The 144179-nt window shown below is 41.8% G+C and overlaps 7 protein-coding genes and 1 pseudogene across 13 annotated transcripts in view; 2 read left to right on the plus strand and 6 right to left on the minus strand.

Annotated features, from left to right (window-relative positions):
• The first annotated feature begins 36365 nt into the window (after positions 1–36365).
• Positions 36366–37234, plus strand: LOC147267739 (aminoacyl tRNA synthase complex-interacting multifunctional protein 2-like; annotated as a pseudogene).
• A 25134-nt stretch (positions 37235–62368) lies between these two features.
• Positions 62369–70026, minus strand: myorg (myogenesis regulating glycosidase). Its single transcript, XM_086198775.1, has 3 exons — positions 69831–70026; positions 66805–67177; positions 62369–66375 (listed from the first exon to the last, which is right to left on the minus strand). The coding sequence occupies exons 2-3, from the start codon at positions 67065–67067 to the stop codon at positions 64584–64586; spliced, it is 2055 nt and encodes a 684-aa protein (XP_086054901.1). The 5' UTR covers positions 67068–67177; positions 69831–70026; the 3' UTR covers positions 62369–64583.
• A 27-nt stretch (positions 70027–70053) lies between these two features.
• Positions 70054–72567, minus strand: LOC147267741 (uncharacterized). 3 transcript variants are annotated; one of them, XM_086198777.1, is made up of 5 exons: positions 72424–72567; positions 71518–71555; positions 71257–71430; positions 70875–70994; positions 70054–70781 (listed from the first exon to the last, which is right to left on the minus strand). In XM_086198777.1, exons 1-5 carry the CDS (start codon positions 72553–72555, stop codon positions 70691–70693), a joined length of 555 nt encoding a protein of 184 aa, XP_086054903.1. In that variant the 5' UTR covers positions 72556–72567; the 3' UTR covers positions 70054–70690. The 3 variants fall into 3 exon arrangements, with proteins under 3 accessions (XP_086054903.1, XP_086054902.1, XP_086054904.1); XM_086198776.1 differs by having other exon boundaries at positions 70122–70781; positions 71257–71555; XM_086198778.1 differs by lacking the exon at positions 70875–70994 and having other exon boundaries at positions 70125–70781; positions 71257–71555.
• Positions 72568–74041: 1474 nt separating this feature from the next.
• LOC147267742 (BOS complex subunit ncln) lies at positions 74042–79806 on the minus strand. The gene is made up of 16 exons (XM_086200649.1): positions 79691–79806; positions 79344–79486; positions 77958–78148; positions 77576–77720; positions 76501–76598; positions 76336–76413; positions 76129–76232; positions 75951–76039; positions 75730–75869; positions 75473–75651; positions 75288–75375; positions 75085–75123; positions 74617–74789; positions 74489–74542; positions 74338–74416; positions 74042–74234 (listed from the first exon to the last, which is right to left on the minus strand). Exons 2-16 carry the CDS (start codon positions 79471–79473, stop codon positions 74178–74180), a joined length of 1644 nt encoding a protein of 547 aa, XP_086056775.1. The 5' UTR covers positions 79474–79486; positions 79691–79806; the 3' UTR covers positions 74042–74177.
• Positions 79807–81347: 1541 nt separating this feature from the next.
• Positions 81348–92257, minus strand: fam219aa (family with sequence similarity 219 member Aa). Of its 2 annotated transcripts, none has more exons than XM_086198780.1 (6): positions 91869–92257; positions 88135–88231; positions 87580–87673; positions 86493–86573; positions 84356–84410; positions 81348–83908 (listed from the first exon to the last, which is right to left on the minus strand). In XM_086198780.1, the coding sequence occupies exons 1-6, from the start codon at positions 91926–91928 to the stop codon at positions 83753–83755; spliced, it is 543 nt and encodes a 180-aa protein (XP_086054906.1). In that variant the 5' UTR covers positions 91929–92257; the 3' UTR covers positions 81348–83752. The 2 variants fall into 2 exon arrangements, with proteins under 2 accessions (XP_086054906.1, XP_086054905.1); XM_086198779.1 differs by having other exon boundaries at positions 81348–83911; positions 91869–92127.
• A 294-nt stretch (positions 92258–92551) lies between these two features.
• dnai1.2 (dynein, axonemal, intermediate chain 1, paralog 2) lies at positions 92552–114793 on the plus strand. Of its 2 annotated transcripts, XM_086198782.1 has the most exons (21): positions 92552–92756; positions 92919–92978; positions 93081–93179; positions 93352–93432; positions 93626–93749; positions 94022–94083; positions 94225–94380; positions 94532–94591; positions 94717–94845; positions 95354–95438; positions 95545–95662; positions 95808–95851; positions 96096–96343; positions 96505–96594; positions 96746–96833; positions 96992–97071; positions 99253–99401; positions 102420–102525; positions 106609–106794; positions 110913–111053; positions 114507–114793. In XM_086198782.1, the coding sequence occupies exons 1-20, from the start codon at positions 92718–92720 to the stop codon at positions 111012–111014; spliced, it is 2106 nt and encodes a 701-aa protein (XP_086054908.1). In that variant the 5' UTR covers positions 92552–92717; the 3' UTR covers positions 111015–111053; positions 114507–114793. The 2 variants fall into 2 exon arrangements, with proteins under 2 accessions (XP_086054908.1, XP_086054907.1); XM_086198781.1 differs by lacking the exon at positions 114507–114793 and having other exon boundaries at positions 92553–92756; positions 110913–113599.
• Positions 114794–121100: 6307 nt separating this feature from the next.
• Positions 121101–126035, minus strand: LOC147267745 (transmembrane protein 233). Its single transcript, XM_086196766.1, has 3 exons — positions 125850–126035; positions 125027–125161; positions 121101–121115 (listed from the first exon to the last, which is right to left on the minus strand). Exons 1-3 carry the CDS (start codon positions 126033–126035, stop codon positions 121101–121103), a joined length of 336 nt encoding a protein of 111 aa, XP_086052892.1.
• Positions 126036–127804: 1769 nt separating this feature from the next.
• Positions 127805–144179, minus strand: part of LOC147267746 (RNA-binding protein Musashi homolog 1-like) — a 24204-nt gene continuing 7829 nt past the window's right edge. For all 3 annotated transcript variants that reach the window (XM_086198784.1, XM_086198786.1, XM_086198783.1), the window contains 10 exons: positions 141428–141469; positions 140957–141049; positions 135674–135722; positions 135003–135085; positions 134739–134856; positions 133963–134043; positions 133372–133428; positions 131656–131715; positions 130162–130316; positions 127805–130047 (listed from right to left, as the gene is read on the minus strand). In XM_086198784.1, coding sequence (XP_086054910.1) covers positions 130006–130047; positions 130162–130316; positions 131656–131715; positions 133372–133428; positions 133963–134043; positions 134739–134856; positions 135003–135085; positions 135674–135722; positions 140957–141049; positions 141428–141469 — 780 coding nt within the window. In that variant the 3' untranslated portion in view covers positions 127805–130005. The remainder of the gene's footprint in view (positions 130048–130161; positions 130317–131655; positions 131716–133371; positions 133429–133962; positions 134044–134738; positions 134857–135002; positions 135086–135673; positions 135723–140956; positions 141050–141427; positions 141470–144179) is intronic.

Consider the following 144179-nt stretch of genomic DNA (forward strand, 5'->3'; position numbering starts at 1 on the left):
ATATTTGTGGTTTTCTGCCCCTCCAGTCCTCTCACTTACCTCAAATTAGTGGAAACAATACTCACCACCTACGTTTGTTATTCGCATTCCAAATAACAGGATTGTCAAAATTCTCACACCTGCTGTGCAGATGCTCTGGCATTTGTTTATGCGACATAATTACAAATATTAAATGCATGAATATGCAGCAGTGTAACATCCAACTAGTGTCAGAATTACACCAATAGCCATCTTCCCTTATCTCCTTTCCCTGATGCAGCACTGTGTAGTGCACAGAGCATTACTCCACCCGACTGCCTTCCGACTAGACGACTAATCAGCCGCAGTATTGACAACACCCACACAGGTGCCCAAACCCATATTTTAAACTTCTAACATTAATTACTGACCACCGACTCTAGTTAGTTTTCAGTGACACATAATAAAGTTCCCCTGAAAAACTATGTCCTGCCGATCATTATTTATACTTGATGTCGGAGAGGAAAATCTCATCATTCTTTAAAGGGAACAACAGAGTGCCCCCGCCCTCCCACGTGAGGTGAGAGGCACCTGTGCAAGAGCTCCACATACTTGGTGTTTTCTTCTACGCTTTCGTGGGTATGTAAGCAGATTTCAATGACCATTTGAAACCATCCAAGCGATGATGAATATGATCAGACGCTTGAAGATGCTGATCTGAGGTAAAGTAGAAGTGAAGATCCGTCTGATGAAGATTATATTCCAATGCCTCTTAAGTAGGCATGAGAACCCTACACCACCCCCGGTCTAATTATCAGTGCTGTGCATTTTTGGAAAATAGGTTACCACTTCTTAGTCTGAGTGTTTATTGCCAATGTAAAATAGACTTTGCTATGTGATGCTGGTTCAGTCTCCTCTGTACTTCCTGCTCTGTGTTTGAAAATATAGCTATTACCATGTTGACGGGTTCCTTTCATCTGTAGCTGGATTATCTGTGTTCTAGAGCTTCATTTGCATCGCATTTGCATCAAGAAAAGTGGCAGCAGTATAGAAGTGAGTGTCACTGCCAATAAACGTAACGGCATAGAAGCCTCAGTCGGTGCAGCCGGGCGAGCTACACGTGGCAACGGTGACTGAGCTGAGTGGGTGTACGGGGTGGGGCCTTGATACTGCCGTTCTGTCTACAACTGCACAGACTAGAGAAAATTTTAGCGTTCCTATTTGAGATATCCTGGTCCCAGGGAGGTGGTAGAACTATGGCGTCCCATTTTCTTTGACAGTTAAAGATGAGAAGGAGTACATACTGTACATGTGTTGGCATCCTGTCTGTCTGTCATTCTCTCCCCCTCCTTTCTCCTCCCCCTCTTTGTCTCTGTCCCTCTTTTCTCTTTACTCTCTCTTTCCCTTATCTATCTTTGTCTCTGCCCCTCTCTCCTGCTCTACCCCACCCCCCCAACCGGTCAAAGCAGATGTCCGTTCCCATTGAGCCTGGATTTGCTCAACGTTCCTTCCTTTTAAAAGGAAGGTTTTTGTTGTCACAAGATGCGCTTGTTCATTTTTGTGTGCTTGAGGTGCTTGGCTTCCACAGCTTGTAAACTCTTGTTGTGATGTGGCCTAATACAAATAAAACTGACTTGACTTGACATGGTACATCTACTGGACATTGGAATACTGCCCCCCCCCCCGAACTGTACAATTATTATGAAATTGCTCCTCGTCTAAAGTCAACCCAAAGTGCCTTTCTTCAAACAAAAAAAGATGAGAATGTAAGACCCCTTTGAACGCCCAAGTGTGCATGTGCGTGAGAGAGAAATCTAATCTTCCAGAGGTGAGGCGATCGTGTCCTTTCTGAGACCGATAGTTAGAATTACATTCATTAATAAGGCCAGCACATAAGTTCACATCACCTGTATAATTTATCTAGTTTTTTTTTGTTGTTTTTTTTTATAGATTTCAGGTCGGCACCTTTTTTTTCAGTCCAACTTTAGTAATTACTTTTCATAAAACTGAGCGGTAACACAAAAAGGGTTCACAAAAACATCAAGCAGAGAAAAAATGTCGCGTGAAATTAAGGCGCGTAGAAAGAGCATCAAACTCTCCAAACCAACAACAGTTCAACAGAGGAGGTCAGGGATTTTGCCTACATCAATTTATCAGGCTCTTCTTCCCTCCAGTTTAATTCAGTCGATTCTTATATGTTTTACTTCCTGTCATTTTTTTAATGCTGCTTTAATTTGTCGATTATATCATTGCAAACTTTAAATTTGCTGCATAAAAAACACAAAATAATGCCAAAACAAAAAAGTCACCGAAATGTAGGAAATCAAGTCCTGACACCCTAAATCTCAGCATTTGACTCTGATCGACACAGGGAGGACCTCCAGACTCCTTCGCTTGATTTGTGTTTCTTGGACATTGGGCTGCTGGCAAGATGTCCCGCATTGTTTCACACTGCAGGTGGCAACCCTATAGTGGTGGCATACAGGAAGTGCAAAGTCTTGCCAAGGCTGGAACCGGCTCACCAAAGGGTTGTTTTCCCGTGTTGGCTGGTGAGGTAAAAGCATGTGATGTAGATGACATCCTGCCCCAGCACATAGAAGCTGAGCCCAATTAATCACATGCAGATTTTTTTTTTGCATTTTCTGTAAAGAAATCGGTTTTTCATTTTCTAAAAGAAGCAAGCTAATAATAATAATTCTAAAAACACGATTCCAACCTGTGACTACGCTTTTGTTTAAGTTCGACAATCGGAAGCTGTATTAGGCTTAAATTGCTAAACAAAAGCATGTACGTGGTTTTAAAAATTAGTTGCAGCAGCCAGCCGGACTAAAACTAATCCAGGTGGACTGGATCCTTTACTGAATTTAAACAGGGGCGTGCAGCATTCGCGCGTTAGGTAAGGTAGATCCGCTTAAAAGGAATTCACAAAGGAGACATCTTTCTGTCTTTATTTACAAGGTGAAAGCAGCGTTTCAGTCAAACCAGGAGCAAAGACACAGACCAAAGTCAGGCTGACAGTTTTATACTCTACCCCACACCTATACAGACGTCTGTTTCTAAGCAAAGATGAAAAAAAAATCCTGACCGAGTGATGAGACACGGAGGTCGTCTGTTCTCTCGCTGCCCTTGAGTGTCTCTCCACTGAGACGGACAGGTGACATCACTCCCAGTCAGTGGGCGACGTCAAACGTGCTCAGTGTTTCCATCATATGTGCCTGGTGAAGTGTTGTCATTTGAAATGTGACTTTGTGGCAGAGTGCAAATGTTTCATAAAGTTTGTTTAGTTGAAGATGAAATAAGAATGATCAGAAAAATACAGGATATATGTCATCATAAATTTGCTGTTCATTTCAAGTCAGAGCTTTAGGTTAAAAAGTACATTTTTAATGATAAAGAAGACAACTTTCCTGATGGCATGTGAGTTTTAATCAAATGTTAGATCATTGATTTGCTTGCATTTGCTTCTGTCTTGTACTTTACAATAATTGTACATACACTCCTTTGTCCGTGTTTCAAATCAGCACTGAACTGAACTACTTTTATCATCTTCTGTCTTATTCATTATAAACTTAAACAATTTAAAATGTAGACAAATCTTCACACGTCTGAATTGAACGTCCGCATGTGTCAGTCCATGTGTTCCTGTCAAGGCTGTGAATCGGGTTCTACCTGACACAACCTTTCAAATTGTGAGTTTGGTGAGTTTGTTGCGCATGATGATGAAAATGGCGTGAGGAAATATGGATACAATCTCTTAACTAGAGAGAATGAGGTATTGGGAAAAGACCATTGGGTTGCTTCAGTGCAGCATCTACAATGCATGCATGTAGCACATTACCCGGTGTGTGTGTGTGTGTGTGTGTGTGTGTGTGTGTGTGTGTGTGTGTGTGTGTGTGTGTGTGTGTGTGTCGCATGAAGGAACACCTGATACACCCAAATGTTTCAGTCTGAAGTTTGTGACGATTATCAGTTTATATCCTGATCAATGCCTCTTAAGTATTTTACATTAGCTTTTGGTTTTGACAAATGATAGAAAAGTTCCATTTGTAAAATAAATAAATAATAATAAAAAAAAACTTATAAAATGTAGAGTGGGAACTTTTATTTGTCAACATTTCTTTCAGTCAGGGACGGTCATGTATAGATATAAAGAATTCATTAAAGAATGATGAAGGTCTGTCTGACCGAAGTTATGACAAATAAAGCGGATAAAAGTGAGTGTGGAAGTACACCATTTTTTATTTATGAGTGTTTACTAAAGTGTGCACCACACACACTGTTGAGTGCCCTGAGACAATGACACAAAAGTTTATGTTTTCCTGGACTATTTTAGGGAAGCACATCTCCCCAATTTAGGTCCGTGCAATACACCTCTAGATGCATAAATGATCCTGTGATATTAAACGAAAAAAGCATAGTAGTTGGATTGTGCACTAATGAGTTACAGCATAAAAAATACACTCACAACTGAGGTAAACAGCATTGATTATCTCGTTACCGTGGCACCCATTAGTGATAAGGACATGAAGCAATAAGTGAACATTATGCTGCTGAAGCTGTTGTTTTGGGAGAAGATTTGAGCCAAAGAACAAATTGTGAGGGTTAGAGGACCGGGCCAGAGCCAAAACAACAAGTCTTGTGACGTCCTCCTCGTGGAGGTGAACCGCACTCACTGAAGCGCCGATGAGGGGTTTGACTTTTCTGCTCCAATCCCACAAAAGAGCTCCTGAAAAGAAAATGGATCTGCTGTGAACGTCTTGGTGCAGCAGAACATCTTCAGAGGTCTGTTGGCGTCCACGTCTGCTATTTTGGCAGCAAACAAGGGACCGTCACAATATCAGCCAGGCGGTTTCCCTTCTTTGGCCGATCAGTGGATTTGTTTGTATCATCTTACATAGACAGTAAATCACAAATGACATAAAGCTGGAGCTTTTCTTCTCAGAGGTGTTTAAATAAAAAGGTCTTCACCTTGAAATTAAATGTGAAGATTTTCCTCCTCTATCGAGGTAGAGGTAATTTGGTTATACCTCTCAATAACAAAGACGTAGGGTCTGTGCAAATAATTACATCGTAAGAGATTTGATTTTCCTGATTCACAGATGATCGAATATCATCACATCATCATCCCAAGTTCACCCAAAATAGTATTTGTTGTACAAGTTTTGAAGGCTTTCACACGGATACAAATCAGTATTGCTCTCGACTATGAGGAGCAGCAACGGTTTAACCCTCTTTGAAATATTTTTCTTAGCCAAGTACTCCCTCAATGGTGCTTATCATTTTGATATGGAAAAAAATGCCCACATAAAAAGGTACAAAAAGCAATGTATCACTGTGTCTGATACCAGAAAAACCTCAGCTACATTTCAAGTTTTTAGATTCCGTCACTAAATTCAGTGAGGGCATTGTTGTCGCTCTTTGTCTTTTTAATTATCAGACTTTTAATGATGCGCTTCACTGAGGGTCTTGGTCTTTCTCAGGCTGGATCTCTGCGGTTTCCTCCTCTGTTAGCTTGGTTTTGATCGCAGTCACAGCGCAAAAGGAACACTCCCACAAATGTTGATCAGTTTACAATTTGCAGTTAAAAGCCATCCACCCACCTGCTGGAGTCTATCCCAGCTGACACTGGGTGAGAGGCGGGGTTCAGGACAGGTCACCGGTCAGTTGCAGGGCCAACAGGAGCAATTAGGGGCTCAGTATCTTGCTCAAGGACACTTCGACATGGTCACTGGGGGAAATGAGGATCGAACCAGCAACTCTTTGGTTGCTAGACAGCCACTTTATCTTCAAGCCACGCCCCCCTTCAGTTAAAAGCATTGAAAAAGGAATAATGCATACGAAATATGGTATCATCATTGTTTTAGTAGTTAGTCTGATCAGTTTAAATGAATAGTTTAAGAGGGGGCCCCCTGTGGTTACCCCCATGAGCGAAGCATACGTGGAGGATAATCAAAGTATGACAGTAGTGGAATAACAGCAGCTTTTGTCACACAGCTGCTGGCACTCCCATCCCCAACCACCTGCGTATCTGTGGTATAGACAGTATCTCAGTTCTGTACATTTGCTGTCATACAGTGCCAATCACCATAGTAACTCCTGGAGGAGTCCTGGTGCAGTCCTGCAGCAAATCTGGGGAGTTAAAGAGTTGAAATGCTCCTCTATATCAGCAGCAGCTCATTACTTATCCATGAAGGACTGTTAACCACACTGAAATGGAATCAGATCTATTCATGACAGCAGTTTTAATTAGGTCTGTGTGTGTCAGCATGTAGACTACAGTGTGTTTGTGTGTGTGTGTGTGTGTGTGTGTGTGTGTGTGTGTGTGTGCAAAAGAGAGCAGGCGTTTGTCCATGGACAGTAGCAACCTTGAAACCCGGGAATCCCATGTGAAACGTGATGGCGCGCTCGGTGTGTTTATCACCTAATACTAATTGATTAATGTGTTTCACCGCTGATGTCGTCTAGAAAACAAATGGCCTTCTCCCCACACACACACACACACACACACACACGCACACACACATACACATACACATACACACACACATCACTGAACTTTATGTAATTAACGCCTGGATGGACCATGTTTTTGAGATGCGCCAGTGCTGATGTGGAAAATAAGAGAGGATTAAGGCAGCCCTCGGTTAATTCCACCGCCTGCTTCAACACAAGAGGATGACCAGATATAGACAGCCAATCCTATGTCTTTAATAGGGTAATTAATACTTAAGTCTTCTTAACACTGTGCCATTTCTATGGTACCATAATGTAACACCTTGTGCCCACAGAGAGAGTCCAGGGAATTCGAAACAAATCTCCTCTTAACCGTCCAATTAAAAACCTCATCAACGAACTGATACTCTGTCTTTGGCTGTTTGGTGTAGTTAAATGTTGTTTGGAAAGGAGCTATAGCAATTATGTTTATCATTATTAGTCCTGTTATTATAATTATTATGCAAAACAGGATTATCACCTTCAATTTACATTTATTAACTTGGCAGACAATTGTGTCTAAAGCGATTTAATAGCGAGATACCATCTAAGTCACAGTGGATCAAGGAGAAGCCCCCAAGTAAGTGTCTCAGCATGCAGATCTGTGTTCCACCTGACACGAGAGCCTCAAAGTGGCTACTCACAACCTACTACGCATTTGTTTTTATCAGGCAGCACCACAAACATTGAATGTACCTGACTGATCAAGTTACACCTTGCATGAACTAAATGTCGGATCGTCCAGGCAGAATTGTTACTTTTCCAGCCGTGCATTCTCTGTAGTCTCCTAAATAAACTGTCACGATTATGGAGATTTTCTATTTAGAATGATGTTTTCAGTAATAAACTAGAAATGCTGCAATGCAGTTTTATGCCTTCTTTGTGTGTACCTGTCATAGCGACCTCGACCTTTCGCCAACAAAATATTTTCAGTTCATCCTTAAGTTCAGTGGTTTTTGTGCCAAATTTGAAGAAATTCTCACCAGGTTTTGCTGATTTATTATTTTAACAAGAATGAGACAGACAGATATCCTAAAAATACAACGCATTCAGCCCACTTATGTCACCGGCACAGAAACGTGACCAAATCTGGTCCAACACTTCAGTTCTCTTCTCATTTAAAAAACAAAAATCTGTGATTTTACCGCAGCGGCGTCCTCCGTCTCAGCTCCAGTGCTCCCATCAGCAGCGGGCTGAGCGTAGACCTCCAGCAGCGTGTCAGTGAGCCTTCAGAATCCAAACAATGACTCCCGCAGCTGCAAACATACACTGGTGCTACGCTACAGCTTGTCTCCGTCCATCGATGTACATCAAGAACCAGCAGCAGCAGAGGAAGTTGCAGCGGTGCGAAGCTGACGGAGGTCTGACTGTAAGCATCCAGGTTGTGTTTCATCCAGTGAGATAAACAATACAGAGATAAATTATGGATGTTATGGACCTACAGTCTGTGCTGATTGATGTCTCAAGTGTATGTTTTAGCAACAAATATTGGCCGGAACATGAGACAATAGTGGACTGACCACGTGTTCTAGCCATATAACACCATTGAACTCGTGTTGTTTAGAGACTGACAGAGCAGGACGGGGGTGCAGGGAGAAAGATAGCAGGTGAGTAAACACTCAATTTTTGAAGACGGGTTCTGTTGTTTTCTTGGCAGATATCTTGACTTGTCAAAGGAGGAAAAGGAATTTAAATAAAGTTGGTTCCGTTCCATTAATTGTCCCGGTACGCCTCATCAATGACTGAACAAGCACAACACCAGAGTCACTTCACCTAAATGAAATGCAGCCATCATTAAACGTATTAATTCCGCCTGTGCTTTCCTTGTTTTGACAAAAGGAAAAGTGTCATTCCAGAGAGAAGGTGCAATACTAGGATCCTCCACCTACAGATGTTAGTTGTTACACCAGTGTTAAACCAGCTATGACCTGAAAAGGAACCTCACTTGAGAAGAGGTCCGACCTCACAGCGAGAGAAAAGACGCGTCATTGTTCATGCGCAGGTCCCAGAGAATAAGGCTCATCACGAAACCATGTACAGCTTGTGACCACTAGACAGCTAAGAATTAGTAAGCGGCAGCAGTGAGCGAGTGGATGACAAGTGGACCTCTGCACGCCATCAGCTATTCTGTACTTTTTTCATCCCTGTTGAAGATGAATTAACATTAATACCTTCACCATGTTAGCCTGATATCCAGTCAGTCTCATCTCAGAGACAGAACCTGCCACATGTCAAGGACTTGCACGAAGAAAAAGAAATTGTCCCTGTTGGCCAAGAAAGGATCATAAACATGAATAACAAAGGAAAATAGGGAGTGGAGAGGAAGAGGAGGGAAGGTACGATGTCAGCGAGAGAGAGGCAGAGAGAGAGTGAGAGACGGAGTGAGAGAGAGGGAGAGGGAGAGTACAGTGTGATCTCCTGTGCGACAGAGCCCCTCAGCAGACATGGAAGGAATAGCAGGTAACCAGAAAACAGAGAAGGGCTTAAAGAAGATGAGACAGTCTTGTTTTATGACATTGTTTGATCCAATGTGTCCCCTGTAAAGACAAGTTTGAAACTGAATGATGTGTCTTCACTTCCATCCTAAAGAACAGCAGGAAACAGACTGCTGGGATTCCCCCTCGACTCACTGGGTCGACACACAGACTTCCATATGTTGAAGTATGAATCTGTTCAAAACGTGAAGGAATTTACCATCAGTGGAACTAGAACTTTTTGGGAGGGGAAAAAAAAACACAATTTGATAAATGTTTCCGATAAGACCCAGAAGGTTACCAGGTAATAAAGCCAAGCCTTTGCAGTAGCTTTCTAGTCTATTCTTATGCTTTTCAGGTGCTTTACACCATTTTTACTGTTTTATATGTTTATGAAGTTAATTTTGCTCATCTGATGCATCATCTGAACGGCAAAGATGCATCCACACGTGTTTATCTTGACTGCAGTTTCAGCCTCATCACCATCCACTGTGATTTACACCCTTAAGCTGAAGATGTGTGTTTTCTGTGGTTTAAATAATTGATATAGTACCTAAAATGAGTGTTTTTGTTTTTACATGAACTGATTGACAATAACCACAGTCATTACACTTCAATATTACATTTTCGATGAGTTTTTTCCCAATATGAAATAAACTAGGTGTTTTTATGTGTGAATATGGACGTAAAGGGGAGGCGGGTTCATCTACACGTTGCCTAAAAACTAGAGAGATAGTATTAAGCTGTGTTGTAGATTTAGAGGTTTGTTTGATTTCAGACATTTTAAGACTTTTTATGGACTTAAAGACCCCATGTAACTTATTTAAACTTATATTATTTCATTTGCATTTACAGATTCATATTAATGCATTTATTGTGTTAAATCTCAACGTATCGTCCTTCACATCCTCTGCAGGCGTAAGTATTGGAGCCAGCTGTATTCCAGCGAATTTTGAGGTATCGTCCGCTAAACAAATCGATGTGGGAAAGATCTTTGAGCACCCATGAAAGTGCACATGGATATCGCATTGTGTGTTGTTTGATTTCGATCCCCACAGGTGAACGATTGCATTATTCAACATATACATAAAAAAAAAATGATATTGATGGTCATTAAATGGACATAACTGCCCTAAATACTTGATGTTTTTTTTCCTTATTCAGGGTTGTTGTATTGCAATATAATTCATAGAAGTGCAGTAACTGAAGTCACTAACAAGGGTAGAGATTTTTATCTGTCGTCAATCAAACAATAAATCGATCAGTTATTAGCAAACTATAATTGAAATAGCATTTACCAAGATAACTTATATTTGTGTTGGATTGTCAGCTGAGCTTCTGCACATCTCTTTATTATTGTGGTGCTGCTGCGATTTAAGTTCACCATCAATGCAAAAGCTGTTTCAGAGATGAATTAACTATGAAGAGATGATCTGCTTTTCATAGCTAGGAGGAATGTAGAAGTGAACCCTGCAGAGCTCCAACTCCACTATTCCATTTGTTGTTCAGTTTTAAAGATCAGATTCAGTTTGATTCAAAGCTTTTTGTGCACTAACCGCAAGACGAACCATTACACCAACTCGTCTTTACTTGTTACACTTGTATGAAGAAACGTTGACTTCTTTAAAAAGATTGTAAATACATAAATTGCACCAAATTGTTTGTTACCTCCAACGGGTTTAACTATTTCCACCTCGTTGGAACTTCATCCACGTGCAAGTACTTCAAGAGTGAAGATGGAAAATGACGTTTATAGCAAGAAATATTACATAAATATTATTATTAGCATTATTGTATGCCCCCAAAATGTGTACCTGGGACCTTTGACCACCAAAATCCTCTCAGTTCATCCTAATTTCCAGAAATACCCTTAAAGCGATCCTAAAATATCGTGTTCATGGGAGGTTAAAAGTGACCTTTGACCTTTTGACCAAATTCCTCAAAGTTCATCCAACAGCCACAGTGGCCCCTTTGTGCCACATTTCCCGTCTACACTCTAGAAGTACTCGCGTGTGGATGAAGAGCCATCAAGTGAGAAACAGTTAAGCCTGTTGGAGGTAACAACCAAATCGGTCAAATTTACAGTAAAACTCAACTGTAGAGACCTGACATGATGAGTCAGTTATATTTCTGTGAGACTACAAAGGTGTTGAAAGGTCACTGTGGTCAACAAAACCGGCCACAATACCAACAAATTGTTCTACATACTCTGGGGGGAACAAAACCATTTTCAACCTTTAAATATGACGCTTTCAGGGAAAAGCCTATGAGACAAGTGTGACCATTCTCAATTGTGTGCCTCCTCTGAATGTGATGACTACACACAACGATGCGGCACAACAGTAAGTGGCATAGCCGGGTCCAAATAATCAGCTGAATGAATGCATTTTTCAGAAACCATTATTCGGATGTGGCGATGCGCGCACAACAAACGTGCCCCACAACAAACGGAGGCATGAAGGAGGGGAAAAAAAGTTTCTTTCACTGAGCTGGCATGATAAGAGCGTCTGTATTTCCACTCCCTTTATCACTTCCCGTCCCAGACAATGGATTGAATTTCAAAAGCCAATAAACAAGGGAGATGTCCATTCTGCATGGCAGTTATCACAAGCCGGCGTCCCACTCTCATTTGCTCTCCCTCCCTCCTTCTTTCCCCTTCCCTTTTTTTCTGAAATGAGCAGGAAAAGAGAGATGAAAATTAAAAGTGGGGAGGGAGAGTTGAGAGAGAAGAAAAGGAACTGAGGAGATGAGACGCCTTCATGCTCTGGCTCTCTTTTCATTGGACTGATAAAGGAAAGCATCAAGGCCAGGGGTGGATGTGTTTTTTCTGTTAACTGAATGAGGCTTTTGAGGGTGATAGTGAGGAGCTGCTCCCCTGAGAGATGTTTGGAGGAACGGGGAGTGGTGAGCCAACATAATAAATATTCTTATCTGTTATTGTCATTGTAATGGGACAGGGCAGAGGGAGGGAGGATGCGACAGCGGATAGCTCTGTTGGTGCCAAGGGACCTGACTGTGTTGACATGCAGAGGAGAGAAAATCAAAGGAGAGATGGGAAGTGAGGGGGGGGGGGCCCAGAAAGATTTTAAGCCAGAGGGAGTTTGCGTGTAATTATTGATGGGTCGTCCTGGTGGGAAAGAGGATATAAACAAGAAAAGGTGACAATGAGGGTTTTCTACTGCAGTCTATTGCTTTACTGTATCACTCGCTGCCAGGTGTCCTCAACAGGCAGGAGGGAGAACCGAGGGCCATATCAAAAATGGGCAATTAGGTCGGCTTTTATAACATCGCTTTGATTGGGGAAACATCAGCCGTACAAGTGTGTGAATGCCTAACTGTGCGTTCACACAGAATGGAGGCGCAATTGTATACAAAGTCAGTGAAAAGACACACATTTGCCGGGGGCGATGCACACGGATGCAAACCACACAAGTTGAAAGTTGTTTTTTTCAAATCTGGAGACAAAAATCTGCAGGAAAACACCTTAAAGGGACAGTTCCGATTTTTTTGAAGTTGAATCCTAGTTTCTTACCAACTGATGATGATGGTGACTGGCAGAGTTCTTACTCAGAACAACCTATGCTAAGGCTCAATGAAAGTGAGCCTCCGTCAGCTCGCACAGACAGGAGCGTGACCCCAGTGATGATTTTGTCCAACTTTCCAGAGCTGTCATGAGGAGCCATATCATCCACTTCTTTATAACAGATATAAAAATCAGCTCAAACTGTAGACTGCCAGTTACTGGGAATTTACAATTGTACAGTTACTCATTGAAGTCTACAGTAAAGTATGGGGAAGAGCAGAGGAACCCGTCTGAAACTTGCATGCCGGAATAAACAGAAGCAGATTTTGGCAGAAATAAATCCACCCATCCCACAATAAATCATTCCAGCGTTTTCATATTGTGATTATTTATTATGAATTCACAGCACCGGTCAAAATATAGTGTTATTCAAATTTTGGATTTTTTAAAAAATTTTAACATCAACATGTTTGAATGTAGAATTGCTAAAATAACTACATATGTTGTGGCACACAATGAGACAATGAGTGTAAAAATGTTGGATATTTAGACTTGGGAACTGACAGGTATTGGTCACCTACCACCAGACCGCTATAGAGAAACGATTCCTTGGTAGCAGAACATTTCAGCCTATTCTAGGACACTCCGAGCTCAGTTACAACGGTATAACAGCAGTGACTAGTCCATGTGTGGGCCAGGTATTCATCGTCTTCTGGGTTTGGAGCAGTCAGCAACACAGAGAGACGAAATGACACTGTAACACAATGTGTGTAGCTTAGCGAAGCCTGGAAACAACTTTCCTATTTCAAGCCAGGTCCCCTGTTTCAACTCCAGTCAATGAACATTTACCACAATGTCAAGATAAGTTTTTAATAGTTAAAAAAAATGAATTACAGTTATATTGCAGATTTGTAGCAATATACAGATTCCAGTCTTGTGCCTGAGGGTCAGACACGCTTTTCATGCCTACGCACTTTTAACATCCACACGCTACAGGGGGCATTTTTACAGGTTTTCTTGTACTGTTTGTGACAAGTGAAATTAGTGACTTATGATATGTGTAGTGACTTTGTCTCACACCAAACAGATCACGACCGCCGAGGTTTCTCAGAGGTGTAATAAAGAGGTAGGAGGTGAGTCAGGGGGCTTACGTACGGAGCAGCCATCCATCTGCACATCTTGACACAATTCCTCCTCCCTGGGAAAGACCCTGCTGATGGCCCCCCTAATGGAGAGTCGTTTTGCACATCTCCTCCCCTTCATATATTATGATCCGATATATTGATTCATCATCCCTTGACACCTCACTCCGAACCTCCCTCCCACCACCCTGTTAAATGGTCAGCTGTGGACTGTTAATGTGAGTTATCATGGTGGGCTTCCACCTTTCAGCTCAACAGACTGTGGTCTCCAATGCCCAGTGGACAGTTAGCATGTCCAGTGTGCAACAATGTATTTTCAGCTAAATGGACTCACTGTAACATATCACTCTAGCCCTGGGACTTATATATATTAATTCGCTTAACAAGTTCTTGATGTATGTGATGTATATTCCATTTAAAGCACGCCCTAACTCTTTTCTTTATAGACAAGACGTCACGCAGAGGTTTTAAAACATGAAATAGCCTGTGTTCTGCTGGTTTCACAGCCTAATACACTGACACGTTAAAGCTCCTCTCAGGGATTGCCCCGCTTTCACTCGCTCGCTTTCTGTGGAAAAAAAAAAGCTGAAGCTTGAGAGCATGTGGATATGCAGAGCTTAAAGTGATTCAGATAGATAAGTGTATGTGTCCTGTGTTGTAAATATCATAATGCAATAATGTGACATGAGGAAATCTTTTAAGACTAATTTGGCGATCACAATTCAATATACAGTAGGCTGGAGCTGAAGAGTTAGGCACTTACAGATATGTACAAATATATTCTATGTAAATGTGTGGGTTTTTGTGTGTGTGTGTGTGTGTGTGTGTGTGTGTGTGTGTGTGTGTGTGTGTGTGTGTGTGTACTTGATTTTTGTGATCTTTTGGAGACCTTTTTGTGATATAAACACTAAACTTATCAGGACCCCTATTCCTCATGGGGACCAAAGACCGGTCCTAATGCGGCAGAACCTTAATTTATGAACACCTGGTCAAAGTTTGAGTGAAGGTGTAAATTGCAGTTATCTTGAGGTTGAGGTTAGGCATCAATTGGTTAGGGTTAGGATTAAGATTAGGGCTTGGGTTAAGATATTCACACGAATGGAAGTCAGTCCTAATAAGGATAGCTACAAAAACCTGTGTGTGTGTGTGTGTGTGTGTGTGTGTGTGTGTGTTTTGGATCTCTCAGGTGATCCTGCTGCGGCGCCTGTGTGTGACGGGCAGCAGGTGAGCTCCTCTAATTGTATGATTGACTGAGTGAGTGTGTAGGTCGCTCCAGGGAGCTGATTGGTTCCAACTTCCAAGCGGTTGGGTTAAAAGGCGGGTCCCCCCACCCCCCACCCCAGCTCCTCCGGGCTCTCCTCTCTCGACTTCCAACCAGCTTGCCCGCCAACATGCGCCTCTGTTAATAGAGTTGTATACTGATACAGCTCTGGTGTAGCATTTTGGCTTAATCCATTTTCTCTCTTTAGTTAAATTAGGAGAGAGGTTAGAGTCTTGTCTTTCAGGTCCTTGATGAGTAGATAAACCTATGTTGCATTACTTTAGCTTGCTTTTATTTCTTGTTTTGCTATCAGCCTACCCCGAAGCCAAGAAAGAAACTTGAATAAACTCTAAAAGGGCTTTTCTTCTTGCTGGCTCAGGAAAGACGAGAGTCCCATCGCAGTCACTGGGTTGAACGGAGGTTTCTGGATGATGATGCTTTTTCCTGCCATTTGGACCTTTCACATTTAACACAAATGGTGGTCTAGTCTTTGTGAGAAGGGTAAGCTAAGTGAGCATGAAAAACAAAAAGATAAAGGTTCATATTGTTCTTTTTGTGTAATCACAATCGTGAGAACAAGTCAAAGGGAAATTTATATTTATAAGGAGTATTAACTGTAATCACTGTGATGCAATGGCTTTTTTTTTTTTCAAGTAACAGAAAAATGATCATATCGAACACTTCACACAGGTTAACTTGTATTTCCAAAGGTTTCCTGTTCTGAATGAGAGCAGCTTTGATGACACTGTAACACACAACTCATAATTTACTCGTATTTGGTTCACCGACATTAGAAAATCCTCAATAGGCGACATAAAAACTTCAGTGGTCTTGTCCACCTTGATAATTTCATGCAATTTTCTGTAATGTCTGAGGAAATCAATTTGAATCCCATCAAACGTGTCAGAAACTGCAACAATCTTACTTGAAATTTCCCATTTTCCCTGTTAGTCAGCTTTCTTGTCCCCACATTTCAGCCACAACATCGTTCCCTTCATTAAGCCCTGTTGCAGAAACTGTGTGTGTGCATAGATTGTGTGTGTGTGTCTCCAAAACAGAGCCAACACGTGTTGTGTTTGGATATGCTTCTGTTAGTACATGTTGCTTTACAAAATCCTCCAGCGTTATTGATGTTGAGGCACTGTGATCCTTCACAAAAGCTAAAGACTAAACTCATGCACACACACACGCGCGCACACACAGATGCGCGCGCACACACATGCGCTCACCCATGGAAAGCATAAACATATAGCATCTTCCATCCTATCTTTCAAGCATATTCAGCAACCTGGCTGCTGCATCCTCAGTCTGATCAGTTATTTAGAAGAACATGAGCTTCACAGGATTTATTGGGCTGGATTTTTTTTTATTATTATTATTGGGCTCCCAGCTGCTGCAAGTTTGGCACAATAAAAAAAACCTTGCGAATGGAGAAAGAGAGACAAAAACCGGCAAGCCTCGTCAGCCATGCTCATTTTAACAGCTGCAAATGGGAGGATGTCAGAATGTTGGGCAAAAGTTTGGTGTGTTTGTTGCGCATGATGCTGAAAATGGCGTGAAAAAACATTGCATGAGATACAAGGTCTTAAATAAAAAGAATGAGATATTGGAAAAAGACCGTTGGTTTGCTTCAGCGCAGCGTCTACAATGCATGTATGCAGCACACGTTACTGTGTCTGTGTGTGTGTGTGTGTGTGTGTGTGTGTGTGTGTGTGTGTGTGTGTGTGTGTGTGTGTGTGTGTGTGTGTGTGTGTGTGTTTGCCGCACAGTGGCAACCTGCAGCAGTAATGAATGGGGCCTGGGGATAGCTGAGAGGATGGGAGGTGGCAGATCATAAATAATCATTTATCCCACCGTTTCCCCAGCTCCGCTGCCTGACACACCACTGGGTACAGGCGGGGAGCAGCCAGCAGCACAAGCAGAGACGCAGCTGCACCGGCTGCAATGCACATGTGGCCTCGATGCTCTGGGGCAAATTTTCTTCACACCAGGTCCGTCGTGCTGATATGTGAATGAAACAAGCAAAAAGAAGAAGTGTAAAGATACAGGATGAGAAACTTGCAGCAAAGAGATGATAAGCCATCTTACGAGAAAGGCTGAAGTGTGTCTTAAAGCAATAGAGAAGGGTGTAAAGTACTGAATAAGTCAATGAAAATTAAAAACTGGGCCGTATTGTTATGTGTGTTATTTACCTTTAAATCAATAAGCTACCTTGCCCATTAACTTTTGATGTGTACTTCCAATTGGAGCCTGAATCAAACAGTGCTGGTGGAAATCAACATCACCTAATGGTAGAGCCCTGGGGGGAAATTCATTCATAAACACAGGTCCACCAGTCCAGTGGGGGGGGGGGGGGGGGGGGGTTGGCTTGTAAGTGGCAAAAAATTCATTCTGAACACAGCGGTGATAAACTGAAGATCTATGATGCACTTAAGACTATTGTCAAAAAGCTTAGCGCTATTAGTCAAGCAACATGAAGCGTTTGCAGCCGTTCAGCCTGCTGAAGCGCAGCTTGTGTATCACAGCGGCGTGATTCTGATGAAAGAAGATACAGAGAAAGAGATATTACTCTCTCGCTGTTTCAAAAATTTGTATTGCATCTACATTTGATGAAGAGAGCGAGTGAAGAGATGAGAATGAAAGAGAATTTTCAAGAAAAATACAGTATCCGGCCTTGTATAGAGGGCTAGTCTGACACAGAGGACTTTTGAGATGCAGTTTTAAGTCGGTAGATCAAGACTTCTCTTCTTTGTGTTAGATTTTGTCTTCATCTATCAGGCTCATAGCTAGATGGAGACTTCATTGATCCCAAAGGAAATTCTGATGTACGGTAGCGTCCGATGTGCTCATGTTGGCATGTGTGCGTGAGCTTTAAACTACTTTGACTGTGCCCAACACTCAAAGAGCAACATTAATCAGCACTTCAGCAGCAAGCGGGGTAAAAGAGAGCAAGTCGAACAGACAGAAAAGCAGCAGTTTGAGACATTATCAACACATTAAATGGCTTTTATCAGTTGTGATTAAGAGTATAGATGTGAAGTATATGGCCCTACTCCAACCCCTACAGTTCAAGCAACACGTCCAGAGAAAAGATGTATAAAAGACGGCCGTCTCATAACGTTAACTACTTATTAATGAGGATCTCTGCAATAAACTCAGTGGAATCAAAATATCATAATGTGCCAATTCTTTTATCTTTTTGTCATGCTGTTATTTTCATTTGTCCTGCACCTGTTTAGCAGAATGGACGTGCACGGTCTCATTTTCTAATATGGAACAACGATAACAGAACACAGCTTTTAGGGAAAATCAATTTACAGCACTGGGGGGCTGATTATCTGTAACTCTTTTTTTCCTGAAAGTGTGGGTATGAATCCCGTTTGAAGCCCACCTTCAAATTAAATGTTTAATAATTATTATTTGTGATCGTAAGATTTACGGTGGTGCAGTGCTTAGCGCTGTCGCTTCACAGTTAGAAGGTTCCGGGTTCGAGTCCTGGCTCGAGTACAGGATCTTTCACTGTGGAGTCTCCATGTTCTCCCTGTTCCTGTGTGGGTTCTCTCTGGTACTCCAGCTTCCTCCCACAGTCCAAAGACATCAAGAGAGGACGAGGCTGATTGATACTCTAAATTGACTGTAGGTGTGACTGTGAGTGTGAATGGTTGTCTGTCTCTATGTGTTGGTCCGGTGATGGACTGGTGACCTGTCCAGGGTGAACCCTGGGCGGCATGGCTCAGGGGTAGAGTGGCCGTCTAGCAACCAAAGGGTCGCTGGTTCGATCCTCGACCCCGGTGACCAGGTCAAAGTGTCCTTGAGCAAGATACTGAACCCATAATTGCTCCTGATGAGTAGGTTGCCGCCTTGCGTGGTAGCCTCCACCATCAGTGTGTGAATGTGTGTGTGAACGGGTGAATGAGATGACACTGTAAAGCGCTTTGAGTACCGCTAAGGTAGAAAAGTGCTATATAAAATTGAGTCCATTTACCATTTTACCATTTACCCCGCCTCTCGCCTGTAGCTGCGGGGATAGGCTCCAGCCCCCTCGCAACCCCACCCCCAACCCTTAATGGGTTAAGCAGAAGAATGTGGATAATAAGATTTTTAAAAATACCCCTCCTCCTCACCAAAAAAGAGAGAATTTATTTCCCTTTTGTTATCTGGACTATCTTGGATCATTTCTTCTTTCAGACACACATACACATACATTTTCCGAGGATGTCGGTGCACCCTCTCCCAGATAAAGGAAACCCAAATAGAATGAAAGAATGGAAATACACTACCAGTGTTGTAAGCATTTGAGCTTTGTTCACTAAATTCTCTCAAGCATCACTGGATTCACAAATAATCTCAGGGTCATGGAAAATGTTTAAAATAATCCCACTGCAAAAAAAAAGAAAAGACAAATCCCTCTGAATTGAATGACGGTAGCTTTAACTTCTGAAATGTTTTGAGCAAACTGTTTTACCTCATTGAAAGTCCAACACCAGTGGTGAGACGGGTGCTTTATCATTTGCATACAGAGCAAGGAGAGGTGTGGATGATGCAACAGTAGTGTAAGAGCTCCAGCTACAGTGAGTCACGGAGGTATGCGGAGAGGGAGGGAATCGCAGACAAAACAACATGGTGAGATTTAATTTTCTGATTGTGTGTCATTATCACCAGGTTAAGAGAAGATCAATAAGCTCGAATGGCTCTTTTCTTTTTTATGTTTAGGCCTACTTTTACCATTTCCTGTTATACGGGCTGCTATTTCCATCTTATCCAGCTATCATCAAAGGATGAAACTAATTATAAAAACTGTCAGTCTCATTTGCGTTGCTACCTGTTCTGTTACATGTAACCTGCATGCATGAAGCCAATCGGACACTTGCTGGCACCTTGAGTGGCCCATTAGTGTATCTATGTGAGTGCAAATGTGAATGAGGCAACACTGACCTTTGAGTAATGCTAAGGTAGTAAAGTAGGTCCCATATAAATGAAGCTTTACCATTTTCTGGAATAATCCAATCCAAAATGGACTATAATCAGTTTCTGTGTGTAAAGGGCCGTGTACAGCGCTAGTAAAAAAAAAAGAAAAGAAAGTAGAATTTCTACATGTGTAGACCAGAACTCTGCAGTTTCAATTAGCCTTATTTGTTCTTGTACCTGGTGTGGCCACAATCATCATCATGGAAACATTATGTCACAGCAGCAGCAGCAGCAGCAGCAGCTTTGTGCATGGTCCGCATATGTCACAGACTCAAAGTAGCCACTCAGATACACCTTGGAACCAAGTACACAAACCCCGAGGAAACCCTGCCATCTTATGAGTGTGTACAGGTTGCTGATTTCTCATCTGTCTTTAAAGCTATGGGGTGTATCTTTTGTCTCCCCCTCTGGAATTGAAAGTAATGGCAACACAGATGAAGTTAAATAACCAGTAGAGAGAGGCCCAGTGAGGTGTCAGGCAGTATAAACTCAATTATTTAAGCTGGTGCAGATTTGATGATGAGTTAATGTTCCATACCGTGGTTTTTTTCCATCTATGACAGTAAAGTGTGGGGGCATCGGGGTCAATCAGACCCTCATAAGATGGCTATAGAGCCTGACTGAGAGGTAACCGCGGGTCCATGGAGGACAGCCATCTGTCTCAAGCACCCATACCAGGCTTGTGTCCTCTTTCTGCGTTCACGTTGTACATTAGAGAATGTATGAGCCATCGCAATAAACGCACAATGATCACGTTCAAAGATGATTCAGCTCTCAGACCAGTTACACTTCTGGTGCTTAGATAAAACTCCAATTTTAAACACACACAAGGTTCACCACGGACTGGTGACCTGTCCTCTCGGCCAGTGTCAGCTGGGATAGGCTCCAGCCCCCTGGTATAGAAAATGGATGGATGGATGGATGACACTCCTCTCTGTCCTGTTATTAATATTATGAACAGTGTAACCATTGAAGGAGTGCAGGCACTGTGACTGGTAGGAAACTGATCAGCATACAAAACCTGGGTAAGCAATGTGCAGCTTTGCCTTCTACGTCATGAATTTAGCTGTTGAGATGAAGGCAGATCCATAGCGCCCTCTATGGTCACAATATGGATCCTTTACCATGAAGGTGAATGCGTCACTTCACTAGAATAGGGAATAAAAGAGCCGGTCACAATGTCTGACACGGGTGGCACTTGAACTCACACGTGATGTCTTCAACTCATTCCCCAATTATACATTTTTTTAAATAATGTTTTCTGATGTCTAAGGTTCATGTTGTGCTGTTAGGCACTATGTCTATAACATATCTGTTTGATCTGAGCTGTGCAAAGTAAATCCCACCGGGGCAATAAAGCTTTCATTTATTCATTTACTTTTCCATCTGAGCCCCATGAGACAAATCAAAACATACAATACTGGCTCACAAAGATACTAAAGAATCTAAACAGTATTTCAAGCCCAGTCTCAATTATGTGGATACATGTGAGCCCCATGTTGGACCAGATCCACATCCAAAATCAAATGATGTGTCAGATTTGAATACAAAGGATTTAAATGACTTAAACAAGAATGTAATTTTGTGAAAGAGACGACCTACACACAATCTACCAGGTTCAATTCTCTGCTATACTTGTGTATACATTTTTTTCCATGGATATTCTTTTAAACTGCTGTTGACCTCCATCTGACAGCGTCACCTTTAAGATGTATTTGTTCCTGTCACCATGGTGCAGAGCTTAGCCTTTTGGAGGATGTCACAGCTGTCGAGGAAGCCTGGCAGGTATTTCACAATCCTGCAAAATAAAGGTCTCTCAAATCTGAGAATGTGTTTTAAAGAATCTTTAGCCTTCCTTAGACAATCTGGTTCAGCGTGTTGTACTGGTCCATCATAGTCGGATGCCAGCAAATCAGTAAAATCTTCCTGTTGATAGTCAAAAATACAATAAAGCTTTATCTTTTTAAATGTATCGGACGGTGACTCCAGAAAATCGATTCTGCATTTGCATAAATAAATGGAAAATCAGTCAAACTTTCAAAATTTCAACACTGTTTTTAGGAGTTGGTGAAAAGAGTTTGAAGATGTTGCATTTTCCATCGATGTGGGAGCCACCATTTTCTAGAAGTAACATTAGTTCCACAATGTGATTTCCACAATGGAAGCCAGTTTCGTGATCTCATTAGAACCATTGTTTTATACTGGTTATCGTTTATAAAGCATCTCTGCACTCAGTTTTATATCAGGGGTCCTTTTTACAATTTAGAAAATAAAACTATCTGAAGACTAAAAGATTCTCAGCTTTACAGTATGTACGAATGCCAATAATCACTGGAAGTTACAAGATTTGAATCTTTCGGTAGGCTTGCAGTTAAAATGTCAACAAATTAAAAATACTGCCACTCCAGAAAAAGAAAAAAAAATCCCACAACTTTGTCATAATTTTAACAAAAGCTGCTTCAAAATCAAGCATTTTTAATTGAAACAATTCCAAAATGCTCAGCCGAATCCTGATTGAGGCTTCAAACAAAACGTCTAACATGCACGTATAACAAGAAGAGCTGCAGAAACGGAATTGTGGCGAAGTAGCTTCCGTACCATGTTTTGGAAGATGTTAAGCTAATTGGAAGCTAACTGCCACTCAATTTAGCATTTGAACCTTTTCTTAGTGATTTTGTACCTATATGTACATCACCTGACCTTAACTGTTCAGTAGGCACATAATAAAACATATTCATTTTTTTAAGACTGTTTTTTTTTTGGGGGGGGGTGCGTGAATCCAGCGATGTGTGATAATATTAGATGATATGCACCTTTTCTCCCACTGCTAGGTGCAGTTTGCATTTCATCCAAAGCGGGTGCAGAAAAGAGGAAATGGCTTTGATTTAATTTATGGCTCCCACTTTCATGTCGCCACACGCCTGACTAAGTGTCAAAGTGGCATTTATGATGTATGAAATTAAATTACGGAGGAACACCACCACACACAAAGCACAACACACCTGCGATGTGTTTGCACCTCAGCAGCTTCACTGAAAAGGCCCTTCATATCTCTGCTCCTCTTATTTCTTCACCGTCTGCAGAACATAACAAGAAAGCAAATCAAATCTTTATTAGGCAGTCACATATTAGGCCTGTTATTTAATATGATCAACATTAGCGTCAGATGTTTCCAGTGAGATATTAGCTTACATTGGGAAAGAGGAAAACTTGAGAGCCTTTCAGCTGAATTGTTGAAATTGTTGAAATGTAATAAAAAAAAGAAATAAGAAGCTGAGAAATCTGACCAATGAATATGATTATGATGATTAAGAGTATGATTTGAATTCTGCCCGAGATGGTGTAGCAGTGGTGGAAAAGAGACGGAAGCAGTAAAGACTGGAACTTCTGCAAAAATAATGATGCAACGTTTTATAGATCCCAACTGAGAAATTCCCTTTATTTTGTCTCTTTCCAGGTGGTTCAGATCAGAGGGTCAGCAGCAGCTCACTGCGAAACAGCTGAAAAATAATCCCTTTATTTGTCTTGATACACGGTGTGAATGGTTTGTAAGGGGAAAATATCAGTGGTAAATCTGCTGTTAAAATGAGAGACAAACTGTAAATTACTCTTGGTTGAGGATCCATGTGGAACTATTTCTAGTTGTTGATTGGTTGTGGATTTAAATTTTACAAGTTTTTTTAAGTGGTTAGCGCTGTCGCCTCACAGCAAGAAGGTTCTGGGTTCGAGTCCCGGCTCCATCACAGGATCTTTCTGTGTGGAGTCTCCATGTTCTCCCTGTTCCTGTGTGGGTTCTCTCTGGTACTCCAGCTTCCTCCCACAGTCCAAAGACATCAAGAGAGGACGAGGCTGATTGATACTCTAAATTGACTGTAGGTGTGACTGTGAGTGTGAATGGCTGTCTGTCTCTATGTGTTGGTCCTGAGATGGACTGGTGACCTGTCCAGGGTGAACCCTGCCTCTCGCCCGTTGATGCTGGGACAGACTCCAGCCCCCCCGCGACCCTTAATGTAGGAATAAGTGGAAGACATGGATGGATGGAAGTTTTTTTCACGTTAGGCTGGTTAACTTGGAAGATGGAAACAGCTGGAAACAAAACACACACGATTTTGTGTTTGTGGGTGGGGGGACTGGAAAAGGTCACTGTGTACAAGAGTAAATTTCTACTCACCCCATAATGCATTGTAAATTATATTCCATCCATTTTCTTCCGCTTATCCTGTTAAGGGTTGCGGGGGGGTGGAGCCTATCCCAGCAGCTTTCAGGTGAGAGGCAGGGTTCACCCTGGACAGGTCACCAGTCCATCACAGGACCAACACACAGAGACAGACAACCATTCACACTCACAGTCACACCTACAGTCAATTTAGAGTATCAATCAGCCTCGTCCTCTCTTGATGTCTTTGGACTGTGGGAGGAAGCTGGAGTACCAGAGAGAACCCACACAGGAACAGGGAGAACATGGAGACTTTCCACACAGAAAGATCCTGTGATGGAGCCGGGACTCGAACCCGGAACCTTCTTGCTGTGAGGCTACAGTGCTGACCACTGCACCACTGTGCTGCCCACAAATGATATTTTTAAAATATATTTACTGACCAACAGACCATTTTTGTTGTTGACAGCTAATTTGTCACTAATTTCCAAGAATTATATGAAAATATCATATTTTCATGTTTGAGATTTTCATATGTGGAGTCACATGGTTGAGTCCTATAGTTGCATGATGCCTCTAAGGAATTCCATGAAATTGCATACTAATGATCTCAGTGACTGATTAAATATTGAATCAGCAGGTGTTAGTCGTACACTGAGCAGCGCCGCAGTGTTGCCTCGCAGTGAGAAGGTGGAGTTTGCATGTTCTCCCTGTACCTGCAAGGGTTCTCTGGCTAATCTGGCTTCTTCCTATACACCTAAAGCATAGAGAATGTTCGTCTGCCTCTACAAGTCGGTGCTGTGATTGACTGGCGACCTGTCCGGTGTGTGTACCCCGCCTCTTAGCCAATGTCATTCCCTGTGACCCTGCACGGGAAGCAGGCCAGACAATTAATCAATGAATGTTTGCTAATGCACTCAACTGCTGTTATAAACATTCTACCTGCTGAGATCAGCATGTTGTCATTGTGTTCAGATTCTTGTTTCAAGTCATTTCGTATTAGAAGTTTTTCCTTCTCTCTAAATAAGCTTCACAGAATCGTAGCATAACAGAAATGTGGTTCTATTCTGGTACCTTCCGCAGGATACATTTCCCCACATCTGGAACATCACTGTTTAGGGTGATCTTACGCACTTGAGCGCCTGCCCAGTACAAATGATGACTTCCAAATTCTCAAGTTTACCAGAAGCCAATGAAGGCGTAACCTTCCTTTCATTCGCTGCGTTGACAATGACAGACGGCTTCACCCGTGACCGTCTCACTCTAACATATTAAACATTATGCTGCCTTCAGTGGACCACAGGGAAAAAAAACAGCATAGCAAGATATGGGGTACATGTATTTTTTCTACAAACTCAATACAGGTAATTAAATATTAAAGCTGGCTGTTGGGTGTACACGGTCTCATTGCTATGGGCCAGAATGAGCAAAATATCAAAAGCGATGGTTATTTGTCTTTGTCCAGCACTGCACTGATGAAGTATTGTTCTCAGATGAATAATACTGTTGTTTATTAGTGGTGACCCCAAATGCTACTCTGTATGATTTGATCGGAGGAGTCTGATTCGACTGCCAATCTCTCAGTCGAAGCTCAGCAGAGACTTCATGGAGACCAAGACTGAACTGTTTTGAAGGAGAAACAACACAAATGAATCACGGCAACATAGAAATCACATCCACAACTGCAAATGAAGACTAGAGAAAAGAGACGCTCCATGTTTAAAACTGTTTGAGGGGCGGAGGAATCAGCTGATCTGAGGCATCTATTATTATCCAATCTCCCAATAGAAGTGAAATTTCTACAGCGTCAACTATTGTTCTTTATTTGTTATCTTATGAAAATGAATGGGAATACTTCTGAAGAATTGTATTTTCCACCCAATGATTCCGATTTGCTCCCTCTCTGCATCATGCTCCACCTCTCCAATACACATTTGAGTGAATTGGCCTGGAAGTTTTTAGAAAATGAACCTCCTACTGTAGTTATCTGTAGAAAGACAATCAGACATTTAATAACAGAATTTACATTGACTACTTAAGTAACTCAGTAATTTAGCAGATTTTTAAAACTAAATGGATTAGGCAGCAGGGTGGGGGGTGAGGAGAAAGGAGGCATTTATTATTAAACATCATTATTATTATTACTAGTTGTTAACTCTCAAACAGAACTGATACCTCACCTCCACGAATGACACGGATGATATCCAGCCATCCATCCATTTTCTTTCGCTTATCCTGTCTAGGGCCAGGGGGCTGGAGCCTATCCCAGCAGCCTTCAAGTGAGAGGCAGGTTCACCCTGGACAGGTCACCAGTCCATCACAGGACCAACACATACAGACAGACAACCATTCACACTCACAGTCACACCTACGGTCAATTTAGAGTATCAATCAGCCTCGTCCTCTCTTGATGTCTTTGGACTGTGGGAGGAAGCCGGAGTACCACAGAGAACCCACACAGGAACAGGAGAACATGCAGACTCCACACAGAAAGATCCTGAGCTGGAGCCGGGACTCGAACCTGGAACCTTCTTGCTGTGAGGCCACATACGAACCACTGCACCACCGTGCTGCCTCACCTTGGATATTTTCAAGGAAAAACAACTACAGACCTCTGACCACTTTTTTATTATTATTCTTTGAGTTCAAATACCACTGGAGAAGTTGTTTGGATGGATATATGTCAGCTGAAGACAGCACTAATGTAACATGTGACTTTTTATATTTTTACAGCTCCAACAGGTAGTACCTGACTACTAAACCTCTGCTCGAGGTTAAAGGCAGTTTGACCCGGCAGTTGAGATTTCATACACTACTTACCTGTGACCAGAGGTACTAATCTTCCGTCTAAAAATCCTCCTGGACCTTGCAGTCTGAATAATGAGGCTACGTCTAATCCCCCACCTGCTCATACCCGCTCTCTCCTCCTTTGTGCTTTCCACTCGAACTTTCCTTCCTTAATCTTGTGTCTGCTTCTTCTCACAGGCGGTGGCCTCTTTTTTTTTTACATGGTTCAAAATCTGCTGAGTAACTTCTCCCTTCCACCCCACCCCCCTCACCCCCCACCCCGCTGCCCCCACACTCCCTCCTTCTGGGCACCTACAAAAAAGTGATGGGAGGAAGGAGGGGGGAGAAGGAGGAGGGGGTTGCTGCTGATGTTACGCAGCTCACAGGACCTGCCCGTAAATGAACTCATTTTTCATCCTGCCTCCCCCCACCCCACCCACCCCCCGTCCCCCTCCTGTTAATGACTGGCACTTTCCTCATAGCGAGCGCCGGCCCTCTGAAGAGCCTGGCGAGTGACAGAGCACCATTCATCTCCTCATGACGGAAGGTGAGAGCGGGAGGTAGGGCTGGCAGACGGACACGCGGACAGATGCAGGGGAAGAAAGAGACAGAGACAGGTTGCAAGCAAGGCTAGATTAAGGAAGACTTCTAACAGTGGAAACAGGTAGGAGATAAAAGAGGAACCTATGAGAAAGATGAACCGCCATCACAGATGGGTCCTTCTCTTTCTGACAGAATGCCAGACCAACCATCAATAATCGACATGTTTTGATATCTTTTTTTTTTTTTACTTACTTCCATCTGCCTTTGATCAATACAGTAACCATCTAGCCTTTGTCCAGTTAATGAAAGTTTTTATACTTCTAAACACTACTCTTCTGTGAAAATCCTCCAAGGAGCATTTTGTGTTAAGGAAGAGAGCAGCTGCAGCTCATCTGGAGTGAACATGATGCTGTTAATCAGGCACTTTGTTGTTCTCAAAACTTCCCTCGATGTTTTCAAGTACCAAAAATCTGCCTTTTTCATTTGACAACTATAAATGATGGGATTAAAACTCACGTCCATCAGCTACTCATGTAGCCTTTTAACTGAGGTCAGAGAATCACCCTGGCATTGGTCAAACAGCAATATTGGGATATGCAAAAGCAGAAATAATGAGAATAAATAAAAGCCGCTTAACTAAATCTGTTGTTATAACTGCCCTGCTAAAGTCAAGCTAATCATCTCCAGCTGAATTAGTCATTAAAGGGGAAAAAAAAAGTGTGTAATGATTACAGGTAATAGAAGTTGATTATGATGATTGCGTCAAAATCACAGCTTAGTTCAACTAATTGCTCTAAATGCATTGACACCTCTGCTGTATGTCAGGAACTGAGGAAAGAGCAGACATGTTGTTGCGTTGTAAACTGGATGAAAAGTTCATCACTTGCCTTTGCTAAGAAGAGTAGAAAAGTTTCTCTTACACGTGACAAGAAAGGGGAGCTAAAATTTGATCCGGATCAAAGTCAAACAGTTAATCACTCATTGCTTGTAATATTTTTCCTTATTTGATTACAATCCATCCACTGATTTTTGAAATACCCTGCTAACAAACAAATGGAGCATATAACATCCGCATGTCTTCATATTTGGATCTGTCTCTGTTTTCATGTGTATCTTGTATCAAATGTAAGCCAACATGCGTGGTTCATTATTATTAAGGCTGCTACATGCTTGACTCATTGCTCGCCTGCACCCTGGGGACCAGCTTGCTGTTATCCCGATACTACAATCTAGCCTCCGCGTTGGTCTGCTATTCAGTTTTGGGGGCGCAGCGTATTTCAACATCATTTGTCAACAGCTGTAAAAATAGTGAAGGCGGCAAAAAAATAAAGATTGGGAAAGGAGGTGGCATTTTTTTTTTTTTTTTTTGCTAAACAAAAAAAAAAAAGAGAGCAAAAAGGAAGGTATAAGATAGGACCAGGAATAAAGGACGCTCAAGCATCCACAATCGCTGTCTTCTTGTTGGCAAGCCAGCTAAAGCTGCATACGCCACCGACTGAGTGATGGTGACGTTCCTGGGTGTGGACTCAAAAACTGTACCGGTGCATGTGCATGTTTTCCTCACAATCTGTCCGCCAGGAGACAAATTTTGACCCTTTGACCCTCACAGACATGAGCACATGATGACGCCTATGTCACACAGACCGATTCATAACCAAATGAGACATGTGAACATGGAACCATGAAATGGGCTTTAATAGCAGCCTGGTTGTGTGGCTGTATGGATAAAGACACCACTACTGGCTGTAATTCATCACTTGTATTATCTTATAATACATCCAGCCGATCCTGCTATTTGCAGCAGGAGTGACGGCATTACCAGTCTGACCCCAACTGCCCTGAGTGAAGAGGAGGAGGAAAGATTAACGTTACTCCGGAGGATAGAAACACCTCAAGGCACTTTCTTTCATGGCAGTTGAGAGCAAACGGACCAAACTGACCAGATGATTATTGCCAGTCCAACCCTGCTGCTACACAGACAGTAAAGTAGTTTTAAATGTAACAGCCACTGCAAGATGGACTTCTGTCACTGTTGCTTTTTGAAAAGTGGGTCTGTTGTTAATTTGTCAGAAAAGTGTGTAATCCTCTCTGAACCCAGCAGCTTCTCCACCATAAAATGGACCATTCCACGAAGCTTAAACCAGAGATAAATCCACAGTTGGCGAAGTGAACGCTGAAGCTGAACTACAACACTACTTTGTCTTCCTAATTGAATTCACTAGTCTCTTGATGAAAATATCTACGAACGTGAACAAAACACTGCTGAAATCAATTATTATTCTCATGAAAATATCAGTTTGTATGATAGTTTCCAGTTTGTGTTTGTTTGTATTTGTCGGAAAACAAAATACAACCAATTTTATTCATCATAAACTGGGGTCACTCAACATTAATGAACAAACATTAACATATATGATTTGGCGCAATTCCACGCACTACTTAAAATATGATAATAAAAGCATAGTTGCATATTTGTACTGTATAAACTAGCTTATATATGGAATATTATTCTAAAGTTGAGGTTGCTACTGCAGAATCAGAACAGTTAGTCCCACATAAGCCCCAAGCCCACATACCAAATATCAAATTACCATAAACACTTGGAAGATGTCTGTCTCTGGTAGACTAGAAAATCATCCCGAGCTTTTGATTAAGAGCACTGTGCAGATCAAATACACCCTCTCATTGCATATAATTAAATAAAGTATAAATATGCATGAGTCAGTGATGAGTATCTCCATCTCTTGATCACCTTTAGGGGTCGACCTTTTGCTCTTTGGCAGACTGTGGAACAGCGTGTCAAGGCAGGTGTTTTCCAAAATAGAACAAGTGTGATTAAAAATTCAAGCATGCAGCGGAGAAAAACACGCCCCACTGTTCAACACAAATCTAATTGTGCTGCCTGTTTCCTCTACTATCATATTACCTGTTGGTGGGATGACGGATTGCCGAGCCAAACAACGCTATTAAGAGAGAATGCCTGTGATTCGCATCCCAGGTTCGGTTTTGCAAGTAAACAACATTATTATGATACTGTGGAGTGTGATTAATTATGATTATACAATTATGATTATAAAATAGGCAATGCTACATGAATGTCTCAGAGAGGATCTTGAATCCATATTCATAAGTAATTGAAAAAAGTTATCTGAGAAGTACTGCCTTTCTTATCAAAGCTGTGGAGTGCAAAATGATGAGACTGGAAAATCATCTTCAGTAGTTTTCCTGCACTGAAAATGATATGAAAGTGGCTGATGGATATGTTGCTTGCTAAACAAGAATGTTCTATATTTTAAACAGATTCCTAACAACAGTTATAAAACAAACAGCTGTATGAAGCTGTAAAGTGTGAACCTAAATAAACGAAGCCAAGATGACGGAGCAACGCACTGAAGCTGGGATAAATTGAACATGCAACTTCAAATGTTATTTTGTATTCACTTTAATTTTCTCAATGTTAGGTTATAGTGAGGTTAACGTTTTCTCCTAACAACAAAGAGGGAGCAACCTGGCACCTGAGCAGAACACAGGGACATTTAAGTAATAAATCCAGTTGTGTTCCTGCACAAATCATCACTAAATGGCGACCGCAGTGGCGCAAGTACATGAAAAATTCAAACGAACAAAATAAGTTGCACGTCCCATTGTTACAGCAAAAGTACGGTGTACAGCAGGGGTTTCTATGCCAACGTTTTTCAAACAAAAAAGTGTTCCCTCTGCTAAATGCACGACAAACATAATAAACGGGGAACAGCAATCATTCTCAAATCTTTCATGTCACATCACGGACAAAAATCGCGCCCTGCGCCTGAAGCTTTCCATCAAACGCGGTCTTCAACAAGCGCATCAACCATCAGTAAACCATTTCCAACGCCACTTTACAGAATAACCTCAACATAACTCCGGTTATTACCATCTAAAATGTCCTTTACGCCAGGACCAGTGGCATGCCTAGTGAAAAGCAGCACGCAGCAGACAAAAATGGTAGACCCACGCCCCCTGCTGCCCAAAGTAAGAACACCAGCCAAATTACAGTCATAGAAATTATCCATATGGTTTTTATTTAGCATCGATAAAATGATTGCACCTGATAACAACATGTATGTAACTTTAGTTCTAGGAGACTTCTAATTAGCTTCACTGTTGATTTACTCAGTTAGGAGCCACAAAGCACCTTCTCCCTACAGATTAGGTCAGCTGGGCAAGCGCACAAAGAACTGGAGTTACATCCAAGTAACTGGACTTTTGGAAGACGTGGTGTAGCCTGCTAGCGGGTTTAGCTATTGATTTTCACCAAATATAAATGTTCCTTAAAAATGACTGCTGACTGCAACAACGAGCAGGCTGATCAAAATCCACCAACGCTCCAGTACGACACACAAGGTGCTGGTTTCACTAGTGCAGCAGACCACAGAGCAGAACTGACAGAAGCAAGAGGAGAGGATGCACAGGTATAGGTCTCTGATGCAGGAGCACCAGGTCCAGGACTCTGATGCAGGAGTGCCAGGTCCAGGACTCTGATGCAGGAGCGCCAGGTCCAGGACTCTGATGCAGGAGCGCCAGCACACCCTTTAAGAATTTGAAAGATATATCCCCTCCGCAAAGGACTCGAAGTTGGGAACGACTGGATATTCAATCCAATTATTTCTAAATCATCACATGCTTGTGTGAGGCTGAATTTTTCAGCTCTGACTGTCACGAAAACAAGGCTCCACTGTAGACTGGGTGTTAGAATCATGCTGCACTTATCATTCACACACCGTTCTCTCTGGAAAACAAGCTCAGGGCTCACGCTGGGGGTTAAATTTTGATTTCCATGTGTTTTTTACCGTTGTTCCAATTGTATCACGCAAACCCCCCCCCCCCCACACACACACACACACACACACACTGTCCAGTCTGAACACACATATGCTACCATGCACGCTCAGTTGGGCGCTGCTTGGTTTTGGCAGAGATTCTAATTTCAGAGCTAAACAGTAAACTGAAGTGTGTTTATGAAAGTGGTTAAAGGAAGAAATAGACAAGCAGTAATAGAATCTTGCTTCATATTTGATCAGCATTACCTCATTTCACAGTTGATTTGTGAGCCTTGTCCTCATTTGCAGAGACGCTGGGACTTTGTAGCAGGTGGATGCTGTGTGGCTACAACCTCCTGAGTGGCTGGGCAGTAATAAGATCTTGGTACAAAGGTGAAGCCTCACACAGGAGCAGGAGAGAGTCAAGCAACAGAAAACCAATGACTACAATCAGAAAATTCTATATAACAGCTCAAATATAACTGCAAGGACGAGTACATGAACTGTAGCTATGAATGTGTGCTGCTGGACATGATGAGAAAATCAGTTTGTTTTTTTTTATTTTTATTTTTATTTTTCCTTTTTGCCTGCTGAGTATGGCAGATGGAGTCAAGCTCAAAGTGACACAGCTATAAAGCAACACCTGGTGGAGATGAGCTGGTCACCGCTACATCTGTGGCCATCAAGAGTAAGTGTGTGTGTGTGTGTGTGTGTGTGTGTCCTACATAGCCAGCAGAAGTGTTGGCACACCGTGGCCAGTATGGGTGATGGTGCCAAGTTGAATTCTCTGTGAAATGTGCCAAAAAAGCAGGAAAGCACATCAGCTTGAAGATGCAAAAGAAGAGAAGAAAAATCAGACAGCTGTGAAAATATTTGCTGTTGGGACTGACACATTTTTGGTCCATCTTAAAGTTGTGTATTTTGCTCTGTGGTATACAGACTGATCCCCCAGAGATTGAAGGAGCTGATGAAGGTGTGTGATGAATACGGAAGAATTAGTTGTGCGATAATATGTTCAAATCATCGGAAGCTAGAGTGGTACCATCTTGTTGAAAGGGGCAGTGAATCCTCCTCATCATCATCATCGCAGCCTTTAAGTTGGTTCATAGTCTTTTTCAAGGCTTCTACACAGATTGCAGAGATGTCTTGTTTGCCATCTAGTGTCTGCCTGCAACACTTAGACACTGTTTTTGTATTTTTGAGGGGGGTTTTGTAGCAGAGTTCCTCTACCAACCAGCCTGGTTGAAGAAAGAGAGAAATATCAGGATGTAGAAGCTCACTGTTATGGTGGAAATCTTTTTTTTTTTTAATTTTATCTTTTCAAAATAAATCAGCATGTTTTCAGTTATACACAGCATGGAGATGAGTCAAACGTGAGCTTATTGATAAAACTGCAGTTAATGCAAGCTTTAAAAGAAAATGATAATGCACAGAGAAAAAAAGGAATAAAGTGGATGAAACCACAGGCCCCATGATTTGGAACACCAGTGTAAGGTCAAGGATAACATTTCTGCCATGAATTCTACTTTTATGAGTCTTAAATTTTTCTTCTTTTTTGAATTAATCGGGTTTCCATCTCAATCATTCCAAAAGATGGCAAAAAACAAAAAAAACGAAAAGCGAATTAGGTGTTTCCATTGAGTGGTTGGAGCGGATAAACAACGCTACATTAAACCTGTCAGAAGATGGTACATATCATTAGGGATATTTTGTTCATGGATGATACAGAGGATAATTATGTCTCCTCATCAGTCCACATGCATCTGGTGTTCTTGGTACCATCCATGTTGGAAAGACGTCGTCGTTTGAGTTCACTGTTCGCCACTTGAGAATTTATCCAGCAGATGTTTCCATCTCCCAATTTGTGCCGTAACCCTTCTTAAGTAAAAAAAAACAAAAAAAACAAACTCAAATTGACAAATTAAATTCTAACTTTGTCGTTTCCATCCCTTTTTTCAAAAGGACACTTCAGAATGCGCATAAAAACAGGCTGAGGGAAACACAGCTCTAGATACCACATGAGGCTAATTTACTTGGTGCGTTCTTTATTGAGGTGGTGTGGGTGTTGATCTTAAGTGCATTATATTAAGAGACATTTCTAATACCTTTTATGTATTTAAATGAAACAAGAAACGCCCCTCAACATAACACGATCCGCAGTCAAGCCTCACTAGAAACGTTAAATCCCTACCTCTTGGACAGTGTCAATTAAAGCTGAGGGTTATTATCTTCTTTTATTCGTATTATTTAGAGCGTTTGTGTTGGCTCAGGTCAGATTTGTGCATTATAAACAAAAAGAAAACTCTCCAGGAACAAGAGGATGCAGCCATGTGACTGTTACAAATATTTCAAATTACGACTGCTATACTCTAGAGTATGAAGTGAAGAAGATGTATCGAGGTACTGTATAAAAGGGTGCATCAGACTGCAAGTACAAGATTAATGATGACATGAACTTTATTCATGTTATAGTGTTGCACTCGGTGAAACAGTAAAATCGTACTTAATGATAGTTCCTTTACCTGGATGATTTATTGAGTAGGTTTTTATGTCTTCCTACTTTAACTGACTGGCTTCCTCTCATAAAACACCTCACATGCCCTGCAGTTTCTGTATTTTATTTCCATTATCTTTTACTGTTGCAGCACTCTTTGGTATCTACTCGAGACACTTTCTAAATAAACTTCTTTTCTTTTCTGAAATAAGCAACCACACCGCAATATCTTTGACAAAACAAGTGTAGCAACACATATATGAATTGCTGGCTAAATTTCCTTACGCTCTGTCAGTCACACTTCCCCTCGGCCTGTGCCCACCTTGCTCCACAGTGAAACAAGTCGCAGCCCTATCCTGTCCCAGCAGCCCACAGCCCAGCCAGTCAGAAGTCATTACACCCGCTATTAACTCCTGCTCAGCTTCATTAGGCATGCAAATGGAGGAGGGACAAAGACTTGAAAAACTTTACCCAGTCTGATGCCCTCCTCTTTTCTACCCTCGTATTCACCGTTGCAGTCTGTGTTCAATTAAGCCTGAATTTGTATCGAATAGCTTGATTGAGGAATGTTTGTTCTGTCTCCAAATATAAACACTAATTAGCAAATGAGTCTGACCTGGTTCTTAAAAATCTTCCAAAACAATGCCAAAAACATCATCACTCCAGCTGCAACATCAGCTGACATCAGCACAACGCGTAACTATCCTTTCCATCATTTTGTTAAATTTGAAACTGATTTGAAATGTTTGATGAAATTAGAAATAGCCTCATCACATATTCATAAAGATCACTCTGTTAACCCAAACTGTGGTAATGAAATTTCAGCAGGCTATCATGTACAATCACACAGGCCTAAGAATGAACATGGAGATCTATGCTGAATTAATGTACTGGCTTGTCATAATTTGGAGAGGAGGAGGTTTTTCTTTTAACAGCCGTGACCTCTATCCCTCTTTAGTAACCCTCTCTTTGTCCCTGCTGTCTAAAGCTACTACCGTCAGAGGCGAGGCCAGCATGGGTCAGGGCAGATCTTTTGCTCTGACGGAGCACAAATGTATAACCACCGAGATGAATTACCAAAGGATAACCGAGTGTGATACACTGCACCATTGCGCATTACACAACAGGTTCAGACATGTGAGAACAATTTTAGCTGGTTTTAAGCTTAGGCGATATCACAATTATAAAATGGTGCAGGAATGAGTCCTGAAACCCAGACATATTTGCGATGAATGTTTGTTGCCCTCATCTCAAAGTCGGTGGGATTTTTGAATTTGTTTTCAGTTAAATGCCTGAAATGAGGTCAGTAGCAGTGCAATTCAGTTCCCCAATTTGGAGATGAAAGTCTGAGATTAAAAAAAAGGAGAAATCGAATCCCGACATCGTATTCAGAAGTCAAAGAGAACCATTTTGTTTTGGTACCACTGCAGGAAGCAACTTACTGTACAATTATTGAGAGCAACATTTCATTATTTTGATTGCACGAAGATCCTGGCCTTCGCTTTGATTACTCTGTTGGTGCAGTGATTGAAAAAGCTCATCAGTTCCTCCACTGTGCGCCCTGTCTGTTTGTGGATGTGCCACCAATGACGATGAGGGAGGTCACAGCTCTTGACCACACCCTGATTTTATTATTTGCTCTCATCTCTTTACTTTTGGTCTCTTCTTGTATTTTTCTATTTACGTCCATCCTGCACCTGTCTGTCAGAGCGATTCATTCATTGCTCGACCCTTAACGCCCCCCTGGGCAACTCAGACCACACCAGTGATGAGGTAGGACTGCTGACCCGGAAGAAATCTGTGGCCACTGATTTTTTTTGTTCTTTGATTGTCTTTCTGTGTGCTTACTATCCTCTGCCATGTCCATGTACCATGTAAAGTCCAATGACCCAGCAGTTCAAGCTCTGAGGATGACATCATGAAGAGACTCCATGAGTTGAAAGTGACTGTGGAGGAGTTGGCTGGTTCCATAAGATGACCTGGACCTGCCAGTCAACAGCAGCCTCTCCACCCAAACCAAACCAGTCAGCCTAAACACAGCACTGGGCCAGAATCACAGAGTTCTCCAAGACATTGTGATTAAACCCAGCACAGCCACCTCAGACCCCTTAGGTGCTCCACGGCCTGCTGCGCAATTTGGTGCTGCTCACCATTCACATGCACTCTTCACTCAGAAAAGTGCTGCCACAGCTCATGTCCTGCCCTATTGCCCACACCATCGATAGCCACAATAGGCAGCCATTCGAGTTAGGCTTCACCCTCATATGGAAAGATGTCCTCAATGTACAGATGAAGGTGAAGCACATGCACCCCATAGAGGGTGGGGGAAATGCAGCACGCTTACTTTTCAAGCTGCTCATCGCCCAAAACCACTGGCCGTACTCTCGCTATGCTGGTGGACGACCGGATGGACACCACCTTCTTTTAGCTGGCAGAGGGCAGTGCAAAGGAACAAGCTGACGCACCACTCCACCTTAAATCCACCCTGATCACAGCCTCTTGATTGCAGGGCAGGGTTTCTCATTGGCGGACATTGCCTGCTTCTGCATGGCTTTCCAACATTGCCTGACCTCAGCTGCACCTGGAAATGTTCAGAAGTGGCTCAGCACACGTGATGACCTGGGCTGTCTGGGCTAGACTTAGCCAAGCAACTGAGAGGGCAATTCACATCATAAAAGATCTTTTACCAAATGTGTTTATGTGTGATGACAAGTATCACTGTGTGTTTTCACACAAAAAACAAAATCTGAAATCATTAAACCATCCACTCCGGGTCAAGTTTTGATGAATATATGTACATCTTTTGATACAAACTATCTACTGGTGGGTTGATCACCCCAATACATACAGAATATAAAATATATTACTGACAAGTTATTCATGTCAACATGCAGTCATAATCACCCATGCTTTACCTATCAGCTGACTTGGCCAGCTAGTTAGCTTAGCTAATATAAGCTCACCTCATACGATCTCTGTTCCGCACCGCCATATTGGTCCCGGCAAGACTTGCCTGCTACGCATAAATTTAAACAGGTGAGCTGTGGGGTTTTTTTCTGGGTAAAAACCCTATAACATTTTATTTTTACATTTTAGATTTTATATAAATGGCTTTACGATCTATGTGGAGTACATAAAGGAATCAAAACCATATTTGAGTATTTCATCTAGCCTTGAAGACTCCAGTCTTGCCCTGTCAAAGGCAGTGACTTTAGTGTACTTCAGCAAAAGGCAGAAGGGGTTAATGCAGCATCTATGAACATTTCTGTGTATCAAGTTTTTTTTTTTTAAACAAATTCCTTGATGTGCTCATTCATTAAATACAAAAAGTGACTGTGAATTAGGGCTGCACCGTGGTGCAGTGGTCAGCACTGTGGCCTCACAGCAAGAAGGTTCCGGGTTTGAGTCCCGGCTCCAGCACGGGATCTTTCTGTGTGGAGTCTCCATGTTCTCCCTGTTCCCGTGTGGGTTCTCTCTGGTACTCCAGCTTCCTCCCACAGTCCAAAGACATCAAGAGGGGACGAGGCTGATTGATACTCTAAATTGACCGTAGGTGTGACTGTGAGTGTGAATGGTTGTCTGTCTCTATGTGTTGGCCCTGTGATGGACTGGTGACCTGTCCAGGGTGAACCCCGCCTCTCGCCCGAATGCTGCTGGGATAGGCTCCAGCCACCTGTGACTCTAAACAGCAAACTCCCTAAGGCCAAAATTTTTCAAAATAAACAACATTAAACCCAGTAACCAAGTCACTCACAAAGGACTTTGATTCTGAGGGAAATACTGTTGGTAACATGAAACTACTGAAATTGTGGATGATTGAGGCTTTTATTTTGATTTTCTGGCCAAAGTGAGTAAGCTTAAAGATCCCATGCTAGATGATGCAGTTATCATTGCTATCATGTTGCAATATCAGCATGTTAGGATGTTGTTATCACGTTGACAGAAACAAATAGCTTCCCAATTGTCATTAATGTATAAATATCAGCATGCTTAACCTGCAAGCATGTTTGCATGCTATGAACATGTTAGCATGTTAAAATGTTAACAACATCAGTTAGCTTTTAGAATAAACATTAACATGCTAATACCACGTGGTCCTGCTGGCTTCATCACGCCTTGAACTTCAGCTCTTGCTGGATTGGTTCGCAGCCAGGTGTGAAGTGGCAGGGATGAGAATCAGCACCTCCAAGCCCCAGTCCATGGTTCTTGCCCAGTAAAGAGTGGAGTGCCATCTCTGGGTCAGAGATGAGACTCTGTGGAGGAGTTCAAGTACCTTGGGGTCTTTTTCACGAGTGAGGGAAAGATGGATTGTGACATCAACAGGCGGACTGATGCAGTGTCTACAGTGACGCAGACTCTGCATCAGTCCATATTGGTGACGAGGGAGCTGAGCCGAAAGGCAAAGCTCTCAGTTTCCTACCCTCACCTATAGTCATGAGCTTTGGGTAATGACCAAAAGGACAAGATCGCAGGTACAAGCGGCCGAAATGAGTTTCCTCTGGAGGGTAGGGTGGCTGGGCTCTCCCTTAGAGATAGGGTGAGAAGCTCCGGCATGGTGGAGCTTGGAGTAGAGCCGCTGTTCCTTCATGTCAAGAGTAGTCAGATGAGGTGACTCAGGCATCTGGTCAGGATGCCCCCCAGACCCCTCCCTGGGGAGGTGTTCAGGGCACGTCCAAACAGTAGGAGGCCATGGGGAACCCAGGACATGCTTCACATCTTATCTTTCAGCTAGCCTTGGAATGCCTGGGGATCCCCTGCGAAGAGCAGGACGAAGTAGCCAGGGAGAGGGAAGCCTAATCCCTCTGCTTATGCTTTCTCCGTGGTCCAACCCTGGATAAGTGGAAGAAAATGGATGGATGAATGGATGAATGGATGCTCATACTAATATATGCTAGCCCCAGTGTTTAAGGTGTGAGGTTGTTTTGCTGGTGTCAAATACATCATAAAGTAACAACATATTAAACAACAAATTAACATTGGCATGCTACTGGTAAGCTCATGCTAAATAGCATGGTAACCCAAGGCAGTGCTAACTTCTGAGTTGGCCTACAAAAATATGTCTGCCAACAACAATCTGTAGATAACTTTGCATGGGTAACAAGCTATGAGCGGTCGGGTTTTTGTTCCAGAGGAACGGCAACAACAACAAACAAACAATGTTTGAACATCGGTATCAACCCTGATACAGAAACAGGTAGTGAACATATTTAATTACCCTTGTGAGGAAAGACTGAAAAACTGCAGTGAAGACATCAACATCCAGAGTCCAGATTACATCAGCATGACTCCAGAGGCTGAAGCAAGCATCTCTTGAGAAACTTTGTTTGAATATCACCGCCAAGTTTGACTTTTGTCACTTTGTCTACTCAAAGAAATCTGCGGTCTGACATTTCCTCCAAAGTATTTTCTGCTACTGACCACGGACTAGACTGTCTGCGTCCTATGTACACAAACAGTCGTGTCATATGTGTTTTACACATTCATTTTAAATTGTTACTCCAACTCTTGTGTGTCAGTTTATAAAAGTAGCCTTAGGATTGAAAATTATTACTATCTCCTACGAAGTGTTGAACAAATGGGATGCAATTATTAATGCTCATAAATGCTGTGGGTATGAGGCCAGCTACTTAGAAGACTGTCAGTTGAGGAAAAGCAGTGTTCCAGTGCTTAAAATCATGTTAATGTCACAATGCACGAGCCATAAATCCTTCATACGTGAATCGTTTCACTGTTGTCTTCTGTGCAGCGGCTGCATTCACAGGTAGGATTCTCCAGCAGTTAGAGCAGATATTCTGTAGTAAACAGTGTCTTCTACTGATTCAGAAAAGAACTACACTGACATCACTGCTTTTTGGCTATAACTGTCATTGTGCTATCTAGTTTTGTTTTTGACTTGTGCATCTATAAACCTTTCGTATTCACTATTGAGAGAGATTTGAATGGAAAACTGGTGTAAAATCATAAATTACTTGATTTAAACTTGGTTTTAAGTTGAATAACTTTACTTTTTCTGTAAGCACACATGTCATTTTCTGTCCCTCTGCTCCTCAGTGAAGGAGCATGTCTTCCTGAGAATCTTCCCCGTGCTAAATGGTGCCGTGACGTGGCCGGCCTGAAGGCCGAAGGCCAGTCGGAGGACAGGTGGCAAGCTAATCAAGTGGAAAATGAGAGCTCGGAAGGCAAGTGTAGAGGTGGGGACAGGGCCTGATGAGGGGTATTCACCGTGTGCTTACAGGTCCCGGCCCAGCTGGGAACAAGACCAGCAATGCGGTCCTCCATTCTGTCTAGCAGCTCAAGCCTTTAGCACCTAACATTTCCACAACTCTATGACTCTATTATCCATTCAGTGTTTCTCATAACATTTAATGAAGACCATACTGTGCCTCCACCAGTCCGGTAGCAGTGTTTGGTATCTCATAAGCCATCTATACTTCCTGATATTTATACTTGCAATTCTTGTACCTTAAAATAACTGATGCAACCGCCTGCAGTTTTTAGTCTGAACTGAATGATTCGATGGCAAATAAACTTCTTCATGACATGACAATCATGTGACTGCAGTTAATATCAAGTAAAATCCGCTTGAACAATCAAAGTTTTGTTCCTCAGCCTTACAAAAAAAAAGAAAGAAAAAAGAAACCACATGTAAACACAGAATCCAATGTTTGCAGCCTAAATCTGTAGAGCAAGTTTGAAGAAACACAATGATGATTTACGAAGCTACACACATACAACAAACAAACAAATGATAGGGAACAGGTGGGCTTGGACTTTAGGGAGTCCAAGGATGTGGTCGAGTGGATCTCAGCCAGGGAGTGTTCCTCAGGATGGGCTGTCTCTAAAAGATGGCAGGCAGGTGGAGAGGATGGAGAAAGGAGCTGTATCAGGAGTTCAGACAGGTCGGGGGGGGGGGGGGTGGCAAGGGAATGGAGGAATTCATTTGTCATGCCTGGCTTGAAAGGACAGCAACTCAAGGAAACAAATAGCAGAAGAAAGTAGAGCGTTTAAAAATAAGTCGTTGACTATTTATTTTTGAAATATCTGGCTCTTTAGCCACTAAATGCTGGATTAGTGTACAGTCAGTTTACTGCAGGTTTTTCTTTTTTAACTAAAAACTGTTTCTGCTGCCGGAGATACAAAAATAATGAGCTAAAAGATGCTTGCATGTTTTGAAGAAATCTTGGGAATTGCAGGATCTGCATTTATTATTTAGGGTTCATTCTAATATGCAACCCCTTTTACATTAAAGAAAGTTATTTTCAATTCTTACAAAAACTGAAAAACATTAATTATTGCAGCTTTAAGTAAAGTTAACAAAGCAGTTGCATAAGTGCCGATTCTACCATGGATGACAAATTTAAAGGGGGGGACTGCCCCACTAACATGCACTTGTTGAGGGAGGGTGTCTGTGCCGGTCCACTCCTATATTTTTGTGTTGGCTATGATATGAAATGACGGTTGTTTGAGACATGTCTGTCAGGTCCCTAAAGTCCTAAATACAACTGATGTCAAACATAAAAAACAAATACAGCAGACAAAAAAGTTCAAGTAAAACATCTACAGAGGCAATTGTTTTCTCTTTCTCCCTTAAATGTCAAGTGTACAAAGTGTATTGCCAAAGTGTGAGAGGGCTTTGAACAGCGGTGACAGAGGCTCACTGTTGGAGCCATGAAAGCCAGAAAACCTTCATAGCAAAGGGCCACATCAATGTCTGTCTCCTGGGTTAGCATTTCTTTGAGAAAATAAGGGTTGCAGTGCAGGAAAAACAGGTCAATACTACAGTGTTTTTCAGGAAAGAATATTGCAGCAGGTGTGCTTGAAAAACATCCTGAGGGGAGTTATTGATCAGCACTTCAGCCTGGAAGAGGACGGGCCCTCAATTGTCCCAAATTGTCCTTAAATTTCTGTCAAATGAGTGCCAGCCGGGCCCTGTTCTGTCATTAGCACACGAGACAATCAAGGCGGGACAGCGCTAAGTGCGGGAGGGAAAAGCACCCAAGATACATCAAGGACACGGTCAAATCCATTCACTCAAACTTTATCTGGAGGTAGTGTGTGCTATGACCTTTAAGCAGGGCGATCTCACACACACAAAAAACAAAACCATTGCCACAACCTCTTAACGCTGTGTCGCAAAATGGTTGCATCAGAAACAATGCCAGTAAAAATCAACGCTTGAGGCAGCAGATCGGTGTTAAACGTGAACCACTTTTCCAAACATTCTCCATATATTTTTGTGCCTGAACTTTACCAGACCTAATTTGTGTTGGCACATCAAAAGTCACTATTTTTCAACACACTGTCATTTCAACAAGCTGTTACCTGAGTAGCGCTACATATTTGTCCCATCTGACTTTCCATTTGAATTCTAATTGATGTCAAGTCACCACCAAATGAAGTGGTGTTAAGAAGTCCCATTGATTTCTTTAAGGTCGCGGCGATTTTGAGCATTTAGCTGTGCGTATGAGAGCGTGACCAGGGAAGGATTGTCTTCTTAAACAGGATTTTATTATAACCTGAAAGAGATCTGAAAACGTAAAACAATATAACGTGTGCAAATCATTTAGGATGTTTTTTTGTTGTCATGGAGAATAGAGGTTAACACACCGCAATTTCATTGTTGCCGATTTTTCAGACGTGTAGGAAATGAGACGTGATCATTTGTGGTCACTTTTGACGCGCGTGAAGACGCATTCTAAAGCCAAGTGTGACCTCTCATCGTGCACTTGGGATCAGATTACTCAGGACACATAGAAATACCATGTCTGAACTAGCTTTTATGAGCTCAGCAGCATTTTGAGAGAGGAGGAGAAAGCCATGAAAATGTACTCTGCCTGTTCCATTTGTAGATCAGTTTATGTTTCATTTTCAAATTAATACCCAGACTAAGCAAGAATTTTTTCTGAAATTTCAGTACGTACCGTTTCTAGTTTTGATTGTGTAGTTACAATGAATCTAGTCCAGTTGTTTTTAACCTTTTGAGTCCTGAACCCCCAGAAACATTCAACCTTCGACCTCCACAAACACCCAACTCTCTGTAATGTAACTCTGTCACATTTTGCCTTGTTTGCACCATAGCTGTATAACATACATAAAGTGGGCCTGGATTATTCATGGAGGCTTGACGCTGTTATTAACAGTTTTACTTTTATTCAGCCTCATGAACTCTCTCTTGTACTCCAACTAACACGATTCACAACTTGAGTGACTCCTCACTAATGTGAATCCATCCGCCCTGTCGATCTTGACGCTAGCCCCACTAACATTAATGTTGTTATGTCAGAAATGATATTACAAGCCCTGGAGCAGATGGTCTTGACAGAAAAGACTCTGTCTTCAGCTGACATACTGATAGGTTCTGCTGCTCCCATGGGTGTGGGTCAAGGTTGTTTCAACCATTTATCCATATTTGAGCAAGTTAGGCAACATATTAGGTGCTGATTGTTTCTGACTCAGGAGGAACAGGACAGACATAACTGGGGCAGCATGCGTCATATTGTACTTGAGTAAGATACTGCAAATTGCTCCTGATGAGTAGGTTGACACCTAGCGTGACAGCCTCAGTACTAATGTATGCACTCAGTCTAGCTACAGGTATATCTGGATCAGGCCAAACTGTTCTTGTTTTAGTATACATGACGAGGGAAGACTGGATTTATTCACTAATGTATATCCGCCTCTGGAACAGCAAGTGTGGGTACGACCCCATGTAGCGAGTGACAATCAGTTTCACTCTATTTGTCCATAAACTAAAACCAGCAGCACGTACTTTACCTTTTGAACAGCAGACTTGAATTATAAGACAAACAGACAACTCCATAAACTGTCTTTGTTTTGACGTACTGGTGAAGTACGCAGTGGATCCTACTGAACATGCGCAGAAAGACAGGTCCATCAGTGACCAGTTGAGGAGAAATCCCAACCAATTTAACTGGGACTTTGAAACATTTGACTTAGAACGATTTCTGTCGTACTAAGGTGTTTACATTCATTTCCAGATTAAGTTGGACAAACACAACTAATCGACTTTGTCTGTAAACACACCGGCTGATGAGCCTATAGCCCAACTCGGCCTGTGATCGGCTCGAGCGTCGGCATGTGTCGTGAGATCCAGCTAGAGGAAGAGTTACTGGTTTATTTTGAAGGAGGATTTTGAGAGGATACTGCAGTTTTGTTTTTCGTACCCACTGATGTAGCTGTGCGTACCCCTGGGGGGTTGGTGAATCACGGATCAAGTCTAAGGAGGTTTAAATCTGAGAAAACATAAAACGTAGCCATGATTCATAACCAATTCATGTCATCATCATAGTGTGCAGTTTAGCTTAATTTCTATCATTTGTGTGATCAATGACTCATTTTGTCACAATTGATGTGCAGCAGCTCTATCTCATCTGCTCCCCACAGGAAAATGTAACAATGCACAACCAATGCTGGCGTGATGACACAAATTGCAATTCAAAAGTAGCTTGAGAAAGCAGAGGAAAATTAAATCCTCTAACTGTGGGATTCTTTTTCGGTGCAGGACCCAAATTAGAAATTTAGTCTCTCATCCTAGGATACAGACTCATTAATATTTATTGGTACTTTTACTTTGTGAGAACACACTAAAAGTAGAGCCATGACCCATTTTGGATCTGAATTATAGTTTAAGAATACATAATATGCTCCATTTCAGATAAGACAATTATACTAGCATAATAAACAGAAAATTAACTGTAAAAAATGGCATTAAATCTCTGTTAAAGGATATGATAAGAGACACCGACAGAATGTGAAAGTCAGGAGTGACAGAGATGGATAAACAGAAGGAATGATCTTAAAATGCGAGAAGAGGCATGCCTCATTCCATATGTTGCTACGGTGATGTTCCATGATATCCATCCTAACTCAGACACTTGACAGTTGGAGGTTTTCGCACTGTTTCTCTCCATCTCCATCTGGACCACAGCGACCAGCAGCAGCTGGAGAACAGGACGCATGAGGAGAGTAAAAATAAAAGCTGCCAAATGTGGACAGATTAGCCAGTAGGCTCCAGGTTAGATCTTTTTCTCCTTTTACAACTGGAGGTATTTGGTTGTTATGAATCATGTAATGTGTTCAATGGTGAATTCATTCCAAAAAAAAAAAAATCATGTGTTTGGCTGTTATCGAAGCAGCTCTCTGTCCGTTAAAGACAAACTGGCATGAAAGACGAGGAGAGGAAGGAGAAAAGCTATTTTGTCCCTGTCGCCCTATTAATTTGAAGAGAACTGGGAGGATTAAATGTGTTACACCCATACCCCCCCCCCCCATTTTTTTTCTCTCTCAAAGTTCAAATTAAAGGATGGGGTGGAGGGGGGGGCAGAGGAGGGTTGCGTGGGGCGAAAAGGGTGGAAAAAGAGAAGAAAGGTGTTAATTGCTTGCCAATCGATAATTCTATAATTACTTTGTGACAAATGGCTGGCTTGTGGTGCTAGGGTAGGTTCAGAGGAGGGTGGGGAGGAGGGTGCAACGGGTAGCGATGTTTAAAGGGATTGGCCGTGATCAGGAACGGAAATATTTGCTTTTGTGCCTACAAGCCTGGCTGCCCAAGGGATTTGTGACAGGGAATTTATGTCAGGTCTAAACGCGAAGCCAAGTCTCCCAATATGGGGGGGTATACACACACGCTAAGACACACATGCACATATTGACACTCATATGACACAAAGTAGTTTATGCCTCTGCATACTTTACCTGATATGTCTTTTCAAGTTGAATGAGCTACAAAATCCCTTTATTCTGCAGCACACGAGACAATAGCCATGAGGAGTATGAAAGCATATTAAAGATAGGCTGGAAGATTATCATTTTCACACCATTAAATTGTCAGACCAATTCAAGAGAATAGTGGGCTGTAAAAGGAAACCTGAAGCGAGTGGTTTGAATTTGGCAAGAAGACTTTGAGTCTACCACTGCCTGTCACAGTTCACTATCTTCCAATCACAGTTTCATTATGCCAGCCAAGCGTGAAGTGATGGGAGTCTCTTCCAGCCGTAGGGGGAGCTTTGGGCAGACAGCAGGTGGGCTATCTGGAGACCTGTACAGGTCAGGGCCCTGTGACTCCTGGCGCCCCCTAGCTGCTATGACTGGGCGGGGTAGGGTCAGAGGGGCCAATGTGAGATTGATGGCCCGCCTTCACTCATGTCAAATCACCTGTCAGCATGCCCCTGGCACTGAATCCATTTTGTTCCAAGCCACCATTAACCTTGGACCACTTGGATTCATTCCCCGTCTCCATGGATCAGGCCCTCACAACCTTTGTCTACTACAGCTGCCAACCTAGTTACTGGCCTCAACTTTTATCATGTTCACTGAGCTTCCATCAACACGGCTAACTTTTAAATAGTAAACAAGGAAATGCATGACGCAGAGTTGTACTTCCTCACCAAGGGTTTTGAGGCACTCAAGAGCAAGACAGCATCAGAAATGTGTCATCCATTTTAGTTTTGTTGCTCCGCTGTATTTGGTGAGTTTCCAAGTCCTCATGAAATCAAAAAAGATACAGTACAAGTGCTTGCACTGGTTCTCACTTGTATTATACAACAAAAGTGACCCAAAAGCTATTACCAGAGAGTTGTTTTGAAGATTTTTCTTTGTAAGATTTTAGAGTACATGGGTCAAACTACTTTATCAGAATCACAAAAGGCCTCAGTGGTAACAAATGGCAATAAATAAACTTGCACCTTAAAATTTGCAGCTTCACAGAGAGACTCGGATCAAGTCTTTGCTTTCGTACTGGAACCAGTATCAATTCAGTCGTACCTGCTGAGTCACATCGCTACAACTCACATACGTAACAATTATGTAATATGAAAGCAGTTTGAGGGAAAAATGGTCACACCAAATATATTTAAAAGCCGACCAATGCGCAGCTTTTGATAGGCGTCACCCCCCTGGAGTAACATCTGCTCGAAGCAGCAGCAGCGTTCCAGCAGCTAACAGTAGCAGCAGCCCGTTACCTGTAGCCAGGGTCACGACAACAATGGCCATGAAGATGAGTACAACATGCATCTACCTCAGGCAGAAACTTTACTGCTAATTAACCAACTTGTTGTTTAATTTGTTTTTTGATGTAAGTTCTGTACTTCTCTTGGCTGATGTTAACTTGGCATTTACAGCACCACTGACATTTTCATTATCATCGCCGTCATCACTATCACCAGCTTCTCCTAAGTCCCTCTTATTGATTGACAGGTCAGCCTGTCCCGTTGTCAACACAACCTAGAATGGCTCCCTGGTTCAGGAGGCTGCTTCACAGGGAGGAGAGAATGAGTGTCACACGAGCAGGGAACACTTATGTTTTGTGTGGTGGTATAAACGAATAATATTTTCTGGTTGAAATTAAGAATTAAATGTGAGCAAATCAGAGGAAGTTTGGATTCTGTTTTGTTTCTTATTGTTAATTATATTTTTGTATATTCAACATTTTACATTGTAACTGTGCAGTTAAATTTTTCATAGTGAGCCATGACTGTCTGGACGTTGTTCCACACGAATCTGGACACAGAACTTAGCTGTATAAGGAAAAATACTTAAAACTTAAGCAGGCTTCAAAGAAATATTGTTGTTCGTGTTCAAATACGCTCTTTTGTTGAGGTTTGTGTGTGGTTCAATCATTTTGAATGTGGAAAACCTCAAACAGCATTTTAAAAATTGAAATTTAAGGAAAAAATTGGCGAAAATAAATTTAGGCGGCTGTCCAGTGGTGTGATGTTCACACTCTGAATCCTGCGATCTGAGATCAGATCTCTGTGGGATGTTTTGCAAGTGCTGTGTAAGAGTGACTTTTACTCACCCAGCCAGCTAAAGGGTGAGGCAATCTCATCACTAGATGAGTCATGACACTATAGAGCCTACAACATGGTCACCTCTTATAACCTATAGTGCAATTTCAAGCAGCCAAGTACATTTATGCATGTAGTTTGTGTCATTTGCAAACTCTCTGTTTCTGATAACTGATAACCAGTTGAGGGTGTTTTTTTATAATTGGCCCATGAACTGGGCAGTGCAACATTCCTCCGGTGGCTGACGTTTAATTGATCGATTACTTTGAAAGTTAAAATTAACCTAAGTTTATTTTCATAAATTAGCCAAACAAACACCGTCAAACTGTTACTGTGACACGTTCCCTTCCAAGGATCCTGTTTTGACGGAAAAGCCGTCAATATGTTTTTGTGAAGAAAAAGTCGGCTGTTAATCCGGTTCTGCCTCGAGGCCTCTTATCCCTCAAAGCTTTAATCTGCAACTGTAACCACTTTTCGATAAGTGTACAGTACTGCCATTGTTACGTGCGGTTGTGCGGGATCTGATATTGTATGATCCATCTATACATGAAGCATGGTTATGAGCAGATGTTTGATCATTTCACAGGCCTATAAAAGGGCGATTGGGCTGCCAGTGGCCGCTGTAATATTGATTGATGGTGGGCAGGTGGGGGCCACTGCGCTGCCCTCAGACAGACTCTGTTTATTTATACAGTCTGCCGTCTGCCCACCTTACCCACCACAGGGCTACATTCGCTGAATTTACAGTCGTCAGGAGAAAAAAAAATATGCTAATGATGACACGTAGCCCTGAGGAGAAACAAAAACATTTTCAATCCAAACTTTCCACAGCGGTATCAGTTATATCCAGCTAAATCTTGTGCACGTTCAGCAGCAATACGGAGCGTACAGTATCTCAGCTCTCCACAGTACCAATCCATTATTTGCTTCTCTGTCCCCTGGGGCATACATAAATTGGATCCAATAATGAGAGGCAGTAATGATTGTCTTTGCATATTTGGTCTTGATTTTCAATTATATATTGCTGATATTATTGTTCTGAATGCTGTGCAGTGTGGTATTAAATTGAACTTCTCCACAGAAATGAAATGAACATGCAAAGGAAGCACTGTTTTCAAGCAAGGTTTTAGTACAGCCAACCTTCCCAAAAGGGCTTATTCAAATCTGAAATTGCTCTGAAGCTTGTGTGACATTTACGTTGTCTTCAAGGTGCTGCAAAGTTTCTGCTGCTTTTCTCGATCAAGTCGTTGATGGCAAAAGTCACATAATGCAAAAGTAAGAAGAAGTGTATATTCAATTTCTGTGACACACACATAGACTGAAAAAAATGAGAGAGGGGGAGATAGTCCTCTCCACACCATTAAGGCTGCTGAATAGTGAAGTCCCTGTTCCATTCCAATTTTCTAAGCTTTGAAGCAGTCAGTGGTTGGATGTGGGCTGCCTCACAGAGCGTGTCTTCTGTTCCACTGAGCACACACTAGCTTAGGGATCAGCCTGTGTCCCTGACAGGAATATGTGCCACTGACTGTTGGCCTGTCCACTGAACAGAGCTGCAAGCCTCAGATCAGTGGCATTGGCTGGCCTACGGGTTGTTCTTTATGGCTGTATCGCTGAGTGGCTGGCTCTCTGCTGTGCAGCCCTCCAGATGGATGCTGGGACAGCGGAGGCCACAGGGCTGAAAATCCCATCAAGCTGCAGTTCCAGGCCCTTGCACTGAGAAGATGAAGCTCCCCGGCACGCCAGGGGACACGGGCCAAACCCTTCTGCACCTCCATCACCTCCCAACCCCAATCCCTTCATACCCCTCTTTCCTTCCTCTCTTCATCCCTCGCCTTCCCCTTTTTCTTCCTTCTACTGCAAGCCCAACCAGCCAGAATATGGAGTGTGGCCCTCGGGGTCTGTGGCCCCCGCTTGTTAAATAAAGGAGCTGACTGGCTGATTGATAGACCCTCACCAGTCCCTGCACCTCACGTTTCTCGGTTTGCTGCTTTATATACGAAGCCTTTGTTGGCCAGGCCTGCGTTAGCTTTTGTTAAATGCAATTGTTGATGGATGGCACCAATTTTCTTCCAAAACCCAGATGAGCAACCTAAGCACCCTTCCCCCCTTCCCTGTTTCCCCTCAGGTAAACCCATGAGCATAAAGGGACAAGAGTGCTATAAAACATTATCAATCAAACAACCTTGTGCACGGCAACATACACTCCAGTGCTGTTTTGACAGGACAGTCACTTTTTCCTGACGTGGTGACGGCATTTGTGACACAGAACATAATGCAGCAGGGGAAAAAAAAGAATAGAAAACCTCAGAAAGTCAAAGTGTGAACAGGATCAATCAGCCTTTATAAGCAGGTCTTCCTGTGTCTGATCAACCCACATGTACATGTGTGTGTGTGCGGCGAGTAAGGGGTCGCAGTTTAAAGGTCTCGGCTGCATGTCTCCTTTTGCAACTCCACAGTGTTTCGTCAGTTTCAGCATGTTTCTCTTGCTCCCTCTTCCATTCGGTCCATCTTTTCCTCAGTGATACTTATGTGATCGGAAGATGTTCAATCTAGAGCAGAACACACAGGACACCAGAGTCTGCTGCACCAATAATATGAATTTTATTCACCATCTATGAGAGTAAAAACTTGTCTCAGTGCAGCTGAATGATGTCAGTGCCTCCTACTAATAGGCCTAATTGCATGCTATAATAAAAGGAGGAGTCAGATAACCTTGATATTTAATGCAGACAACTAAATAAATGAACAACCTGAAAATATATGAACAGAATGTGGAGTTAGGCTGCACTACCAAGGAAGTCCACTGAGTTATGCTTTAAAGAAGGGATTTTTTTTATATAAAGACCACAGACTATGACTAAATTACCACAATAAACCAAGTTAACTAAATGTTTAGAAAGGCTATAATTGAACTTTTCACAGCGGACTAAGACAACTCAAACCGCACAGTATTGCAAGCCTGTGAGATGCTACCCCACCACCAAAGTCAAACGAGGAAAAGTGGCTCAGTTAATTAATTACAGCCTCTAAGTCTAATAAATCTTGGGAGAGCAGTGGTTTGCTACTCTATTAGTATATTAACAAAAACAGATATATCAATATACAGAAGACAACTTAGACAGCATTTTACAAATCATATCAAATGGAAGGGGTAGCACGGTGGTGCAGTGGTCAGCACTGTCGCCTCACAGCAAGAAGTTTCTGGGTTCGAGTCCTGGCTCCATCACAGGATCTTTCTGTGTGAGTCTCCATGTTCTCCCTGTTCCTGTGTGGGTTCTCTCTGGTACTCCAGCTTCCTCCCACAGTCCAAAGACATCAAGAGTGGACGAGGCTGATTGATACTCTAAATTGACCGTAGGTGTGACTGTGAGTGTGAATGGTTGTCTGTCTCTATGTGTTGGCCCTGTGATGGACTGGTGACCTGTCCAGGGTGAACCTGCCTCTCGCCCGTTGATGCTGGGATAGGCTCCAGCCCCCCCATGACCCTTAACAGGAATAAGCGGAAGAAAATGGATGGATGGATAAGATATAATTTCATTGCACTTAGAAGAGGACATTTGCATGTTTTTGCACAGTTTAACTTACCAAAGAAAAATAAAAGATCATTTTTAATTTGTGGAAAATTAAATATATTGTTGAGTTTTCATACAGTTAAACTTTTTTTAATATGTATTGATTGCATAGTTTGTCTTTTATGAAGTTACATCCTACCTCAATAATGTTGTTATCATAATTTGCCAGCAAGCTCATTCTTGAGAAAATTGTATTGCAACAATGTCCAAAACTCTGTTGAATCATGAGTTATGTGTATCCTCACATCCCTAAACAAGAATGTTACCATTCTATTTTAGCTACAAACAATTTTGAGATTAATTGACAAATGAAAATATGTTTTACTTTGCAAAGGTGACCAGCCTGGAGATTATAAGGTACTCCTCCAGCAACACGTGGCCCAGATCCCATCAGCCTTGTCGCCCTGAAGCTTCACGCATCTCTGTGTTCGTTGGACTGATCTGGAAACACGGAGGGAAAAAAAAATCAGATTTGGTTGTTTATTACGTCGAATTAAAGTGTTTTAGGTCTATTTTTCAAGTGACGTGGCTGCTGAAAGGGACTCTCTCAGCAGGGAGATGTGAGAGAAGCTCAGCCTGTCTGAACGGTGGGCAGATTGGAGATGAAAAAGCTTGGTTTTAACAATTGCATAAACTAGTGAGTTAGTACTTACAAGCTTGGATGGAAGAGAAGCTGAATGGAGAGGTGAAGTCTAACTAGCCAGGTGGGAGTTTTGGTGCTTGGTCCCTACCCAGAGGGCAGGGACTAGCCGCGATGGAAGGAAGGACGACACAAGCTTAAGTTATTAGGCAACTAGCATTGCAGATTTTCATCTGTAAGAAGCACTTCAGACTGCCATGTAAATTCATGTTAACGTCTGTTAATGGGAATTTCTTGGCAGCACAGAAAACTTGGAACAGCCGGAAATTGATGTTTTACTTAAATTCCTGGCAGTTTCACAGATTTGAGAAGCTCAGCAGTGACCCCCCAGCTCCGAGGTTTCAGGTGTAAATACATGCAAACACAAATATGAGGGCAGGGAAGGCCTGACTGTTGACAGGCAGCAGGGGAATTCTGACTCAACTCATTTTTCACTGAGAAAACCTGGAGAAGCTAGCGGCGAAACATGCTGCTCGCTCATAATAAAGTCTCAGTAAAATCTCTCGGTGTCAGTCATTCTTTGCCTATTATATTATTTTATGTTAGCCAGACCGCTGCATCTAAACATGTCATGTTTGACATCGGTCTCCAAGACAGGAAGTGGACTTTTGAGAAGAAACCCCCCATTGAAGTGATTGGCCATGCTATTTCTGCAAGCAAGAGAGGAAACATGTTAAAAGAAAACTAGGATGGAGGAGGATGCATTCCATGCGTCATGCCCAGAGACAGAAGGGCTGACATTACATTAGGTGAGACACAAAGCTTATGATTGAACTTTTTTATTAATGTTTGCTTGTTAACAGTAAGCTGTGGCATCAGTGCAGGTTGGGTTTGGTATATGATTTTCTGGTTTTGCTCAGGTCTGGGTCTTAGTATTGAACTATTACACAGTTCTACTCTGGGTGGTACGTTCCTGGTTTCTTTGGGTACAGATATGAAATTTTGGACCCGTGAAGACCTCTTCATCCTTGTATTTTATCAGAAGTGCTTTGAGCTGTGCCAATTTTCTCTACTGATCTGCTCATGGCCTATTAGCTTATAGCTTCTGGAAGCCAGGAGGACTGTTAGTGTCTTAACAACGGAGGACATGGAGTTGTGGGGGAGCGTCACAGCGGTCTGATGAAGAGGACGGGACTTTTAGGGGATGCTGGGATGGATTGTGCAGCCTCCATCCTTCCACTGCCAGGAGCTGTACGATCTGTGTGCAACACTCCTGACAGAACTGGCAGCAGACCCAAAGCAAACAGAGCTGTCACTCAAAATATTATGCAGCAACAATGGACTTGCGGTCCAGCCGGAGCCTTGCATAAGTCTGGCTGTCCGCTTTATTCATGAGGAATTCCAACTTAAAACCCAGTGTCTGCAAATAGTTATACCCATGCTACCTTAAGTAACCTGTTCATTTAGCATCTTCTAAAATAAAACCTTGCAATGGACTGGCAACCCGTTCAGGGTGAATCCACCCCCCCACCCCCCTGGCCAATGTCAGGTGGGATAGGCTCCAGCCCCCTGTGACCCTTAACGGATAAGCAGGATAGAGAATGGATGGATGGATGGATGAGATAAAACTGAACAAAAAATTCTGTTTCATTAGTATTTGTTTTATATGCAATTTATCGTCAAAGGCACACGAGTGTCACATTAAACTACCTGCATGGGAAGTATGACGGATTTCATTGATCTTTCGATCATGTAATGAATGCATGAGGAAACATAAGCTATACTACACAACTACTTCATAGTTAAATCAGTTGCAAAACATAATAATCATAGAATATCCGAACATAGCTGTGTCACGTGTTGTTTTGTTTAGGGTGCAGCCATCAGCAAGATGTTGGATCACTACTCTCACAGCTGGAAAGCCAGAAGTGCTCTTGAATAAAGCCCAGAAGGGACTCAATCTCCCATTACATTCCCTCACATCAGAATACCAAACAATGTCTGGTTCCAGACAGATGATGATCAGATGGACACTAGAGCGGCAGAAGGCTCTAACTCCAGACTTGACAGCCGTTGCGCCATCAGACTCCAACCTGGCAAGACATAGATGTCAGGAATTCTGTCAGCAAGTCACTGCTGGACTTCAGTGATGCTCTCTCAGGGGAAGACTCTATTAGTGTCTCCTTTGTGAAGCACATATTCAACACTTCAGCTCTGCTGAGGCAAGAGGAGAGTACAGACCTGACCAATACCTTGAAGAAGATGAACTACGTTAATGAGAAATATTGCGCCAAAGCTCCTCAAGAGCCATTCGATGGAGCATCTTTTCATAACATGTCCCGAGTCAAGGCCAGAGTGACATCAGGGATGATGGCCTCGTCCGATCGAGCTCTTCACCTGTGAGTGGATGCAACATCCCACGCTGGAATGTTTTTCACTGCAGCTACAGGAGAGCCCGCCTGAATCCAGTTAGAATCCATGAAAGAATTCATTCAGCGCCAGCAGCTGCTACACACCACCTGCTAGCTGATTCAAGCTCTACCAGCACAGCACCTAGTTAGTGCCAAACTGCTAACTTCACAAAGACAACAGCCTCCCTGTTTGAGAAAACTGAGGTGGACTGTTTTGCTTTGTCATTTTTAATGTTAATGACTATTGTCTTGTTGTAATCGCTGGGAGTTATGGATGTGGTGTTGCTCCATTCAGATGCACATACTGTCTTTGGGAGCACACACGCGCGCACACACACACACACATACACACATACCTGTTCTTGTTTGGTGTCTAACTGTCTAACTACCACTGGTTGTGAGATTCAAACATCCTGCTCCATCCACGTTCCTCTTTGTCTCGGACCACATGTTCTCATTCCTGCACAACATGCACCAGTACACACCCGGAAAAAGGCATACCTTTCAGCACATCCTGATGCACTCACTCTCTCTCACACACACCAATACACTAATACACACACACACATACACAAAATACACAGTCTCTGACACAACCATACACGCTCTGTTCTCTGTAGTAATTTCCTCAGATTGCACTTTGTATCATTTGTCATTTATTTTGTAAATAAAGGTGATAAAATACATGTTTTTGTCTTTACTGTTGCACAAGAGGAATAATATCCTAACCTTTTCCTTGCCAAGAACTCCAAAATCCATCATCGTAGTGGCTGTTGATAAGTAATTCTGTATAGTTATAAATTCAATTATTAATCCATTACAAATAGACATTTATGTAACATAACTGATGCTTTCATGAAAGTGAATCAGTGGTTGGGCTGTCTCCCTGCCCCCAGGTGGATTTAATGTAAATTAAATCTTGATAAATTAGTAATTATTTGAAATAATTATTAAATAATTTTCATGGTCAAATTCATTTGATTCACGTCCTGATGCACAACACTGGAATGCCAGTAGACACCAATCTTCTGCAGGAGTGGAGCCCAAGTTGCTGACATGCCCCTGGTGAGGAAATTCAGCAAGTCCTCGGGAAGTTTCTTTTAAAAAGTGTGAAGCTGCAGGGAGAGGTGATTCCTCTCTGACACTGACCAATCAGGATGCTGTGGATACAGAGTTGCACAATTTCCTGCTGAAAGCTTCTAAAGACAAGCAGGATGATCTGCTTGCATGGTGGGAAACACACAGAGTTTGCTTTCCACCACTCGCCAAACTTGCAGTATCTTTGTGTTTGTGCTACAAGCCCCCCCCCCCCCCCCCCACCCCGCAGTGGTGAATGAATTGTACTCTTGTCCAAAAACCTGTAAGCTTGAGTTACAAAAGCACAAATGCTTAAAAACTGTTAACTTTGACACAGTATGATGTGGTTGTGTGTGTTTGTTAACTGTCAAAAGTTGAGAAAGTAGCTGACAAGTTAGTAATAGCACATTATATTTGGAAACCAACAGATGGTCGCTGGCCACTTTATATTTTGATCGTTGTTTTTAACATATTTACTTTTCCAAATGAATATTTATTTGTCATCGTACTGGTACAAAAGAAAGCAGATATTCCATCCATCCATCCATCAATCCATTTTCTTCCTCTTATCCCGTTAAGGGTCACGTGGGGCCTGGAGCCTATCCCAGCAGCCTTTGGGTGAGAGGCGGGGTTCACCCTGGACATGTCGCCAGCTCAGGGCCGGGGTCTTTCTGTGTGGAGTCTCCATGTTCTCCCTGTTCCTGTGTGGGTTCTCTCTGGGTACTCCAGCTTCCTCCCACAGTCCAAAGACATCAAGAGGGGACGAGGCTGATTGATACTCTAGACTGATTGTAGGCGTGGCTGTGAGTGTCCAGGGTGAACCACCCTGAAGGCAACTGAGATAGGCTCCAGCCCCCCCGCGACCCTTAACAGGATAAGCGGTAGAAAATGGATGGATGGATGGATGGAATTTCTTTGCAGATTCACTCTCCTACAATATCCCTCCGATCGGCCTGGAGTGATCAGTTCTTCACAAATAGAATAAATGAAGACATCTGTTGAAATTCTTGTATTTATTCATCATATTGGGATATATATTGCAGAGGAAGAAAAAGATGAGGGCAACAGGGAACCGTCATCGTAAGTGCGAAATCCGGTGTGTGCTGGCTACAAAGCGTGGAGCTCTGCTGGGAGGGGTTAGCCACATGAGCACCAAACAGTTACTTGTATTTGAAACTCTTCCCTTCCCGGTCTTAAAACTACTTTTTAATTTAATAGTTTGGACTTATTTCGGAATTTAGTTCAGTTTAGTGCAAAGGGAAGACTGAAATGTGTCTCAGTTAAAAAAAAAGGGGGGGGGGCAGTTCTGGTCCAGTTCGATAAAGTTAATATCAACACTCCAACCACTCTGGCAGCAAGTTCCTCGAAGTGGGGTTGGCCGCCATCTTGTATCCAACATATGTGTCGTTTCCCTCACATCACGGCAGAATCACCACGGTCTTTCAGCAGGTTAATGGGGGTTGTTAGCTAAAATTGTCATAGAATTCTGACCAAGTAGCTGTTCGCCCAGTTCTTGAATACACTCTTTTTAGATGTTTTATTCACTCTCTAATCTCTCCATTTCTCATTTTGGCTTCTCCCTCCTGCATATCTGCATTTCTGCCCAACTGTTGAATTACCAGGGTCCAGCGTGGGTTTTTTTCTTTCTTTTTTTAAGCAGCACTTGAAAGCATACTTTTAAATGTCACAATTATATAATTATCAGACCCTTTTAGCTGACTTTTAATGAGTTAAGTGTAGACATTTTAACTTATTTATATATTTTAATGAAATATTTATGCTTTATATGCAACGTTTTAATGTGGTTTCCACTGCATTCCCTCTCTAAGCTCGTAAGCACTATCACATTGAGAGTTTGAACGGTGCAGTCGTGCGATTATTAAAAACTAGCTTTTTCTGCTCCATTCCGCCCGCCGTTCAGACAAGCCAAGCTCCTCTGACTTCTTCTCGTTGAGGGAGCCACTTCCAGCAGCTGCATGTCACTTGCAAATTAGACCTAAAACACTATCATTTGACTTACTAAACACCCAAATTCAAATTTTTACTCAGAATCATTTCAATTTTTCTGCATGATATGTATAACAACATTGGTGGCTGTTCAAATGTTACCCATGTTTATCCTTATCTAATGAAAACCTGTGGGGGTCAAGAAGTGACAAGAAGAAGTAACATAACAAGTTTCTATCTCCATGTGCACAATAAAATAATGTACAATAATATACTATAATAAACCAGTTACATTTTAAAATCTAAATGTTATAACTGAAACAGTATTCAATTTTAACTCGAAATCTAAAAGTTAAAAAAACATACTTACATCTAAATCTAAACATTAAATCTAAGTATTAAATGTTGAGTCGAACTAAATGCTTCAGTTTCAATTTTAAATCTAAATCTAAATTACTCCAAATGTCAAATGTATCTCTAAACGTTTGATCTAAATCCAAATGTTTATTCTACGGTGAAATGCTTTGAGAATACTGCCACACTTGGAATGGGTAGATTGTTGTCATGGCTGACTGTGGTCCTGGTTTGAACGCTGTACTGGTTGATTGTATGGATGGTTTACTGTAATCTAGGTGTGCTTGTTGCCATGGCTGCACTGTTACCATGGTTTGCCCGTGGTGCTGAGTCTGCTTCAGAGATGGTTGACTGTGGTTTGATTGTGGTCACGGTTTGACTTTAGTTAAGAGTTCTGACAAATCTTGGCCTGATTGTTGTAATTCTTTAGTACGATCATGATTTGATGAAGGTCATGGTTTGATTGTAATCATGGTTGCTTGTCATCACGTTTTGTGCAGATTGTGTTCAAATGCTAAGGATGTGCAAGTCGAATCTAAATGTCAAGTCTAAATCTAAACCCTACATTTAAATGCGTAAGCCGAATGTTAAATCTCAATGTTATATGGAAATTAACGTTCAGATCGATTCAAACGTTAACTTCAGATCTTAAATGTTAAATATTAAGTCTGAATCCAAAGGCTAAATCTCAGTGTTAAAAGGATATAGAAATGCTAAATCAAAATGTTAAATCTTAAACATAATCATCATTAAATACATGAAGAAAAATAACAAGAAAATAAAAGGGAAGAGACCAGCGTATGCCTGGGGGTAAGTTTCAGATGAACATTAGATGGAAAAAAACAAGCATTATACGTTTTTATTTCTTTTCTGTTTGCGTGTTTGGAAATGATTGTTATTTTTTTTAATTATTATCATTTCCACGAGTAAAAAAGGAAAAAGTGGTTTACTACTGAATTTACTTTCATAGATGTGAAATTTTGCATAAAGAATAGCGAGATTTCTAAATCCTTTTGAGAGCCACTTTCAATGTTACTGTCATAGAAGCCGAACAAAATATATTCCCATTTAAGGGAAAATTGTTCGAAACAGAATTAACTCTTTCCAGAGACTTCTGGAAAAGATGCATTCTCTAAATCACGATTGTTTCATTTGGGGATTTGCAAAAAACAACAATTGGTGCTCACTGTCTTAACAAATCTTGATAGGTTCTGATTTGAGATGGTGCGAAAGTACAGTTCTCTCAAAATGTAGGTACAATGTTCTGAATGTTTGGTAACTATACTGCAGATTCATTTACAGCTTTATGTACAAGGGAAGTCATGCTTTATTTCACCATGTTTGCAAAGGCATTAGAATATAACAAATGTAGAAATGATTAAAAAAAAAGATCACATATTAAAAGTAAAAATAGCAATTTTTAAACTACTAAGAATAGAGTTTGACACATTCACAGCTTTTTTTATTGCCCAGTTCCGATGTGAACAAATGCTTGTGCCAGTTAACACTGACTACCTCTGTCCCTGTAATGCCAGAGGCGTGCTCTGAAACCCACAAAAGCTGCAGAGGAGTGTCAGCCTGATGCAGTGCAGTGAACAGACAGGTGAAAAAGATAAATATATGCGAGACCGGTCTCTGGGGTGTTGGGTTCATTTGTTAGCTAGCGAGGACAGACATATTCCTGTCAGACAAGCCATGGCGGCACCAGATGCGAGGTCATTCTAGTTACGGAGGGAAAATCTCAGGTTAAGGACAAATATTCTCACTTCACACAAGACAGCCATGGGCTTTTATTTCCCCAGTGGTCATCGACAATAAATGTTCATTCCACGTAGTCACCCAGAAATTCTTTTTAATAAAACTGAAGACTATTCATCACTGTTAGTCTTCTATTGGTCTTTCTGGTGATATATTCAGTCATTCCTACGTTTGCTAGCGAACACAAAAAAAATTTCAATGTATCAATTTAACATATGTCCTAATTTATTGCAGCAGTTCATTCTAACCCGCTTCAATTAGCTGCATTGGGAAACATGAATGGCAAATTACAGTCTTTGTTACATTCAGTTTGATTTTTTTTTAACATTAACATATACCACAAGCACTTTACTTAAATAATTGCTTTTTAGCCGCATCACTGATCATGGCACACAGAGTATCATCAACTATTTCAAATAACCAAGGACATTTTATTGTGTGGTTAAGAAATTAAATTGCAAATGATATTTCTGACAGTTTTGACCATGTTTTGTATTTTTACACAGTTTTCTTAATGTTATTTGTATCTCACTAGTGTCTCTTAAAATGCTTCAGCTCAGGAGGTTGTTGGAGTCCCAGCAGTTCTTCTCCAGTCAGTTATATGTCGCGGAAAACTCATTTTGCTCGCTTGTATTTGCGATCTCATTATTTCACTAACTACACTCGAGCTTGTGACCATTAAGTGTTGGACCATAAATCGACTGGAAAACTGGGAGCTTCATCCTCTGCGCTAAGAGTTTTAGCTTAGGGTCGGACACTTGCTGCCTTACCTTGATGTGGTGTGTTTTCATTGATAGAAGAGTTAAGGTTGCTCCTCTCAACAGCAGCTCTCCTTCTCTTAATAGCATATATGCCACTCAGGGGAGGACAGCGAGCTCATTCTTGAGACACACTGGCCCCTCACCACAACAACTGGCATCTCTCTTCCACAGATGGACACACAGGTGGGCTCGCAGGTGGGGAAGGAAGGCAGAAGTGCTCTGCCAGTTTTGTGTGCTACTTGATGTGTTTGTGAGTGCTCACACGCACGCACGCACACACACACACACACACACACACACACACACACACACATACACACACACACAACATCTGGACCATGTTGTCCCTAATGTTAGAGAAAAGAATCCATCAGTGAAGCTACACTGCACCCTCCTGGACATCTGCGGCACCACACAGCCGAAACAAGCACTTATTTTTGTGAAAATCTAAATTAACTGTGAATTTTTTAATGAGTCATATTGTTATCTTTACTGCATTGCTATTACGAACAGTTGCACATTTCACCCTCATTTTCTTCAGGGTGAAATTAGGGGGAAATTTATCAAATGTTCTCATAATGAACGAGGGGCTGATTAAGTGAACTTTAAAAATTCTCCACTTACTGTGGAAATCTCCTCCATTCTCTCAAAACTCCTGCATACATTATCTGTCCAGTCTCAAGGAAAAAAAAAAAGGGCAGATCCAAACAATATGATTGCAGAAAGCAAATCAACAAATATTATTGATCTCTGCAACACACAGACAGCTAATCAATGAAAGTATGTCCTCCTCGCACAGGCTGCAAGTCCAGATCAATTTTGAAGAAAGATGAGGTAATGGCAAATCAAATGAAGTAGTTCTGAAGCATATCCCGCTGTTGTGTAAAGGAATTAATTCCCTAAACACATGAAAGATCGACCATAGCTGTAAGAAATGTTCCAGCTGGGCCATTTGAACTCAGAAAGTGCAATCATGCTTAATGCTGTAATTCTAATAAATATTTAGGTTTTTATTCTTCGTGTGTAGTCAGGCTCTTATCTAGTCATACACTTTTATATCAGTTGCTCCCTGGCCTCACATCATGAACCAGCAGATGATTTATTGATCTGAGCGCAGCCTCCAAATACCGGCACAATTGTTTCATCACTTTGTCATTATTGCCCCGTGATGAGCTGGGCATCAAAAAGTTGAAAAAATGCCTCTCAAGGGCGCATCTTTTCATACTGAATTGATGGGCCCATTAGTTGTCACACATTGCACACGCATAAAAGGTTACAGGTTTGAATTGGCTCACTGATTGCATGGTCACTTTACTGACCTGAAAGTCATATCCTTGTTTTCCTTTACTTTTTTAGTTTAATGTGCGTGTGTGTGTGCGTGTGTGTGTGTGTGTGCGTGCGTGCGTGCGTGTGTGTGTAAAAGTGACAACTTTCAGTGGAAAATAATTTGTCTGCTGTGGTGGTTAAAGTAAATGCAATAAATGAACTTAATCTTCAATTTAGGAACAACGATTACTGCATTTAATGAAACCACAACAGGAATGCAGGAAAAAAAAGCACTTTACACGAGTTTTCTTCACACACATATGACATCAGATATGCACTCTTGCTGAAATGTCAGTTGCAATAACTCTCAGAAAACAGGATCAGAAGAGCAATAAGCACATTCGGGATAGAGCCTCTCAGTCTTCTTATAAACCGGGACCGTCTGAGATGGAAATAGCCTCAGAACTGCCGAGTGGGAACGACTATAAATAGGTGTCGTGATGAAACTAAGTCAAAGGTGAACTGCATGTCACAGCACACATTGGGTGGGGTGGGTAGTGGCTTCAAAACAGACGGCATATAATAAATTGACATAGAAGAAAATTGCACCATTAGTGGATGTTGTTTGATCCATCTCAAACGTTTAAAAAAGCTATCACAGCGAGCACAGAAAATTACAACTGAACAATAAATTATTCCTTGATAAATATTCGTGTTAGAAAATGGGCACATGTAGGACGTTTAAGAAAATATTACGGTTCGGAGACGTTCTCATTTCACATTTGTTGAACACTCGATATGGGGTTAAGAAGCTGATACTATTAAATAACAACAATGACAGTGGTACATGTATAGCATGAGAACTTGTCGCATACAAAAACACACATGCAGTAATTATTAACTCATGGCACTTTGAGATAGCACTGCAGTTACAAAATATTTCCATTATTAAAACATAAAATGACAAAATATGTAGTGACATTTAATCAACTCCCAGTCTGACCGCTGGTTTGTTGTCCGTTGGCCTGATGGCAGGATTACACAAAATACGAGGTGACAGATTCTCATTGAATGTGGTGGTGCAGAGGAACATGGACCCATTCAATTTTGGCCAGATCTTTCTGTAATAGCACAAAACTGCCTTTGTTTAAATTGGCCATGGTGGAGGTCTGCGCTCCTTCAAGTTTGACAGTTAAATGTCACTAAATAAACGGGATTCCACATTGCTTGCCCAGAGCATAGAGAAAAAGAACATCCGTTAGACGACTGAGTTTCAGAATTTGTTTTAAAAAGTTGTTCCATTGTTCAGACTCCAATACCACAAGGAAATGCTTCAGATATTAAGTAAAGATGCGGGATCTATTGGCAGGTATGCAAGTCTATGCACTGATCCAATAATTACATCATTTACTGGCATATAATATATCATAAGTTTAAATCATTATGCTTCCACTGGCATCTACTGTATTAGAAGACATATCTGGCGAGTAACAGCCAGAAATGTGCTGATACTTTACATTGAAAAGACACATCAATAAAACTGCAGAGTGTCCAGTATAAAGGTTGTCAAAGTAGAAATAATGTTCAACGGTTTTATTCTCTGCATGTATTTGATCGTGTTTTGTTATTTAACAGACTGGTATCAGAAAAGGTGTCAGAATCAGTGAATGAAAACGTTCCCAGGACATCTCGAACTAACTACATTGGTTATAAAGGGGCTTTTGGAGTCAGCCATGCACAATTAATACAGTTTAACTTTAGAAAAACACACAAGTGCCTGAGAGAGCAGTTACCTGAGGAGGATCAACCATTAACAAGTGACAGATGTCTTCTGCCGGGCTGTGTTAACATGCCACTGTGTTACAAAAATGAAAGCGCACACACTTTGCATTCACTCTGATTACTGAAGCATAAAACTTTCCATGAGAATCCCTGAAAAGTCTCTGGGAGCAAAAGAATAGAGAAGACATCTGCGCTCAGTCAGCTGAAAATGTGTTGTATAAAATCGGGATTTTCATTCCGGCATGAACAAAAATTACTATTTCATTCCCGTGGTACAATCTGTAACACCCTAAAAAATAACCTGATGGCGATTATCCCTTCTTCCATTCATTCTTTTCTTATTCCCTTTTCAACCCATTATTGCATGGACCTTAGAATATTTCTATTAAAAAGCAACAACTGCGAGAGAATCATGGCCTTCATTCGTTTGAATTACATGACCATAATGAGCATTGTTGTGTAACAAATTTTCACATTAGTGGTGTAACATGGTGTTTAACAGTACATTTCCTTTTAATAAGTCTTTATATTTCGATGCGCAAAAAAGCTCCATGAAAGACAAATCTGCGATGTCAATTCTGTCAAGCATAAAATCATTGTGCGTCGCTTCTCTCGCAAGCGTATCAGAGAAGCAACTATAACAAAGCTTGTTAAGCTTTACATTTCCTCCTAGCTACACCCAAAGAAAGTAAGCTATTTCATCCAGGTCTACAGGATAATCTGTGAGGTGCAATGGCTCCTTGATATCAAATCGCTCACCCTTATAGCTTCTCCAGTGACCAGCAGGGAGGTAGATATCCCGCTCTTGCTTGCCAGGTTCTAAAACAGGTGCTACCATGAGGTCATCCCCAATCAGGAACTGGGAGTCAATCTTATAGGCTGTCTCATCACCTGTGGCAATCCACCACAGGGGCCGTATGATTGGGTCCCCAGTGTCCAGCACCTCCCCGGCCAGCTCAAGGACCCGTGGCGCTACAATACTCTGATGGAGGGCTGTGTATTTCCGAGCAATTTCAACTACCTCGTTGTCATATTCCCATGGCGGAATAGAAAATTGCATTGAGGGCATGAAAGCTGACAGCTCCAGCCAGCGGATATAGAGCTCTCGGTCAGGTAATGCTCGATCTCCATCAGTGCGGTTCAGATAGGCATTCCCTCCAATCATGTCGGGTAGGATGAACTGATAGCCCAGAATGCTGATGGTGAGCACGGTGGGAATAAGAGATTTCAGGCCCAGCTCATAGCCCCACACAGAGTCCCTGTCAATAGGTCTGAAGAAACAGGATATGTTCTGAGACTGGTAGCCACTTCGCAGCTCAGCTCTGTCATTGTAAGGAATGGCCATCTCAGTGTAGCGTCTTGTGAAAAAACTTGGATCCCGAATTGGAGTTCTAGTACTAAATTTCCATGGTAAGTAGTTGGTCTCACCCGCATCAAATTTAAAAGATGACACCCCATACCTGGAGCGCAGGGAACGCAGTTGGGAAGAAAACCAATCACGAGCTTCTGGATTTGTGAAGTCCAGAATTCCGCCGATTCCATTCCACCAGCGCACCAACGCCGGCAGTTGGCCCGAAGGCTCTCTGACAAACAACCCCCTTTCTACACAAGTATGGAAGTTTTCTGAGTCATAGTTAACAAAAGGGTGAATCCAGAGAGACACGAGAAATCCATCCGCTTTCAACTTCTGAAACATGGCCGAGGCATTGGGGAACTTTGCTGGATCAAACTCAAATTCCCCATATCGCCTGGTGTAGCGATCATCTAGTTCCAGGTGGCTGCAGTTAAAGTTGTGCTTGTGGATGTTTGCAGCGTACGTCAAAAGCTTCTCCTGATTAATGTCAGTCTTGTGCAGAGCCCACGTGGACCAAATAGGATGACGAAACATTGCCTTGGCAGGTACTTTGTACGGTTTGTTGAAGTATCTGCGTACCATGTACTTATGTATAGACGTCACATCCAAGCCCACGCACACTCTGTAGCTAAGCTCGGCACAGGGAGCCTCCCCTGGGTTTGGCTTGAACGGACTGTCATTGTATCGCGCCTGGAAATACATAGTCTTCTCTGTGTCATTCCAGCCCAGATGGAAAGGCACAGAATTATTGATCTTGATAGCTGTAGCATTGGATGAAAGCCAATAACTTTCCAAAATTCCACCGAACTCATTTCGGTTCGAGTAGATGTCACTTGTAACAAAAGGTTTGGGAGCCTGCTGCCCAGACAGGGAAATAGGCCAGTGCTGAATCGCTGAAACTGCACCACCGTACCAGTGTGCAAACTTGTATGTCATAGCATGCTCAACGGAAATGTCAGGAACCAGTTCTTCCCAACGCACGCGGTAACACTGCACCGTGTCTTTGGGTCGTACTGTCTCAATGAAGAAGTTTAGTTCTCTATCAGTGGTGCGCCCACAGCTCAATATCTCGCCTTCTTTGGAGCAAGAATCCAAATCCAGCGTCCCAGACCTGCCGAAATTCAAACACAGCATCATAAAAGCTCTCTCTCTCAGCTCACAGATATGTTGTGTAACACTTATATCACAGCAGATGATTGTAACATTTCAAATAATATATTACTGAGTTTGAAGTAAGTTGCTCTGTACAGAGTTTAAATGGTCATGAAAAAAAAAAAATTCCACACCTTGAATTTAAAAAAAAAATTTAAATAAAGGTAGAAATTTTGAGGGAAAATAAGGTTCATTAAAATAACTGTATATTAGTGTATAAATGGAATACGTGAATTTTAAATCCTTTTATTTAAATATATGTCTTGGAAATGATTAAAATTAAGGAATATATTGTTAAATATGTATATGGACCTTTATGTACTCTTATACCCACTCTGTGTGAAAAACACCAATCAGATTACAACAGCCAGTAAAAAAAACAACCCACCTGAAATCCATCCAGAAAACAATAGACCCTCCCTGGTTTCGAATAATGTAGCCATCTTTATTCAGATCAAGCAGCTGAGTCTTAAGCAGCTCAGCTTTTCGTAGCGAGGCGATATAGTAGCACCACGCTGTCACAGCTGAGATCAGCAGCACCAGCCCGATCACTCCAGCTCCAACTAGGGGTCGAGTGTCCTTGCTGTGTTTCTGCTTGGGGATAACATCTGTAATTGTTCCCCCCGCTCCTCCCGGAACAACCTGGTACATGACTTGTGCTGTTTAGTAAGCAAATCGTTGAGTTTAGGTTGTACAGATCATGGGAAAATTTTTGAGGTATTCTCTTGTTGATTTCTGGCCCAGTTGTCACATCTGACTGTCTGTGGAGAGAGAGAGAGAGAGAGAGAGAGAGAGAGAGAGAGAGAGAGAGAGAGAGAGAGAGAGAGAGAGAGAGAGAGAGAGAGAGAGAGAGAGAGAGAGGACTTTCAAAATTCACTGTTCCAACCCCAACGATTAACACAATAAAGTGCTGTATGGAGTTACCTTGGTATCTTCATTGTGAACTAAAAAAAAAAAAAAATCGTTAAAAAATTACATGCAAATCCAAAAGTTTTGATGACAAATGCAATTTTTTTGTTTACGAATCAATTTTTGGGTTGCAATAACGATAGTTTAACTTTTTTTTAGATTACATATCAAACAGCACAATAAACATTAAAAAAGTAACTCCATATTGCTGGAGATTCAGTACATCACATTGACCTGCGACCAGCCATGTCCAGTTAGCATTGACTTTGCGTAGCAGAAACGCACATTAAAGACGTCGATGCAGTTCTGCATCTATCTGGGTCCTGCGTCCGCTCAAGGCCTCTGTGAGGTTTCCAGCATCACGGCATGCTCTGCATTGCTGCACTCATTTCGTAACACTTAGAGATATTATACTGTCAGGATATAAAATGTAAAGATTTGTTTGAGATTTAAAAAAAAAAAAAATCTACTGCCAATTACCCGTGAGAGGATAAAGCAGACTTTGCCAGCAGTAATTCGAACATACGAGTTCAACTGATACGAGTCATTTGTATGTAAGGAAGTAGAGGAGCAGAAAAGGGGATTTTGTCCTTTGAGTTCTGCCAAAGCGGGGAGGGAGAGGAAAGCATACTAAACTTTCTGCTTCATCAAGCCAAACTCACCAGAATCGTTTCCAGCCGGGACATTTGATAAAGCTCGCAACAAACCAAACAACAGCCAAAAGACACATCCCAGAGGGGACATTTTATTAGCTGTGGATTTACTTAATCAGAATAGTTTTGATTAGAATGCAAAGTAGTTCAGTTCTACCTCATAACACTGTTTGGTGACTCGCACTGACTGCAACGTGTCTGCCCCTGCAGCAGGGACCAATCATAAAATATCCATCCATCCATCCATTTTCTACTGCTTATCCTGTTAAGGGTCGTGGAGGGGGGGGGGGGGGAGCCTATCCCAGCAACCTTCAGGCGAGAGGCGGGGTTCACCCTGGACAGGTCACCAGTCCATCACAGGGCCAACACATAGAGACAGACAACCATTCACACTCACAGCCACACCTACGGTCAATTTAGAGTATCAATCAGCCTCGTCCCCTCTTGATGTCTTTGGACTGTGGGAGGAAGCTGGAGTACCAGAGAGAACCCACACAGGAACAGGGAGAACATGGAGACTCACACAGAAAGATCCTGTGATGGAGCCAGGACTTGAACCCAGAACCTTCTTGCTGTGAGGTGACAGTGCGAACCACTATTAATTATAAATGTAATTGACTAATTCTGTGTTGAGCCACTTTGAGTAGGTTTCTCCCAGTAACAGAGGTGAATATAGAATCCTATCATCATGACTAAAGGAGGAATAACAGCTGGGTTCTTGGAGATTGTCCTTGTCTTCAGGGTTCTGGATGGATTTCCTGTACTTAAAGGCAGCCTAGTTGACAGTTTCTGTAAAAACTGAAACATCATTTTCAGATTCAACTGATGCTTTGAGCTGGCAACCCTACGTAACTACAATGAATTGGTACTTGCTAACGTAACACTAATCTATGACATTGTTCTACGATGGGGAGACACGCAGGGATCATCACATTTCCATGAAAAAAAACTTGTGGCTCTGAATGTATTATTAGGCTTATTACAAGAAATATATTTTATTTTTCTTGAGAGAGAACCAAAAGACAATGACAATCTACCACAGTAAGGCTGTAAATAATTATTCTTTCAGTTGTTGATCAACCGTGTTTATTTTTGATGAATAGTCACACTGTTTATTCTGTAAACTGCTGCAAAATTTAGTTCAATATTGACCTCTGATTATCCAGTTGCAGCCCAAATCATTCAATTAGGTATCATTAATTACAGCTAAGAAAACTGGGTAAATGTTACCGTTGGAACCAGAACAGAAGATGCAGCCATATTTACTTTCTTTGTGTTTTACTGCAAGAAAAACAGACTTGATTTGGACCAGATTGTTGCTTATGATTTTTCAGGTTTATTTTCTAACTTTCCATCCAGATTTGATTTTGTCATTGAGAGAGTGTGAGAGGAAAACCAATTTGAGACTCCGGGCACCTTTGTGTTTACTGTGTGTTCAGGGGAAGTTTAATATCTGCCATTTCAGCTGATTTACTATCTATTCTGACTTTAAAAAAAAAAAAAAAACAACACAGAAATGCTGAGAGAGTCTCAATAGACCTGTGAGAAATAAGCGTGTGTGTGTGTGTGTGTGTGTGTGTGTGTGTGTGTGTGTGTGTGTGTGTGTGTGTGTGTGTGGCCGATTTACATGTTATATCCACAATAATCTAATTATAGCCGAGGTGACAGGCAGAATATTACAGACCACCGAACGTCACTTCGAGCATGAACGATCGATCTTTATATCTGACGTGGACTTTAGCTTTCTCGTTCGCATGTTCACTTTCAAACAAAAAGACATCCAAAATATTTACAAGTTTACCACAAAGGGATCGTATAGTCTATTTTCTAATGCATCATAACTTCTACTTACTCGTAACGCCGTTATTCTTGTGCATTTGGTGGGTGGTGCAAGAATGTTACCGGAGAAGAGAAAAAAAACCCCAAGGGAGTCGTTCTAGTCGCTTCTAAGTCGTATTTAGGATCATTCTTTTCATTAAATCAGTTGTTTCCTGCCACAGCGTGCAGCAGCCTCACTCACAACACCCAACTTGTTTTCCACAGTTCATAGGCACAAAAAAAAAAAACAGCATCAAGTCGTGAAGTTGTTGCGTATCGCCTTGACCACGCCCACAACAACATGGGAAATGTAGTCCAGCAGGAGTAGTGTACTTTTTTATGGAACTCAGCTTGATAAACACATCACACTGGTGGAATAACTTTAATAACACACTTACTGAGGTACAAATACAGAGCTGGGATATTTATCGTAGTGTAGTTCTATGTGATGCAATAATGGTGCTTATAATGAGCTTTATTGGTGGTATATTTTTTTCTTTTATATAGTAGCAGGAGACAATTACTGTAATAATCACCACAATTATTCTAATACCCCTGAGTAAAGTTTCATTGTTTCTCTCCAAGCATGTAATAAAGACTTACTAAGTCTAAGATAAAAAATTTATGACGTGGACTCATTTGGGCCACATTTGATTTGATCTTCACAAACCCCTTATGGGATCATTTTTCTGCTAATTTTGTCCTGAATTGTAAAAGTGTCAGCGTTGTATGTTGCAAGATAATACAGTTACATTATTCATTTCAACGCCTGTGTCTCATTGGGTTAATTAGTACAGAATTGAACAATGGCGTGTTTAATGATCCGCCATTTCGCCGGGGAACCCCTGGAGCCCCCTCAAGCAGGTCCCCTCTCTGGAAGACAATACTCTGGTTCTAACGAAGACTCTCAGACACAAACTCTGGGTGTATGATGTAGTGACCAGCTTGGTAGGGCTTCACCACGTGGAAACAGCTGTAGCAGCCGCTGTTGAGAGAACACGACATGACAGAGCGTTCCAGCAGTTTTCTATGTGCAATATGGACAATTTTTGTGAACTAAATCAAGTTTGATATGCACCTATAATCCAAGATGCTACTACAACGTGATTTTCCAAATTGTGTTGGTGGACAGTGAGGATGAGCAGCAAAAGCGTTGATGGTCTGTGGTCTTGCCTGAAGCTGAGTGGCTGCGCGATCACTGCCAAAAGCATTTGCATTTATCAGAACATCAAGAATAACTTAGCTCTTATATTATTTCATGGTCTTCCTTTTGTCTCTGTGTTAGTAAGAGCTTATCTAGTAATGACAAAGGCAACAAGCAGAGGTCAGATGTCAAGCACTCAGCCGAGTTGCTGTGCTGAGAGTGGATTCCTCTAATAATCAATTCTAATTCAAATAAAAGCAGAGTCAGCGTTTCTTTGGTTATCTGTGAGCCATAGTTTGATGTGATAAAGGGTCACCTGGGTGGGCTCTTCAGTGATGCAAGCAGCTGGTTGCTGGAGGCAGCAGGCGGATCAGGGAGCTGCAGCTTCTGCAGTCCGTCAACAGAGGGCAGAGCTGTGGAGGTGTTGATTCTGTGCTGTGGTCTGCATGTGTCCACAATGCTGGTGAATTCAGGGCAAGCCCTGACTGGACTATGGAATGACAAATGTTTGACAGGAGGTAAGAATAAACGGGAGGTGTCCATAGAGGACGAGGGTCGTGCCTGAGTGTGTGATGACCTGTGGGTGGTCTGGAGACTACGAGGGAACAGGAAGTTCTGGAATTGCAAGAGAATACGCGTCAGTAGAAATAGAAGAGAAGAAAATTTTAACAGAGCGTAACATTTTGCCAAATTCCAGCCCACTGAAAGGTCAGATTTTCCCCAACATATGTTAAAAAGTGAATGGATAAATAAAGAAATAAAGAACTAAAAAAAAAAAAAGGGCATTAACAGGCCTACTAAGAAGAATGTTTAAACAATATTTTTAACATTTTCATTTTTTCATAACTTGATCATGTCAGTTTGGTTCTTTTGGCTGGCACTCACATGAAGGTTCAGTTTTGGCCCTCTAAGAAAAAAAAAAGGTTTTGGCCCCACTGTTTTACACAATACTGTCATTTTTTTTTTTTTAAATACTATTTTACAGTCGTCTCTGTTTTGGTAGTGTTTTGTTGTTTTGCAGGGGAGGTTTTGTGGGTTAAAGTGAGAGTACAACACTTCTCCCAGCCCTCTTTTCTACATGTTCAGACGAATGAATAGTCATGGAGGAAATAATGAATAATACATAGAACACAGCTTTCACCCAGCTCAGGGAAGTGTAAACAACACGCTGCAAATCAGTATAGGACACCCTGAAGGGCTAAAAGCTATGAAGGTGGTGCCAGTAATGTCATGTCTCAAATGATGTGAAAATCTCTGTTTTTGTTCATTGATTTTTTTTTCATTATGTGTAAAATGACATATTTATGTGCATTAATTTTATATATGTATATATATATATATATATATATATATATATATATATATATATATATATATATATATCTCAAGACTAGTTTATGAAGAGATTCTCTTTCAGTTTTCACAATTCCAAAGTATTACTCTGACCTGACAAGTCCAAGTGTGTGGAGGCTTTGCGTCTCACCACATGAGGCTGGGGGTTGTTCCTGCGGTGGGCAGAGGACGGTCGCAGCTGAACGCGTTCCACTTTTCCCGGGGAGGCGAATTGCTCTTTGTAGGCTGTGACATAGAGCTGTGGAGCCATCTTCACGTTCATCTTTATCCTCGCTGCTTCTTTCCCGTCAGCCTGAAAGTCATCAGCATCTTCCCCCTCCCCCGTCACCTGAAAGCTCCTCCCATCCTGTCCTCTTGATCTGTTTGCAAATTTTGTATCCTCTCCAAAATTTGCTGAATTTGTATGTTTTGGGGGGGAAAAAAATGGCGGTAGTTGGACCGCAATGATTTTTGCTGATACGCTTTTTCTGTCTGTTAATTCACTCTATTATTGTGTTTCTCTCTGCGTACGCCAGTGGACATTAATCCTGCATAGATTTTCATCGAATAAACAAAAGCATTTCATTGAGCCTGAAGCTACTGTAATGAATCTTATTTGTTGGGAATAAAGACAGTTTAAGAGCATCCCTGCTGAACCAGAACAGCTCTTAGTGCTACCTGAGCACTCAGCCACTAATCCTCCTAAGCCCACGGCCCCCTGCAGAGACACACATACCTGGGGTCACTACCATGACCTATTTCTCTCCTGGGGGGGCAGCTAAATTAGCCAGCATTGATCTCAAACACTAGACTGAGCTGCTCCCAAATGCTTTGTACATAAAACAGTCTCTTATCAGATCTGCAGACCTGAAACAAACTAGGGGCGGTGGTGGGATTTCTCTGAATCTCCCACCACCACCACCATCTAGGGTCACCTCTATTCACTATCAGCATGCCACACGAGCATCAATAATTCACCAAGCGCTGTAGGGTGTCTTTGTGTCTGCACTGCTCGCGCTGAGTTGTCAGTGACAAGAACTGGCTGTTCAAGTCTCCGAGATGGCTGAGCCTTGTTTGACAGCCATGTTAAGCTCAGTCAAATCCATGTCAACAGCTGCAGCTCAGAGGACAGGAGGATCATTGTAATGAAGTGGCAGGAACGTCCTTCGCGGATGCTCCCAACAAATCTAAGCTGTCCATCTAATGCAATACTTCCTAGACTGCCCCTTTCGTTTTGTTTTCTTTAGATATGCTTCAATAAAAGACTTCTTTCAGTTCCACAAACAAATGGTTTACAGCAAAGGTTCTCAAGATGGGGTTCGGGGACCCCCATGAGTATTTCAGTGTTTTGATGATGTCTTGTTAAATTCCTGGTAATTTGTGAGGTAATTTCTGTCACATTTTAAGATCATTTCTTACAATTATAATTGTGCCCTTCTACATATATTCATAAAAGAAAACATAGAGGGAAAATTGACTTTCCTGGGCGAATAATTATTGACTTATTAGCAAAAATAACAGAAATATAGGAATGAAAAACAACTTATATCTAGACAATGATCAACCAGTTACTATTTTCTAAGTTTTCTTGTTACCTTCCTACAGTGTATGTTTTTGTATGGTTTATCTTATGTTTTTTTTTATATTCAGTGTCGTATAATCTTGTAAGTTTTGTTGTCTTTGATTTGGTCATGTGTGACATGTACCTTTTATGAATTATTTATGTATGTATGTATTTATTCATTGAGGATCAAGGGTGGTTTACCACACATTGGTTTTATTGACGATAAAAAGTACAAACATCTTTAAAACAATACACAAAGCACGTGCACCAAACTATCAGTCTCTTGCTTCCATGTTCTGCAGAAAAGCAGCAGTCCATAAAATCAGTGTACAATGTTGCATTCATTGATGCTTGGATTTCACAACAGCTTTCAGTCTTTTGTAGAGATACCCAAAGTTCTGGAAGAGAGAACAGATATTCAAGAAAATAAAGTTTAAATATAAAAAGTTGTGATTTGGTGGTATGCTACTTGCAAGGAAGTAAAGTGACAAGAATACAAACCTGGATTGCATAGAAGATAATTCCTAAGTAGGCAGCAATGCAGCCACCCAAGAAGAGATCGAAGGCTGCAGGTTTCACTCTGAGAGAAAATAGTGTATCAGTACTCGCGTGTCTGAAATGATCTCATACACGAAGGTCACCTGATATTTACCTGTACATCACTATGGGTTGGCTCATTTGATCAAAAAAGGTGATGTCAGGATCCCTGTAGGGAGAATGTTCAAGGACATCGATCAGTCATAAATACATGCAGGTGCAGATTAAAGCCTTTCATGTCACCTCTTGTCCTGTCTGAAGGTATGTCTGTGGACTTGCTGTAAGTAGCGTTTGAACTCGTGCTCCAGTGAATTAACCAGCAGGATGTGACCGGGTTCCTTATCCAGCAGCTGTGTGGCCCTCGGGATTGATGTCAGGAAGGACATCAGACTGGTCATTCGACTGTCCTGGAAATCCTGTATTCAAAAATAAGATTTAAAATAGTTAGAAAAAAAATGCATAAAACATTTGTATAATCACATGAAAATAAAAGTTATCGAATAGAAATGTGTCCAGATTATTAAACGACTCAGATTCTTGTAAACCTTAAAAAAAAGAATGTGTGATCCACATTACTTTTCTCATTACCAGTGAAAGTAAAGCTTTACGTTCTACATGCTGATTCAAGTTATGTGATGTCTACAGACGAACACTAGAGGGCAGCACATACTCATGACTAGATTTACATACGTAGCTCAAACTGTATCTCACCATCTGTCCCTTGAAAAGCTGCACATCTCTCGGTGAGCCCTTGTTGAGGAAGACACAAGTATTGGTAACATGCTATATACGCATGTAGCTCAAAATGTTCCTGTCTCCAGATGTACTACATTTTCATGTTATTTTATCGGTGTTTTCAGTGCTAATCAGACGAATATTAACTCTGCTGGTCACACTGGCTCATTTGTCCTCACCTTGTCTGTCAGATTGAACATAAACCGTGCCAGTGTTTCTGCTATGATGATGCCATTACGCTTCAGTTTCCTGAAGTCCACTTGTGACCTGTGAGGAGACATTCACACCATCCTCCATATGCATCTGTGTCCTCTCAGGTAAACCAGGTCTGCACAGAGCTCAAATATCTACTCGAAGAACCTACATGGTGTCCAGCAAAGAGCCTCGACGCTCAGATTTGGGGTCATCCAGGTGGGACAGAGTGAATCCAGGTATCCTGCGCAGGCTGTAGCGCTCGTGCTCCCAGGCCACTGTAGACTCCACAAGATTGATCTTCTTATGGACCAATCCAGTCTTCACCCAGGGGAATCTGGAGGAAACGACCTGGAGGAGACCCCAAAAGTTCAAAAGGAACTGTAGTCTTCTTATTTTTGCATCTCCCCTTTGAGTACAGCTGTTTACCTCCTCCAGCTGTTGAATGAAAGAATGCATGGGCGTGTCAGGTTTCGGAGGGCGGGACACATGCATGTACAGCTCATCGCCATTGGCCAGGGTATCCAAACACAAGACAAAATCCACGTTGTCATGGAGCAGGCTGGACTCTGGTTTGAAAAGGATAGGATAATGTCTCTCACACAAGCTGCTCTCGTACACATCAACATGACAGCGACCCAAAACCTCACCAGCATGATCAAGATTCTCTTCAATCCACCTCTTTGTGCCAAGGAAGTTGTGTTTTCCTCCTCCAGTGAGGGAGAACATGAAATGATATCTAAAACACAAAAGGAAAACCCAGGAATAGAAATTAATGTTTAGATCCCTTAATTTGGACAAAATACAGGGGAGGGCACGGTAACTCACGGAGGTCTGGTGCTGGGGCTACTGTAAAGCTTCTGGAAGAGACGGGCCAATTCTAGCAGAATGACAACCCCACTGCCATTGGAGTCGGCTCCATAAGACAGCCACTGAAGAATACATGACCACACAATTAAACCTTGATATTCTCATCATTATGACAAAGACAAAAATTAAGCATTTTAATATTGTGTTTTTGTGTTCGTGACTGACCGGCGACAGTCCGTAGGAGTCATAGTGGGCGGTGACTACAATAGTGGGCACATCCTCGCCTGCTCCAGGAAGCACGCCCTCAAACCGAAACAGATAAGTCAAATTAAACTGATCAGGTTTGAGGATTATGAAGAATATCACTCGAGCTTTGAGCGTCACGCTCACCTCCAGCGTGATGATAGTGTTGTCTGTGATGGCCTTAATAGGGACATTGTTGCTCACGAAGATCTGAAAGGCCGTGGCGGTGATCATACTTCGAAGGACTAGCCAAAACAAAAATCAAAGCATTAAATGCTGCTGTTTATGTCTATTTATGTTTATGTATTAGAATGTCTTTGTTGTATCCATTCCACAAGTTTTGTCCAACCCAGCCTCATGGCCATTCGTGATGGCGTCACATACATGATGTGGTCACGACTCACTTTAGGAGATGTGGTCACGACTAACCCTAACCCTAATCCCTAATACTAACGCTTCCCCTTAACGGAAATGGGTGAATCAGTTGCAACAATAGCCTACCAACATAAATAGCGACTATAGTAAGAATTAAACTGTTATGTAACATATCAGCTAACTGTATACTGAGTCGTGACAACATCCCGTAAAGCGAGTCATATTCGTGACGGTATCATATTCTTAATTGATCTGTCAGAACGTGACGCCATCACGAAAGGCCGTGAGACTGTTGTTTTGTCCAGGAATTAATTTCTTTCTTTCTTACGCTTTCATAAAACACATGGGAAGTCCACAGGAAATTTCAGTACAATGTTTTACAGAAGATGCTCTCAATTCATTTGAAAATTACAGCAATGAGTTACAGGGAAATTCCCCAAACCATTGACTTCAGTTCATTACTTGTAAATTACTGTGATTTTTTTTTTTCCCGTTTATTACCTCAGTCATGCCTCTAGTAGCGCATCTCTCTAAAAGACATCCATCTGTCGGCTCCTGAAGAGGGCCAGAGTGACCTCTTGTTCTTTGTTTTTTTCTGCTTCTTTTGTTACAGACCTGCTGAGCTATAACACCATTTTCTAAGGAAAATGTGCATGACCTAGTTTATTTAGTCTAAACTCTAAACGCACCCAATTCACATTTCCTTTTGCGAAACATTTCCAAATTTCCCCCGTAAACTGGTGAATTTCACAGTGTACATTTTAACAGTGCACCTTTCTAACTTACCCATTCTCTTATAACTGTCTCTTCCATCTATCATCCATCTATCATCTTGTACCTCTCTCACCTCGGATGAATATGGATGAGGTTCGGATGGATGCGGCCTGCCTGAGCTCCTCATACATGTAGAGTAGCTGCTCATCTTCAGGCGCCACGTACACAGGCATGAGAGTCTCCTTCAGCAAAGCCCGGCTTTCACTCACCATGAAGGACTGAGACAGATGAAAGCAAGGCCGTGTCACGGCTGAAGAACGGCTGACTTTCTTCTGCTACATCTTTCTCTTTTCATTAGCACATGCAGCAATTGTCTGATGTTAAGTAGCATGTTAGTTTATTAAGGAAATTTTCTATGATTAATTTTCTGCCCGGGGCTCCAACATAATACGATGACATCATGAATATTTGATTGTCGTCCTGAAGTTTGGAAGGTTTTTGAATAAACCTGTTACCTGCGCTGCCTCATGCGGGATACCAGAGACATTTTGAGGCAGAAGGATCAGAATGGCAGCAGCGTTTTGTCTCTGAGCTTCAAGGAATTTTTCGGTAGTGAAATCCGTCACCTTCATGATGACACAGCGGCGTGTCAGTACCGGCTCATCAGCTGAGCGGGCCTCTGCGACCACAATGGCTCCCCGGCAACCTCATCACAGCATCAAAGACAACAAAAAAAGACATAAGACATTGAACAGTTTTCACTCCAGCCTTCATAAAGAACATTCCAGATTTAACCTGATCTTCTGCCTCTTTGGCTACTGAATATTGAATAAATGAATAAGTATTTTGTAAAGAGAAAAGTTTATGCAAGTAAAATCAACAGAAACTCCGCTTAGGTCACATGAATGTAGAAACTTTATAACCATAATTAAACTTGAGATGACTGGGCAACTAATTAGCCTCGCAAATGATATAAATAACTTCACGCAAATGTAATAATCCACAAATGTAATAACCCACAAAAGTAATAACTTACAAAAGCAATAACCCACATAAGTCAAACAAATCTGCAGGGTTTAATTTAATGATCCCACAAATGTAACAAATTTCCCACAAACATAATAAGAGTTGCCTAACAAAAATGTAATATTGCTTTTCCCCCCCGATTTCATTTACAAGAAGTTAACATAATTACTGAATGTACATGTAATTTTGATCAAGACTTCATTTTTATTGCAGTCACACCCACTGTTATATTAATCCTACAAATTTAATAAGCCACAAACGCAGTTTCATAACTTCACAAATGAAATAAATGCCTAACAAACGTAACAGTTTCCTGACACAAATGTATATAGCTTCTTTCCCCACATACAGGATAATTATCATGTATTGACTATTATGTCTGGGATTAGTTATGTGTAATCTTCTGTTTTCAAAATTGTACTAACTTTTGATAACTGTTGATATCTCAAAAAGGAATAAAAGAGAGTTGTATTTTCATCGCAAATGTTGCAAAACTGTATGGGGAAACTGACGTCATTACTCACTCACGTTACGAAGATTGTCACAACATTTGTGTTAAATTTATCTCGTGTTTTTTTTTTCATGTTTGCGGGTGTAAAGTCGCTAACGCGGAAATCCTGATCAAAATAATAATAACGCGCAATTTCTCGAATTGAGTTATCTTCTTGAACATTAAATTACAGTGAGGTTTAATAATTTGTGGTGGTTCCCAGATCCCATTTTGACAACTTTTCTGAAGGACAAGGCCATGTGAGTTTTAGATTAGATTAGAGATCTACTGCATTTGTGGGATGTAATGACGTTTACAAGGAAATAACACAACTTTTCCAGGATTCAATTGTGTGTTGCTGTGCGAGCATGCGGCTGAAGCTTACCGTGCTTTTGTTGTGCCAGGTTGTATTGTTGCATCCTGTAGGCAGTGAACTCATAGGAGGATGCAGCAGGAAGAGCAGAGCCATGCAGAGACTGGACCGAGAATAGCAGCAGCAGGGCAGCAGCGTACATGATGTCACACTTTCTGTGTTGGTGTCAATCAATAGCAGGAGCTTGATGTTTGGATTCATACACTACTTAAATACCTTCATACGTCTTGTTTTTTTAGGACCAAATAAAATATCTTCAGCGAAGATAATCCAAGGCTTTACAACAAACTATGACTGTAATTGATGTCAATTATTCTGAATGAGCATCATGTAGAGGTACGAAAATGTTGCTTCCTCACCTGTCTCCCAGCGCTCCTGTCTCACTAGCCTTCAGCTCCACTGATACTCCTCGACAAAAACTCCTGTAGCTCCCTGGACTTTAGGCTTCTAAGTAAGCCAACATTCACCATCTGCTCCCAAGGGATCAACTCAAGGCTAATCACAAATACTCACCCAACCCCCCCCCCCCCCCCCCACCTCACACACACACACACACACACACTCTCTCTATGCTATCGATCTATCCATCCCTGGTGTTCATCCTCACCGTCTTTACTACTTCAGTACACATCTCCAGCAGAGACTGCGTGCAGGAGGAAGGCCAACATTTTCAAACAGTAGCCGTTTGTTTCATCCGCCGTGAGACGTCAGATGTGGAACACTTGAGAGCTGTCTTGAGGTGGACGCTTGGAAACAAGAGCGATGGTGTTGAAACTGACGACATCATATGGTCATCAGCCCGACTTCGGTATCATCTGTTGATATCAAACATTTTATAGTGACCCTCGCCAGGGAGGGTTTTGGTGTTGTTTGTCCGTCCATGTGGGTCAAAAAAGGACCAGAAAAACTGATTGAGTTTCAGATATTACGGTCTAATGTTGGAGTCTCCTTTGAATTTTAATAAACATGTTCAAAAAAATTGGTAGAACTGTAAAAGTCACCTGTATTCATTAAGATTAATCAGGGACATTAACAAGATATTCATACCATCAAAACAGGCCTACTATAGTCATGTCCTAAGAGACATGAATATACAATTAACTCCATTGCATTCTCAAATATTACTCATGTCTGTTATTTTGAAGGCCCTTCACTGGAAAATAGAAGTAACTAAAAACGCTGGGACGCACGCGTCATTGAACCGCTGGGCTATTGGTACCTGTCCCTGCTGAATACACATGAAATGAAATGAGAAAGTATCAGGCTGAATTTCACAGAGTTCGTAGAAGGATGGAGCAGGAGCCAGGGAACAGCTCATTAAATCTGGGTGCAGCTCTGATTCACAGGGAGGATTCACATGTTACTTTGCTTAACATTGACAGGTTGGACCTTTCTGAGTGTTCAGCGCGAGAGAGGGCGCTTACACTCTTCTCAAAGATGTCACCCTCGTTCCTCTTTCCATGACATGTTATTTTGGGGTGGATACGTCCACTTTCAGCTCATCTAACATGCTAAGCAAAAAAGACTCACACATTTTGGTTCATTACCTTTAAAGTGACAAGAGGAACATTGTGCTTCTTCATTATTTCCATCGGGTGATAAGAAGACCAGGGTTTTCAGCGTGGAAACCAAAAATCGGACAATTTCAAATCGCCGTGATTTCCACACTTTTAACAGCACAGAAGAAATTACTGATATGAATGTTGTCATCAGAGTCTCCTCTCTAACGCTATTTAAATTGAAGAAGATGAAAGTTGAGCTCTTTGAACAAGAAGTCAGACTGAGTGGAGTCTCTCAGCCAAATAATTCAGTAGAAAGGTGCATCCCAGCTGTTTAGGCTGCTCCTCTGCAGAGTTTATGGAACACTGGACTGAGATTTATGCCAAACTAACTGCTATGTGAGCTCCTGATATATTGGTTTCACCACATATTACTTAGAGACGCAAATCTAATCGTACCTGTTTCTCTTTGGGCAAAACAAACAAAAACAATCACAGAGACGCGTGTGAATTCAGATACCTAATATTTATTATATTTTTTTTTTGCACTTTACACAGAACTTGAACACTGTTAAAATGTAAATGGAACCAGTTCACAATCTTCATTATAAGCCTCTGACAAATTAAAAAAAAACATAAAATAATTTAAAATGCACAACTGCAAATAAATATGTTTCAACGGATGCAGCAGAGTCTAAAACTCAAACGGTTAGTAAAGCTACATCCCAAATAAAATCAGCAAAAATAGAACGCTCAATGGAAGACCACCGTGACTTGTTTGTGTGGGAATCTTTTCAGATGATGTCTATGACAGAAAAAAAAAAAAAAAAAAATTATCCAGCACCATAAAATGTCACACAGCTGACCGAAGATGTAAAGGTTAAGTGTGCTGGCCGACTGACGCACTCCACTACTATTCATGTCTATGTCATGTCTGCCAATTGAATACATTTAATCTTAGTATCTAGTGTGAGCACATGGCAACGTATGGCAATAGAATGTTTGTTTGTTTGTTTTTTTAGAATTTAAATGCAGTAGAAACTTTCAGTTAAGACTCCATGAACAGCAAGAAACGTAGAACTGACATGTGGTTGATTACCAGTTTTCTATTTACATAAAGTAAACTTCATTCATTCAACGAGAGTAGAAGCACCTCTTCGTGACCCGAATACATGCTTGCAGATCTGGCGCCTCTCTATACTAAAAAAAAACTGGAGTCACAACATTTATTATATCTCATCAAATGATTAGTTGTTGTGTGGATTCTCATAAAAACTTAACATAAAAATTCACTTGTAAGGGATAAATGCAAGGTTTCCCCTCCAGAACAGCGCAATAAATCTTCAAGGACAGCATTCTCCCTTACATCAGACATGTCTGATAACAGAACGTCATCATGAGAGAGTGACTTGCATCACAGTATAACGTGCACACACGCAAAATAATAATTTACCATCTCGTCTAAGCTCTTTTCTCACAGAAAATGGTTGTCAGGTGTCAAGCACGTGCAGAGGTGACACATCTGTTGCTATGAAGGGGTTTGCTATCAGCTTTATCTTTGCTGGTTTCCGAGCGGATTGACTCACGAGTGTTTCCACATTCCAGACACGTGTCTTCAGAGAGCCAATATAAAAATAAACGAACTTCTGGTGAGGAACAAGTCCTCCACCCTTTAAACAATATGGAAACACTGTGACATCACACAGTTGTGCCAGGTGCTACATATACAGACCAAATGAGTCATATGGGGGGGGGGGGGATGTGCAAATATACCAACATATAAATACAGTAAAGAAATGAAAGCATATTAACATTCCCTTTATATGAAAGAGAGGAAAAAAAATTCCTGGATTTACTGCCCGTCCAGGCAACGGAATCACTTTTTTAAAAAATACTTTAAAATACATGTGTCAGCTCCATTCAAAAGAAAATTCTTCTTTGCATTCATACACACAAAGTTAGTACACACGATGAAGTCGTGAACTGCTTCGCCATTATCTCTAAACTATCTCTATGTCTCTATGTCTACCGGTATTGCAGCAGGTCAAATATTACTAATGGACACCTCACATGACATCTGAGCGGCGCAAACATGTGTCATCTGCAGAGGCTGACCAACAGGTAATGGTTGACTGGGCAACATGCAAAATTATTTTTCATTTTCTTTTTAAATGAATATTAAAGAATAGCAGTACAAGCTTGATGTAACAGACATTACCAAAAAAAAAAAAAAAAAAGTAGAGTTGACTACCTTAGTGTTGTGACTGTTAAGTGTTTTAGCAAATGTACCAGCTCTACATTCCTATACGCGCACACACACCATTTCCATGTTTGTCAAATATACACAGGAAGACAAAGCAGACTAGCTGAAAGAAACAGGACAACACAACAGCCGCTGCAAAACATCCTATTGTCAAACTTCCTCTCTGTTGAACTGGACCATCAGAGGAGAGAGGGACTCTTCAGGTGGTTCCAGTCTTGACGCCTTAACAGGCGTCCGAGTTCCTGTCACTCCCTTTTTGTCGTTTCTGTTTTTTTTTTCGGTTTCTTCCACTGTCCTTCATGGTCCTTGTGAACTAAAAACATCCACGATCATGAGATGAAGGGTCAAGCGAAAGAGAAGCAAAAGTAAAATGTTTTCCCTTGGAGTGACTATTTCTGCTGTCATTCCAGTCCTTGCAGAGCCAGCGATTAAGAGATCCTACCATAGGAGGAACGTGCACAAGATGCTGTACATATTCTCAAGACTTGACCCACTTCTGATGCTTACATGTTTTTCTTTACACCAGGGTGAATAAATGTTTTCACGTTGTTCTTCCTAGCCGTCACTCTGCTAGGAAATTGGCCTCAGTGCAGATGGCAGCTTTGTTTTTTTTTTTTTTTTTTTATTTAACTGGGGGTGCGTGTATGTGGGGGGGGGTGCTACTGGATTTGACACGCTGTAGAGGGAGCAGCCTGGCAGCACATGCATGTGGGGTTAACTGCTTTTGGGGGGATCAGATCCAGGTCTTCGTCATCGGGGATCTCATCAAGCCGATAGCCGTCCTTCAGGAGCTGGATGTTAAGGTCCTGGTTGATCTGCTGTAGAAGCGAGGTAGAGGTAGAGGAAGAGAGAGCAAGACAGAGGGAGAGGGAGGGCAGGAGAGCGGGAGAGAGAGAGAGAGAGAGAATAAACAGAGCTTCAGGACAATGGTGTCAAATCCTAAAAATGGAGAATGACCTTGTTAGTGAAATCAGTTAAAATAGCTGATGCTAAAAGTATTTATCACAGATGGTGAACCAGATTAACTGCGTTTTTACGGAAACAGAAAACAAATAATATATTCAGGGCTTTGGTGGTCATGGAAAGAGACGAAGAAGAAGCCATAATGGTGAAATCATTACAGAATGATTAAAAACAGGCACGTTTACCTGGGGATGTGACGATGGGATCGGATGAACGGGTAATGATGTGGTAAACAGGGGGACACCATAGAAACTACAATATAATGTGTGTATAGATACCTGGTCCCTCAGACATCTCACCTCGGCTGAGGAGTATCCTGATGACGAGTATCTGGACATGTCAAAGTCATCGTCGCTGGAAAACAAGGACAGAAGATGAGAAAGGGTCTCTTCGTATTTCACGTTATATGGGTTTTTATACTTTTGCACCTGTTGTGACGTCCCCTCCCTTGTGCTCAAGTGACACATTATACTGTATGTTTGCCCAGAACTAAAGGGGCGCAACATTAAAAGTTGGCAGTATTTGAATAAGAAGTGTCAAATAAATGTTTCTGGATAAAAGAAAAGCTCACTGCTTAGATAAAGGATCCAAAGTAAAAAATAAATAAAGTGAGCGACCGTGAGGAGAAATGTAGTTAATTGGTGTAGCTTTCCTTGTTGGAAAGCGCTAAGTTAAGAAAAAACAGGTACTGCTCTGAGACAGGTTGGCATTCGGAAAATATTTGAATATTTGAACTTGCAATTACATGCACTTTACCTACATAATGGACATTTGCCTTTTAGCTGTGGGAAACGTTCCGTCTTTGTATCCATTTCTGAACAAAAGCCAGAGGATTTTCCAGGTCACTTGAGTGTGTAACATTAGTCAGCTTATTAGCATACTAGTTAGCTAGCAAGCAGTTTTTGTAGTCTTTTGGAGAAAATGGGTAGTCTCTTGGATTACATAAAACATCAACCACAACTCTGTAGCAGCTGAAAAAAAGAATCGTTTAGTGAGTCTAATCTGGCATTGACAGCAGCCGGTCTCTCACAGGTGGACAACAGTGTAACTCCCACCTGTGCAGTTGTGATTACTCTCAATTCCAGCAGGGGGAGACAAATGTTATTTTGCAACCTCATTGCGCTAGCTTGCTAACAAATGAAGCTTAGCTTGTAGACTTGTACATGCAGCTAAAAGTTGAAGATTGGTGGGTATCATGTTAATATCAGTTCATACATGCTTAGGTAACACACGCCATATTGTTTTTTTGCATTTAAACTCATGGATTTTGACATAAAATGTGTATTTATTTATTTATTTTAAAATTGGCATATATTGCTATATGCATGAGCTGAACTGAAAGGGATTAAAAAAATCATTCTTCATTTTAGTTCAACTTTAAAAGCAGTAAACCAGTGTTGTTGGTGTTGGCCTTTGTGTTAACAGCGGCTGTGCCTAGTCCCAGCAGTCCTATGACACCTTCCAGCTATGTATTCGTTATACTTTGAGCCTTTATACTTTGAGAACATAAGGTGACTTTGAGAGTGTAAATAGCAGTAACAATAAACAGAGCAACCCCTATTTAGGAGCAAAATTATTCAAATTTACTGTATCCTTTTCTATGATCTATTATCTAAGACTCGTCATACATCCCTTTGTCTTGCACACGGTGAAAGCGAAGACTGCCATTGTGCAAAGCATTTGCACGAGAATCTAAAATGTGGACAATAAACACATTTGTGTTGCTGTGAGTGCCCCAAGCTTGCGAGGGAAACTTCATGATGCAATCGATGATGTAATCTTGGCAGCCGACCAGAGGGCTCGTTCACACGGGGGTTTCCCCTCATGCAGCAGCAAACAGAGCGCTTAAAGGGTGGGACTCAATAGAGACCTGCTGGTGCAGGGTGGAAGCCGAGGCTTCGTCTGAGCAGCTTTTCCCCTCCAAATCCTCACCCCACTATCCTCTAATCCTGAGCCCTGGGAGACACTCTGCCCCCTTTTAGGATCCCTTCTGTTTAGAGCCCTGTCAAGTTGCTGCACTGATTCATCGTGACTGAGTGAGGGCCTGCGTCCTCATAGCCCTCATTTCTGGTGACGGTGGGCTGGGACGAATGATGGAATAAACTGCTGCAAAAAAAAAAAAAGAAAAAAAAAGTATTGTCTGTTGTTATCACTGGTTTTTCACCATGAGCACCCACTGGAGGATGCTCAGAGGAGCTGCACAAATAAAGGCAACCCTCTCTGACAAATCCCTCTGGCTCCAGTGCCTTTTCTCTAGGAGGCCCCATGTAGCTACATACACCTGCTCCTCACTGGATCCAATTGAGAGAAGGACGCTGGTGCTCAGAGAAGAACAGTGTGGACACACGCCTGGTGACCTACAAAGGCCAAGATTCTCTGCTTCTGAAATGTTCTGTTCTTTGACCTGGATAATAGTTTAGTCTTGTGTGTACATACCTGTCAGTGTCCAGTGCTACGAGGGGCTTCTCATCGGGGCTCTGGTCTAAAGACGAGTAGCCTTTGTTTGGCACCACCAACCTAGAGAGAGAAAGAGAAGCACATTTCCAACATCACAAACAGGAGTATTTTATGTCGGCCTAATTATACATGACTTAAATTTCAGAATACTTTATTCTCCTGCTTCTCTACATTCAAGCAGGAAATACTACAGCTACTGATACTATAGACTTCTGTATTTAGATTTCTGTTGTTCCTAGTGCAGCTTAATAGCTACTCCATAGTCTAAAATATAACTGGCGTGTACATTCAAAAATGTTTAGGTACCACGCGCTGACTGAAAGAACTGCTTCGACTTTCATCTACGGGCTTCTGATGCCAGGAGAGAACTTTGAGAGTTGGCACAGCACAAATAAGCCATTGCAGATGTAATGTGTCAATCACTCAGGCTGGACCAACAGCTGCATTTTTTTTCCCTGTGATTGACTGTTGTCTTAGTGGGGACATGGCGAAATCATTTACGACAACAATGCGCTGAGGTAACTACTGATGTAAAAACAACAACAAAAAAGACAATTAGCAACAAAAAGATGTTTCACGTCATAAAAAGGAGCATCCTGTGTATGGCGTTCACCTAAAAGGCCACAATACAAGGAAGAAAAAAAAAATAGGGTAAATGTGAAGCAGTCAGACTGCAGGAGGTTTAGATTATCATTCTGCTTCAGAGACTTTGGGTTCGCTAGACTTTCATACATTTTCACTAATCCCCCAGGGAGCAGGATTAGACAGATGAGCCAGTCGTCAATACGGAGAATTTTAGTGCTCAGTGCTCTCATATCAGCATCCACATATTGCACACCATTTGTGTTTGTGTTGTAGCGCGAGCAAGTCGGGTAGCGGCAAATAAAGCCTTCAGTATCAGGATGTGCTGTTCTCATATTTGGTTGGTTGCGGTATTTTTGCAGTGAACGGAGAGCAGAAGCGACGAAAACATCGGGATTGTGATGCTAATTGATTCTGAATAAAGCTCTCTGCGGTTAGGTTGTTCAACATAACAGAGAAACAAACAGGCAGCTCAAGCTGTTACCTTGTCCTGGCGTTCTTCTTAGGTTGTTGATTGACAGGACTACCCACAGTGCCATTCTTCACTGATCCCTTCCTGGCGAGGTCCCTCTGTTTCTCTGGGCAACCACAGGATGTGATGTCATCAGGAAAAGTGTCAATAAACATTAACCTCATGACTGAACGGGACAGATTCAGAGGACTAAACTTTTCAAATAATTGTCATATATATTGGTTCCTTTAGCTAGAAGAGGAGGTTTGAATCTGTCCAACATGATGCCAGGATTGGTTGTAGTATTAGTACACGAGTCTATGCACATCATTTGAATAGACATCTCAGTAAATTGCACTTCATGTAACTTAAGACCTTTAATTTCAAAAAAGAAAGCTTTGGAAGGTGATTTGTGTTTTTAAGTGATTTCCAGAAAGCCAAATTTTCCAGCCACTTTTCTTTAGAACTCTACTTCTGTAACTGAATAAGAACGAGTCTTTGCCAGATGTGCAGAGACAATTGTCACTCTTCGTACTGGAACCCTGTAATCTTTCCTTGTGACGATCTGCTGTGGTTTGCTTCTGATACCTATTTGTACTTGCAGTGGCGAGGGTTTGTAGTTCATGGCCACAGTCTCTCCCTTGGTGTCAGGGTCAGCCTCCGATGTGGAGGATGCTGCTGGGTCCTAGAAAAAGATGCAGAGCGTGCTTGCGTTCAATAAAAAAAAAACAACATGAAATCTTATTTGATCTCATTCACCATTCTGATTTATCGGCAGGATGGCACTAAATGTCACAGAAATGAAACCAAGCAGAGAAAAATCATCTCTTTGGGTGCGGCTTGTTTCCAACACGCCCGACAATCTCTCCCTTGCCGGCGGACTTAGGATAGCTGGCTGGTTTGCGGCATCAATAGCCGTGAGTGTTGCTGGCTCCGGCTCTTTCTGTGTGAGCAGTGACGGCATTGAGAGGGGGCCGGGGGGAGAACACAGGGACTAGCTGTTAGAGCCATGGTCTCCTCAGATTGAGAGCGAGGAGCTGCTTGGCCTGCTCCGTTGACAGAGCTGCACATTATATGAAGGCTACAAGCCTCTGCTTGTTGCACTCTGAGGGACTCCACGGGCCACATGGATGAAGGCTACCAGGCAGTCGGCTTTCAATAAGCCTGTATTGTCCACGGAGAAATACTGTAGCTGATACATTTCAGATCCTAAATAACTGGAGTCGATGAGTACTCTCCAAGTTCTATCTAGGACCCGACTATGGGATGCTCCTAAATTATGTAAATATTCAAGAAGAAATGACTCTATGGCCAAAATTAATTTAGAGGAATGTATTAAACTTAGGCCAAGCCCATGAGTCAGTCAATCTCACAGGGTCAAATTAAACTTCCATGCGCATTCAACAGGAGCAGGAAATGGTTTGCATTTGCTTTCTCAACGGTACGCTCGATAATATCTGATTCACCCGTTGACACACACTCATATGCTGAAGGTAGAGGCAGTCAAGTAAGGTCTGGACATGCTCATCGATTAGGATTCGACTCCTCCCCAGCCAGCGTGGTCTAGTTAATGCACAGGAGCAATTCCAAGCAGAAGCTAAATTGTTGTCAGTGTATTTTCCACCCAGCTCCTATTTCCCCTCCCCTCAGCAATGACAGGCTGATGGGTTTTATTTGCGATCCAAAATGGCCAATGTAGCTTCAATGGATACAAAAGTCTCATCTGGCAATGATGCATCCTCCACACAACTGAAATACAGCTGAATACAGAAGCAAAGCCAGATGCTGGCGAGGTATTCCCACTGCAACAAGCACACATGTGAGTTCTTTGTGTTCTTGTAAAAGGCGTCTAGCTGGCATCATTAGGATTACCTACAGGATTTCCTTTTTTCTCACCCACACACAGTTTCCATGGTAAGGTACTGTAATGAGGAAAGGGTCACATTGTCTGTCAAAAAAAAAAAAAATCCTTTTTGAAGTTCTATACAGATCTGTGTGTGAAACGTGAAAGTATGAAGCTGTTTGGGAGAGAATTTCCCAACGCATCCTTAGCAGGAGATGGAAGAGTTCCAAGCGGGAATAAATGAGCAGAACTGCAGAATCAACTGTCAAGTGATACCCAACCACAGCTGTGATGTTAGGACAGAACTGAGAGATGTTTTTGTCTTGAACATGACAGTCGGCTAGCGCATCAAGTTGAGCCAGAGACAGCCGACACGTATGACATGCCACTCTCTCATGAGTCATAGAGCAGGTAGATGCCATATTTATTTTTGTTGAACCCTCAGTTAACATGGAAAAGACTAAACCGATTTTTTTTTTATTGAAACCGATATCATCTAGACCTTTTTTTTTATATCAAAATGGGGAATCGCCAAGCAGAATAGGAATAGGACATCTACCTGAGTTAACCTGATAAAAGGAAATGTATAGTTTTTAAACTTGGAAGCAATTTCAAATTTAAATTGGTTCCTGGTTTAGGTCTTTAGGGGCCAAGTACTCTGCTCTGGACGACAGCTATGAAGTCACCCAGACTATTTAAAACCTAACAAAGATGGATAGTTCTCTCTCTCTCTCTATAAGATTGTGTGTTGCTAGTCACTAAAAATGATGAAGACTTGACTCTCACACTTGATTTGACACATGGATCTCGATGTATTAAAATAAAACATGGCCTGTTGCCTTGACCTTCAAAACACAGTCATATAATATCCACTGTGCACACTCAAAATGTATACACACACACACACACAAATGAAAAGTCCTCCCCGTGTATCAGTTTCATCACCCTGTTCTTTCTTTACTGCCTGTGATGATGAAAAACCACAAGGTTGCTGACACAGCAAAGACACCAAGCTATTGGACGGATTACACATCGCAGCCTCACGCTGGCCAATAGCGGTGCAGACTGATGCATCAGCTGACCATTAAAACACTTGCATGTTATCCTTATACATGACGACATCATCTCACAGGCCAGTCGGTCACCATTACAATTAGATCAAGGCAATTATTTCGTGATCACTGTTTTGATTATTATGGGGATTAAATATTTAGTAGCAGAATTAAATTTCAAGATAGTGCAAGTGCAAGTGATCTTAACCTTTCACTGAAGACTTCCAATTTTTTTTAAAATCATTATTATTCATGTGAAATGGAGGCCCGACTAGGAGGCAGGTGTCAAGTTGACACACGCTGTTTAGGAATAACAATGAAGTTATTAGCATTTAAATGCACCACAGCGACTGTGGCCGCTGACACAGTCAGATGTGGTCTAACGTGAGCGTGTACGCTGACACTGGGCAGATAAAGAACCAACTTCAAAACACATGCAGACCACAGACACACGGCGGCCTCTCAAAGTCGAGTTTGTCTTACACTGGATCAAATTCCAGAGAGACATCTAACTGGAGGAAACATGGGAGCAGACTGATCGGATCGTCTTGGGGATCTGTGGTTGCTGCTGTATAATAGAGCAGATTTTTATTCTGGAGAAAGGGTGTTAGTCTGATTTCTGCTTTGAGTTTAGCCTCAGGGTACCAGGCTACAGCACCATGTATTTAGTGTGAACAGTCAAGCTCTGCTTTTAAGCCTCTGAGGGAATCATTTTAAAAGGGAAAACTGCTTTGTTTGAGGTGTGGAAGATCAGGCCTGTGTAGAAGTATAATCTAATAGTAATCTGTATTGCTGATATGAAAGCTCAAATTAATTTAAAAGGATTTATATGGGTCACATTTGGTGGTCAGATAATATTCATCATGAAAACACAGGAGTCATTGTGTTAATATCACTATCATGTCCAGACTTCTTATTATTGGAGTGTCTGTGTGGGATGAAGCACTTCATATTTAAAAACAGAGGAGATAATTTTTCCAGCTAGTGAGCAGTGTGACGCCAGCAGTTTGGACAGAGATCCTATTCACGCGATACCACGTCACCAAATGACGAAATGTAAAAACAGGCAGTGGGCTAAACCAGCTTTTGATGAAAAATGTGCGTGATATAGCTTAATTCAAATGAACCAAGAACACAATGCCTAATTTTTTGTGAAATAATAAAATGTGCCATTTATGATGTAATCCTTCTATGTAGGGAGAGTGGGACGCTGTTCCTCTGTCTAAGGATAATCGTCCTATCTGGGCATCTCCCCCTCCCAAAGATTCAGCTTGTTTGTGCTAAAGTTACGTTGCTAACGGTTAGCTATGTTAGTCTTGTGCTCCACTCATTATTTAGCTCATCTGCTACAGGGATCCGCGCAAACGAGACAAAAAAAATGTGGCATCCAATTGAATAATTTGCATATGAGGTGTTTGTTCTCTTACCAAAGGCTGAGTCTCTCCGTTAACCGGGGGTACTTGGAACCTGTCGATTTCTTCCATCATTTTGGCGAGCAAGCGTTACTTATACGATACGACAAATAAGATAAACGGTGACTGCTGTCTAAGTATACCAGCTACTGATGCTCCGTTGTCGAAAACCCTGGTTATGCTGCATTATAGCAGTTCGTTTTCTTCCATCCTGACAGAGGTGACTCGACAGCAAAACAGCAGTGTCGTCCCACTTCCGCGTTATAAAATATTCATTGCAAATCCGTCCAATCAGAGTGAAGATCACACTGAAATGCGTAGCGACGCAATATCAGGCACTGACTGTCGCATTTAAAATACATTTGACGTTTTATTTGATTTCAGCGTACGTATGAAACCTGAATTTAGCGATTAACATAGTATTTCTTGACACTCGAAGCTGTCACATGTTGCATCATCACATGGACTTTGTCTTTTTTTATGGCAAACTGATCTGGTGACTAAAAAAAATAAACAAACAACCAAAAAGGAACATTTCCAAAAAGCTGACAAATGGTTTCCAGATTACATGAAAGAGCCACATAGGGGGATAACATTAAAATTATGTTGATAATGTCTTCTACTGTCCGAAAAAGGACACTTAGCCAGTGGAGCCGACAGCAGGGGAACTATCTTGACCTCACTCCGATAGTCCTCCTCTTTGACCGACTGACCATGTCCGCCAGTTGTCTTGGCAACATAAACACTGTCGCAGACACTGAGTGGATAGCCAAAATTTGTTTTCAACTATTTAAAACCTTCTTCCACTTTGTGTCAATAAAGAACAAAAAAACTACAAGTTAACTACCCAGAAGTCTTTTCAAAATGTCCTCGTTGAACACAGTTGCAGCACCTGTGAAAAAGGTAACGTAAACTAGCGTGGAGTTTATTAGCTATGTAATTGCGCTGAGTTTGAGGTGCTATGCAAGCTAAGTTACACATTGGGAAAATTGATTTCTTTTTTGTCATATCACTAGTGCCACAAGTGCGTTAACAATTTAGCTGGTTGCCGTTTGTCTCGCACAGGGCATAAATATTCAGAGGGCACTAGGTGGTAAATCCCAGAAAGGGGCAAACAAGAAAAAGGTGGGTGCCACAAACTTGAAGCAAAATCAACAGTGAATTGGCATTCTGTTTGCCGAGAAACGTCTTTTTACAACCTGGTGACGTGCAACTCTTTTGTTACAGGATGAGGAAGAGGCTGTGGAAAACGCCGATGGATGGGACGAGTGGTCTCATGGGAAAGCTCTTATCAAACCTCCTGATCAACTGGAGCTCACAGAGGCTGTAAGAGTAAAGAGTCATCTTCATTGGACAAAGTCATGATAGTCTAATTGGCCGTGCTGGGCAAGCTGGCTGAGTCACTTCATTATTTTTCACGACTTTTTTTTGTAAATATAAAATTTGCATCAGCAGAGAGCATTTACCACATGCTCTGCTTTATCTGTTAAATATGCAGGAGCTGAATGAGGAAATCACAAGGATTCTGACCACCAACAATCCACATGCCCCTCAAAATGTTGTGCGGTTCAGCTTCAAGGTAAAGTGCACCTTACACTTCCCATCAGTGGCTGAAGATATAAGCATCCCTGCCAATTTGCAGGCCAGCTCATATCATAGATGCACACTTGCCACTGCTACAATCTAAAGTAGTTAATAAAATCTTCTCTCCTGACTATAAACAGACAAAATTGATTTTTATGGTTCATGTTGTTGCTTGTTGTATCTCTAAGGATCGTTCCCACAAGCCCGTTGCTGTGGATCAGACTGCTGTTCACTTTGTCTTGGAGGGCTGTCTGGTGCATCAAGACTCAGACGAGGCTCGAAGACTGAGGGCCAAGGACGGTCTCCCAGATGGTTGTTTACTGAAACATGTTGCAGAAATATTCTATCTTAACAGGGCACTGTAATGATGTTCTCATATTCTTAAGCCAAATGAAATATTTTTCTTTTTTAATAGCAACTGCAGTTTGGTGTAGACCTCTTGATTTGAGTCTGGTGTAGTGAACACTCTGTACCACAAGGTGTCACTTTCAACGTGTGCCAAGAAATGTCCTGCATAAAAAAAATCATGAACCCTAAAAACTATGATGTCTTCTTGTGTCATATCATGTTTCTGACCTGTCCAGAGATTGCAACAGCAGCAACAGACATGGAAACAGAACCTGATGAGGAAAAAACAGAAACCACGGTAAACTTTGTTTTTTGTTAAGTGGTGATTTGTCCAGTGGTTTGTGTTGAGAAGCATTTGATATTCCATTTGAAACAGTATATAATGGCAATAGTTGGACACATGTGTGATTTTAGCTACTAAATTGTTGTTTTCTTACAGGCTACTCCAGTGGAGGATGGAGGGGAGGCAGAAGAAGCTGGAGAAGAAGACAGACCAGACTCTTGTGCCTCCAAAACAGACAAGAAGGAGACAAAACTTACTAACCAGTTCAACTTCAGTGAAAGAGCCTCTCAAACCCTCAATAACCCCCTGAGGGTAGGAGCAGTAGGAGTACCATGCACATCTTTTATGCAATGACTAACTTTTACAAAGGAGATATTTTAATATTATTCAGTCGTATGCAATAAAGTATTCACAGCCTAGACGCTTCAGATTTTTCAGCAGAATCATTTTTATTCTCCTAAAGGCTAGAAGCTGTCAGACTGAACCTCCACCACGCAGCAACTTCTCTGACACGTCTAACCAGGTAGTGAATTCCCCAACTTGCTAAAACGACGTGTTTAGGTCAGATTTGTTTTGACTGTGTTCTGCATCAGTGGATGTTGATGCTCCTACAGGGCGACTGTAATAGGTTCACGTCTCTCTCTGCAGTGGGAGATCTACGACGCCTACGTGGATGAGCTGCAGAAACAAGAAAAGAATAAAGAGAAGCAGAAAGCTGGACCGTCAAAGAAAGACGATGACAAAATTAAGAAAAAGACAATGCCTGTTGAGACTCAGGTAACTCTTCTTCTCACCAATGTCAGTGTTTGCATCATACATAAAATAATATCAAAGCATGCATATGCGTTGTGCCATCTTGACATCAATCTATATAATACTGACAGTCTCAAAAATACATTTCTTCCAAAATAATCTCAGTAACAGCTGCATGTATCTGTTGGTTTACTTGTTTTGTGGAAAAGAAACACATTGTTGCTGGAGGCTGATTGATTAAAATTACAAGCAGGGATTCCTGATGATGCCATTAGTCTCATGGTAGCATCGTATTGTATGATATTTGAATGAGAAATTTATTTAATATGGTGATGGTATTCTAAATTCAAATTTTCCAGGCTTTGCAAAGTCAGGATATTAGATATAATCATAGAGAGCTTTGGGAAATTCATTGAATTAACTTTTGCTAACTCAAGCCATGTTGCAGTAATCCTCCACATTACATTTTGGAATGTTTGCTCTATGTTTTCTGAGCACTTCCAGCCCAAATTATATTTTATTTCCTGAATAGGGTGATGACCTCACTAAAGTGGCCAAGGCAGCTAAGATTTTAGGACGAATGGTCAATCAGAATATATTTGATGACATAACACAAGGTACGTTCTCTTAAACACGTTAAGACAGAAGATAAGAGGCTACAGTGTTTGGTCAGTCTCTCTTCTCTTCCTCTCACCTCTCATCGCTCCTTTCACGTCTTGTCAGATTTCAAATACTATGAGGATGCCTCTGATGAGTTCAGGGGACAAAAGGGCACTCTCCTTCCCCTGTGGAAGTTCCAGTATGACGAAGCCAAAAGACTGTCTGTCACTGCCCTCTGCTGGTAGGTTTGCTCAGCAACGCTTAACACATTCTCCATAACTGGCATCTCATATAATGCCTGGGAGAAATGCAGTATATAAATGTATAAAAGTGCTCCCTGTCTGTTCCAAGAGGGGATGGTAACTGATTCATGCCGTCTTCAACAGGAACAAGAAATATCAGGATCTTTTTGCTGTGGGAATGGGATCATGTAAGTATATATCCTCCACATTACATTTTGGAATGTTTGTTCTATGTTTTCTGAGCACTTCCAGCCCAAATTATATTTTATTTCCTGAATAGGGTGATGACCTCACTAAAGTGGCCATATATATATATATATATATATATATATATATATATATATATATATATATATATATCCTGCCTCATCACACCAGTTGTAATTAAATCAGATATTCACTTGTTGCTTCTTCTGTCCTTCTCCTGGCCAGATGACTTCCGTAAACAGGGGCGGGGCATGCTTGTCTTCTACTCATTGAAGAACCCTGCCTTCCCTGAATATATCTACCCCACCACTTCTGGTGTCATGTGCCTGGACATCCATGAGAAGCGTTCCTACTTAGTGGCGGTGGGCTACTACGATGGCTGTGTGGCGGTCTACAACTTAGAAAAGAAGCGACCAGATCCTGTGTATAAGAGTAGCGCTAAGACTGGCATGCACACGCACCCTGTCTGGCAGGTGAGGCAGATGAGAGTTCAGAATTCTATGGGCTGCGGGGGAAATGCCATATACTGTAAATGTAACATCTTTGACAGGTATTATTCTAATCAAACACAAGCCTACACGGACTATTCTCTGTTGTCAGTGCATATATTTCTTGCCTTTTGTTCCTCATGCAGGTCTGCTGGCAGAATGATGACATGGACAACAACTCCAATTTCTATTCTGTGTCATCTGATGGCCGAGTTGTGTCTTGGACGCTTGTTAAGGTTTGCTGAACAAATGCATTTTATATATTTATTTTTTTTTACTCTTTTATCTTTTTTCAGGTATTTTGAGATGGTTACTAATTACATGTATGATGTTTCAAATATGCTGTTGTGCTTGCAAGTGCATCTTCGTGTCTCTGTGTGTTTGCAGAATGAGCTCGTCTTTACAGACATTATCAAGCTGCCGCTGAAGGGCGCTATCGCTGAGGGCCCCGAGGGGACCCAGCAGCCCATCTCTGGTGAGGTTACGCTCACTTATTATCCTTTGCATAAACTCTATATACCATGTAGAATGCTCTACACTATAGAAGGCTCACATGAATTTTAATCAATACCATTTTACATCCAGTCTGGTGTGTGTTACTCTGCAAGGCTAATTACCACCTCTTTTTCACAGCTTGTGGTAGATCGTTTGACTTCCATAAACAGATCGACTATCTCTTCCTAGTCGGAACAGAGGAGGGGAAAATACACAAGGTAGGCCTAGGGATGATACAGGACACACCAGAATCATAGAACATTACTTTAGGCTGGTCTGCATGATGTATCTCTGATAACTAACAGTCCCCTGAGCCTCCCCTCCACTTAACACTTTGACAGCCTCTGATCTGTAATATCACAGTACACCACAAGATGTGTATTCTATCTTCACTTGATGTAGATAAGGGTCGGATGCAATAACTCAGAATAATATTCATTATTTATACCCTGCCATTTTTTTGCATGTACTTAAAATAGCTTTTTACTAATTCCGCCAAAATTGTCCATAAATGACATTTGAATGTTGTTTCTATAAAACCAAATATTCAGACATCATCATGCCAGAAATCTGAGGCATTTCCAAACAGGGTTTTTTAGATCACATGAAGTTATCATACAGTTGCGGTTTCTTTGTTTAGGTTGACCGACATCTTACTTTTATTCAGTTAAAACTGTCGGTCAGTAAGAGTGTCAAAATGTTTTTTTCTCATTTGAATTAACAAATGGACCCTGGAAAACATGTTTGAATATCCTGTTCTGGAAGGCTCATTCTGTTTTTGGTGCACTCTCAGATATCCAGCCAGACTTCCACGGGTACACAGCTAGAAAGAATGCATTAATTGTTAATGTGTGTGTGAGGTTTCCATATGTGCATGTGTATGTGTGTGTATCCATGTTGCTCAATGGGAGCTGCTTGTGCTTGACATTAAGCATTTAATGAGTCTCAAGTGGATGGTCCCCACATCAGCAGGCAACTGGTCGTTTTTGGTTGTCCTCCCACCGTCTCCATGCTCTTCTTCACCATGTTCTTCTTAATCAGAGACACTCGTACACGTCTCATTTATTTGCAATTTTCCTTCATTCTGTGACTTTATTGAAATTGTAGGAGAATTTATGTAACTGGTAGTATTTTGAAATCAAGATCACACACATTTGCATGAATCTTACTGCACATATTTAAACTCTAATGCTGTTATTTTACATTTTCCCTTTGACTTTATTTAACCCTGAAGCCTCATCATTAAAAAACAAACAAACTAGCAATGGTTTTCTGACAGGAATGCTGACAGATGAAGAGCTTCCATTAAGGGTTCCTTTTCCATCTTAAAATCAACAGCCCTTGATGACACAACAGTAGTGTCTATTTATTTATTTACTGTATTGTGTTCGGTGTCAAGGATTCTTCTCATATCTCATAGCCAGAAATAATCCTCATTACTTTAGGCTTGTGCAGAAGGGACTTTCTACAATAGTTGTGATGGCTTACTTCAGCTGTCTCTAATATTGGCACACACACTCTTACATAGTGTGTATAAAGCAATACGTTCTGTCTGTCACCTCAAGGTTTAGTGTCACAGAAACTGCAGGGAAGGGAGAACAGATTTAGAATTCTTCATGTAGCTGCAGATCAACAATTGTCTGCCAGCGGAGATGCACCAGCTGTCCCTATGAGCCATGGAGCTGGTTTAGTTCTGAATTGTGCAGTTAATTTATCCTGGCAATCGAACTCTGTGACACGAACTGTGGAAAATTTAGACGGTTATTCAATATAAACCCACAGACAATTTCTTTACTCTCCTGTCAAGACTGCTGCACCTCTGGCCTTAAGTTCCTTCAGCTATGAGCTACTTTTTGTGTGTTTGATGTCTGTTTTTTATTATGAAACTGAATTTCTCCATTTCAGTTTGTTCTCCTTTCATAATCTTAAGTAAAAGAATGTGTCTCCTTTTTGTGAATTACACTTATTCTCCATCCCCCCCGGCGGCACGGTGGTGCAGTGGTCAGCACTGTCACTGAACAGCAAGAAAGTTCTGAGTTTGAACCCCGGCTCCAGCACAGGATCTTTCTGTGTGGAGTCTCCATGTTCTCCTGTTCCTGTGTGGGTTCTTTCTGGTACTCCAGCTTCCTCCCACAGTCCAAAGACATCAAGAGAGGACGAGGCTGATTGATACTCTAAATTGACCGTAGGTGTGACTGTGAGTGTGAATGGTTGTCTGTCTCTATGTGTTGGCCCTGTGATGGACTGGTGACCTGTCCAGGGTGAACCCCACTTCTCGCCTGAAGGCTGCTGGGATAGGCTCCAGCCCCCCCGCAACCCTTAACAGGATAAGAGGAAGAAACACCACTAACCCTGTGTGAATTCCTTTGGTTCGAATTAAGACTGCTATCATTTCTTAGTGTTCTAAGACGTATTCCAGCCATTTCCTGGAGACCTATAATGCCCACAGCAGGGCAGTGGATGCAGTTCAGTGGAACCACTTCCACCCTGAGGTGTTCATCTCTTGCAGTTCCGACTGGACCGTCAAGATCTGGGACCATACTGTCAAGTAAGTCAAGTGATAGATGAACAGGCTTGTAGTCAGGTATGGGTGAGTTATACACTGTACTTTCTATTACCACGGTGAAAGGATCATTCAGTTCGCCTATGTTTGAGCTATTTTTCATCCACAGTATGTTTAGTTTTTCTTCTCTAATATTTGATTTCTATCTCAGTGAATTTAAAGGTTGTTGCCATTGTCTTTCTCACAAAAACTTTTTGACTATTGAGTTTTAGTATCTAGAGGTCAAGAATATCCAGGAAAATAACAATGTGATGTTTTCATTCAAGTTTCCGTAATAACACTCAGCCACTATCGCAGAGACCAGGGTTCAGATCTTACACTGGTGCTTCTAACATGAGTTTTCTTGGACACTCCCTGTGTAGGTGATCAACGGGTTTGATGATGGATTTCCCTTTTGGTAACAGGTGTACTCAATCAGCGACAAGCTGGGGGAAATGGGAGCTTTTTAAACAAGGGTAAATGGTGTATGAATACACGTGACAAAAATACATCTGATGCACTAGCTTCTTATTGATTTCAGGATTTCCAACCCCTGTTTTTTTTATTCAGTGGACTATTTAATGATTATAAAACTCGTGTTTTTGATGGCATTTGTCTGCCAGCAGGATTACATGAAAACTGTGAGACCTTCTTTTTCCAAAGTTGATGGAGCAAAAGAGGAACCTGTTATACTGAAGGGCAGATTAGTCATAGTGATTACTGATGGCATCAGGAAATGACTTGATTTTTGTTGTTGTTTCTTTACTAACTTTGGGTTTTGGTTGAACGTTGTTACCATGGCAAAGCGGCAAGTTTAGCACCATATAAAAGGATACTGTTGTAACTGCACTCCACATGTTTCAGAACTTTTCTGAACTCCACAAATTTGAAGAGAGTGTTGTCTTCATGTGATGAACGGCAACATGATATTCAAGGATTCAAGGATGTTTATTGTCATACCACTCACATTTCCATGTTGGTGGTACGAAAATTGAACTCAGGTCCCAGGCTAGCAAGAGATAGCATAATAAGAGAATAAAGAACAGAATATATATATATAGTTAAGTGTGTGTTCTCTAGCCCCACCACAAGACAGGATATTTGAATCAGAGTGCTACTCATCACTTGCTGTATCTTTAATTATGACCTGAGGGCAAAAGTTTCATGAAGTTAACCTTGGTGGAGGTGTGCGCTTTCCAAGTTTTGTCTATTTTGTTTTATTGTTATGCAAGTAAATATCCTGGCTGGAAAAACTAGATGTAAGTCTAACAGACCTCTTAGGAGAAGTAAATGCTGTAGTTACTTACATAAAAACTATCATATATGACTATCAGCATTGCTAATGCTGTGTGCAGTTGTATTTGCACGTTTAGAGGAAGGGGTGAAGAAGAAGGAGAGGCAGTGTAATCATCATTTTGATAATCTTTGTATAATAATAAAGTATATTAATCTTTATTGCCTCTTCAGTGTCCTCATGGACCCAGAATGATTTTCTTGGCTTGTTCTCGCTGTCAGAACTCGCAGCTTGACTGAATAATGATAGCAATCATCTGCCCATTATGAGAGCGGGGCTTTCAAGTATGATTCATAACATCCTATAGATGAAAGACATATCGTTTCTCTGTGAGGGTTTGGCAGGATCATACAACTTCTCACAAACTCTACGACACTGTTTTACTGTCCAGAAGCTTTCTCTGGAAGCTCTTGTGTACTTCTGTGTCGGTGATGGTGACCAGCACTAAATGAACTGGAGGGCTCTTAGTCACAGAAGAGTGATGCATCATGACTATTGATCACAAAAAAGGTCCACTTGACACTATTTGCACTTTTCCCTTGTCATTGCTTGATAACCCCTTAGTCATAAAAACATTTTATTAATCTTAATTACTCCAACTCTGCATTCATGTATGCGTAAATCTGCTATAAAAAGACTGTGGGCATGTTCATCTGAACCATACTTTTCTCAACAAGAGTTGGATCATTATGGTTGAGTGGGAATTTTGGTTAGTTTGCTAATGTTCATACAGTTTTGTGCAGAAAATGATCCATCCATCCTTCCATCCATCCATTTTCTTCCACTTATTCTGTTAAGGGTCACGACGGGGGGGGCGGGGGGGGGCAGCTTTCGAGCCTGAGGCAGGGTTCACCCTGGACTTCATCCCTTAGAAATCTTAATTGCATTACAAATACACCCCAAAAAACAGCAGGGTAGCTATATTGAAATAGTTCTAAAACAGTGAATAAGGTATTATAGAAGGTCATAAATGAACACTATCTGTGTCCAGTCAAAACAAGGTCAGGCTCATGAGCTGAGGTTGTGTGCGGGCCCTCTGAGCTCTGCTTCATAACAGAATGAGCCTAGAAGGCTGTTTGAGGTGTTCATTGCATCATTAGTTGCTGCCTGAGTAAATCATACTCCAATTACCCACAAACCGAGAGTGCAAATTGCTTTCTTATATGTAAGTCCAGCCTACTGTGTTACCTGAGATACAGCCTATCAAAAGAGAAAAATCATTCCCTCTCCATGCAGCTCACTCTCTTTCTCTCTCTTCCACACACACAAACACACACACACCCTCGGTATTTGAGGAAGATCTGAATATGCCAAGTCCCAGTCTTTATTTTTCCAACTTGCTACTGGTGATATTTTACTAATGCGTAGAAACAGCGTGAAGGAGCCTTCTTTTTGAACGGCACACGTTTGTCCCTGCCAGCTGTGTCCGCACATTTTGTAACTGATTATCGTGGATGACAGCCTAAAGAAGGTTCTCCACCACTGGAAACTTGTAGAAATATATCACAGATTTTAGCAATGCCAAGACCATTGAAGTAAATTATGTGTTACGACTTTAATGCTGTCTAACTTTAGCCAGAATATGCAGACAGACTGCCGACTTTGATGAAAACTGAAGATGATGAATAACAGTTGTTGTTTTGTCCAGATGGAGCATCTGATGTAGTCTAATAAGCGGATAATACCAATTCGATTTACTGTCTTATTTTGTGTGTCTGTTTACTTTTTAGCACTCCTATTTTCACCTTTGACTTCGGTATCAGTGCAGCTGTTGCAGATGTTGCCTGGGCTCCATACTCCTCCACTGTATTTGCTGCTGTCACAATAGATGGAATGGTAAGTCATTTTAAACCAATATTTTTTTGCTCATTATTGCCAGGAGAACATACTGGTCTGCATTACTGCAGTGCCTCAACATACACTATCTCCATCTTTACGTGTTCATTTCTTGTATACATCATAGCATTTAACACATCTGATATTATTTTCATGGCACCTGGCTTTAGGCCAATTACACCACCAGTCTGATACTAATCTGCAAACTGTGTTGTGAGTGTGAAGGACAGGGGACAAGATTTAGAGCGCCTGAGCATTCTGGTTTCTGTTTTAAGTTCAAGTAGTATCGACTATTTGTATTTGAGTGGACTTTCGGTTTCATGTGAAGCAATATTAATGAGTAAGCAAGGTATGTTAGTTTAGCCAAAAGAGACTGTGTAGGAGAAATGTGTTTGCCAGTGTTAAGCTAAGCTTACTAGCTGTAAATTGTCCTGTGGTCTGGTGCTCCATAATGTACCAGAGAGGAGAGAAAGGTCTCAATCTGATTAACTGGCTCAAAAATGATGGAAAATAAGCATTTTTTTCCCCAAAATGTGGCCTGTTCCCATGAACATTGCCATGGTAAATTATACAGTCAACCTAACCTGTTCTTGTCTAGTTTATATTCAGAGTTTCATCTTGAAATGAGTCGTAAGAAGCACCACCCTGCCAACCACCCAGTAGTTTCCATTGGAGGTTCCCTTCAAAGAAAGAGAGTTGTGATCCACTGCTGTTTTCTGAAGATGTTTTCTACGAGTGATTTAGATTCTGTGTGTTTTCCAACTTGATCTTTTGAAGATCGAGTTGAACCATTTTCATGATAATTATGAGCTCTGCCGGGAGCTTTGAGTTTTGTTGAGCCAGCTCACAGTGGTACTTATGGCCTTATTTCATGGTGCACCCCTCAGGTAATCAGTCTGTGTGGAGGGCAAATGATTGTTAACATTTTGGTTGAAATGTAGTCTCACAGACATCATCTGTCAATATTTCAGCTTTTTAGCTTAATTCATATGTAACTTGATGTTGTCTCTCAACCCCATCCGTCACACAGACGAGGAACTGTGAGTGGCAAAGAGAGGAAGTCTTGGCCCAGACATCTGCTAGCTACACGGGTCACTGGCCTTTGCCCCACAGGCTTTTCAGAACCAGCGAGTTCAGAGATTGCTGTGATACTTGTATCAGGATTTATTGAATGCTTTGTCTGACAGCTGTGATTAGTACCACAGCACATGTGCTGTGCACCTATAATAACATAAGGATGTTTTACAGTACCTGACAGAACTAATGAAATGACAAACAGCTGAATCGTAAACCGCGACAGTGGTCATCATTTAATACAGAATAACAAAACAGGCGGTCAAGCTTCTTCAAACATTGTTTTTGTGACACTTTCCTTCTCTGCCAGCACTTATTGATCCCAGAGAAAAGTAATTTCGGCAGATGCCACGCTGCTTATCTCTACATATTTTCATAGTGTGGCAGCACGCTGCCCCCATCTGTTTGTCTTCACACCAGCTTGCTCCATGCTATGAAAGTCCACAGTGTTGTCTGACACACATCCGGACTGACAAAGAGGAAATGAGAGGGAAGCAATATGAGAGTGACATTGTGTGATAGTTTGTGTTTGTGTGTGTGTGTGTGTGTGTGTGGGGGGGGGGGGGGGTGTTTGTGACTTATCCTCTGCTTATCGGCTGCACATGCTGGATTCTGTTACCATAACCAGAAAATTTACCATAATCACATAGTAAAAATAATAACACACCCAATAATTTATTTTTGAAACATAAGTCTGGAAAAAAATTTGATTTCACAACAGTTTCACATCTTTTAATCAAAGCTCATATTTATGGAGCATGTGGCCTTCTTTTATGAATATACATATTTCTATACAGTAGATGCCCAGTAGTGTAAAGTATTTGGTGCTCTCTCAGCCCTCATACAGCAGCTCTGAGCTCTGGTCGCTGCTATGCTGCTGTCTGCCTTTATTAGCATTCAAATGTTTGTGACTTTTAAATCTTTCCTCTCCATCTCAGTGTCTGCCAGGGTGATTAATGAGCTCACGTGCCCTCTTTGTCAAGCTTGCTGGGATTTTTGTTTACACAGCATCACATGAGCATTGCCATGCTGTCAAACTGAATAACCCGTCTCTTTAATTTTGCTATCAATTGTTAAAGCTTGATGAGGGCCTAAGTAAAAGCCAAGTAATATATACAGCAACAGTTTAAACCTAGAATAAAAAAAACACTTACAGTCTAATTGAAAGACTAGTTTTGACAGGGAGTTTCTTGTAAAAATGCAAGTCCATGAAATGTCTTCACTAGAAAGTACATTCAGTCTCGTGTGTATTGTAATTTTCTCTGAAACTGGTTCAAAAGTAGTTTTCGGCAGTTGTTATACATTTCATCACCTCAATCTCCATTCTTCCAAAGTAGCAGGAAGGAGGAGAATGTGTAATTGGAACAGATTTAGATCATTCAGATTGTTATGGTATTTCATTATTTACGTGTGTTCTAAAAATGTCGCGCAACAAACATACTGAGTGACTTCTTACACAAACCAAAGTCACTGAAGACATTAATGGTCTCCCATTGGTTGGACTACAACTTTTATTTGGAAAAATAGGCTTTAACTGACTTTTGAAATGTTGAATAACTGAAGATAGCAAGGGTATAATTTGAAACCAAGCACCGGTCAATTAAATAATAAGCTGAATGCCTCACTTGGATACAATGTCAGTAGAAAATCTATCCATCCATTTTCTTCCTCTTATCCTTAGGGTCGCGGGGGGGGGGGGGGGGCTGGAGCCTATCACAGCAGCCTTCAAGCGAGAGGCGGGGTTCACCCTGGACAGATCATCAGTCCATCTCTCCATCTCAGGGCCAACACATAGAGACAGACAACCATTCACACTCACAGTCACACCTACGGTCAATTTAGAGTATCAATCAGCCTCGTCCCCTCTTGATGTCTTTGGACTGTGGGAGGAAGCTGGAGTACCCAGAGGGTCAGCAGAACATACAAACCTTCATTATTATATTATTATCAAAATAACAATAATCATAAAGAGCAAGCAGCAATTAAGAAATACTTCCAAACTACTGAGGTTTTCCCTTGAGCTCTCTCCATGCCATTGTTTAAACTGTTACCAGTATGGGATCAATGCATCCCCAGCTGGGATGTCCTGGTGTTTACCCTGGCATAATTGTAGCCATCAATGTGTTACATCAAGACCATGTTGCACAGGAGTATTCATTTTGTTAAGCTTTAGAGGAGCTTTTAAACTACTGGATATTTTGTATTGTTGATACAATGAGTGAACCAGTCCTACCTAGCCTGCTTTAAAACAACTCTAAATAAATTCTCATACAACTTGTGGGTTTGCATTGCTGCTAGATTCATGTTGATGAATACACAGACAATAATTTTATGCACTAAAATGTACTTGTGCAATTTGTAGATGTAGTCATTGCACAGCACTAGTCATGACTAATATTGAATTAGAGCATTTACATAAACACCAAACCTGATATAGCTGATGCCTGCTGTGACTGAGGTTACAGAGACTCATAGGCAGGTAGAACACGATGAGACTGTTGTGTGAATCTGGCACACACAGACAGTGTGAGCCCCAGTGGCCTGGGCACAGTCATCTATCTCGCTGAGTAAAAGTAGTGGGCTGCAGCACTTTGCAGTGGGCTCATTTGTTGTCAGCAGATCCTCTAAATGCCCTCACGCTGTAATCTGTGATCTGTTGCCCTCTGAACAAAGATGCAGATGATTTGGTATCAGGGCGTCCAGCACACCCACACATACATATGCACATTAGATGTGAATTACTGCGGACAGCCCTTCTTACACCAGATGGTCTGGCTCGCATCCCTGCAGAGGCTCATGTTCCACCGTTCTTCTTCTAACATCAAAGACAAGACAGGAAAAGGCAGCCAACCCCAGATTCAGATTAGACAAGGATATGATTGGCAAGAAGACTTTACAGAAGTGTATTTTCACCCTGAATGTTTGATGAGCTCAATTATAGGGGTACTGTTAATTGTTGAGGATAGAAAAAATCAATAGACAATAGATTGGTCTTATCCTCTTTTTCAGGTTCATGTTTTTGATCTCAGCATCAACAAATATGAGGCTATCTGCCAGCAGCAAGTGGTGGCCAAAATGAAGACCAAGCTGACTCACATTGAGTTTAATCCCATCTATCCAAACATCATAGTGGGGGATGAGCGAGGCTGTGTCAGGAGCTTCAAACTCTCTCCTAACCTCCGCAAGAAACCAAAGGTAAGACATGTATTACACTCAATGACCTTTCCTATCTCAGATCTGTGAACGTGATACTCTTGCCTGTAACGGTTGAGTAGATACAGCTGGTTTTTTTTTTCCTTAAAGCTTATCCTCCTTTGTTGCTTTACCTTTCTTTTGCCTCGATTGTCTCCCCAATGATCCTAATTCACAATAAAGATGGAATAGTTGTGCGTTCACTGTGCGCACTCAATATGTTTTAGTGTGCACTTGCACAATCTGTTGTGTTCTTGCATTACGCGATGGGTTATCTCTGATGTCCCACATCGATGGAAGAAGATAAGATGATTCACTCATTGCAGAGCCATGACCTCAAGGCTAATTTCACTAAATAACAATGGAATGAAGGCCAGTGTCCCCCCCCCCTCTCTTAGCGCCTCATTATCAGCATCACTAATCACTCGTGTGTCTCTCTCCCTGTCTCATTCAGACCAGTTAACTATTAGCCACAGAGAAGTTGAGTGTCCTTTGTAATTAAATAAGCTTGTTAGAAGATATCCCCAGAAGGAGAGGTAGAGTAGAAGTGATTGGTGAACTGGAAATCGATTTGAAAGATGAGATGGAGGGTTGTGGTGACCCACTGGGTCAATGTGCAGAACTGTTGCAAGGCTCCTGTCTGTCTTCTCATGTGTCTTGTCACTGTTCCCTTATCAAACAAACAAAAACGTCAAATGAGAGCTGAGATAAATGCAGTATTGTATACTCAAAGACTGCAGAGCTCTGCCAAGGTCTATGTAATATTCCCTAGAAATTAATGAGAATATCCTGAGACAATATATACTCTATAGCAATAGAGTGTTCATACTCAGGATAGACTAAGCTCATCACTACTCACAGTAACACATGATCAAACCACGTGTTTAAACATGACTTAAATCGTTTGACAGACATGTTGGTCAGGTGTTTGTGTTTTAAATGGCGGTGGCTTCAGCTCGTCTGAATCAGCTGGACGTTAGAAGTTGCAGTGGGGATGATAACGGTGTCCACATTGGGTTTTACAACAATACAACATGCAGTATATTTTGAAATACCCTGGTTTCCTGGGTAATGTGACTGATTTAAATTCAACTGTATAATTATTTTCAGTTGCAATATACCTTTCTAACAAGTTCAGAGATTTCCAAGTAGCAATCCAAAATGCTGCAAAAACACCATAAAAACATCTCTACTGCATGAGACAATATTGAAAGACTTCTTGGACGTAGCGTAGTACCTGGTTTTAGTTTTCAAAGTGATTTATTTGTTTATTTGTTTGAGAAAAATGCCATTTCAGTTTCCCTAGTGTCACTGATCATTAGAGTCTATGAGGCAGCTGGAGGGTCCTCTGTCACTTGGAGAGTCATAGAACACAATATGTGCTTAGATAGTTACATTGAGTGAAAGAAGACTCCTTTGCCCATCTTCAGGATTGTTTTCGAGAGGACAACACAGTGTCTGTGGATGTGACATCACCTGCTCCAGTCTGAAAACATTCTATCCAATATTCTTGCAATTTTTAACAAAACCAAAAAAATCATGATTGTACCAGAGACGTTAATCAGATCTGCTCCCTGGTCCAAGCTCCACTCCTAGACCAGGTTTCATGAGATCACCCTGGCAGGATTTGGTGGTAGTCCTGCTGACAAATGCCACGGAGGACATGACCTCCTCAGCCTCCTGTTGAGTAATCACAGCAGTCCTACTAAATACAGGAGGAAAGCGAATAGCAGACTGAGTCACAACACTTAAATCAGAACCATTTAGAGTGAGCTATTCAGCCTCTGCAGTCGTGCATGTAAACAAGATGAAATTCTAATATGAATCTGTTTTCACAACATGTTTTTATGCACTATTTATGGTATTTTCAGGCCACAAACTGTTCTCCTTTTATCGCACGAATAAATAATTACACAGTTCAGCACCACTGACACAGCTCAAAGCAATTTAGGGTCCAATGACTTCATCAGCAAATCATTTTAGAAATGTTTTGAGGTTGGGACATTGGAACAGAAGCCCAGTAGAACACGCTCACTTGTTATGTGTCCATTAATAGCTATAGCTATTCATATATATAATTGGCACAATGGCCCAGCAATTAGAATTGAGTAACAGTGAAAATGTGTATTGAACTCATTCATTTGAAGGATTTTTGAAAAGTCCTTGGACGCTCACCATGTTGAGTCTCGCAATTAATGTTAATGAATTATTTAGAGCTTCTAAAATGTGAGGTTAGGTGTGTTCTGTAATGCCCCAAGCACGGCCCGTTATGTTGATTTGAACATTTATTTTCCATTATTCAGCCTGAGGGTCACAGTCACTAATGAGATAATGTTATTAAGCTGTGCACTGTGCAGGTCTGTTGGTTTATGGTGTCTCCATGGACATCTGTGTGAGACCAAAAGCTATGTCTTAAAGTCGTGGAAGTCTGAAAATATGACTTGTCGTACTTAAAATTTGTGCAGTCATCACCTGTTTGAAACTGGGTCTGAAGAAGAATACACAAGTCATATTTGGAGTCTAGAATTGCACATTTTGCAATATTTTTCTTACTGGCACAGTTTCCAAGATGCTCCTGTGCTGTTGGTAGATGGGGGGGAGGGGTTAGGCTGAAAAAATAATTCACTTAAGTAATGTGATTCCTTTTTTTCTCTCATGAATCAACTTTTATTCCTGAATCATTCCTGTATATTGAGACCAGGATGAAGCTGCGATTCAGTTGCTCCTGACACCATTAATATTTACATTTATATGCAGTCATGCATTTTTTTTGCACAAACAGGTTCCAAGTTCAAGTTGATTTGTGAAACTTGCTCTATTCATTTTGGCCCAACATTATATGCATACATACCATATCATCTCTAGAAATATTGATTCAACTTTTCCCATTTTCCAGTCTTGAAAAAGCAAACAAACATTGCAATTAATCATAATATTGATTCACTGTCTTTGCAGAATTACAAGTATCGTCCCACATCTTGTATCTGTGACTCCAATCTTGAAATTCCAGTGTTAAGGAGATTGTGGGATGGAGTCTATAATACTCAAACTCAGAAATTTAATACATGCCAGTTACAGATATTTACCCTCCATGTTGAATTTTCCCTGAAAGAAAACCTGAACTTTAGTTGCTAAGACACTAGACACGCTGACACCCATGCTGATACTCACATTTGTGTTTTCTTCTTTAAAGGTACAGTTTGTAAGAATAGGTACAAGAAAGCACAACCTTCTCCACACTCCAAACTTCAAACCAATACATGTTCACCTCTATATGTCAGAAACTAAGAAACTTCCTCAAAAGGAGACAGAAGCTGTCAATTTACCAGCTGTTTTTTAAAAGTCAGGTTACAATCGGACAGACACGCATTTTATCATGTAAACGTATTGACTGACTCGCTATCGACTAAAGCGCCAGGGAGTCTACACAATGAACAAGAAGCCACTGGATGCACCCACACAGCGGTCTGTAGTTAAAGACAGTCTACGCCTGTATTTAGAGATGTAACAATATGTAACTAATGTTTTATGTCATGCAGGGTCCATCCTCTAAGTGACTGTTACTATTTTCAAGTGTTACCAGCGAGGACCTTTGAGAAAAGTGCTTCAGTCAGCATGTTTTTTCAGAGCACTCTGCTCTGAGTATTTATGCTTGAAACTTTCATAACTCCACTGGTGCTTTGACTGCTGTTCGTACTCCTCCGTCCTCAAGGCCATAATAACGTCCCAAGATCATATCACTTCAATTCAGTAAGAGAATTCTTTAATGATGGTGAGCACATCTTGATGACAGAGGCCTGTTTAATATCCAGTTTCAGAAGCAGGATCAAGTTCTGCAACAATACAAGACATAACGTGGCTGCAAGACATTTTAAAATGTTTGCACCACAACTTCACAATATCCTTTTTGAATTTTGCTGCTTTCTTCTACTGGTGACCTTTTTATTCCATCTGATTGTTGTTGTGATCTCATCGTGGCAGCTCCCTGAAAGCTGTGTTTGTGGTCTGCTCTCCTCCAGTGAATGTTCAGTAAAAGGTCAGGTAAATCCTTGTGTGTGTGTGTGTGTGTGTGTGTGTGTGTGTGTGTGTGTGTGTGTGTGTGTGTGTGTGTGTGTGTGTAGGGGAAAAAGGGTCAGGACTTGCCTAAGGGTCCAGAGGAGGAAGTAGCCAAGATGGAGAAGCTACTCAGTCTGCTGCGGGAACCAGAACAATCCACAGTTTAAAGCAGCCACCAGGATTTTTCTCACCAACACACTGACATGGTACAACCTTTTACTGTCCTTTATACACACACTTCTTAGGCTCAGTGAATGCAAGTGTCACATAAAACCATAATTATTTTTATGTCCATTAGACATGGTCTACAGTGGCTATCCACAATTAGCAGCTACACTGACCACGTCTCTTACAACTTATAATATTGTCCTCGCTGGTCTATTTTATTTTCCTTTTGAAGCATATTTGCTGAAAGAAACTCAATAGAACTGAGTGAAAAACAGTGTTTAAAAAAGGTTTGAAATGAATTCCTCATCATATCAGAGGGCGTGTTAGGTAGCAGAGTATCTTTGCGTGTTGTTCTTCTTTTCCACATTAAAATGGATCAATCAAATCAATTAGTATGAATTACCCTTTTGTGAAAAACTATTAATATGGATCACGCAGAGCAGCTGATCATGAGTGTGAAAAGTACTGGAAACTGCCGGAAAACACTGAGTATCCTTGCTTCAAGTCTTCTACAAAAAAACAAAAAACAACTCAGACTCCACGGCTGAGAGGCAGCTGCCTCAGAGTATTTTAAGGATCAGTTGTTAATAAAACATTCATATTCTGTTAATGATACATTTATTTATTCTGCAGTACATGATACATTAGACAGGCATCATTAGTATTTCAGTTACCTGGCTGACCTCCTCTACTAAAGCCATTCTTGTACAAGTTGATTAAGCTAAAAAGTTGAGAGAGAGAGTTTCTGTAAGTGAACAAGAAGTGAAATTAGGATAATAGATTGAACATTTATGGACCATTTCCAGACCACTTCTCTTGGCTGGCACACACAGTCCTGGGCACCTTTCCAAGGATGAACGAGGGGCTCTTCAATACCCCATACACAGAGAAGGCTTTGCTTTGACTGATCGTAGTATCAGTCTTTATTTTGGCTTAATGACCTTGTCCTTCAGTGAAGCACCACCCAGTGCTCCTCTGTTGTTCTGGAACCAAATGCTGACACGGTGTTCAGAGCTCTGTTACACACAGCCTCTCATCTTCCTGTGGGCTCATGCGGCACTCTCCCCATTAACAGTGATTCATGACTTCATCTGCACAAGTTTATTTGGAGAGGGACGCTCAATCACATTAGTTTTGTGTGTAAAAAGCGTCTGTGGCCGCAGCGTAGTGAGGACAATAGCGCTGCGACTGTTACGTCACTGCAGTGGATACAAGCATATTGCAGGGTGGAAAGAACTATTTGTTCTGCTGCTGTTGTTGTTGTTGTTGTTGTTGTTGTTGTTGTTGTTGTTGTTGTTGGTTGGTAGGTCTTAGGTTCCCTGTGGGTCTGGTTTGGGTGGGACAGAGGGACGATCAAGTGGTTTGAGAGAACTTTCTTCAAATTGTCCAAGGGACCTCCAATATATTAATTAGTACATGATGTAGAATTAGTTTACGGAGTTATTGTCTTTTAAATTGTTTACCTTTCTTTGTAAATAGTGTTGTTTATGTCTACTTTGATTTAGTGGCACAATAAAGTCAAAGAAAGAGAATCAGCTTTTATTCCATTTATGTTTGTGGTACTTTTTGTTTGCCTTGAAATGCACACAGTGTATAGAATATTTATGTTTGAAGCAATAACTGTTTTTTTTTGTTTTCCTTGAGTTGTATTATTTGATAAGTGCTTTGTCCTGACATCCAATAAGTCATGTTGTAAGTATTTCACAAATTTTTAAATGCTTGTTCACTCGTGTCGCAAAGTTCACAAAGAGAAATAACGTCTTACTGTTGTTATTATTAGCGTGACCTCATTAGCGCAGCGAGCAGGTAGGGAGAGAGAGAGAGAGGCATCTTTGACACGCTATCATAGCTATCAAACGATTTCTTTTGGTAAACTAATGGTAGTCTTTCCAAAATCATTTGGATGAATGCTGGAATCACACCTGTAGTTTCTCTGTTTTATTTACATCGCACAAGTCTCCGTGTTGTCTGTCAATGTGTTCATGTGGCACTGTCACTTGGAAGCACTAAAGATGGAAAATATTCACATAGGTGCGCACGTACTAACACCATTTTAGGCATTTTTTTGGATGCGATGAAGGCCTACAAATGTGGCACGGTCTGTACAAAACACCCGTAAACTCCATTCTGCCTGCTCAGGAGCTCAGAAGGAGGCGCTTTCTTCTCACTCATCAATATGCACTCAGGTGGAGGGAAAAGTGGGTTTTCATGCGACAACATGCGAGGAGACGCACAAGGAGAGACTGATTATGTATTCTGTTGTTGGTGTGAAAACCACAGAGGTCACAGGGAACATATCTATTTTGTGGAGAAATATCTCCACCTCCTAAAAGCATATCTGAACAGGAGAAAGTCACAATTGAAGCAGTGTTCTGAGCTCTCATTTGTACCATTTGAAAAGCAGCACTGACTTTCTTATCACTCTTTTGACTTTTCCACTCGGCTCAGGTCACATTTTTGTGACTGAACATCTACATTTCTAACTTAGTCAGGTCCGTCATGTACAGATGGGTCCTTTTGGTCTTGAGGTGGGTGTCCAAGTTGGATGAACTACTGAGTTTGTGTGTTATAACTGCACAAATAAACAAGGTATTTTATTTTAGTTTGTTAGTTTATTGTATTTTATTTAATTTTGAAAACATTTGGAGTGCCCTACATTGTGCCTGTTTGATGGCATGGTATTTCCTGATCATTGAATCACTCTTATACCCTTCAGCTGTATCGGGATTTCATTGATTCAGTTGCGGCTGTTCACAATAGCACGTTCATGTCCAGCACACACTTCCTGTGGACTGTCACTGTTGGTACATCTGGCCTGTTGCGTCTTTAAAAGTAGTTGTGCACTTGCAGGTAGCACGGATGAATTCTTTAACTAGTCTTGTGCTGATCTCAGCTACATTCTTGGAAGGATTTAAATAGGCGATAATCTTCATAAAATCTTTTATTACTTCGGCACACCTTGAGAATGAGCAGGTACTGAAACCTGCAGCTTTTATTTGCGATCAGTAGGATTGCTTACAACAAACGCCCCTGCGTGTGAGCGGTGTCCTCTCATTGAGTCCAGAGTGAGTGGGCCATCGCAGGGAGCAACAAGCAGATGTCAGTACCAGGGCCGTACTGAAGTGAACACAAATCACAACTAAGCCTCTCTAGTCCTTATGTAACACCCTCAGCAAGGCGTTGTGCCTCACAGATCGCTGGTATTTATGAGTGACAAGGACACACACACATTCCACGCAGGCTCAAGTCCCTGTTCTCAGCAATAGAATGGATTTCTTTTTTCAAATCAAATGAGGAGATATTTTTAGAAACCTCCAACAACAGGCCAGACGCTGTTTTTCTACTGAACATTGCTTTCTGAGTGTGTGTGTGTGTGTGTGTGTGTGAGTGTGTATGTAACCTGCGTATGCTTGCGAGGCACAGCCACGTATGATGACTGTACCATCAGTTCAGTTGAAGCCTTATTACTGTTATCACGTATGTACTTTCAGTCAGTCCCAGTGCCTCCTCAGTCGAGGCCGTCACTCATCGCTACGTTTGACTCATCCCTCTGCAGTCAGGAGGTCAACAGGTACTTGTGCTCGCTCAGCTGCTGAGTTTCTCGTTCGCTGGGAGCCAGCACCAGCAGCCTCTCGGGGCTGGAAGGGACCCTGCAGGCCCGGTACAGGATGAGACACAGGAGGAGAAGGAGGACGGCGATGAATGTGTTGCAGACGATAGCCACCAGTGCAGCAGTGGACAGCCCTGACCAGCTCTCTTCAGATTCCATGACGTGGCTGCTGTTTCCAGCGTCTCACACTTTCAGTTCCAAGAAGGTTCCATGCTGTTTACTTAAATCCAGAAATGGATCTTGTGGATTGTAATTCCGTTGCGTACAAGGCAAAAATACAGAGTGTATTGTGAGTATAGAGGGGAGTGTTCCTTGGCACCGAGCACATTGTTTTGTTGAATATTTAGATCAGATGACAGCAGGAAATTCTTTCTGTGTGTCTCCCTCTGCAGAGATGAATGCCTTATTTCTAAAGGCTCATTTTTTTCTTGCCGGCTTCTGCAGGGGGATGCGCACACACACGCACACACACACACACACTTCCAACATACAGATGAGACTTGCAGTATTTCCAGGTGATGTTGATGGTGCACTATCAAAACACTGCATCAGTAGATGCCTGGTAGAGTCTGTATGAGGGAAACAAAAGGAATCATTAGGAACATTTCCACAACGTCTGGATATTAGAACAAGGAGTTTATCATAACTTTTCAAACATTCATCAAATGCACAGCGAGAGAGTGACATCAGTAGCTGCCTGGTATTAAATAGTCAATAGAGGCTGTGGAACTCCTTCAATTACAAGTTATGCAGCATCAGAGAGAAATTCCCTGAATTCTACAAGTTAATCAAGTACTGATTTCCCTAGTCTGGTGCATGGAGACTAAAGACCTCAGCCAAGACCCGTGTAAACAATGCACCGCGTTAATCACATTCCAACCTCTCGCCCAGCAGGTAATGCTACTAATGAGATGCACTCATCATTGAGAGAGTCTCTGGTTAAGCTGAACTTTATAAATCTTTATAAAAAAAAGATCCTGCATGTAAATACAGAACCTGTAGCCAAGGGAGAAAATGTCAGGACAGGGAAGTTTCTGGTGTCTGTGTCGAGTGAAAAAGACAGATTAGTGTTGCATCCATCAGTGTATAACGTGGAGAAACATGCACGTTCATGTGATCGCCTCCATTTTAGTTCACTCAATCATGCAACCACCATTAGGCGCCTCGAACACACCTGTGTTCCTACACACGGTACGCGATTCCTTCCCGATGTATCTTTACTTTTGCGGCACAGTCTTATGTTCACATGATCACTAAGTAGATGAAAATACTCTCCTACTTCTTTCCCCATTTGTTAAATTAACATTTTTATACATTTTACGCCACAAAAGTAGTGTGAATAGTTCATAACGAACTTGCACTAGAGTGAGAACCATAGAGTGCGTATCAGCTATCAGCATTTAAAATTCAGAACGTATATTGGAGTTTCAAATAACACCAGAAAGAAGACTGGCTGGGTGATTTGTGTCTCCTCTAGCTGGATAGAGAAGATGAAGTACTCCTTATTCAGAAAATGGCAACACTGGTGCTCTAACAACAACTGTGGTAATAGAGCAAATGTTTCCTATTATATGCTTAATCCATTCATGCGTTCTTTGAATGATTTCAGGTTAGGCTGCTGGACTTTCTCAACAGTTTAGTTGTTGTGTAAACAGCACAGATATGAGAGAGGCGGCTCGATCAGCTGATCTGGGAAGCTTCAAAGATAAAATGCACTCAAAGCTGTTCCTATTGTGTGACATGGGAACCACCACCAGGCTTGTGTGTAGCCACCACTTCTGCCAGTCCTACCCCCCCCCCCCACGCACACACACACACACACACACACCTCTTTAGGTTCAAGGGCCAGTATTACAGGGTTTCCAGTGTAGCCAATGGATATCCAGTCCAAGACTTTCTAGTTCCATTGTTTACAGCCCGTATAGCAACTTGAGATATTTGCATGGAGTTGAAAGAAAACAAATACAAGCACATTCTTTTAAAAGTAGCCAGTTTAGACTCAGTCGAGAGTTTCAAACCACTTCAACAACTTTCCGAAATCATCAGAAGACAGACGTTTTTCTGACCGTGAGTTTCGGCCAGTGCATTCTGTCCCTTTTTCCCTCCACACGGACAGTTTTACATGGACTCAACCGAGGTTGGCTCAAATGTCACTGGTCAAAGCTCCTCAAGCAGAAACCAGAAGCTTCCCTGTCCTGACATTTTCTCCCTTGACCACAGATTCTGTGTTAATATGCAGAATCTGTTTGTAGAGATTATGGTCAAAGTAACATTCTACAACTCAGTGACGGGGAATATCTCACATCTGATTAAGATCCGAATTTTTTCCCTTTATGTTTATGTTCATTTTACATATCTGATCCGTGGTACATGTGAGTATAATGGAACTGGGTCACTTGTACCTGGGAGAGTAAATGTGGCTTAATAGAGGAGACATGTTGCCCGGATGGAAACGGGTCACGAAACAAGTTAATTTCCTCCTGGTTCTCCATCTAAAAACAACTTGTAGTGTCAGAATGTTCAGAGGATATGCGTATCGCTCATGAGAAATGGAACAAATATTTACTTCGATGACAAAGGAGCTGAAGAGTCGCTCACAATCTGAGCCACTGTCTCACCTCCTCCTGTTTGAGTCAGTAAATTCCAGGCCTTCAGCTAATCTGCTAAATGGAGAGAAGAAACTAACTAAACACAGATACTGGAGATTATTTTCTGCGCACCCTCTCAGGTCTAAATTTGCTTTAGTTCATCTGCAGTTAGAGGTTGCCATGATGATGCTAACAGTTTAGTTCATACTAAATAGGACGGGGATCGAGCAGAGAGACGCTGCTCTAACTTTGGCATATTATTTAAAGAGCATTTTTGTTTTGACCTCAAAAGTTATGTGTGAAATTATAAATCATGTGTCCATTTAATTACTACGTGTAACAATAAAATGTGAATTCAGTCCATTTCCATCGACCTGTCTGAAGTGGATGAACTAGGCTATGTAATGCATATTCTTGTTATAGACGGCGCTATATGCAAATTTGGGATTGGCTGCAACTCATAGATTGGAAGAAGAGCATGATTGTCTTGGTGGTCAACCAGTGAAAAATGGAAACAGCTCCTTAATTACTTTCAGTCTGGCAACTTCTCATTGTTAGCTAGTTTTGAGCTTTCATGCTAGCTAGTGTTGGCTGTCTGGAGACAAAGTTGAATCCTCCAGTAAAGTGCCAGAGCTCGTTGGGTATAGAGTTACCAACTCCCATTTCCTCTGATTCAAAACAAAATTGTACATAACTGTTGTTCAAATTTAGCTTTCCATCAACCTTTTTTGAGGTAATATTTCAAAATAGGTTGATATCCAAACTAGCTGCTGTTAGACGATTAACACTTTCTCTATCTCTCTTAACGCACTGTCAAAAAGACGTGCTTCACACCTTCGCCAAGTTTGGCCGAGTTCAGTTTTTGATTAATCCTGTGGAAAAACAAACAAAGCAAAGTAAAAATATAACTTCTGTCCACACAGACTGTGGCTCCAGGGAAATCTGTGTGAGAACTTGTGATAGCGACACATTAATTTGTTTTTAGGGTGAAATGTCAAGTAGACTGAAGACGGGTGACCGTAGTTCTCAGTGGATTCTGCATTCTGTGTGAGAACAGTCGCGTCCAGTGAGAGAAGCTTCTGATCTCTTCACAAGCCTTGTGAATCACTAAGACGTAACCCTAATGAATTGTAGATAGACTCTGTTAAATCTCTCTCTTCCCATCAGTCGGTCCGGAATCAATGTGTTTCCTTCACTTTCGGGGGTCACATGCTGTCACTCAAGCGTTGGTAAAACCCCCAACGGAACGCTTTGGGAAACAACACACAGCATTCACGTGCAACCCACAGCATAATCACACCCAGAGCTGTCACTTCTCGATCAGTCCTCTGGGAATTAATCTCATTGTAACTGGAGACCTGGCTGCACCAACGCGTGCACGCGCACGCGCACGCACACACACACACACACACACACACACACACTGTGACAGGTGCGTTTGATAAAGCGTTTGCTTTGTTACAGCCCTTAGCTGGGAAGGAGCCTCTGTTCTCTTTCCCTCGTATAAAATGAAGGATTTTTTATCACAGATCAAACTTCCCCTGATGAGTCAATAATCACAACTATGCACAAATGTTTCATTATGTCACATTCTAAGAGGCTCACATGTTGAACTTCTCATCACCAAGATGCTGAGATTGTCGAGTCCTCTTGTTCAAACACACACACACACACACACACACACACACACACCAGAGCAAAGTCTTCCTCACTTACCTCACAGACTGAGCTTCTTTGGAATAAATATCCATCAGATATTTATTTAAATTCTGCGGTGATATGAAGTTGTGTCTTCAGTTGTCTTCTCTCCCATCTCGTCTCTCCCTCTCCATCTCCATCTGCTCAGCTGCACTAAGGCAGGACTGCACACTGCTTCTTCCCCAGCAGCAGCAGAGAGAGAGAGAGAGAGAGAGAGAGAGAGAGAGAGAGGAGGGGCTGTGTGAGGGATGTCAGCAGTGATATCAGGCGAAGGGGAGAGGGGAACAGTTTGGATGTAATTACACCAGGCTCCTGCTGCAGACGGGAAGCGCTGGATATGTTGGGGGGGGCAACAGAGAAAAAGCGAAGCTGCCTGTCAGCCAAAATGATTACTTCTCCCTCCCATCACAGAGCAGAGTACAGCCGAACAAATGATTTCAGCTGCTCTGTACAGGACTGCTAACGGAGCGAAGCACCCTCAACTGTAATGAGAAGAGTCTCCATGAAGGTGTCTGGTCTTCTGTCCCGCTGCTGCTTCAGTTTTCTCCAATTACACCCACCTGTCCACCTGCTGGCGATGGATCCCGCAGACAACATTTGGTTCATGTCAAAGTCAAGGCAGCGAGCCCCTCAGCTCCTCGTCTCCATCCTCTAACAGAAGGATCTAAGTAGGCTGCAGGTTTCCAGGAAGTTCTTCAGCGCTTGCTGTCTGATTTCAGCTCATCACATGTCAAGATGAAAAAGCAGCCGAAGGAGAAAGCACTCAGGGAGTGTGTGTGTGCGTGTGTGTGTGTGCGTGTGTGTGCACCTCCACCAAGAAGAACTTCACCTCTAGCACTTGAGTGTTCAAGCCCTGATTAAATCTGAAAGCACTGATGAGCAGACCCTGCTTCCCCCATCACCACACTGGAGAGTGGGACCTCTCTGTAGAGGGAGGGGAACCTGATTGTTGGTTTGCATGAAGGCGCAGACTAATTCCTCCAATGAGGTGCATTAAAAACTTCCTGTGTCCTGGAGGTGTTGTCAGACCCCATGTGAAGTTGAAAATGAAAACATCTAAAACGCTGTGATGACATCAGTCGTACTTCCTCTAACTACTCGGACTTTTCCGCTGACAGCAAATGGGTTTGTTATTTTGAAGCGTTTCGCATGTCCTCAACCACAGTCATCACACCACGCCGCTTCAGTAGAGAGAACCGAGGTTCAGGAAGTCTTCAACGGCGCTCAACAACCTGCTGAAGGGCTGAGGTGGTGCAGCTTGACTCTCATCAGACGCGGGAAGTTGGTGAAGATCTGACCGTACAGAGTCTAGTTAGGACGGTTTCAGGTTCTAAATTAGTCACGTGGCCTCAGTGGGATTTAACAGAACCTTTCGGTCTTCTCAGGAACACATCACCACGTTCGTAAGGCGTTTCTGAACAATTTGGTGGTGAATCTGGTTGACCCACTAGGAGGAGGACATCTCAGTGTGCCTGATGCCACCAGGTTGCTCAGTGCTGCTCCAACTACCAAGTTTGGTGGAAATCAGTGTCATAGTTGAGTAATCCTGACTAAGAGCCCCTTGTCTGAGTAAACAATGGTTGTGTCAGGTGCAACCCTCTATCGCTCCTGCAGAGTTCTTCCAGTGGGAGATCAGAAGGTTTTCAGTCGAGGTTTTATGTGGGAGATCTCAAGAATTTTGCTCCAGGTTATGTGAGGTCTTATGAGTCATTGCCAGAGGTAGAAAGATGAAATATTTGATAAAGTCAAAAACAAACAGAACTCTGGTGGTACTGATCTCATGTGTCTCGGAGTAAAGACTAGAATTGGTGATGTTTCAGGTGACACAGTCGAGAATGAATGTGTGAATGTGAAAATACAGCTGGCTGACTCATATTCTCCTCACTAGCAAGCGGACATGCAGGTATTTGTTAGTGAGAATCCTGTTTAATCGTTGTTTGAGTGAGTACTCTGATACAAGCATGATAGAAATGTTGATGAAGCCTGAAATGGTAGAGCGAGCCTCTATATATCAAGTGATGACTTTGAATGTCGTTAAGAGGCAGGGACAGTCAGTGCTGGTGACGGCATCCTGGAAGAATCTGCCTGGCGCCCTCTACAGGCCAGAAATATTACTATATTAAAATACCGCTAGGGGGTTTGTTAGGGTTACCAGAGGTATGAACCCACCCAGGTCTCCTGCATGGAAGTCAGGAGACCTTCCCCTGGGGATAGGAGAGACTCAGAGACTCAATCACAGAGACAAAAGCAAGTGAAGTTCGACTTCTTTTACTTTCAAGAAAACATCCAGTCCACAAAACTCCCAGGCAAACGTTCAGTCAAAAAGAACTTTCAAAAATAAAGGTTCCAAAGAGGTGTTCCATGAACACACAGCTAAGTGAGAAAAAAGGTAGAGAAGAGGGTGCGTGTGTGTGTGTGATAAACTACACAACTGTTTGGAAATTCAGTATTGATGTGTTTCTCATATGTCACTAAAATCTTGAAGCTTTAGTGAATCATATTTTCATCTAAATGTCCCTTTTTCTGGATTTTCTGGATGTTTTCAAACAGATAAACAAATAAATCAACCTGGGATTTTAAAATGATATTTTTTTTTTTTTGCTGGTGCGTCACCCAAAACAATTCATCCAACGTTTTGCAGCAGCGGAACAGATGAGGTGACGTTCTAGATGCTCACTTTTATGTTCAAGTTGCTAGTAAACTTTTGAAAATAGACCTGGTAATAAACCTGATGTTTTCAGCTCAGCTCATCCTTGTTGAAAAGGAAGGATTAATCCCAACACCAAACGTCCCAGAAGGATTGTTTTGCTTCCCATCTCTCAAGTAGCTGCTTGTGTGTGTGTGTGTGTGTGTGTGTGTGTGTGCGTGCGTGTGTGTGTGTGTGTGTGTGTGTGTGTGTGTGTGTATCAGTACATCATTCCCACAGTTATCCCCTTACATTTATTCCAACTAGATCGGACTTCTGCTGGGAGGAATGTGTTATGGGATATGTTTGCATGGATCCTCCCTCTGGTGCTAATGGAAGCAGCTGGTTAGAGTGACCTATTTATGAGCGCTTCACGGGAGTCGAGGAGAACCCTCAGAGCTTATTGGCCACATTATAACGCTGCTATCAGCACAACTACATGTGAGCCGAGCTGCAGAAGTGACGGAAACACCTCCATTGAAGCTCTTTTTGTGTGTGTGTGTGTGTGTGTGTGTGTGAAATTCTTAAAACAAAGCGAAGGAGGAAATCCGTCTCCTGTCACACCTTCATCTCTTGATCATCGTAAATTCTTTCAAGTCACCTAATCCCTGAGCTCATTTCATTTTTCATCCGGTTCTCTTGAGTTTTTGCTTTACGTGTCACATCAAAGAGGTGGCACTACAAACACATTTCTCTTTTCAAGTACTGAGAGATAATAGTACAAGATTACCGCCAGAAATGATTTGTCCACATGCATTAGCGGAGCGGCAGGCCTGTTACATCAGAGGCTCTGCTTCGACTTGCGCCTGGAGCCTGGTTTTGCCGCTCATCGGCTAAGAATACACAATTCATTTTTCACAATTTTTTTTTTTCCCCGACAAAATTTTTTTAAAAACGGTGAAAAAATGTGGGGAAAAGTATGGTTATTCAGCTGCAGAAATATTAGATGGTTCCATTAGAGTGACATGGAACACTCCCTCCGTCTCTTCTTCCTACGTTTCACTTGCGACACAAGTGAGTGGGTGCTGTTTGACCATATGACAGGCTGGGCAACACGGAGGGGAAATCTGCTATATTTAGTTGAGGATATAATGTGACATATCACAGTACAAGTTCATTTCCCAGCTTTGCAGAATGTAGTTTAATGTCCCCCAGGCTTTTTCTGCCGAAGTCCGGTGTGAGGCAAACAAATCTGCACATTAATTCTTGTGATTTTCAAACTAAAATTGCAAAAAAAACAAAAAAAGCAAATTAAAAGTACTGCAGTTTGACGGGTAATAGTTTAAAAAAAAAAAGAGGGGCTCATTGATGTATCGCATGATGTTTTGGTTACTTTTTCTCATATTTTATTGCCATGCAGTCTCAATCAATGACATCACAATGTGGCATTAACAACAACAGGAATCATTCAGAATTATATATCTTAGATGTTAAATATTCTCTACAGTTTCTTTATGTTATTGCTGGACAACAAGAATCATTTATACATAAACTCTTGATGAATAACAGGACAAAAACCTGTTTGAAACTCATGAACTATTCACTAAATAACATTGAAATATTAAAAATATCTAAAAATTCCAATGTGAATTGAATTTATTGTTACAGACACAGATGCAGTATCTTAATGATGAATAACAGCAACAACAAGAAAGTCTTAAAAATATCACACTAATCACAATAAATAAAATGATGTGTTTGTTTGGACTTAGAGGAAGATATTAAATTATGATCTATTTTTTCAGCACGATCGGTTCAGCATTCATATTCACATTTCTGCTTCTTTAATCCAAAATTTCGGTTTGACTTGTTCTGAAATGGATTCAGCAAATCCAAAAGTCCTTGATTGTCGACATGAAGAGAGGAAACATGAAGTAAACGTGAGTCCCCTCAGATGGTGGGAGCGTCCTCCTGAGCCCACGGGGAGATCATCAGCTCCTCACGTCCTCTCTGGGTTTCCATGTTCAAGTGTTTCAGACGTTTTCTCCTCCTCGCGCCATCCCGCGGCGCTAACCGTCCTTCTGGAACACAAACACACCCAGTTATTCTTCCCATGCATCCTTGTCCTCTCCTTCTCAACCGAATCGATCGAGGCTGATGGCCGCCCACTGGAGGGAACATTGGCTGCAAATGTGATCCAGGCATGCAGAGTTGAGTTGAAATGAATTCAAGATGACAGTTAGTCGGAGAGAATCATATATTTTACTCAATGTTTCATTTATTTTCAGTTTAAAAACACAATGTTTGTCTCACATAATTATGGCCACCGTAACGCATTTCACAAAGGCTTTTATCCATCTGTTTTTCTCTCCCTTTCACCTTTTCACTGGCTTTTACAACAGTAAAAGATATTGTCTTCCACCAGAGTGAACCAGCTTATGTTAAAATGGCTCCCCAGGAAGTCTCAGCTTGCATAAACAACAAGAATAATATCAAGAATTTTATTTGCCTATTTAGCAAATCACTCGCTGCCTGGCTTTGTGGTTTGAGCCCAGGACGGAATACTTAATGTTCAATTCTCCAAGAAAAACAAGACTAATAAGAGGGTTTGGCAATTACTCTCTTTCAGATTTAATCGACTTAAACAAAACTCAGACTTCAGCCAACTAAAGTCCCTAAAGGCTCTCCAGCTGGTCCAGAATGCTGCTGTCTGTGTGTTGACGAACACTGGTAGAAGAGACCATGTCTCTCCTGTACTGGCTTCTCTGCATTGCTCCCCGTTAAAGTCAGAATAGAAATCAAAATTCTCCATCTAACATACAAAGTCCTCAACAGTCAGGCTCCTTCATATCTGACAGAGCTCATGGTCCCCTGCTGTCCAAGTAGAACGGTTCTGCTTGGAGTAAAAGCAGTAACCCTGCATCCTGGGAGCGAAGGGTTCAGGGTTACTTGTGGTTCCTAGAGTCTCTAAAAGTAGAATGGGAGCCTTCAGCTATTAGGCTCCCCTCCTGTGGAACTGTCTCCCAGTTTACCTGACTGCTGCTGCTGCTGCTGGAGGAGGTCACAGACCTGAAGAGGCTCAAGCTGCCACCCGTAGCACCACCTGCTCACGTCCCCCTCTGTCCATCAGTCTCTTCCCTTTCTCTCCCTTTTTATCTCTCTCTGCTCCTCTCTATCCTTCTGTATATCTGTCTTTCTCCAGTCGTACTAAATTTAAAAATATCTGCTGAAGTTAGACAGAAAAGGTAGTTAAGCTTAAATAAATGCTGACTTAAGAGGTGCAGCCTTGCATGCAGCAGGAGGTACCAGCTTTGAGGGAGATATGCAGTTATCACTGTTAGTGAGAGAAATCGCTCCTCTCTCATGAAATACAATAGAAACAAACTCCCAGAATGACCTGACAAAGGACAGTGTCTGTGTGTCTGTGCGTGTGTGTGTGTGTCTGTGTGTGTGTGTGTGTGTGTCGAGGGAGGGAAAAGAAAGCCTTACAGTGGTAAAATGAACAATGCAGGTGATGGCGATGATGAGGAGGCCGATGATGATAGAGGCAACAGCAACATAGAGAGCGTTCCTACCCAGCCGCCTGGAGCCATCATAGTCACCCTGATAGTAGCTGCTCCTGGACTGAGGAGGAAGTCACACACACACACACACACACACACACACACACACACACACACACACAAGCCTCAGTCAGAATGTCAAAACAGGCCAAAATCAAAACTATTATTTTTATACAGCTGCAACTAATGATTATTTCCCCCCACTGCAGAAACACCATCTGCAGATTTTCTTGACTCATCATTGAATCATTGAGTGAAGAAAATGTGAAAATTGTCCTCATTATTTGTCAGAGCCCAAATGAAGATCCATTTCCGTCATAAATGATTAAAAAAAACTGATATTTAAGAGTCTGCAACCAGTAAATGTTTGATATTTTGGCGTGAAATTAGCTGACTAATCTACGACCAAAATATTTGGACACTTAGTTTCTTGTTCATTTTTGCAGCTCTTAATTTGTCAAAAACATGTTTTTACAAAGTGTCATCTACATTTTTCTAACAGCCAACACCAATAAAAGGGCAACAGCAGTTCAACTGGGGTTCAGCCAGTAGCGTCATGTTTATATCATCTGTGTGCAATGTGGAAATGTCATTTATTTTTCCAAAAAGGAAGTTGAAGTATATTTGTTTGATGGATGCAGCAGGTGTGTATGACATGTCAGAATTCGGTGTGTGTGCGCTCGCATTTGTGTGTGTGTGTGTGTGTGTGTGTGTGTGTGATATCATCATCGAGTCATGATGATGCTCACCATGATGGAGAAGACCAACGCCACGATGTTGACGGGGTACGCAGGACAGAAGCAGGTGAAGATCGTTAGACACAGGTAGCTGTGGAGCGGAGGCGGAGGCTCCTGTTCTTCTGTAGAACAAAGGTCCAAAAAAGCACTCCCACTCAGGGAACTTTTCACTTGTGGATTCAGCACAGCCAGAGCCATAGTGGCTGGTAACAGTCCTGGAGGAGGGGGAGGAGGAAGAAGAGGAGGAGGAGGAGGAGGAAGAGCCAAACTAGAGGAGGTGAAGAGTCAGACACCTGAGCGGTGAAGAACACGACTTTTGACCAAAAAAAAACAGCCGGAGCCGTAGGTTTGAGAGCCTGATGTGCTGTGTGTTGGTTCCAGTCTTCTCTCCGAGCAGAGAGGTGGGAGAGGGGAGAGGATCAGTAACCCTGCTGGCCCCCCTCCAGCCCCCAGCCCTCAGCTGAAGTGTTAGAGATCAGACTCTGTTTACCACTGCTGGCACGTCACAGGAACATCATCAGCCTCATCAGTCCAGAGCCCTGCAGGGTGTGTGTGTGTGTGTGTGTGTGTTCCATCCTTTACCTTTAACTATCACATTTCTGCACCCATGCTTAAACACACTCAAGCTACTGCCGCTCCTCCAGCATCTCTCCATCCACATGGTTTTTTCATTTTAAACCTTGGAAGTGTGTTGTCGTTATCTCCTTTGCTAGTTGTCGGTGGTGCGTGATCATACTGACCTCTAGAGTTGAAAGCCTTGCAAAGTCAGAAGTGAAGTCAAGTCCTTCCCCACAGTTTCTTAGAGCAGTGGTTCCCAACCTTTTTAGTCTTGTGTACCCCTTGAGCCTGTTTGTCATACCATGAGTACCCCTTCACTCATACGTGTTCATGATTCTCCAAAAGTAGAACATAACACAACTGAATATTCAACGCAAGTCATTTTATTTCATCTTCTTAAATTGAACATTTAATATTCAGGCATTATCTTCTTATTTAACTCAAATTAAACATAAAATTATGTTGCCTTCAAGGCAATAAAAATTATAAATTTAAGAAACAATATTATAGTAAACGTTTGTATTATTAATACTGTATTATTAATACCAATATATTATTATTATATTGTTATTATTCATGGAGTTATTCGCCAGGACTTCACCACAAAAGTAGCACTGAGGCTGCGGTGGGTCTGCAGACGTCGAAGTGAATCCACATAAAATATAGTTTTCACAATACTGCCTTGGTTTAGGTTTGGAATCTTTCTTGCGTTTGTCGGCGGGCTCTTTTCCCCCTCCTGGATCCACAGCAACTGGACGTTTCAGCCATTTATCCATGTTTACCTGCAGGTAAACAGGTTCCCGCTGTTTGATTTTGGTACGGCTGTGCCACAGGTTATTGTCTCCCCAGGGAAACAAGTCATAGCGCACACGTACCATTTTATTGACGGACTTATGGAATGACTAAGAATATTTTTTATCATCGTGGAAATAAATTCTTAATTTTTCCACGTACCCCCTGTAATGTGTACCCCTGGTTGGGAAACACTGTCTTAGAAGAATGAAACACCCCAGTGGAGGTGATGCATGGTTCAATTATGTTTTGATGAAGACTATCGATTGACTGATTATTAATTCACCAATCAGTTCCTCTTGATGTCTTCACGTTTTAGCCTTTTTTAATCAGTGTGACGTGAAGTAGCTCCATTCTGAGGGCTTTTTCACATTTAAATCACACACACACACACACTGATTGTTGACTCTAACTAGTATGAACAATAGTTTGTTTTTGCTCGACTGTCTTCAAAAAATTTTTCACACAATCCTGTGTGTGTGTTTGCATTCCCCCCCCCCCTAGGAAGAAAACACGGCCAGTATCAGAAGGTTAAAGTGGTCTCAAGTGCACACAGGCACCACAACTGCTCACTATGCACCATATTAGAACAGAAACCAGAGATAAGCAAATACTTTAGAATAATTTATTAGGATTTTAAAATTGAAATTATCAGGAAAAAAATAAGGAAATAAGAAAACCATTGCTGTAAAGCTTGGCGGGGGGACATCCCAAATCTTTAACTTTAACTGACCTCATGTAGAGCTACAAGCTCAAAGTATTGGCCCTTTTTCCTTTCAGCAAGACAACAAAGGACATCATTAAAATCAATATACAAGGGGAAGATCTCAAAACAGAAAAATATAGTTTCTTTTTTTTCTGAAAATAATGCCGCAGAATTATCCACACGTCGTCTGCCTTTACCAATATTAGTACTATTTTCATTTGTAAGGTAAAAAATAACTTATTGCTTTATTGTAAGTTAAAAAGTTACAGTGTTGGTGTCCAGCAGTAGTTAAATGTCGAGTCCCAGACGGTCTGACCGAGGAGCGATCAGGAAGCGGCCTGAAGCTGAACAAACAGCTTTACTGGGTGAGTTTGTTCCAGCTTCTTCCTGCCCGCCAGCACTGAGGTCCTGGGTGAGAACCGACCGGGAGCAGACCCTGTTACATTTGAGGTTCCCTGTCCAAACCCCCTCTGTTCACCACTACACAGAGCAGCAACAACATAGATCAATAATGAAAGTGAAGGTGGAGGAGCACACATGAGAATAAAGTACGAAATGGGAGGGAAACAGGGGAGAGGAGCAGGTGAACCCAAATGGAACGGGGCGATCTTTTTCAGTACCAAAAACAAAAAAAGAAAAGAAAAGAAAACAAAGGCGAACGAAATGCTCCTTCGCCGCCCCCCCCCCCAAGAAAGTAGTTCCATATTACACCTTGATGTGTGCGCACAAACACTCACTCACACACACTCAACCACACGCACCTTCAATGGTGACAAGAGGACAGAATATTATTGTGATGTTTCTACAGATGTTTTCTCTGAGAATGTCCTTCATTTTTAGTATCACAGCGCAAAAGGAAAAAAAAAAAACACAGTAAAAGAATTTTGTTTTTAAAAAGAAAAACAAAAAAAATTTAAGAAGTGAACTGCGCAAAAAAAAAATAATATATAGAACATTTTCAAAGAAACAAAAAACAAAGAGGAAGTCAAGTCAAACCCCAACCCTGCCAGCTCCTGATTTCTCCTGTTTTTAAAGTTGTTTCCTCCATAGTCCATCATCTTAAGCAGTTTCCCTGACGATGCAAAGAAGTCTAGTTCATCATCGTAGGAAAATCCAAAAGTCGTAGTCGCTTTTTCAAGAAGCAAAAAGCAAAGTGATGACTTTGAAACAAAAAAAAAAACAAAAACAAAAAAAAACAACAACAAACTGACGGCCAGACAAACTCCTGGAAGTGTTCCTCGACGACAACGACCGGCCGGCGACGTACACATAAACCGTATGCATACAGACAAAAAGCAGTGAGATGACCACACATCCAGTCCCGTTTGCTGTTAACCCTTTCCAAACCAACCAATGACATGCCAGCCGGTTCAGCCACCCCACCCCCCACCCCCCCACCCCCTCGTCCCAACAGTCTATGTACAATATCTTACAGGAAGACATAAAAACATTGCTTTAAAACCAATTACAGAATAAAATACCTCACAGATTATCATTATTATGTCAATATTAATAACAATATTACAAAGGTTTGCTTTTAAAGACTATCAAAATATACACTTTTGTTTTTTTTCCATGTTTCTGTGACGCTTAAAAAATGACTTGTTGGATTTGTTCTTTGTTAAAAATGTTTTTTCAAAAGACAAAAAAAAAAAACATCTTGCACAGCGTTTTCTTTTCTCTGTTCACATCAGTAACAGCTGTCATCGATGAAACAACATTGAAATAAAATAATAATAATAATAATAATAATAAAAAATAGTCCTCTGTGCCTTTGCCGACAGAAAGTTTCCTTGCAGATTTTTTTTTTTTTGCAGTTTTCTTTTCTCAGCTTCAGAAGAAAATAAGAGTCGAATTAATGAGGCTGTAGGAGGACAAAAGAGACGGGGGATGTTATGCTGAAGTGACATTAGTTAGCAAAACACAGTTCAGGTTTTTTTGTTGTTTTTTTTTAAAAAGATATTCAGTCGGTGGGTGGAGCCACAGGGAGCCAGGACAGCCCGGGAGAACCTGCGGCCGGCCAATCAGGTTGTGCCATCAGTGGGCACCCAGCATTTTGATTTGCTCGTCAACGGAGGGGAGCCCGTCCAATCATGTGTGACCTGAGTCTTCTCAGTGGTAGCCATTAGTGAACGCAGTGGCGATCAGAGGACCCTAATGACACACACACACACACACACACACACACACACACACACACACACACACACAAAATTAGATATGTGGATACATCCATACAAGTGCTCAGAAAAAGGGGTGATGACCTACCCCTAGACCATGGCCAAACCCTGTACTGGGGGCGGGGCTAGCAGCGCTGATGTAGCTGCTGACTCCTGAGTCCTGATTTGCTGCTGCATACAAGTCAGCCATTGGTCCGGGGCTGCTGGTGCCCAGGAAGCCAGCTGTGCGTGAAGGGGTGGAGCCTAGGAGACAGAGGAGACAACACTATAGAGGGCATTCTGTAAAAACACACACACACACACACACACACACACACACACACACACTACTCTTATATTTCAACATGTTAGCAATGCCCTCTTGACTGAGATGAAATTTTTCCGTTGGTGACGTGACATTTTCACGATGAGGCTGAATATTGCATTTGACTGTTTATTTCTTGAGAGATTTCTCGTAATTTGGGCAGAATTTTTTCTTTTCAATTTCTCAAAACAACTGTAAAACACTTCAAATTTGACACTGACATTTCTGGGGTTGTTTTAGCTTGATCGCCCTGAGGCATTATGGGTAACGTGAAGTAGCAGGACGAAGGACAAAATTAAACGGTTCCAGCAGGAAATGTGTCAAACTTCACTGCAGAAAACAAACCTGACAAAGCATCAATTCTTTCAATTCTTTTGTTGCACTAATCAACATAATGTCATTATTTCATTTTAATCTGTTTTTTTCATTTAAATCAAAGTCAATCTCAGTTGGAAGCAGTGGACTTCAAAGCGAGAGATGCAGGAGATCACATGTCCCCCAAACAGTGCATCCAGACTCCTGAAGGAAAACAGATTTTTTGATTTTTGGTAGCTGAAAAATTTAACTAAGAAAACTGTTAAAATTCAAGTTAATTTATTCTTTTCCTTTAGTCTATTTTAAAGTCTGTGATTCCTCATGTAATCATATTTTAGTAAGAAAAAGAATTGAATGTGTTTTTACTGGTAAATCGATTCTATTTATAAAGCGCTTTTCCACCTTGGTGGTACTCAAAGCACTTTACAATGTCATCTCATTCACCCACTCACACACTCTCACACTCTCACACACACCCCAAAGGTGTTGGCTGCCATGCAAGGCGCCAACATTGGGGAAAATCGAGGGTTCAGTATCCTCCTCTAGGACATTTGGACAAGGTCATCAGGGGAGGTGGGGATCGAAGCAGTGACCCTTCGGTTGCTAGACGGCCACTCAACCTCCAAACTAAAGGCTAAAATTTGCTTTGGTTCTGGTCTGAGCATTAAAACGCATTACTGTAGAAACAATACACTGTTAGCTTTGAGGCTACATCCATGCTACACCCATAAAGGTGATCATCAAGTATATCAGTGAGGGACCAAAGGCATAATTACCCTGTTTCTGATGCAGGTGACAGGTTTTGTGTTGCGAAAAGCCAAATTTGAACAAATATATGACAAAAACACTGTAGATAAGGAGGTGAGGGGAGGGGCACCACTAGCTTGTTCAGTCTTGCAAGATACACGTTCTCTGTCTCACACACACACACACACACACACACACACACACACACAAACACACCTCTAACGACTGCTGCTGCTGCGGCTGCTGCCATTGGTCCGTATGCAGTCAGGGGAATGGCTGAGGGCGACAGCAAACAAACACACAGGATGATGATGATGTCATTGTCATTCTCCTATCAAATTATGAGAAACAATAAACACAAGTCTGTAACTGACTCTCTATCTGCTCAAACAACGCTGTCGTATTCACGTCCAGCTGAGGGAAGAGGAAGGAGACTCAACGCTAACAAAGAAGGTTTCAGAAGATACACTTTCATAATAATCTGACAAAAACGCATTGCTGACGAGGAGGCTTGTTCATGTGATCGCGTGGAATACAAGAGTGAATGAGCGTAGGAATCTACAGCATCAAGAGGAGTTCATTTACATGTTCAGGGGTTTCAAAGGCGGGACACCTCTTTATCTAACCGCTTTGTTGGAAAGTCATTTGTATTCAAAAAAGAAAAAAAAAATAGAACGGTGACAGTGGCATGTGCACAATCTCCAATCGGGAATTCAAACACTTATTTTTAACCTGTATGGGTTTGTCATGAGAGATAAAATACACAGAATTAGAATTTGAATTCAGCGAGTTGAACGTTCTGTTGAAATTGCGTAAATTCACAGAGTAACTGAGGTTGATATAAACTTGAAACAACACCAACTTAACCACTGCAAAAGCCTGATTGTCCAACCTTCACCGTTTCATGTTGGAATGGAATTTGAATCCATCCTCACTTTTATCGGTCAAATTGTGACTTTTTTTTTTTTAAATTCTGAACACAAACCTTTGAAAGTGGCAAAAGTTAGCACACCGCACACATTCTTCTAACTCTGCCACCTTTATCTCAAAGACTCAGCGAAAAACACTGATGTTATGTTTTTGGGGGGGACTTTTGTCTTGTTGAGATTAACGTGACGTGATGTTACAGTCCGTCACTGGTTGGCTCCCATTACAACACTGGCTGAGAGTTCCAGCCTTTCTCTTGTAAAGAAATCTCGCCCTTGTATTTTTACATTTCAGCTTTAAAGTGCCGACATATAATGGACGGAGCTCGACACCGCCCACTTCTGAAACTGTTCCAGAAGAGAATCAACTGTTCATTTACTCTGCTGATGTTTCAGCCCATCCCTTTGTGAAGAGTTTTAAGCCTGGACTCCAAGCGGACCGTCGAGCCGCTGAGTCGTGCCAAAAAATAAATTTGAAATGGCCACAGTTCAAGACTTTTGTGAAACAACAACAAAAAAAAAAAGCATAAATGATGGTAAAGCTCGGTGCGACCCTCCAGCTGCCCTGACCATACGGGCAGTAACTGTTTCCACGGTTACACTTCCGGATTATGAATGTACTTCTCTGAGAGATTGTGAATAAAATGTGCTTTCTTTAAGGTAGGTTCATTTAAGTTTAAGATATAAGATGGAATATACGGTGGCCAGCGACCAAACACGAGGGTTCAAGAGCTCAATAACAGACCATTTGAAAAGAGTTTTGGAGATGCTAGCAGTTAGCTCCATGCATGCTATTTCCCTCTGCTAAGCTAAGCTTAGTGCAATAAATCGGAATCAGTGTTAAAGTTCTTTATGCTAAAATATGTCTAAATTTCGTATCAAAAGTTAAAAAACAGGGCCAGAGGCCAAATGCTCAACAGTTTCATTGACTTTCCACTGCTAGATAAAGTTGTTGTTTTTTTCCCCTAGTTTCCAGAAGGGGGGGTTGTTGGGGGAGCACACTGACCTGCCAGCTCAGGGGGGTGGGATGATGTCAGGAGGGGGGTCCTCTCTAAATGGAATTCTAGAAACAGAGAAGGTCAAGAGAGAGCGTGTTGTAAATACAGTCATCATCCACTACAAAGCCAACAGGCACATAACTGACGTTTAGCCACAGCAGGACGCTAACATGAAAGCCACAGAGAAGTAAGACGTGGAAAAAACTATTGTAGGGAGTGTGTGTGTGTGTGTGTGTGTGTGTGGGGGGGGGGGGGGGGAGGGAAGTGTGTAAGTTGATCAAATACATGGAGAGAAATATCAGAACAAACCCGGAAAACACACACACACACACACACACACACACACACACACACACACACACACACACACACACACACACAACGGACAGAAAAAAAATCAACGATTTGAGGAGAAAAAGGCCACACAAGCACGCAATGTGTTTGTGTGTGTGTGTCTCCATCCACATGGCCTTCCCAGCTCGTCTCATGACCTCAGCACTCACAGCTGAGTCAACTACACGGCGCATCCTCTCTCCTTCAGCCCTCAGAATCCCCCTGCCCCCCACCTCCCTGTGAGCCGAGGGGCAACACGGACGTACCTGGGAACTGGTACGTGTAACCAGGTGCTATTCCCGAGTAACTGCGGCTGGTGTAGGTTGTAGTCTGGAAACCTGGGTAGCCTGTCGGGTGTGAGGGGAAAAAAAAAAACCACTCATCTTTTAGCTGAGCAAACACCTATTATGAGGAACAATAACAGGGAATTAGTTTCACCAACTAAAACTGGATTTATGTTAAAATTTCACATTTAAATTATGAAGCGTTTGATAAAAAATACAACTTTGCCCGAAAGTCCACTAGAGGGAGCCAAACAACCACTGATGGGTTCTTGACTTGTTTTTCTTAATGAGAATCTTACTCCAGTCTGTGACCTCTAAAATTTCAAATACGTGTATTTCTTATTTCATAAAACAAAGATAAAATAAAAAACATGAGAAACAACGTTTCTAGTGTAGATGAACTCAATAAAAAAACAATCAAAAATATAAAGGAAGCATATTACATCCAGCTGGATTAGCATGAGATTAGTAAGTGTTGGTGTGAGTGATTGATCACATATCAGAGGTTGTGACTATTTTAAATTTTTAAATGTTCCTGATGCCGTAAAACCTTGTAAAACTCTACGTTGAACTACAATAATTTGGAAAATGTTATATATATTGATAAATGACTGATTGTGCCTGTGAAGGTAATATTTTAATGCTTCACTGAGACATATCAGTTTCATTTTATTTGGGTATAAATAGAGATCCATATTTAGAGCAGCATATGCTAATGCTAAGCTTCTGACGCAGGACATATGCTTCCTAAGTCTCACCCAGCATGCCGATGCCCAGCATGAAGGCGTCCATCCCGTAGGGCATCACTCTGGACCGGCCTCTGGCAGAACCCGTCGGCGTCATCACTTCCTTAGGCTGTGCTTTCTTACACTCCACCTACAACACACACACACACACACACACACACACACACACACACAAACACACACACACACACACACACACAAACATACAAGTTCAGTACCATAAGCAATCAAAATTTGTAAGAGTGTCACAATGTTTAAGTGTGTACACCATCTTACCATTTTGTTGTTGATCTCATGGAAGTGGATCTCACACACTTTCTCCACCACATCTTCATTCTCAAATGTAACAAAACCAAAACCTGCAAAAAATAAATGCAAACGCACACACACACACACACACACACACACGTAAAGCTTGTAAAAAGCCAGAATATTTTTTTCACATTTTCTAATGTTCAATGTCAGAAATGAGCAGATCTAATGAGACCAGGGTGGAACTAGACATCGCAGGGCTTCCCTGACACAAAGAGCCAAGGACACAGGACAGCTCGTCTGTCAATCACCTGATAGGAGGAGCACAGTTGGGGCGTGGCTCTTCCATATTAACTGTCCCCTACCACACCCTTCCTCTCCTCAGTCTCCTCAATTGTCTCATTAACACACACACACACACACACACACACACACACAACCACCCTTGTACCGCTTACTGTCCCTTTATCGTGAACCTCAGTGGGCGCCGCACTTCTCGCTGGCCAAGAAACGACAGAGATAAATGAAGGAGGGGGGGAGCCAAGAGAGGAGGTTCACCCTTCTACAAGTGACTCTCTCACGCTGTTTCTCCTTTTCCTCTTTACGAGGACAAGTTTCACAACTGTGCGTGTCAACACGTATTACCATAATGTGTATGTGTGTGTGTGTGTGTGTGTGTGATATTCCGTACGCACCTCTGTGTCTGTTGGTTGTTTTGTCAAACATAAGCATGGCATCATCAACCTGCGAGAACAAAGCGAAGAATAGATGAGCTTCGACATGTTAACACACACACACACACATCATCACACAGCATGGGGTGCTATTGTCCCTCTTTAGCATTGGATGGAGGGGGGAAAACAGATGGAGCGGGTGAGACGGGGGAGATGGGGGGGTGTGACAGGTGACAGAGAAGAAAAGAATGGGAGAAAGGAATGGTTAAAAATAATAAAGTAAAATCCATCGATGTGTGGGAGAGAGAGAGAGAGAGCGAGAGAGAGAGAGAGAGAGAGAGAGAGAGAGAGAGAGGAAAAAGAGTCCTTGATAGAAACACTTTCTACTGAGTTCTCACCAACTTGTGTCTTTTCATTCGTCCACCCTCACTGTCTTTCAAAGTTTACAATTCCCATGGAGACCCTGTAAAGAATTTCAATTACAAGAACCTGCCCCCCCCCCTCCCCACCCACCTACCCAACACCAGCTCATTTCCATGAACAGAAAAGGAGAGAAGGCAAGGAAAAAGAGCGAGTGACTGAAAAACAGATGAATTAAAAGGTGGTTGGTTTTTTTTTTAAAAAAAGGGGGAGAATAAAGTTTTGATGGAAGATGGAAAATCTGCTGATGAACATTTTGGATCAGAGGGGGAGAGAGAACAAAGTGCACTGGGGGCTTTGTAAACACGCTCTCCTTTTATTCTGCCTCCACTTTTCTTTTTGCTCTCACTCCACTACCCTATTCATATTCTCCTCTCTCTCTCTGTCTCTCTCTCCCTCTCCTCCCCCCCTTACACCCACCCTCCCTCCCTCATTTGTCCTTCACTGGCAGGAAAGTTTGCAGCTTCAATCTGCCGGAGCTCTGATGCCTCCAGGAGACAAACCAAATACTGCGATAGTAACGCATGTTTTTCGGATTTTCACGAAAGAAATCTGCAAGTCACACGGAGACACACACCCACACACACACACTCCAGCGCGTGGAGTGACTACATGGCTATTTTCATTAGCACTGAAACTCACACCGGTGTAACATGAGTGGCAGAGGCCTCTGGATGACCAGGCCATCCGATTTCTAACCTTTACCTCAGATGATAAACACCTCCTGAGCCGCTGCACACCACAAGACCTGAAAAAAATCTAGATATTCATCATTAAATGTGGCGATGGTGCAAACGGAGCAGATCAAGGTTGCTCCTGCAATCTCCCTGACCCTTTTAACTCTCATCCCTCTCCACATACAGCACCCTTCCTCCCCCTCCTCCTCCTCCTCTCACTGTCCTTCATTCAGTTTATTCCATCCTCCCCTCCTGCCTTCCGTTCGTCCAAACTCAATGACACAGCAGAGAGCCAGGGAACAGGACGGTGAGTAGACAGCTGCAAGCCAACATGTTATCATAAGAGTAGAGTTACATGCACAGATAGCACCCCCCCCCCCTCCTGTTAGCATTAGCTATGCTATGGTTAGCACAGAGGAGATTCTGCCAACATTTGGGGCACATGTAAACATGTCACACACTCCTGCTATGAATTTAAGTGTCTTCCATGAGAATACGACTGTGTGTGTGTGTGTGTGTGTGTGTGTGTGTGTTGTGTGTGTGTGTGTGTGTGTGTGTGTGAAGGAACGGGTCACGTGTTTGAGCTTATGCTGTGGTTGCACACCAGTCCTTTTGCATGTGCCAAAACCAATAAGAAGACGATCTCCGATGTCCACTAGCCCAGGGTGCTGTAAGACAATCTGATTGGATAGCTGTGGGGGTCTGAGATTGGCTTAGCGGCAGCTCAGTCGCTAACTACTCAGCACTCATGCAGAGAGAGTGAAGCAAAGTTAAGGTCATGTTCTCATGAAGTTAGTGCGTCAGGATTAGGAATAGTGAAAGGTGCAGCTATTTGACTTTTCTTTTTTTTTGGTCCAGATTATAAAAGGTGGCATTTTTTCCCCTGCTGTCTCCTCACATCTCTCTCTCTCTCTGCAGCCATCTCTCTAAACAGGCCAGCAGACAAAGTGTTCAGTCAAGCCTCCTAATTGCCAGCTCACATGGGTGAGTGGAGTCCCAACTTTTCCCGTCTGCCCCGTCCATGCTGCATTTTTCATCTTAGCCTCTCTTTTTCTTCACTTACTGCTGCAACCTATTCATGTGTATCCAGAGTTGTTTTTTCATACATATAGAGTATATAAAGGGAGATTTAAAAGGTACTTTCAAGACAGGAGAGGCAAGATGAAAGGCATGAAAACAGGGATTTCCTCTGGTTTAAATATAATTGACTACAAGACTGAAATGCTTATTATCAAATTATCTAACTCCTGATTTCCAGGTTTAAACACATTTCTCAGATCAAACAGGCTCCACATTCAAGCCAAGAGGAAGGGAGGTTCTCAGCTCTCCACCAGCTCAGCGGAGATTATAGGACCTTCACTTCAGGATTCAGACTTATTCCTCATACAAACATGGCGGCTGTAGTCTTTAGTGACCAAGGGGGGTTATTCATCAACACCAGCTCAGATTTGCTCAGCTAAGAAACCACACACAAACACTTTACTCTAAAACACCTGACGTGCCAACTGATTTCAGTCCCGCCTGATGAAGCTGCATAGATGCGCATTCAGATTTAAAAAAAAACAAAACAAAACAAACTTTCAGCATGCATCAAAGAGCTGCAGAAAATGCATAGTGCATTCTGTGTTTTCTTTCCGAGGCGGTGCCACAGTATGAAAATAAACAGGACAGCGAGTCCTTCTCCATCCCAACCTGCACCTTGTAACCAGGCTCAGATAATAAACAAGAAATACCTCCCGCTCAGCAGGAATGCACCGCGGGATTGGCTCTATCCATGATACAGCTTCGCTCTCACGTGTCTAAACAGTCCAAATATTCCCTCATCCTGCCGAGGGAGTGCTGTCTTAGATATGAGTGTCTAGTGATCACCAAGGAAAAATGGATTCGGCACAGAGCTGCAAACATCACGACGTTTACCGTACGACGAGTAAAAAATAAAAGTGTGTGAAGGCCACATGGTGTAATCCAGAGTGACGAGGATTCACAAGACAGAATTAGATGAGTTGATTCCAATTTAAACCTGAAATATGCTAATGGGCCTGAGACACGAGCCAACTGACAGAAACAAAGACACACACCGGGTGGTGGTGGGGTCTGAACAACCTGTAGAATGGAGCAGAAATGAGCCCAGAAATAAGTTAGCATTGCTGAACGTCTGGCTCCTTCGCCTAGAATACGATGAGTTTAAAGTTAAATTCCTGAAATGAGGTGTGTGGTTAGCACGAGTTGTAGATCTTTTTGTGTTTTTTCTCTCTACAATATCAGGAAATGCGACAAATTTAATTGATGTGTTTTTAAAAACGTGATTGCTAACACACGACAAAACTAGACCACAGAGGCAGTCAAGGACATTAAACGTCATCACTCTGGATGTGTAGAGGAAGAAAGTAGGGATGCACAATACTATCACTTCAGCATCAGCAGATAGTGGTCATTTTTCAAAGATAGCGCTATCGGCCCGATCGCCGTTGTAATATCAGCTCAGTAAATGTTTGTTGTTGTATATGACTGAGTTTGAATGAGCAACTGGATTTCAGATGTCTTGGAAATGCAGAAAAACATCACTCTTTTAAGTTGAAATTGTTTATGTGTGTTTTCCGTGAGAACAAATTATTAATATCATACAAACTTGTTTTTATATGAGGCTCCTCTATTTCTTGTATTCAGACAAAATCTACTGGCAGTCATCTTTGTCTGAACAGAAGAAATAGAAGATCATACTTAAAGATTGAAAACATTATGAATCCTTTTAGACTCCTGTGATTTTATACATTAAATCTCTCAACTATCTATCAACAAAAGTTGATTATCAGCCAAATCGGTTGTAAAACATCAGCAAAAAGTGCAATATCATGCATCCCTAGAGGAAAGCTTAGTTGGGTTGACATGATACGGGTTAAATCCTTAGCTTTTTCCCTCTAGCCACTGGATTTATGCTTCCTTCAAATCTTAAAATGCCAAACATTTGTTTGCCAAAGATTTTACAGTAATTTCCGCAGAGACGCAAAGTTCACTATAAAAATAAAAAGATGCTGTTAGTTTGTCCAGCAAGTGCACTCATGGTGACATGATGCTAACTTCCTGGTTAGCCTAAAAATATACATTGTCCCTGCTGCACACTTCATCCAAGCAAAGATCCAATTTATTAAACACTGTCCCGCTCACGACAAGTGTTTCGCTCTCTGTATCCGTCCAAACATATTCAAATGAACTTCTCTCGCAGCCACAGCCTCACACACCCTTCTTTACATTCATGCAAATGCACACTTCTCACAAATTTAAAAAAAAGAAACAACAACAACAAAAAAAACTGGATTACAGTGGGACAATAGGGAAAAGCAGGTCACCACGGCAACAAGCTGAGAGGGAGCAGGGTGTGTGTGTTGGATAGGAGAGGCATGTGAGGTAGTGATTTTGGGTAAGGTGGGGTTTGTGTGTGTGTGTGTGTGTGTGTGTGTGTGTGTGTGTGTGTGTGTGTGTGTGTGTGTGTGTGTGTGTGTGTCTGTGGGTTGGGGGGGGGCTGTTACAGGAGCAGCTGTTGCATTTGATTAGTTATTAGAGAAGCACCTGAACCCAACACAAACCTGCTGAACTCTGGTTAGCTGAAAAGTAACCTAACACTGCAGGCATGATGGTGCATTTATGGCCCATCATATCGCTTGTTTTTTCCCCCTTTTCATCGTCACTACTCTCCTTCCTCACTGTCTCAACATTCCTCCTTTTCTCTGCCCTTCAACCCTTCTGAGTTCCCCTCCCTCTCGCTCCATGGGGGGTTGCTTCTTCCCTTTCAGTCCCCCGCCATCTCCCTCTTTCCTTCCCCTCCCCTCGCTGCTGCTTTTTTTTTTCTCGTCCTCCCTCTCCCCAGCCACTCATCTGTCTCCACAGCATGTGTTTGCCTTTCACCAAATTTCATTCAAAGGAGCTGTGCAGTTTGAATGTGGAGGCTAAAAAAAAAGGAGATACAATCAAGAATGAGCAGAAACCACTAAAACAAGAGATAAACTCAGCTACAAATAAATACTCACGACCCCGCTGCTTTCCTCTTTCCTTCTCTTTCACTTTCACTTCTATCTGCACTAAGCTGCATTTCCACTCGTTTTCATAAAAGGGAATAAAAAAACAAGAAGGTTTCTCTGCCTGTGCTCAGGATGAACATATCATCCATCACAGGTGCACAGAAAAAAACCATTGGATTTGCATTGTTTACCTTTCCGAACTGGTCAAAGTATTGCTTCACGTCTTCGATGGTGGTATTGACTGACAGTCCTCCGACAAAGATCTTCTTTGTCCTGGTCACCAGCTAGAGAAGGGGAAGAAAGCATCGTTTAGCACTAATCAAATCAGACCGAGAGCTGATGGGCTGGATAAAGAGGCTTCTTGTTTGTTGGTGTTTATCTAATTGTGGAAAGTTTTCTGAAAGCTAATTCAGTAGGCCTATTAGATTTACGTGTGTGTGTGTGCATGCATGCGTGTGTGTGTGTGTGTGTGTGTACAGGTGAGTACAGGCGATAGGGTGAGAGGGGGTCAGGGTAGAGGGTTATAATGTCAGGGTATACAAGTGGCTTCCCACCCCTCTTTGGTCACGTGACTGACTCTAATCTCCGATCTGAGTGATTAGGGGTGACAGATGACATCATCACTGCTCCTCCCTGCTGTTAACCCCTCCATGTGCACTCACCTTCGGTTGGGCCCGCCGGGGGAAAGCCACCTTCGGGTCAATCTGTGAGGGAGACAAGAATCAGGATGAGACTGGTCAGAGTGGAGGAGGAACTCAGGAGATCATTATTTTCATTAGACACAATATGTGTTGTTGTTTTTTAAAAATGTTCATCTCTAGACTGAAGGCAACATGCAGAAAAGTAGTAAACAGAATAACAGCAGCTTAATAATTGTCTCAGAAACCATCCAAGTACACGAGCAGTATTCTTTTTTTAATGTAAGATGCCGCAAAAATAACAATATAAACATAACCTGACATTATTTTCTTTTTATTGGGGCGGGGGGGGGGGGCAATCTTAGCATATGCAGATAAACTGCATTTGCATTTCTTTTACCATAAATAAGCAATGAAGGTGATATAACAATAGTATAACACAGTATAACATACATAGAACCAGAACACCACACAGCTGCTATTCCACTACTTAAGCTTAAGCTTTGAAACTGGACTTTTTCATTTTAAGAAGGCAACAAAATAAAAAGATTTCCATTAAGTTTTTCAATTAAATATGAAAATATTTTATACAGCGTCCTGGCTAAGCGGCTATCAATCAAAACATTAGAAAAAAATCCTTTAATTGACTGAATACTCTTCTCCACTCTACTGATCTAAACTCCACCAATCACTCATACGACATAAAAAAGGAAAAACTACTGAATCGTCACTGCATTTATTTCAGATTCTTACAATTACAGACATTCAAAAGCAAACGGCAATTTTTCTCTTCTCTATTGACATCATATCCAAGTATCTCTCCTACTAACCCTGTGTGGATGTGACATGATGTCATCATTGCTGTAAGACCTGACTCAGGTTGTGAAACATGAACAAATACAGCGACTGAAGCCACGCGGCTCCAAACTACAGCTTCGATTCCGGATAAATGGATGCTTTATGATTCTAAATGTCAAATTTAAACACATCATAAACATTTTTCTGAGTCTGTTTGTCTAATGTTGCATATCTAAGTCCAAAACAGACTTCCAAGCAAAGTCGGATTAACCTCACATGTGAAATATTAGGGCAAACTGAGCTAACTGGAAAGTAGCAGGGTCTCATTTCAGACGCATTGGTTCCTACCATGATACCACAACCCAACACGTAACATTAAGAAAAGTCCCCTTAGCAGTTCATGTTAAAAGCCATTGTAAGGTCGCCGTCTTCTTCCACCATCCTACACGCTAAAAGTAGGGGTACCAGTGTGTACCTGAAAGGGTAGAAAATGAACTGAAAGGTACCAAATTGTCTTTCAAAAGTGTAAACCTCCTCCAGCGACAAGCACTTGTGCCCTTTTAAGTAAAGAGCTTATGGTGATCAAAAGGACTCTTGGAAGAAAACTGTACTTTTGAGGGAACAATCTTCACAAGTGTACCTGTGAGTATAGAACATTTCTTTTCTTTCATCTCCTTTTTTCAAGTGCGTAAACACCGACCAGTATGTAGCTGAACTTGTGCCTCTAGGAAATCACTGAATGATCAATTTTGAACTCAAATTAGTTAAAACAGTGCTCCTCTAACCTGCGTGAAGGCCACCGAGTCCTGAAATAGAACGTATGCTAATCTGCAAGTATGTATAGTAGAGCCTTGTTTATGTAAGCCCCAAAAAAAATACACACACACACACACACACAAACACACACCGCCCAAACAAACAGGCATGGGGAGGAAAACACACACACAGACATGAATGTGAACATTCTCTGAATTGTGTGAATTATTTTTACATGTTTGAGACACAACTAAGATGCATCGTAGCCACCAGCTAGACGGAGGAAGGGCAGGCTGGTATCCAGCGTAAGCCTGCAATATTCTGAATATGTTTCAGATGGATTTTTTTCTCTTCTCCTTCCTCTTCTTCTTCTTCTTCTTCTTCTTTGCAATTCCAGGCAAGCAACCTCCATTTTGGATTAGCCAGATTTGACTGTATCCATATTTCTCCCCAGTGGAATGTCTCAGCAGTGGTCAAGGTTATAGATAAAATTAGAAGCAAATGAGTTTTGAATGAGCTGGCCTTTAATAATGCTAAATATGCAAAGCCTGGCCTGGCATTTTCAATGTGTATGGAATCTGGTGTTATTCTCACTCAAGCCTAGCAGACAGATTATTTTAGGTCACAGAACCTTGTGGTGTATTATGGTTTTAAGAGTTCCATCTTTGTTCTAATAATTAGATGTGTGACACGGCTGCTGTCAGAGGTATTGACTTCATATTGGCTACTAAAAAAGAGCCAAGAAATAATGTGAACAACACACACAATACAAGAAAGAGACAGAGCTTCCCACCAACAATCCTTTCATCTCTTTCCTGTGATAATTTCCTGCTTCGGATAACAAATCTACAGACCCAGAAATACCCTTGGAGGACCTTTAAGTGGCTGAGATTTACCACTTCTCTGATGCTGTGTAACTAAGATGCAGCTGCAGCGCCCTTGGGAGGGATCGCACAGGGACTTTGCACCTTGAAGTGGGACAAAGACAAGAAGAATCATGTCACCTCCAGCTGGTCGCAGCACACATACCAAGGTGACAAGGGCAAGCGAAGCCGCTATCCGCAGCAGCTCTCACTAGCAGTGACAACAAGGCATTCTGGGTCGGCGTTAGAGACGTGGATGACTGCAAGTGTCTGATCCTGTGTTTCTGCTGCAAAAATAAAAGGATGATGAATAAAAAAATGACAAATGTGGACTCGTCAAGTCCGTTTACTGTAATCAA

Source organism: Aulostomus chinensis, chromosome 3 (genome assembly GCF_037954235.1).
Source record: "Aulostomus chinensis isolate RoL2024-O1b breed Wild chromosome 3, RoL_Achi_v1.0, whole genome shotgun sequence".
NCBI classification, from domain to species: Eukaryota; Metazoa; Chordata; class Actinopteri; order Syngnathiformes; family Aulostomidae; genus Aulostomus; species Aulostomus chinensis.

Coding starts and splice junctions, on each gene's coding strand:
- myorg (XM_086198775.1), bottom strand. CDS start 67,067: ATGTACCAGGTTGTTCCGGGAGGAGCGGGGGGAACAATTACAGATGTT. Junction 66,376..66,804: donor GTTTTCTGGATGGATTTCAG/GTGGGTTGTTTT, acceptor GAATTTCGGCAG/GTCTGGGACGCTGGATTTGG.
- LOC147267741 (XM_086198776.1), bottom strand. CDS start 72,555: ATGAACGTGAAGATGGCTCCACAGCTCTATGTCACAGCCTACAAAGAG. Junction 70,995..71,256: donor TCACTGAAGAGCCCACCCAG/GTGACCCTTTAT, acceptor TGCTTTTGGCAG/TGATCGCGCAGCCACTCAGC. Junction 70,782..70,874: donor AGTAGCATCTTGGATTATAG/GTGCATATCAAA, acceptor TTCTCTCAACAG/CGGCTGCTACAGCTGTTTCC.
- LOC147267742 (XM_086200649.1), bottom strand. CDS start 79,473: ATGTACGCTGCTGCCCTGCTGCTGCTATTCTCGGTCCAGTCTCTGCAT. Junction 76,233..76,335: donor ACTCCTACGGACTGTCGCCG/GTCAGTCACGAA, acceptor TGTATTCTTCAG/TGGCTGTCTTATGGAGCCGA. Junction 75,652..75,729: donor TCATTCAACAGCTGGAGGAG/GTAAACAGCTGT, acceptor GGTCTCCTCCAG/GTCGTTTCCTCCAGATTCCC.
- fam219aa (XM_086198779.1), bottom strand. CDS start 91,928: ATGATGGAAGAAATCGACAGGTTCCAAGTACCCCCGGTTAACGGAGAG. Junction 86,574..87,579: donor AAGAAGAACGCCAGGACAAG/GTAACAGCTTGA, acceptor TTCTCTCTCTAG/GTTGGTGGTGCCAAACAAAG. Junction 84,411..86,492: donor GTAGCACTGGACACTGACAG/GTATGTACACAC, acceptor CTTGTTTTCCAG/CGACGATGACTTTGACATGT.
- dnai1.2 (XM_086198782.1), top strand. CDS start 92,718: ATGTCCTCGTTGAACACAGTTGCAGCACCTGTGAAAAAG. Junction 93,433..93,625: donor TTGTGCGGTTCAGCTTCAAG/GTAAAGTGCACC, acceptor TGTATCTCTAAG/GATCGTTCCCACAAGCCCGT. Junction 96,595..96,745: donor TGTCTTGGACGCTTGTTAAG/GTTTGCTGAACA, acceptor GTGTGTTTGCAG/AATGAGCTCGTCTTTACAGA.
- LOC147267745 (XM_086196766.1), bottom strand. CDS start 126,035: ATGGCTCTGGCTGTGCTGAATCCACAAGTGAAAAGTTCCCTGAGTGGG. Junction 125,162..125,849: donor CGTTGGTCTTCTCCATCATG/GTGAGCATCATC, acceptor CTTCCTCCTCAG/TCCAGGAGCAGCTACTATCA.